Raw genomic sequence first — 144,179 nt, forward strand, 5'->3', positions numbered from 1 at the left:
GTAATCAGCTCCCTTAATGCAGGTGAAAAATTGTCTCGGTACTGACTTATGCCAACCACTTCATAAATAAACATAGGCCTTCACCTGATAGAAACAGTACGCGCAGCTTATATTTTCCCATGACATTTGATCCAGTATTTCACAATATTTGTTTTCTTTCAAATTCATTTGGAATAAAGAAACAAGCCAGCTGCGAGATGGTGATAATTATTTGATAACCCGTTTATCTGTTTCTGAATCTTCTCAGCATCATCAAGGGAGATAACATGGAGGAATCTGGGTGTGTTCTCGCACCATCTCTTCAAGCAGTATTGGAGGTATCTTTATCATTTATCAAGATGAGGCCAACGCCATATGTCAACATTTTTTCAAAAGGACCAAAGTTTGAGATAAATGAAATTGGTGCTTAACATTTATCCATGGAATTTTCAGACATGTTTTTTTAATTTATCTCACTGGACTGCCAGTATGACTGATCTCCTTTAAACACTCTCAGGAACACGGACAATTACCAAATCATATTATCTCTTGTCCAGAGTCAAAAATTTTATTCACTTGGAAGCACAAACTAAACAAAGAGCAATATTTGCTTCCATCTCTCAATCCATGCACTAGTTCATGTTATGTTGATAGTCAAATCATCTACAGTAACCAAAATGCATGATGAAGCAGAACTGGGTAGCTTTGAATTACTATATTATTTGGTTCCAATATTACTTGGTAATTAGGGATTTGTGTGTTTTCTTTTCTTGTCCTTTTAAAACCTGTCATTTAAAGCCATTACAAATAAAAACATTTTTCTTAAAAAACAAGACTACATGCAATTTAAGCTACAAAGAACTTCATTTTTTATGTTGAATATTACCATTTTAAGGGATCTGTCAAATAGTTTAATTTGTCTTAAAATCTACTTTTATTCTATACTTACATCAGTGGTAATAGCTTAAGTCAAACCAGTGATGGATATTACGATGGTAAAGCAAATCATCTAATCTTCTTCACTGGAATGTTCCCCACTATTTTACATAACCAAAACACTTACAAATTTCAACTCTTAAAAACACTTTTTTTAAACTTAATCAAAATTAATACATAAAAGACCGAAAAACCCATACATGTATCTTTACCAATACGTCACAGGCATTGTTTAAAATGTATCTCATGTAGTTAGTACCATTAATGACAATGCTTCCCTAAATGGTTACAAGAAAATTCAGAAACAAAATTCCACGAAACAAGGGACTTTGGCAAAATGGTTGATCTCGACACCCTTAGCTTGTATTTAGCACCAATGCAAGAGCCAACTGGAAGAAAAACTAATTGGAAATAATAGAGCATGTCAAAGCACATGCTGCAAGTATTACAGACGATTATGCGAAAGTTAATATAAAGCATGCAATGGGAAGTGAAGGGTCGAGATGAAAAACAACAACCAAGGACGTTAAGACTACATGTATGTTGGAATGAATACTCACACTGTACAAGCAGTTGATACGTATCACAAGATCAATCCCTGTCATAGATATCACCACCACGGTAACACAACTTGACGTAAATCCTTTAATTGTTCATGTTATCCATTTCGCACCTAGCCTCATAGTTGACTCTGATATACGGATACTCTATATCGTCATAATTTATTTTTACATATATACAAATTTTACAAATTTACAATGTTAACTCTACAATAACATATTTGATGGAATTTCTTACAACAATACTTCCTCCTTGAAAAGAACATCCCAAAACACATTTCTGTTTATATTAGATTGCACGTTATTTCTAAATTTAAAGACAATATAAAACTCATAAGAAAATATTGATAACGGCATACATTGTCATATTCTTCGTGATTTAAATTTGGAGTGCAGTACAAAAGTAAAATATCAAAGTTTGAAATCATACACATGAGCACTATCAACACATGTCCATAGACATTTATATACAAGTACGACTCTCACAGTCCATTCATGGTGCAAGGAAAATAGTTTTGTATAAAAAGTGTCTTCATCAGGGCATTTGGTATCAAGATTATTCAAGTATGGAGAATGCGCTGGTCCTACGCCGGACCTGCTGGTCAGCTGTGGGGCTGAGTTAGGTACGGGACACTGCACAAGATGGCCGCTATAGACAGCAGAATGGTGGACATGGACGCTGTTGTGCTTGACATGCAACCACACTTCGATGCATCCTCCTGAAATTAAGTAAATGTTATGTCATTGGAAATTTTGATAGTTTAAATATAGGGTGAAATTGTATAACGCAGTATTAGTACAACCGCTGTATTTTGCCTTCGGTTCGGTATACTATTATGCAATCCAAAAGTTACGTATTTTCAGTTTTCATTTTCAGCAATACGTACCGCCGTGGTAAGAGTGTACCATTTCACCCCTATTAAAATACAAACAATAAACTTCTTTCTATAATCAAGAAATCTCTGCTCAAAGAAGTGTGGATTTATGATTCAGACCACAGTGTGAGCATGTGTTTATGAAAAGGAATTTCTCATACTTGAGCTCTGCATCTGTGGGATGTTTTTCAATGAAGACGGTAATCGCTGGTTATAGCTTACAATACGCAGATTGATAATCAACTCAGTAATCAATCAATAATCAACTGTACTTGTAAACCCCACCACAAAATGTTGGCAATAACAGACACAATCATAACAAACTAAACAAACACCACAATCAAGACGATTAAGAACACTTCCTGTTGAGACACGCATACGAGGATGTTGTTTGTAAACATTGCAATTGTACAAGCCAGGAAAGTGCATCAGTTATTTATGCCTTGATTTAACAAACATACCAATGTGAAACATACTTTGTAAAGTTTTAAATTGATGTTTCTTTTTTTACGAATATCATTTAGTCTCCCAAAGTCATCAATAATTGCTGTCGCAACCAAGATCGATTGATTGACCGCTTATTTGGTAAATCGCTCCATCACGAGTACTCACGAGTAATCAGTATATCAATGCATTGATAATATTCTCAGATGATATGGTACATGAAACATAGCTACCTGTATCAATCATACTTAAATTTTGTATCAATTCTTATTTTAATCACATATCCTATCCTATATCTAAAACATTAATGAAATGTTCTGTTTGATGGCATTATAGAAGTTGATGAATAATAAGATGACATCAGTATAAGAATCTATACCGAAACGTCACATCATAATACAACAAAGAAGTTGTTATAAAAAAATATCATAACTTTTCTTATCAATGGAATGTCTTTGTTTGCAATATGTATCTTACAAACATTTAAGCTGACTTACCCTTCATGTATGCAATGCACAGTATGTCTGAAAGCGTTAAATCTCCAAATCATCATAATCATCATCATCATCATCATCATCATCATCATCATGACTTACCCTTGGGTCCTTGCTATAGCATCCCTGTACAGGCTTCCTGTAGCGTGGAGTTCTGGCCATGTCACAGATTACTTCCTTCTCCTCTGCAAGAAAGACATGTTATATTTGTATCATTTTGTTTGCTTTCTTGCTAGTTTGTTTGTTTGTTTGTTGTTGTTAAATGCCACACTCAGCAATATTCCAGCTATATGGGTCCGGTCTGTAAATAATTGAGTCTGGACCAGACAATCCAGGGATCAACAGTATGAGCATCGATCTATGCAATTGGGATATGATGACATGTCAACTATGTCAGTGAGCCTGACCACCCGAGGGGCGGTGGGGTAGTCTAGTGGTTAAAGCGTTCGCTCGTCACGCCGAAGACCCGGGTTCGATTCCCCACATGGGTACAATGTGTGAAGCCCATTTCTGGTGTCCCCCGCCGTGATATTGCCGGAATATTGCTAAACGCGGCGTAAAACCATACTGACTCACTGACCACCCGATCCGGTCAGATCTTCACTGGTCTTGTATCAAGAGTATTAAGCGACATCATCAAGCTGTCAAAATCACAGATAATGAGAAAGGCATATGGTGTAAAAGTGCAAAAAAACATTGCTTTACCGTCTTCATTGACTTTGACAGGTGCCTGAGGCATTTCATTGAAGAAAGTGTCGCACTCCGAGCAGATTGGGTCGGCCACTACCAGCAGCAGATTTGTGTGTACATCCATCCGGACAGCTTGGATTGTCCTGGAGATAAAAAGCATCAGTACAGACACCTTGTATAGTAATTTGATTATCCTATGGATCAATATCAGCATCAGTACCAATATCAGAGATGCTAAGAGCCTCTTGATCATCCAGATTGTCATTAGAGGTATCATAGTCTGTCTCAGTCCCTGAACTTCACAATTTTCCCTACTGCCTACCAGTTCCTAAAGCCCTAAATGAAGCAAGTCCAGATTTTCTCAGATTCAGAATCTCCAAGCTCACTGGGGCTCCTTTTCAATTTAAACGTGATTATTCAGAGACTAAGCTTTAGTCTATAGGTATCACAATACGTAAGCACAGTTTTAACATGAGTACATACAGACACATGACCTCAATACTGTCCTGGTAAAGTTGTCATGTTCAGAACTCTCACCAATTGTCATGTCAGTTGACATGAAATGACCAACACTCACCTGGTACAGTTGTCACACTCTGCAGTGTCCGTCATTGTCTTGTTGGCGCCATAGTAGTACTGATACATAACCTCAACACAAGTCTCAGCACTTCCTGTCCAACTCTCGTCATTTGCTGCAAGAAAAAGTCACATTCAGAAGTGAAGCTAGTGAGCTACTGTCTTGGAAATTCTACATTAGCCATACAGGAAGTCACCAATTATTTATTAACTAAATCTTAACATAAAAATTATAGTTTAAAGTATGGAAGAATTCATTTTTATGACAAAAATATCTTAAAATATTTCCTATCGTTATATCTATATTGTGACAAATGTAAAGCATCTCATTTTGGCATCAATGGCATCATGACCAGAACTCACCATATGTCTCTTGAGGCGAGAACCATGAGCTAAACACAAAGAAGATATATTCAATATTAATACATTAATACAAAACCAAATAGGCAGCATTAATAACTATTACACAAGGAACTATCAGCCAAGCATATTTACAGGACAGCCTTTTTTTTTGTTGTTTGTTTAATGTCGCACTCAGCAATATTCCAGGTGTATGACAGCGGTCTGTCAATAATCGAGTCTGGACCAGCCAATTGAGTGATCAACACTAAGATGACCATGTGTCAACCAAGTCAGCGAGCCTGGGCCCCGTTTCACAAAACTCTCGCAAGCCTAAGATCTCGTAACTTTTCTCGTAGCATTCTTACTCCCTATGTTACAGTATAGGAGGTACGAATGCTACGAGAAAGGTTACGAGATCTTAGGCCTATGAGAGCTTTGTGAAACAAGGCCCTGACCACCCGATCCCGTTAGTAGCCTCATACAACAAGCATGGGTTGCTGAAGAGTGAGTGAGTGAGTTTAGTTTTATGTCACACTCAGCAATATTCATGCTACACGGCGGCAGTCTGTAAATAATTGAGTCTGGACAAGACAATCCAGTGATCAACAGCATGAGCTTCGATCCTTACGCAATCATGATATGATGACATGTGTCAACCGAATCTTCACAGGTCTATATAGGACAGAACGTAAAGACACTGTTCTGAAGGTAATCTCATACAGGAACTTCCAGTCAACTTCAGGTTTACATTTCAAACTTGTTTGTGCAGCTTTTAGTTGAATAAATACAGGAAAGTCAAATGCATTATTAAAAGAATACTTACTTCCAGAAGTTGAAATTCAAATATGCCCTGGAAGAAGAACAAATACGGATGAGATTCTGACACACATATTTGTCAAGATAACAATGGAAGTATCTTGTCGGATTAAGACAATGTAACTAAAAACCGTTAAATCAAATCAAATCAAATTAGACATTTGTATAGCACTACAGGGCTCCAGATAATTTTTGAACACAAGGAGTACGTACTCCTTATTTGTTCAATATAGGAGTACTGGAAAACCTTAAGAATACATTTAGAGTACTGAATGGAATTTAATGGAGTACCAGTAATCTTGTGTTTCATTTCATATATGCGCCACAACCTTGCTACTCTTGTGTGAACAGGTAAAAAACCCAATAAAACAATACTTTTTTCATATAAATACGTCTGTAAATGATTCTAAGACCGTGACACCTGCAGTGGTGCGTATCTGCTACGTTTTCTAAATTATTTCCTACCGTATTGTGCATATGTGTTAGCCGTACATACGCCGATACGGCCCTTATCTGGAGTCCTGCTCATGTGCGCTTAGTCGAATGCTCATTTGAAGAGGATGGTTATGACAGACTTTTTTGAGATTGATTTCTTTGCACTCAACAATATTCCAACTGCATGTTGGCAGTGTTTAAATAATTGAACTGGGCCAGAAAATCCAGTGCCTGACATAATGCACTCTTCATGAGAATCACATCCAACAGTCATTTCTAAGAAATGCCTTTATCACAATTTAAAAAAAAAGTTTACAAAATACATGTCGCCACCCACACAAACTACAAGGTGGTTGGAAATCAAATACAGTAAATCGTTAACAGGCGTGTACATACATTCCTCAAAGGACAGTCTCTTCTCTACTTACCAGAAAAATTTACTTGTCCACCAGTTCAATGTGAGAGCATCGTACAACAGGTTGATGGATGGCTGAAATGAAATGTCAAGAAAGAGATAAATGAGTGAGAGAGTGAGTTTAGTTTTACGCCACCCTCAGCAACATTCCAGCTATATGGTAGCGGTCTGTAAATAATTGAGTCTGGACCAGACAATCCAGTGATCAACATCATGAGCATCAATCTACGCAATTGGGATACAATGCCATGTGTCAACCAAGTCAGTGAGCCTGACCACCTGATCCAATTTGTCGTCTCTTGAAGATCAATTCTACCCCGGAAATTCGTGGGTCAGTACAGATTAGAATAGGGACAAGTCATGACAACACAATGTACTCACAATTCTAAACGAAGAGAAACCAGCGCGCTTGTCTCTTTCTCATCCGATGAGCAGTCATGCGTAACTTGGTAGTCATAGTGCTTAATCCTGGAAAAATAGATTATCCTGCTGCTATCAGTTATATTTTTATTTTTGGAAGCCATCCATAGACTTTCCTAATAGATTGTACAATTATGACTATATCATGAGCAGATATTGGTTTCAGCAGTATTACAGCTGTATGATGTTATATGCTAACAAATTGAGTCTGGACCAGACAACGTAGTGAAATAATGGAACAGACTCTCTCCTACTGGCAAACAAGGATAAGTTGGACCGTTGCAGACAACGCATTTACGAGAAGTACGCGGTGCACTGCAGTGAGCAAACCCATTTGTTTTGTGAAAGGTAGAGCAGATGTAGGCTAGTGCACATGCAGTGCATGACGATGAAATTGATTCCGCACCTTGCTCATAAGACCCTCATGTGGTCGGTGTAGCCCCTTCCCCCTGGGGCCCCCTTGCTCACAATGGCAAGTGCCAGTGGGTGGCACTCACACATGCTAACACGGGTCATTTGTCAGGTCGGTGCTCAACTTATCCTTGATTGCCAGTAACAACAACTGTGTCAATTTGACTATGAATAATGTCTTATATCATATTACATGTACCACATTTATCCACGTACTAACTTCTACTCAAATAAGGACTATTTCTTCCCCAACCAGTTATCATTCTCAACTCCCTGAGAATCATGCAGTCCAAGGTGACCAGAGGTGATTTAAATGTGAATAATTAATGAACTATAATCTTAACAAGTTTGTTGTCCTTACCGTTCATAAACTGAGGCATTAAAAAGCTTGGTCATCACAGGAGGATCCACTTTACCCAGAAACTGTCCAATCTGGAGAAAAAAATGAACGCATCAATGGCAAGAAAATATTCCCCGCCCCAGTGTTTTGTTCCTATATGGTTCCTGTTTTTAACTCCACCACGACATTCATGTCCTGAAATCACATACCAAATTTGGTTTCCCTATCTATAACGGTTACTGATTAGTGATACCAAACACTAAGTCAAGAAACGCATGACAAGGGCCAAAACTCTACAACAAATTGTAACACCGTTTCCGTTTTCAAACTCCCTCAAGGCATCCATGTCCTCAAAACACATACCAAATTTGGTTTCCCTATCTATAACGGTTTCTGAGAAAATCTGTTCCCATCATCTCGTATTGACGGAAGGATGGACAGGGGTCAAACCTATATCCCCCTCCCACTTTGTGGCGGGGAAAAAATAATCTCAATGAAATTTAACAAAGGATTTCAGATACAAATAGAGGATCATAACTCTATACATTACATGTGAAGATAACATCAGTATGTGGCAAAAAGGTGTAACTGATCTGGTACCTCCAAGATTAGTCATCAACTCTAACACCATTCATTCAACAAATGACATAAAGCTCATCAATTATCTTATTCCTGAAATATTTATACATTAAGACAACCATATGTTAATATATCCTTAACATTTATAGAGAAAAAAGTAAGAAACCTCTTTCCATCTTGTTAACAAAGGTTGCTGGGTCCACATGCAGGCATCGACAAAATATGAGTGAGTGAGTTTAGTTTTACACTGTTTTTAGCAATATTCCAGCCAAATTACGGCTGGAGACACCAGAAATGGGCTTCACATATTGTGCCCATGTGGGGAACGAACCCGGGTCTTCAGCGTGATGAGCAAATGCTTTAACCACAAGGCTACCTACCCCACAGCACCTCAACACAATATGGACACCCAGTGATATGTGATTTCATGAGTTGGGCTTTATGCCACTTTTAGCAATATTCCAGCAATATCACAGAAGCGGACACCAGAAATGGGCTTTGTGACGTTACATTGTGATGAGTGGACACTTTAACCACAGCGCTCCCTATCGCACCTAGTGATTAGATCATGCTCCTTTCCGTTGAGCTGCTGTCGCACATCTTTCAACTTTCAATACCATGAAATTTTAAATGTAAATCTGTAAATACCAGATTTCCATAAAGCTGTACCAAAAAGCAGTAAAGTTAGTGAAAGTGAGGTTTCACACTGCTTTTATCAATATTCCAGCAATATCACGGCAGTGGACACCAGAAATAGGCTTCACACGTTGTACCCATGTGGGGAATCGAGCCCAGGACTTCAGCGTGACGAGCTGATGCTTTAAACATTAGGCTACCCCAATGCCCCAACTCTAGTCACATATCTGGTCACATGATATACAAATAAGCTTGTGGCCGCAGAACGCTATGTAATAGTAATAGTCCGCTTATATGGCGCTCATATCCAGGCACATTGCCTGCTCAAGGTGCTATGTACATTTACTATCCCTGGTCATAGGACACAATCATACTTTCCGATACTTTTTCAACACCCTGGGGATCATACAGCCATGGTGCCTGTTAGGCGCAATGAACTCAGCACTCACATTGCCAGCACATCCTCACGGGTACCCATTTTACAGCTGGGTGAACAGTGACAATGTGGATTTAAGTATCTTGTCCAAGGATACTACGCAAATGTGCCCACCTCGGGACCCGAACTGAAATGCCTCCACCGGGATCGAACCCGGACCTTCAGCGTGATAGGCGGACGCCTTACAACTGCACTATTGCGCTCCACGTCATGGGAGATGTCCTACCTGCATGTTGTGATCCTCTTGATTGGAAGCAATGAGAAATCCCCCCTCATCCACCAGGTAACAGTTTAAGAAGTCTACATCAGCGCAGTCATAATAGATGTCCTCGGCTGTCTTTTCATGGAGACTGGAAATCACCCGGCTGTACATGAACTGTGCTCCCATCACTGAAACAAACAACACACAACACTGAACATGTGAAACATGAGTTTCCATGACAGCGTCAACATATGTCCTCTGTGGTGGTGGAATTGGGTTTAACGTCGTGCTTGAGAATATTTCGCTCATATGACGACGTGCATGCGTGTGTATGTGTATGTGCGGCTGCTTGTACTAGCCCAGACTGAAGCTGGTTTGATAGTGCTAGCTCACTGAGATACCATGCCGCAGTGAAGCATGAATACCCCACTCAGACACATTATACTGACTCCAAGCCGACCAGTCCTTGTTGTACCCATTAATGCCGAGCGCCAGGCAGGGACCAACAAGTACCATATTTAAACGTCTTTTGGTATGATGCGGTCGGGGATCGAACCCGCGACCTTCCGCACTATGTCCTCTGTGAACGTCATCTTAGGCTTAACGGTGAGTAGGGTAGGGTTGTTTGTTGTTTAGTGTTGCAGTCAGCAATATTACAGCCATATGGCGGTGGACTGTAAATAATCGAGTCTGCACAGACGATCCAGTGATCAACAGCATAAGCATCGATCAACTGGGATATGATGACATGTGTCAACCAAGTCAGCATGCCTGACCACCCGATCTCATTTGTCGCCTCTTAATAAGTCTTATGACAAGCATGGTTGCAAAAGACCAATTCTAACCCGGATCTTCACGGGTAACTTATAAGTGAAGCTTCCAGAAAATTTTCACATTGATAACCAAACTGATCCCAGCATAAAACCTTAGTTTCACAATGCAGGGTCAAGACTTACTTCCTGGCTTGTAAGCTGTCTGTCCATTTACGTTATTTTTGATAGTAAAAGCTTTTCCAATCGTCACATCAGGGGGAATGGTGTCATTGCCATCCTGAACCGCTGTACAAGGAAAAACAGAGTAAAAACATCAGCATGAACCAGATATTAACATCATAAGGGCACAATGTCACACATTTTCCACAATATTTTGGCATATATCATATGTATTGGGACATATGCACTCACTTCCTATTGATGCAATAAAAGACTTATTATCGACTTACAACTTGCCTGAAATCGATGAACAGCTTCCAGACAGGGAACACTTGCCATATATGGAATGTAAACATTTGCTCTGTACATTGGAAACTGTTGCACACGGTGTTTGCCGAACTAGTTTCACTCACAAGTTTTGTATATGATATTCGTAAAGAGCGCTCCAAAGGACATAACTCTATGGGGTTCGCATAAAATAATGTTCGTCCAGGAGAGAGCGCAAGAGTCCATTTAATGCAACAGTGTATTAATTCATTCAAATTAAATATTGCAATCTAAAAACGTAATTCTTACAAATATAAGATCATAAGGTAGCTTCCCTGAGGGCTGATAGTTGGTATCATTGCGAGAAATGCATTATTTATTTTTAGAGAAGTGTGGTATGATATAGTGACTTTAAACAATGTTAAATATGAATGCAATAAATGAAGGAAGTTTGTATTCCTACCAGTGTTCAATTTTACAAAACTATGAACTCGGAAAAACTCTGACAATCATTACTGGATGCTTTTAAACAAGGATGCTGATAATATTACAATTTATAAATAAGATGCATATCTTTCAATGGAAAATAAAAATAAAGGCAATTTGTTTGCAACACTTGATGAAATTAGTATGTCACATAATGAGTGAGTGAGTTTAGTTTTACTCTGCTTTTAGCAATATTCCAGCAATATCACAGAGGGGAACACCAGAAATGGGCTTCACACATTGTACCTATGTGGGGAATCGAACCCAGGTCTTCGGCGTGACGAGCGAAAGCTTTAACCATTCTTAGGCTACCCTACTGCCCCTTATGTCACATAAACAAATGGAGTAGGAAGATGGCATCTTTTATATTACAAGTGGGTTTGTAAACTTTTCAATGATTAAAATCTTGACAGGACCAAATTTTAACTGATTGTCTCTTGCCATTATTCTATATAGAGTAAGAATTGTTGGTTGAGGATTGGAAACCAAATTAAAATAATAAAAAAATTTGGGACTAGGTCAAATTTCAGTGACCAACATCTAATTTCATCCTGTGTGGGGCAAGTAAGAATGACCTTTTGTATACTTTGCCCAATCAGTGACTTGACTAACAGGAGTGAGTGAGTGAGTGAGTGAGTGTAGTTTAACGCCACACTCAGCAATATTCCAGCTATATGGCAGTGGTCTGTAAATAATCAAGTCTTGACCAGACAATCCAGTGATCAACAGCATGATCGAGCATCGATCTGCGCAAGTGGGAACCGATGACATTGTGTCAACCAAGTCAGAGAGCCTGACCACCCGATCCTGTTAGCTGACTCTTACGACAAGCATGGGTTACTGAAGATCAATATTCTAACCCGGACCTTCACAGGTCTGACTAACAGCAAGTAAACAGTAGCCAATCAAACAGAAATTGTCTTGACCTCACGGCACAATTTTCAAAATGGCAACTACCAATACAGACGATCTTTCAAAACGACAACTTTTGACAAAATGCTAGAATCAAAAAATTTAAAATAAACAAAATATAATTCTGGAATGTCTAGACAGCCAAGAGGAGGGCTCAATAGACATATAAATCTTTTAAGGAACTTACGTCTTGAGAATGGTTCAATGAAGAAGACATTTTTATCTGATGACAGAACTCGTTTGTAGAAGTGTGATGTCTTTGGGTTCGTATTGTTCATGAAGGAAGAACTTGCGCTGGGAAGAAAAGGAAGATTTATGATACACATGGTAATGGAAGCTGATATGTTTCTTTGTTGCCTCAGCAATTTTCCAGCCCGGACCAGAAACAATCTGGACCAGACAATCCAGTGATTGACATCATAAGCATCAATCGATCTGCTGATACAATGACATGTGTCAACCAAGTCAACCAGTCAGACCACCCGATCCCGTTAGTCATCTCTCACGACAAGCATTGGTTGCGGAGGACCAATTCTAACCCGGATCTTCATGCCTGGAAAGCTAATATAATGCAATCGAGTGAACAAAAGACTAACAGATAACATGTCATAATTAAACACAAGGTTTATTTACAAACAGAAAAAAGTATGTACTGTTATTACACATACACAATTTTCTAATCAGGTTAATCCACCCGTTTTCTAAATCATGTTAATCCACCCGTTAAGTAGTTACAAAGTTGACAACACCTTCTGAACAGTATTTCAGTTCTGTGTCAAACAAAGGTCAGAGAAACACCAGAGACAGGAACTTATGTGCACTGGAATGACCTAAAAAGACTGAGAAAAGAAACTCTTAACTGGGGAATTCTAGGAACTGAACATATGTTCAGTGGATCCAGGAACAGCTAACACCAGCAGCTCTCTCACTGAAGTGCCCTGCCCCAGATCATTCGTCCAACTGTGCCCGTTAAACTGAATCATACACAACCAGGCTGAAAAAGAGTCCTTTCAAGGAATATGTATTAAGCCTGGCAACCTGTTGATTGGCTGGTCAGATACACGGGCAACCTGTGGATTGGATGGTCAGACACGTTCTCTGCGCCGGTCCAACTTATCCTTGTTTGCCAGTAACAGTAGATGTTACTCATGATTTCAATCACCCTTTTGTCCGGTTGAAATATTCACAGGTAGCATTCATATAGCTGGAACACTGCTGTATGACAGAAAGTTATCAAGCCACTTACTTCTTCGGGAAGACTCTTGTTAATCCTCCATTTGTACTCATGAAAGTGAAGATATGGCCCTTGGTGTCACTGCAAAAGATGCCTGTAGTTACAATCTGCTATAGTTAGTGATATCAAGCTGTAGGTACTGCAGCTCACCTCGCTTCAAAGACTAATTTGATTATTCTTAGATGACCTCCAAAATATGCTGAATTGAAACTGAATGTTTATGAATATGGTGAACTGGAACTTACTGAATGCAGATTCTAAAATGTTAGAATGAAAAATAAAGTTAAACAAAACATTAAACAGATGATTTTCAGAAATTCAGAAATGATAGAAAACAGTCATGATAATTATCATAAATCATAACGATATATTCGCCCATTACGAGATAAAACAAAGTCGATATTGTCACATCTGAAACCAAAGCAGTTGTGGAATTTCAGCTTCTGTGACAGACAAAAAACAGTTTGTCTGAAAACAGGATACTTTTTCTGGCTTTGCATTGACCTATGTTCACAGAGTATCTTGAAACCACCTTTAAGAATATTCAATATGATATTTTTTCAATATGCCAATGGATTTATTTCATGTATGATTGATTCTAACAGGTTTTCTAAATGTTAGAAAGTCATGTTTCAAAAAAACATTCCAACATCAATATGCTACAATGCCTGCAGAAATATCACAACTGGCCTCTAAAAATATATACTTGAGGAAAACGTTTTCCTGTGCATCACTGACTATCATGGTAAATGTTAAACACAAACATAGAACAGATTTGTAAAAGAAGAAATGTATAAATGTATGTCTATATGAAACATGAATTTGTCATGATAGTGTCAACATATGTCCTCTGCGAAAGTCATCTCAGGCTGAAAGATGAGAAGGGTTGGTTGGTTGGTTGGTTGGTTTGTTGGTTTGTTGTTTATGCCGCATACATCAATATTACAGCCATATGGCGGTGGTCTGTAAATAACTGTTTCTGGACCAGACAATCCAGTGATCAACAGCATGAGTATCGATCTACGCAATTGGGATGACATGTGTCAACCAAGTCAGCGAGACTGACCACCTAATCCTGTTAGTCGCCTCTTACAACAAGCATGGGTTACTGAAGATCAATTCTAACCCTGATCTTCATGGGTCGCATGAGTTCGTCATGACAGTGTCAACATATGTCCTCTGTGGATGTCATCGCCTGGCTGAAAGGTGAGTAGGGTCAATGGTCAGTACCCATGTCAGTATATCAGGTATGATGGCCAGTGTCACAAGCTTGACCATGGCATATCACCGATGACACAATATGGTTGAGGAAGACTTGCTGCTGCTGCACCAACAATGCCAGGCCTGCATATGGACATGGCCAGATGCTATGCTGTCATCATGAATTCCCCATAGTTCTTGCCCTCAAGAGAACAGGGATTGGGCTTTCAAAACAAGCTGTTGCATCGGATAAAGGGGATTACCTTGTTACTGTACCCGGCGTGACATCCTTACCTTGTCAACTCTTTGGTCAAGGCATGTGGACAAGGCATCCGACTTCAGATCTGAAGAGCGGTGGAGTAGCCTAATGGTTAAAGCTTTCACTCGTCAATTCCCCACAAGGGTACAATGTGTGAAGCCCATTTCCGGTATCTCCTGCCATGATATTGCTGGAATATTGCTAAAACTGGCGTAAATTTCACTCACTCAGATCAGAAGGTCCATGGTTCGAATTCCAGCACAGTACTCGGTATTTTAATGGCCTCTGCACTAACATGACGGTACAGAATGTGGTTCGTCCTTGATGTTAACTGTCTGTTATAACAGTTCCTGTATGGTTTCATGATGAACACCAAAACAACAACTCACAATTATATTCCGCAATTCCAGTTTCAAGCATTCCAACTGCACACACTCATTTTTAGAGTTGTGGACAGTGTTGCAAGATATGATTAGGATGCGTGTCGAATGTCAAGATCATCACTGGTAATGACTAAGTGTTTGTTTGCATGATTATCATACAGGTTTTTTACAAATCTATGCAAATTTTTAATGTGATAATGATTCTCTTATGATGCACAAGAGTTGTTTTCCACTAGTACACATCCTCAGTCGAAACAGTAACAGACCATAATTAGTTTTCAGGGAAACATGAGGGAAATCAACACCATACAACTCGGCCATTCTCTTGACAAAACCCAATTAAAAAACCAACATCTAATATGACAAAGGTCAAGAGACAGTTTAGCCAGGTCAGAGGTTAGAGGGTCAAGGCCAGACAAGTGAAAGGAGAATACAGAGGTCATCCAAAGCATGAGTTATGAAGCCAATGCCAAGGTCAAGCCAAGGTCAAGCCAATACCACTCAATACCCCAAATACATTTCTGTACACACAAACATAACCTAGTGAGGCAATATGCATGGCAATGGTTACATATTTTCTAAGACTTCTCTCTTTTAAACTATCATCCCTTGCAAGAAAAATTCAGAACATTATTCTCATATCTGATCATTGATTTGATACAAAGAACATAATTTATAGGTACTATCAAAAATGAATCTTCAGTGAATTTTGAAGATACAAATGAACCAGTTTGGTCATTTATCCTGAATAACATTGTTGATATCGCCACACTAGGGTACCTGTAAATTTCCATGCTCTGACGTTGGTTAGGGTAAATTTGTGTAAACAGAAAGGTAAATGGGGTCTACTTGTGCATTCATTAAGGTACCTGGTCCTCGTTTCACAAAACAATCTTAGCGCTAAGTTGATAGCAACTTCCATACTTTAACATAGGTGTACTACACTCAAAGCTCTGAGATCACCTTGTGGAACGAGTTCAAAGGTACATTTGTGTATACGGACGGTACGTGGGGCACGTTTCTGTAGTTTCTGTGCCAACAATGACCCCACCAATGGATGCTGATGTAATCGTGTCAATCTCTTAAAGGAAGAGTTAGTCATACTCCAACTGTGTTAGATTGAAGAGGTAAACAAGACAAGATGCTGTTGATCACATAACCATCACCACCATCACCACCACTCAAGCCAGCAGCAACCAGATGCAAGAAGAAAACATGTCAGTAATATACACCTGATCGTCCATCTGTTGTGTTACTGAAAACATCATAACAACACAGCACTGTCAACTATCCTTGAATGTCAAGCAATTAAACATACCATAATCATAAAAGCCTACTCAAATCCAGTTGTACTGCAGGGTTGGTTACCCAACCCTTTATTACCCAACCCTTCCAGGTACCCGCTGAAGATGTCAAGCTGGGTAAGGGTGGTGGCGTAGCCTAGTGGCTAAAGCGTTTGCTCGTCACGCCAAAGACCCTGGTTCTATTCCCCACATGGGCATATTGTGTGTGTGAAGGCCATTTCTGGTGTCCCCTGCTGTGATATTGCTGGAATGTTGCAAGAAACGGCGTAATACTCACTCACTCAATCGAGCTGGGTACAAAATGTCCCACTGGGAATTGTTTTACTGCATCATTGTCAAAAAGCATTGAGGTACATGTGTAAAACAATCTGGTCATGTACACATGAAAGAGGACTGAGCTGTATCAATATTCATACTTACAAAAGTAGGAAGCAATGAAAGCATGGTCAGATAGATATGAGAGACTTGTACTTTCACCATGAAGTTTTATTTTTCCTGCCTTTAAACAATATATCAAGTGACCAATTGGGTCGGGGGTGTTGTGTGGGTCCTATCCAGAACTCTCTGACCCTATCCCAGCCTAAATAGCTACAAAAATCTCTACTCATCAAGGGGGATAACTCCTATGGAACCTGCAAGCATTATCTCCCCTATCACTGCTTCACAGAAACATGTAAGTTTCACATTGGACAAGCAGTTTCAACGTTTCGAAAACATTCAGCATGTTCTGACAATGACATTCATGGTCATGCAATCTTCCCCAAACAGGAGAAATTGAGGAGAGTCCGGAACAGGAATAATATGGATTATACTCATAAGACAGATTCAGCACCATTATGCATCATGTTTGCAACAAATATGGAATAAGTTTCAAGAACAGTTTCAAGAAAACAGACGATAACATTTTTCATAGTTTTCCTGAGCAGACGGGCAGGTGGGCAATGTCTATTCCTGAATCTCTTCATACTGGACAGAGTTCCACACACGAAGTAACATCTTATAAAACTTACCAAAGAACAGTGAGGAACGAAATGTTTGAATTGATCTGACCAGCCAGATGTCCAGTTTTTAGATTTCTGGACAGCTATGCCCTAGCTCACCATGCACTATCATGACTTATCTAAACATTACATAGCTCCTTACTGTTGTTGTCAATTCACCTATACTTTCACATAGGCTTATTTACACTTATCTACACAGGATATAGATCATTACTATTGTCAATTCAGCAATACTTACACAATGGCTTCTTTCACAATGATGAAGAATTCTTCCACAGTTTTAGCCATAACTGCATCCCAGTACAAGTGATTCAAGAGTTCCTCATCCCCTGTGGAAAGTGAATTAGAAGTCAGCGTTTTGTTTGTTTGTTTGTTTGTTGTTTAACGCCAGACTCAGCAGTGTTCCAGCTACATGACAGAGGTCTGTAAATTATTTTTGACCCATACGACCAGTGTTTTGTAAACCGATTTATTCGAACACTTAAAAAGCATGAAGATTACATAAAAGATTGCATTTGTTTTGTTTCGTTTGTTAAAACTTTGTTGTTTAACGCCACTCTCCGAAATATTCCAGCTATATGGCGGCGGTCTGTAAATAATCGAGTCTGGGCCAGACAATCCAGTGATCAACAGCATGAGCATCAATCTACACAATTTGGATATGATGACATCTGTTAACCAACTCAGCGAGCCTGACCACCCGATCCCATTAGTCGACTCTTGCAATCAGCATGATTGTTTTCCAATGAACAACTCAATGTTACATCAAACTCATTCACTTAATACACAGCTCTATATCACATCAAACTGATTTACCCAATAAATGACTCCACTCCATCTTACATACAACTCATTCTACAACTCAATATCACATCTAAGTGATTTACAGACCGCCTCGTGGTGTAGTGGTTAGAGCGTCCGCCCGGAGAGCGGAAGGTCGTGGGTTCGATCCCAGACCGCGTCATACCAAAAGACGTTAAAATATGGTACTTGTTGGTCCCTGCCTGGCGTTTGGTATCAATGGGTACAACAAGGGCTGGTCGGCTCGGAGTCAGTATAATGTGTCTGAGTGGGGTATTCATGCTTCACTGCGGCGTGGTATCTCAGTGGGCTAGCACTATAAAACCAGCTTAAGTCTGGGCTAGTACAAGCAACCGCACATACACATACACACGCATGCACGTCGTCATATGAGCGAGATATTCTCAAGCACGACGTTAAACCCAATTTCACCTCACCTCAAACTGATTTACCCAATAAACAGTTCTATGGTACGTACAACAAATTCACTCTCTTTACATAGATCTCTATTGCAAACAATGGATTCACTCATAATACAGCTCTCTATCACATATAACTGACAACTGTAGCACTATCTCATCTAAAGCTGACACACTCATTCTATAGGTCTGTGTTATATGCTCCACTTCCACTCCTAAGTACAACCGCCTCTGTGGTGTAGTGGTTAGAGCGTCCGCCTGGAGAGCGGAAGGTCGCAGGTTCGATCCCCGACCACGTCATACCAAAAGACGTTTAAATATGGTACTTGTTGGTCCCTGCCTGACGCTCGGCATTAATGGGTACAACAAGGACTGGTCGGCTCGGAGTCAGTATAATGTGTCTGAGTGGGGTATTCATGCTTCACTGCGGCATAGGTATCTCAGTGGGCTAGCACTATAAAACCAGCTTAAGTCTGGGCTAGTACAAGCAGCCGCACATACACATACACACGCATGCACGTCATCATATGAGCGAAATATTCTCAAGTACGACGTAAAACCCAATTTCACCTCACCTCACCTCCTAAGTACAAATTACTCAGATACCACACAGCTCTGACTAACCTTAATTCAACAATATTACTCACACTTTACGCCAGTATTTTTCAGCATATCAATGATGTCTTCAGTCGTCCCTGAACGATTGCTTTTGCTCATAGCATCATAGTAGTCCCTGAATAAGAAATACCAGTTGGAAACAAAACTCACAGACCGTTCCTGAAAATGGATTCTACTTTTGTTATTTCTTTGAAGAGAAAATTTTATGTTTAATCTACTTATAACAATATATTCATGGTACGTAATTTCTTGGATACCAAAATGTTTGCTTGTTGTTTTGTCACTCGCCAAACATTTTTCAAAGTGCTGTGATTTAGCTGAGTATGTCATGGTAACACTGTTGTATGAAGTATGGCTCATACTTTCTCTCAATGTCTGCCATGTCTAGACAAGGCTCCATGACTTCTACAAGATTTGTTAGTTTATTGTTTAAGGACGCTCTCAGCGCTATATAGCAGCAATCTGTAAATAATCGAGTCTGGACCAGACAATCCAGTGATCAACAGCATGAACATTGATCTGCGCAATTGGGATACGATAACATGTGTCTAACAAGTCAGCGAGCCAACCACCCGATTCAGTTAGTCTCCTCTTACTTCATCCATGGGTTACTGAAGACCAATTCTAACCTGCATCTTCACAGGTTGCTTCCACAAAGAGCTTAAGTGACTTATTTTCTTACCATGGTGCTATAAGCATAGCCCAATTTTCAGACTGCAACATGGATTTATCTGAAATGATGAAATGAAATATTGAATGTGATTAAAATTATTAACAAGTAGGGAAAAGGAAAATACAATGGAGAAACAAATTAAGTGTAGTAGAACACAGCTCACATAGCCCTGCTTCCCACTGTGGGACATGGAAATGACTGATATTGATATATATAATGTGACAAGGATCAGCAGCTCACAAGACTTTCTCTTTGACTCTACTAAACTTTATATACATGTTAGACAATAGTTTTATCATTTACTGATTACCTAAATAATTTATGGAAATAATCACAAGGCACATCTATGGGTCATAATTAACTTGTGTGTTAAGTTTGGTGACCCTAGTATCAGTTTCAGTGCTATGCTCTGGACAAGATAACCATCAAACACATTTTGCACCAAGTTGTTTCTATGGAAACAGCAAACAATAAAACACTGACAAACTTCAAAATAGGAAAAGGCACATCTATGGGTAATGATTAACATGTGTGTAAAGTTTGGTGAACCTAGCATGTCAACTTTAAGAGATATGCTCCGGACAAAGTTTTGAGATGGAAGGATGGAAGGACTGAATGATCGCGATATACACCCATTACTTTGTAAGCGGGGGTATATATAAAGAGGATAAAAACAATTACACATATATGAACATTACAAAGCCACAAAGTTCATGTCAGTAGGTACATCCATTGTGCCACAATTTACACACACACTCAAATGAATACTTTTTAAAAACATGTTTTATCTATAGTTATTGGACAATACTTATCCTTGTTTTTATTCTAAAAATACTCCCACTAAAATTAAAAATTCAGATTTTCAACAGAAGTCCTTTTCCCTGTCATCTTTATATGATTAGTTTTACTTGCAATGGTACCCTCAGACTAGACCTAATTCTATCAATGGCACATATTTTGTCATCCCGTCAATTAACAAGACTGTGTATCCACCACAGACATGAGTGAGTGAGTGAGTTTCAGTCTTATGTCGCTTTTAGCAACAACCAGCAATACCACGGCAGGGAACATCAGAAATAGACTTCACCCATTGTACCCAAGTGGGGAATAATAGAACCCCGGGACTTTGGCGTGACGAGCAAACATTTTAACCACTAGGCTACACCACCACCCATTTTCAAGTAAGAAAAACGTTGTTGTCCACTCACCAAATTGTCCGATGTTTGCATTGAATTCTGGGTAATACGTTTGGTAAGATGGCAAACTCACACCAAGACTGAAACAGATCATGTTTAGTAAGAAATATACAAAATCATATGGCTTCATTCTTTTTAGACAGTTAATTCAAATGTCTTTATTAGACATAATCTGGACAGACCAATCTGATTTTGCATTCTGAGATTTTCTTTTCCATATTCTTTGTATTCACGATTTTCATAAAAATTAGCAAATAAAAATATAATACCCATTTAAAATATACTAAGCAGCAAAAGAAATGTCAGTTTTTAATTTTCCTTCGCAGAAACGGATAACTGTAAACTCATTTAATGTTTCGATTGTATATTTTGGACAACATATCCAACTTTACCTGAGCAAGGACATTACTTCCCAAACTCAGAATGGAACCCAGGAAATGTTCTCAAAAACGCAACCTGATCTCGGAGATGGTACGGTGTTCTCCATGTTTTTCATGCAACTCATGCTGCACGTGCTGTTCACAAGGACCAGCCCTATAAAATGCACCCCCAAACCTTGTTGAAACATTCACATTGCAACGTCAGCAGGATGCCGCGACTCACGACAGCACCGAGGAACCAGCTGCTAGGAAGACTTGAAGCTGGCCACACTGTACAAGCCATTGCCAATCACTTCCAGGGCAACGTTCGGACCATCTACCGGCTGCAGCAACGTTTCTGAGCCACTATGCTGGAAGTACACCACAAATGATCGCCCCCGTACTGGCAGACCAAGGCTGACCACAAGATGACAAGACCGCAATGTTGTGCGACAGCATGTACAGAATCCCTTCAGGCAGGCATCCGAAACAGCACGCCAGACAGTGGGAACACACGGAAGACCAATCAGTACTGATACAGTATGCCGACGTCTTAACAGCAGGAACCTCCATTGCCGTAGACCTTACCATGGACCTATCCTCACCCAGTGATAGAAATTAACGCTCGCCCCAAGGCCCGAGGCGAGTAGAAGTTTGTGTGGGCAGATTAAATCCATGCCACTGGTCGCCCGGTGGGTGACAAGGGTATGTGTCATGACTCATTATAAAGATGGAAAGACTTCCGTCCGTATCCCCCTTCTAGTCAAATCATATTACCTGAATAATCTAAAGTAATTTAAGTATAATCTTTGTCCTGATCGTATGTCAGTAAAATTGACACGTTTCTCTTTTAATATGGCCTGCTACACATGCCCTCGTTACCGACTTGCGTTTCGTTTGTAAACACAGTTATCCGGAAGTTCATACTTTAGGAAGTAAGCGACTGCACATGACTTGTAATGCCAGTAGTATGTGGCGATTTATTGACAACGTTCAGCCACCTGTCAAAAAGTTGAAATCATTAGAGGATCATTTTGGAAAATGTATTGCTCTACATGCTGCAAATATGATCCGGAAGGAAAGGGGACACTCATAACTGGCTGTTCGACATTCAAAGTAGAATCGCTGAAATTACACGAGAAGTCAATGGGCCACAAAATCAACAATGAAAAATTACAAGCAGCGAAAGCCAAGCCCGGCACTTCTCAAGCAGAGAAGACACTGCAGGTTCTTTCAAATGCTCTAAGATGCCTCATGGTGTATTGTACAATAAACTAAAGGTGATCATCCATAAAGATTTGTAGTTTCTATTACCTACAACTGATAAAAAACCTCACCATAGTCATTTAAATGTTTTGCCTTACTACAGTTGGTTAATATAAAAGGAGTTTTTTCTTCATCAGGGTTTGTTTTTACTGGGCCAGTAGAAAACAGCTTGGGCCAGTAAGTTTTTATGTCTACTGGCCCGAAGGGCAAGTCTGAATATTAGGTTAATTTCTGTCACTGCTCACCCCGTGAACAGCTACAGTTTGCCCTACAACACCAAAACTGGCGATACAGACAATGGAGAACTGTTCTGTTCACAGATGAGTGTCAGTACTGCGCATCAACTGCAGATGGCAGAACAAGAATATGGCGACGATGTGGCCAGCGTTACTCAGACCAATTTGTTATGGAAAGAGACTCATGGGGAGGTGCAAGCATCATGGTATGGGGTGGAATAGGCCCGAACCTTGGTCTAGGGAGAGGAGGCAGCATCACAGCGGTGCGCTACATCGACCAAGCTCTCAGACCCCACATCATACCACATTTCGCACGTCACCGGAACAACATTTTCCAGCATGATAACGCCCGGGCCCATACTGCCAGAGCTACACGGGACTTCCTACAGCAGAACAGTGTCAACGTTATGCAGTGGCCAGCCCTTAGTCCTGATTTAAACCCAGTTAAACATCTTTCGGATGAAATTCAGAGGTGACTGAATCATGTCATACCAAGGCCGAACACAGCCGATTTACTGTGCCAGGCCTTTCTCAGAGTGTGGTTCCACGTGCCAATGGCCTTCATCAATCGATTGGTGCACTCCATGCATAGACGCTGTGCTGCAGTTATTGCCGCTCGTGGTGGTAACACTAGATACTGAATTCAAGAGTCTGAATGGACTGCAAACGTTCACATAATGTCTTGAAAACTTTTATTCATTGATGTGTCAAGATATTGTACACAAAAAATGTTTTTGATCTGCTTATTATGTCCACTTCTGTAATGATTTGATTACAGTGCCTATCTAATTTTGAATTCGTACTGACGTTTTTTTTGCTGCTGAGTAGAGTTTCTGTGAAAATATTATAAACAAATTTGTTTCACGTCAGTAAAATACAATCTATAGCCATTCTGGCACAGGTGTTAAATTTTTAGGGAAAAAAGATTGTTACTTCAAGATGTCTTGCCTACATACCTGAAAGAGGTGCCCTCAATTGGTGTGTAAGAATACCTCACTTTATCCAAATGTACATATTTCTGAAAAAAATATATCACAGTATGATAACATGCATTTAAATAAGATGCCAAACTGCTAGTTTGTGGGATAATAATGAAGTTGGCTGGTTTGTTGTATAATGCCGCACAATATTCCATCTATATCATGGTGGTCTGTAATAACTGAGTCTGGACCAGACAATCCAGTGATCAACATCATGAGCATCAATTTACACAACTGTGATACAATGATATGTGTCAACCAAGTGAGCGAGTCTGACTATCTGATTCCATTAGTTGTCTCTTACGACAAGCAACTCGTCTTACGACAAGCAAACCGTGAAGGTCCGGGTTAAGAATGAGCCTTCAGTAACCCATGCTTGTCGTAAGAGGCGACTAATGAGATCGGGTGGTCAGGCTCGCTGACTTGGTTGACACATGTCATCAGTTCCCAATTGCGCAGATCGATGCTCATGCTGTTGATCACTGGATTTTCTGGTCCAGACTCGATTATTTACAAGACCGCCATCATATAGCTGGAATATTGCTGAGTGCGGCGTAAAAATTAACTCACTCACTCTTACGACAAGCATGGGTTGCTGAACAACAATTCTAACCCGAATCTTCACGGGTTGGTATCCTGGTAAAACACTGAGATCATACTAACCATATCGGATGACAACACAAATGTTTCAATCTCCATGCTTCCATTCTGTGCTTTAATCATATTGGTCCGAAGCTGTAACAGAAATCACATAAAATATAATATGTAACTGCCACAATAACAATATACAGTCATTGTGTAATATTTGTTTCAGAAACTGAAAATATTTCCGATTCAGTATGTTATATTTGTCTCCAGACTCGATATCTCAAACAGATAATATATTCCATTTGTCGTCTGCAAGCTTATTCAGAAAGTATACTTTTAATACAGAACATGATAATAATTTACCTCATTTTTCTTCTCATTTTCTATTTCTATCTCTAAAAGATCAACATTTGGTGGGTCCCGCATGTATTTCTGCAAATAAAATAAAAATATCATGTCAATAGGTAGATTTAATAAAAATTCAACGCTGAAAGATATATTTCTTTGGATATCTCACGGGTATATCTAAGTCTCTGACGAGGAAATAAGGCTACAAAGATCCCACACTATCCCACAACTGACTTATCCAGATTTCCTGACCTTCATTATATGTAACTATTTACTGTTAAGCACTTGGAATATTGTCTCTGTGGGATATGTAGAAATGTGTTTACTTTCTGATAAATCCCATCCCACAAGCCACTCTGTTGTAGTTTCCAGGCCTGGACTATAATAATCTACAATCATTTGTTTTTTGTAGACATATTAGAATCCATATCATTTTTGCATGACTAATCAGAACCTAACATCATTTCCACTTGCCCATCAAAATCTAAAATCATTTCCACTTGCCCCTTAGATTCTAAAATCATTTCCACTTGCCCATCAGAATGTAAAATCATTTCCACTTGCCCATCAAAATCTAAAATCATTTCCACTTGCCTATCAGAATCTAAAATCATTTCCACTTGTCCATCAAAATCTAAAAATCCACTTGCCCATCAGAATCTAAAATCATTTCCACTTGCCCATCAAAATCTAAAATCATTTCCACTTGCCCATCAGAATCTAAAATCATTTCCACTTGCCTATCAAAATCTAAAATCATTTCCACTTGTCCATCAGAATCTAAAATCATTTCCTTGCCTTGAATCCCATCAGAATCTAAAATCATTCAAAATCTAAAATCATTTCCACTTGCCCATCAGAATCTAAAATCATTTCCCCTTGCCTATCAGAATCTAAAATCATTTCCACTTGCCCATCAAAATCTAAAATCATTTCCACTTGCCCATCAGAATCTAAAATCATTTCCACTTGCCCATCAGAATCTAAAATCATTTCCACTTGCCCATCAGAATCTAAAATCATTTCCACTTGCCCATCAGAATCTAAAATCATTTCCACTTGCCCATCAGAATCTAAAATCATTTCCACTTGCCCATCAGAATCTAAAATCATTTCCACTTGCCCATCAAAATCTAAAATCATTTCCACTTGCCTATCAGAATCTAAAATCATTTCCACTTGCCCATCAGAATCTAAAATCATTTCCACTTGCCCATCAGAATCTAAAATCATTTCCACTTGCCCATCAGAATCTAAAATCATTTCCACTTGCCCATCAGAATCTAAAATCATTTCCACTTGCCCATCAGAATCTAAAATCATTTCCACTTGCCCATCAGAATCTAAAATCTTAAAATCATTTCCACTTGCCCATCAGAATCTAAAATCATTTCCACTTGCCTATCAGAATCTAAAATCATTTCCACTTGCCCATCAGAATCTAAAATCATTTCCACTTGCCCATCAGAATCTAAAATCATTTCCACTTGCCCATCAGAATCTAAAATCATTTCCACTTGCCCATCAGAATCTAAAAAATGCCCATCAAAATCTAAAATCATTTCCACTTGCCTATCAGAATCTAAAATCATGTCCACTTGCCCATCAGAATCTAAAATCATGTCCACTTGCCCATCAGAATCTATAATCAATTCCACTTGCCCATCAGAATCTAAAATCATTGGTAGCCGCCTCGCCCTGCATTAATGGGTACAACAAGGACTGAATTAATCAGGCTCGGAGTCAGTATACTGTGTCTGAGTAGGGTATTAATGCTTCACTGCGGCATGGTATCTCAGTGGGCTAGCACTATAAAACTAGCTTCAGTCTGGGCTAGTACAAGCAGCCGCACATACACATACACACGCATGCATGTCGTCATATGAGCGAAATATTTTCAAGCACGACGTTAAACCCAATTTCACCTCACCTAACCTAAAATCATTTTTTCCGACATATCAGAATCCATATAATTTTTGCATGACTGAGCAGATTCTAAATCATTTCCATTGACCCATCAGAATCTAAAATCATTTCCACTTGCCCATGAGAATCTGAAATCATTTTTACTTGACATATGTAAGCAGAATCTTTAGACGTGTAAGAACTATCTATCAACAGTCTATTTTGTTCACTTAATAAAGAGTACCTAAAAGAATCATAAATACCGAATCAATACAGATGATCAGCAAGAACTCTACTTATCAAAGACACTTACTGTTGGTTTCAGAAGGGGGTGAAAGATGATATAACCATTTGGGTTGATTGCAAAAGAGTAGCCGGTATGTCCGAGCTGAAATATGAAGGTACAGAACAATTCAAAAGGTTGTATCATATGCAGATTTGGATAAATAATATAAACAAATTAATTTGTAGTTTGACATTTCTATGAAGTTCAGTGATATACTGACATGACTTGTTCATATTCCTACCTTTTCTGTGGGACTTTTCTTCACCATATCAGCCGTGGTAACGTCAATACCCATCACTCCAAGGATTGTCTGGTTCGACTGAAACAATCAATGATCAGACTTTATAGCTAAAATACATTGAATTATCATGAAACGGCCCTCCCATTATCAGAAATTTGCGGGCCGCTGCAAATGATATTGGACCGCTCAACCTTAACCACGGGCCACTATCACTTCTGTTGTCAAGTGACGTCATAGTGGGTGCGTGGGCTTACGGTTCATTCGACATTAATTGACTTTCGACTGGCAGATATTCTGGGTCAAACAAGTCAAAGCAACCCGAATTCCCGCTTTAAATAGCGGTAATATTGGCTTTCTTGTCGGTGCTAACCTTAACAAATGCACTATTAAGGCTGTTGATGGACCAAAACGGGAACACAGACATAGTTTCACATGTTGCAGGCTATGGTCTTGTCAAAGGCCAAGGTCGAATATCGTCACTTTCTGTTGTGACGTCACTTGAATTGTTCGATGACGTTATTGCATTCGGGCAGTCACCCCGTCAGAAGTTGATTTGGGTAAACTTACAGTCAAATTCCTTCATTGTTTCCTTTTTCTTTTCAACACAAATTCCATGTATTTTAGCAACAATAACGGTAATGCTAATTTTGAGGGCATTATCATACGCAGAAGCCCTCTGTCTTTTTCAACTGCCCTCCCTCGTCGAGCAGTTAATGGAAGACCCCAGGCTTCTGCAAATGATAATGCCCTCAAAAATAGCATTACCCTTATAGCAGCACAATGTAACCATTCAAACTCATACAGCTAAGGATGCTATTTGTCAAACCTACACCCTCTTACCCATGTAATCACTTTCCAGTCAGGGCATACATATTTTGCTGCCATAAAATGCCTGAATATATTGCCAGAAGCATTTGTTTTACTTTTGTACAAATTTACAGTTTATTCTGTTTCAGTTTTTGGATCACGTCCAATATCAAACACTCCCATTTCAACCCAAGATTCCCCAATCAGTCTGAAGGCTGAAGGATGATGTGAAAACTGCTATACAGTAACCTTTTAATCCTATATCACATAACAATCCACTTGTAAAGTGCAATATATGCTCACCATGTTCAGAAGAAACTGTCATAGTGAGAGAGTAAGTACGGTTTTACACAGGTTTTAGCTATATTCTAGCAATATCACGGCGAAGGACACCAGAAATGGGCTTCACGCATTGTATCCATGTGAGGATTCGAACCCTGGACTTCAGCGTGACGAGCGGACGCTTTTACCATTAGGCTACCCCACTGTCCCAGAAACCTTGCTGAGCATTTGACTCACAAAGAGATGTAACTCTTATTTCTTAGAGAAAAATAAATAATAGTTCCTTTGTAAATAATAAAAGTACCAAAATCAATACTGCACTATTAAACTAACGAGGAATAATAATGGGAAAATTCTATCTTTTAAATTTCTGGTGTAATCTTTGTTGAGTGAGGACCAAAAATTGTAAAACTTAAGTTTTAGCTTTAGACCTTTTAGAACTGCTAGATATGATTATTTCCCATTCAGTAACTGCTTGTGCTATTTAATTGGCTAAAGAGAGACAGGCATAGACAGGTGATTAAATTGGTCTTTTACAATGTGACCAGCACCACTCACAGATCCAGCTGTTCTGTTGTACACCGGCAGAGTAACTGTTGTCATCATTCCAAGACCCTGAAATCATCATCATCATCATCATCATCATCATCATCATCATCATCATCATCATCATCACCCACATACTTCATATTTACTATTACAATATTGTACAGAAAATTAGACTTCAAATGGCATTACAGTATTGGACAGAAAAATACACTTCAAATGGTATTACATTGTTGAAATATGCAACTGCTGGCTTCACAGTGGAACTCTCTCCCATTTAACCTCAAGAGTGCACCTATGCTATCTGTGTTTAAATCTAAAAACCTACCTCTTCTGATGCTACCACTAATTCTCTTTACTGTTGTCTGTCTTCTGAATATATGCTACGATGTGCTTTGAGCATGTCCCTCAGTGATGCGGAACTAGTGCTACATAATTATCTTCATGATTATCATTAAATATGCTTCCATTTAGAATTAGCATTAACTGGCTTTCATTAAACAGGTCTGTAAAAAAGTCATTTCAATATGTGCACAATTTCATGCATAACGAAAAATGACAGAGAACATGCACAGATGATCTTGAGATGTTAAATGCAGATCATGCAAAACGTAAGAAGCAGCAATTAATCATAGAGCAAAACCTTCACCATTGAGTTAAATATTAATGAACTGTCTTTATGAATTAACATACAAATATTTTTATGCTGCCAATGCAGTATGTATTAGGCTGAGGACACTCAAGACTTGTTGTTAGGGATTATTTGAAAATATTCATCACACGCTCTATACACCAGTACTCAAAATTAATACGATTTTTCTAAACATATACAGACGTTCCAATGTTCAGAATTGTCATTTCCCTATGACTTTAAATGCCTCAGGTAAATCTGAAATTATTCATATATCCCGGTATGTGGTATCAAATTTTAGACCAAACAATTTGTGACAAACAGGTGAGCCATAGCGATTTCACATTCTATGTCACCAGTCTTGTGATAACTGTCTCATGATCAAATTATACCACATCCAATACTTCTAATAATGAACTGGTGCTGATCATATCAACTTCCTTTATCTAATATTTCAAGCATCTTTAATATTTGTCTAGTCATCATGGCTGAGCAATAGCAATACTAAAAGGCTCCTATTCCATCTAGCTACATGTTCATCTGGCTACTTCTATATCTGATAGATCTTCACACATCATTTGCTAAGCCAAACCTTGAGCCAATTATTCGATACACTTTCTTTCATGTAAATATTGAGCAAACACTTTTGATAAAATACCTATTCAAGCATACGATATTGACAAGATGTATGCCTTTGTCATGCGAACATATTTGCCCTGAATCACATCTAAATTGTGACAAGAGGCCCGATCTCAAGATCACAACTCAAACCCTTGTTGATTATTACAAAATGACATTGTATTTCGGAATGCTTCAAGAACATGATATGCACTTAGTAAACATACAAGCATCTATGTATGAAAAAAGCACTGTAAAACAGTATCTGAAGCTTATTGATTGTTCTTCCTGAAAAAATACACATGAAAAATGAAACTTTCAACATCTGAAACCGCAAATAACAAACTTAGTTCCATGTGTATATTTTCAGAAGGAACATACAAGGATAACAGCATTAAACACGTACTATAGGAACAACTATACAGGTTTAACTCATCTACATTAAACAAGGATGAGAATTGGTTCTTAAACACACACTCAGATTTCCATTAATGATAAAAAATCTAATTTAATTTCATTTAATTCAATTTAATTTAAATTAAATACAACCAGGAAAACAAGATATATCTATTCTATTTCTGAATTTTGTGTCTGAGAACCAATATTGATGCTTCTTAGGGATGTTCCTGGAAGCAGTTCTACAGATACACAATGACACCCTCATTCATTTCAGATCATTTCCTCTGATGTGGTGCCTCTCTGAGAGAGAACTCACAACCCATCCATAGACTGCACCTGATGAAGTTTCTATTCAGCCAATCACCATCAAGACTTCTAAATTTTTAGTCTAATTGAGCAAAATATTCACAGTGGCACATCTGTATGTTTAAAATGAGGTTAAACAACCAGTTCCAAATGTAAATAATGAAAGAGAGGCCAATATATTGTAGATATTTTATCCACCATTTTCAGGCTTCTTTTGGTATCTTAAGCAAAAGGTGAATACTTTCAAAGAATGTTTGTCTTTTGCAGTGGTTTTCTTTCATAATCATAATTGTTGGTGTTTTTAGATTTGAATTTTACATTTTTTATTGATTTTCTGTTGGCTCGAGAACCAACAAATAACTCTTATATTCTGGACAGTCAAAGTCTGCAAGGAGTTCCCCAGACATTACTTTGAACGGAAGTCTTTTTTGAGTGGCATTTTAGAAGCTGGGAAGTACAATATAGACAAACTGTATCGATAACAACTACTCTATTTCATGAGTGAGATTCTTGCACCTTTGCTTGACGTTTCGATACAGATTATTGTCCCGTTGCTTGACAAAGGAAGTTGTTATCCATACAGTTTGTCTATATTGAATGGAAGCGTTGTTCGATCTTCAAGCAGGGAGGTATTTCATCACAGCAAAAGATGAGATTCCAATGAGAATTTACGCAGTAACAGGAGCAGGTTGCAGTTCCACAAAGACACATCAGACTAGATGAAGACAATCACTTGGTACCATATCGAGTGTAGAAGTTTCTTGCTGAACACAATTTAAATTTAATATGATTACATTCAAAACGCATTTTTGAAAAAAACATTTGTCATTTTTATATTCATGACACAAATCCATTTGAGAATAATTGAATATTCTTTTATCAAATTGCTGTCTGTTTCAGGAGCTGAATGTGGAGAGATCGGAACATACAGGTGATATAGTGTTCAACAATACATCTACATATCTATATTCACATACATATCGACAATACAAGTGTACATGAAGCATCTACTATAACAATCTACACATACAGTTAGTAATCTATTCAGACTTCACAAATGCAGGGTTATTATTAATATTTTAGCCACACTTTTTACCCCTCTTGCTTTATAGAACTACTAACTGCAAATTTTGTTGAAATAGTGAAACAAAAATAATCTGAGTTTACTCCATATTTACTGCTGATTTTCTGCAACAAACAAACCAAACCTCCAAAAGATTGACTGACTGACTGAGCTTGGTTTTTACGCAGCTTTTAGCAATATTCTAGCAACATCACAGCAGGGGGCTTCACACATTGTGCCCATGTGGGGATTCGAACCCGGGTCATCGGCGTGACGAGCCAACGCTTTAACCATTAGGCTTCCCCACCGCCCCGCCTCCAAAAGAAGTACCCTCTATCAACAAACATGCATAAATGTTTAAAGAAGAAACAAACGTAAAGAAGCTCTGTCTTTGTGAGGATTTTTCAACTAGCAATCCTATATAAACATCACTGAGAGTCTCCACTATGGCAGAAACTTCTCAGATGATAAACTATTGCATACATTATTCAATGACAGAAGGGAGGTTACTCTAATTCCCTTTTCCCATCTACATGTTTTTCAACTTGAAAACCAGATATTTCAAAGAAAAATATTTTGCAAACAAGAAGTTCATCTTTGATTGTTTTTCACCAACGGACAGATAGTTTCCGTAAAGCAAATAATAAAAAGTGTGACCCATATAATGAAAACAAAACAACTTGTGGAGCCTTTCCTGACATGTTTTTCGGACTATTATCACCGTTGAACATGTTCCAAGAATACCACACTAAATCTTTATATCTGGATCTGAGCAATACATGTATGAGAAACATTCCATTTGATCTCACTGCAGGTATGTCCGAATACATGGCAGCAAATATTGTGTAGATCAAATACATTATGCTTGAATCAATCAACAGAGTGAGAAAATGGAGGATCCTTTTCAAGCATCTCCAGTAACTGAACAACGGGACTTTGTTCCGCTAAAAACAGCTCACGCTATGACACTTTTTAAAATATGTCTGAATTCTTCGTGAACTACAAAACTTATCAATCTGAAGATTACATTCAGACATAATATATCCATCAGTCACAGAAGCAAAGGTGTTAGTGTGTTTCTAACATTCTACAACTAGGATATTCCATGACAAGTTAACTACAGCCTACAAACTGACAATGACTTCTACACTTACATCACACCATAGCCTTGTTTGTAACAGTAAACTCTTCAGATAAACATTTAAATTAAATTTACAATTAAAATTTTTGATTTTGATCTTAAAACTACTGCTTACAAAAATCAATTTTGGGTATTGAAAGCACTTTTTATCTTTGTTACAGAGACAATGAATGACAGCTGTTTACTGTTGCACTGATGTTCGCATGGCTGTGGTGTGTCACACATAAAGACTAAACAACACTGATGATTAGAGGCAATAATGGTCAGTACCAGATAATCGTAGTAAATGCTACCCCACACAAAGCGTTTGACGTTCTGCAGCACCTGTGGTCGACTCAGAACGGGTATGTATTCCTTCAAGGAAGCAAATGCACCAATCAGCATCAAGCAGAGAAACCAGGCACACACATGAAACACTATGCAATACTTGTGCAATCTGCGATTTTAACAACTGATCCGAAATGTGAGTCATGTAAAATGTCTTCTTGTTAAGCTGTATCAACTTCTGAGGGACTTTATATTGAGGCTAAAATCAACTGAAATTGTGCCAAAATAACAGTTCAGGTTAGAGTGAGCGAGTACGGTTTTACGCTGCTTTTGGCAATATTCCAGCAACATCACAGCAGGGAACAGCAGAAATGGGCTCCTCACATTGTACCCATGTGGGAAACGAAACCAGGTTTTCCGAGTTTGGGTCAGAAGACTTTAAAGTATTTGGTACAAACTGTATTGTGATCACATTCAGCATCTGGAAGTCATAGATTCCTTTTCATAGTTCTAATGTTACATGCTAAAGATTTCAGAGGTCCCAAGATTCAAATACCATGGCAACGAACCAAGATTTTTAAATTGTTAATGTATTGCACTACGTTTCACCCATCACCGTCTAATCTAGTCAAACAAACATGTAATATTCATTATAATCAAAGACCATTAACAAGAAAAATATGGTTTATATTCAAACAGAATCAATCAGAGTGCTTCTGTAATGATGCTTATTACCTGATCAGCTTAAAACAAATTTTATAAATTCCTGGAATTAAGAATCATCCATAATTACGTCATCCAATGTTTTTCGCCAATGAAGACATTTTACAAATCATTTGATGATTCAGAACAGGAAAAGTAAAAATAAATACCCACTTTGATTTAAAAATTTAAAATTTAAACTAATCAGAATTTTCAAATCTTTACAGATTATTCTCTCTTCCAGCTCATCAGATGAAGTAATGTTATATTACAGAAGCATCTTGATTCAGTTCGACATGATGTTATGTCAATCACACGGAGTAAACATGGTAGAGTCAGTCTCATCAGATTACATTTATGTCATACACAGAAAACATCTTCCTCAGTCTCATGCCAAATATCAGCAAAGAAACTTTCAAATCGCAAATGAATTTTTAATGCTGATTAAGATTTTAAATTCTCTGACATTTAAGAACTTGACATTGTTACCAATCTGAACATTTACTTTCAATGCTTTTAACATGATTTGAACACACAAGCTGAGGACATTCTTCTGAATCCAAGAATACCAGGACCCAAATTCAGCTCACTTCTTGGTCTTGTCAACAATAATTGGAAGCCATGGAACTATTTCATTTTAATTCTTATCAGATTAGAAGCCAAAAATCGTATGTCTGTGAAGGAAAGAATTTTTAACTAAATTTAATTTAGTAAATTTTATTTGTCATTAGAATTTTTATCAAATTGGTTTCTATATCTTTTATGCCCTGAAGTCTCCCAACACAATGCACATGTTCATATAAGGATATTTTCAACACCAATTCTCTCAGCATGGTCAAAATGCCATTCCAAGGTTGAAAATAAGACAAGGAATAAAAATGCATTCTTTCCAAATGTTCTGATTATTTTCACACTGTGGTTGTCAAACACCTCAAAAAATGCATCTGAAAAGTGTAATGGTTAGAAATTAGAGGGTTAGGGTTTCAATCATGTTACCATAGTAACCAACAATTCCATGCTATGCTGGAGACACCAACAAACCATGACAAGAGTGGAATCACACATACTTCACCCAAACAGTACGAAATTTTAGAAACATCTGCCACAGGTGTGAAAAGGGCAACATTTCACAAAACATATCTTACCACTAAGCCTAACATAAGCCTGAGTTAATGTACAAAAATTCTGACTATCATGGTTAAACGATCACATTTGGAATAAGCTTCATACTCACTGCTGAGGAAAATAAAGCCACAAATCTGAGCCACAATTCCCCAAAATTACAAAAATTCACAATTTCATGTTCACAATTTTTCACCCCAAATCTTTTTTTCCTAAAAATATATTTTTCAACTTTGTAAAACCGAAACTCAAAATCCACCGATGTTAAATCTGAAGTTTATAATCTACATAACCGAGGTGAGTTATTTTCGGGGTGAAAGTGCTCTTCCATCCTTGTCAATGTACAGGCATCGTCCGTGTTACCCATACATGAGGGTCCTGGGTGACCTCCCAGCTGAAGTTCTGACTGCGAACATACTCCTTGGGTCCTACTAAGGCTCTAGTGTAGTTCTGAAGGAGACCACATAGCTACATCACTGGAGGGCTAAGGGCAGGTGATTCGGGAGTGTTGGGATGGCGGGGTGGGACAGTGTCTTCTTGTGAATGCCTGTAGGATCTATGGGTTCACTGTTCTGGGGTCCATTTCACAAAGCGATCATAGCGCTACGACTGTCGTATGTCTATGTTAAAATATGGGAGTTACGATCACCTTAGTGCTACGACTGTCGTATGTCTATGTTAAAGTATGGGAGTTAGGATCACCTCAGCGCTACGACTGTCGTATGTCTATGTTAAAGTATGGGAGTTAACGATCACCTTAGCGCTACGACTGTCGTATGTCTATGTTAAAGTATGGGAGTTACGATCACCTTAGCCACGACCGATGTCTATGTTAAAGCATGGGAGTTTACGATCACCTTAGCCACGAATGTCGTATGTCTATGTTAAAGTATGGGAGTTACGATCACCTTGATAACAGTGATGTGAGAAGACTTAAAGAGATTGCTTTCTCAAAATGGGTGTTGATAACAGTGATGTGGGATTGGAAGACTTAAATAGTTTTCGTGTTGGGGATATGGTGAGGTATATGGAAGGGTTGAGTGGAAATGTGTGAGATGGATATGGCTGGGATTGAGAGAGGATGGGGGTAATATATGGGATTGAATTTGTGTGGGATATGGAGCCAAGGTATATAGGAAGGGGTTTAGACAGGGTTGTGAGATGTCGAGAGCATGTTTATGTAGGTGGGGAGGACAGGTGTGAGTGAGATATTGGTTTGATGGGCAGGAGAATACATGACATGATAGGGTGGGGAGATTGGGCAGGAGGTTGGTAAGGCTTGTTTGGATAGGGTTGGAAGATTTTGGGTTGGTTTGGGTAGGGTGGGGAGATTATGTGCTGGTTTGGGTAGGTTGGTTCGATTTCGGGGTGGTTTGGGCAAGATGGTTCGATTTAGTGCTTGTTTGGGTAGGGTGGGGAGATTTTGGGCTGGTTTGGGTAGGGTGGGTAGATTTTGGGCTGGTTTGGGTAAGATGGTTTGATTTAGTGCTTGTTTGGTATGGTGGGCAGATTTTGGGCTGGTTTAGGTCAGGTGGGGACATTTAGTGCTTGTTGGATAGGCATGGGAGATTTAGGGCTGGTTTTGGGGGTAGGGAGATTAAAAGATGTTTCGGTCTGGTGAGAAGTTTTAGGGATGTTTTGAAAGGGAAGGACATTTTAGGGCTTGTTTTTGTGTGTTGTCAGACATATGGTGCTGATTTTAATGAAGATGGGAGTGTTTTTAGGGCAGATATAGTAGGGTTGGGGAGATATAAAGGGCAGATGTGGGTGGGGAGAAAGCAGGCTCCAGTGTGGAGTGGAGATATAGGTCTGGCTTAGTTGGGATGTATGATACACAAGTTTAGAAAAAAACAGGGCAGTTTTCAAATCTCACCATCCAATTCCACTACTACAGTACAACGAACCGGTTTAATCATGATGAATCTGTCCTGGTTTCAAACAGGACCATGTTGACCAAGGCTGGTAAGAAAACACTTCAAATCTGATGATTTTTATACTTTATAGTAACAAAAATAAAAGGAACTTCAATACAACATAACTTATTGAGTAGACACCATGGAGAGTATGTGTGGGCTGATCACTCATGCGCAAACACTGTGTTGAAAACAAAGTCATTGTAAACTGAAAACCTAAATATACATGAAATGCTGAAATGCTGAAATAAATATCTTTGGACAATTATAAAAAGTTCAGATAAAATTAGACAATAAATAAACCATATATACTGATATGTTGTAAGATGGAGCCAATAGTATTTGATGCGATTTGAACACATTAGGCCATAACAAATTGACTATTACATTTTCAGCCACAGGTCACCACATTTCACATTATCTTGTCCCCAAGTAGCTCCATGATAAAATATTCCATACTCACAGTCACATCAAACATTGATGCTTCCTGTGAGTGAGATTGGTTTTATACTGATTTAGCAATATTCCAAACATATTGTGGCAGGCCACCATGAAATCAGTCATCACACTTTGTAGTGAGTGAGTGAGTGAATTTAGTTTTACACCGCTTTTAGCAATATTCCAGCTATATCAAGGCGGGGGACACCAGAAAGGGGCCTCACACATCGTACCCATGTGGGGAATCGAACCCGGGTTTTCAGCATGATTAGCGAACGCTTTAACCACTAGGCTACCCCAGTGCCCCTTCGGCCGATAGAGGGCACAAGAGTCAATTTAATGCTACGTTGCATTAATTTATTCAAACTTTCTAATTTGATATTGTAATGTAAATATGTAATTTTTGGGGGGAATAAATTATATGGTAGCTTTCCTGTGGGCTGATAGTTATTATACTTGCAAGAAATGCATTATCTATTTTTCAGAAAATTCTGGTGTGATATAGTGCCTTTAAAGTCAATTTCGAGAAAACAACAGATATACAAAAACGATATGAGGATACAAATACCATTGGCTCTTATGCAGTTTTCGACTTTATTTCAAAGATGACATTCCACAACCATGAATAAACCCCAAAAGACCAACAAAGGAATTGGAATCGCTCTCAACCGAAGCCCTGTACCAGAAGCAGTATTGAAGCAGTGCAGATGGGTGATTGTATACACTACCGCATTGCTGGCGTTGAAGAATGGGTTTGTGTGGGTGCTACTCCACTGGGTGTGTTCGACATATTTGAGAGCAAGAGGCCGAGCCAGAACTTCCACATAATCCTGAAATAATGTCTCAGCTGGTTACATACATGCCTAGATTGTCTTGAGAAGCATGGTTTGAAATGTGCGTTTCTACTCCTTAAATAATCCAGGCCAAATAAACATGACACTCAAAAGTATGAACTGGGAAGCCAAAGTCAAAACATTTCTTATAGACAGTGTTTCCGCTGGCAATTTTTACGGCTGGCTAGCATTTTTGTGACCGGCTAGCATTTCAAATACCAGTCATTTGTAAAGATTACAGGTCAAGTGATCACGCTTTTCATTGTGCATGAGACCTTGCACCCTAACAACCTATCAGAAATGTAGAGGGTATCGCAATGTGTCAATGCTGCTATTTTTAGCCTGGGTTTTTCCAAAACTGCTATTGTTTATTTGACAACACCTCACTGTCATTGTGAAAACGTAATCTTTTTTTAGGAGAAATAAAATCGACAGAGGTAATTAGAAAGTTGATTCTAAAATTTGTTGGACACGATGACCGACAGCCTTTGAAATTACCTTTGTACAGGTTCAAAGTCTGGTATATACCGGAAAACGGATACACTGATAGACAGCAAGTTGAATTTAATGCTGCTTTGAGCTGTATTTCAATGAGTGGGTGAGTATGATTTTACCCCGCTTTTAGCAATATTCCAGCAATATCACAGCGGGGGACACCAGAAATAGGCTTCACACATTGTACCCGTGTGGGGAATCGAACCTTGGTCTTGAGCATGATGAGTGGATGCTAGTATTTCAGTTATTTCAGGGCATGTCAGCTAAATGTAGCAGGAGAACCAGATGTGGTTCAGATCTCAGATATTTACCATTCTTAAAACTTATGAGCATGGTTGCGGTGCAGACAAACCTAGACACATCTGCACAAACTTGGATTTGAACCCATGATGTGTCTCCTTTATTCTTAAATAACATATCAAAATCAAGTATATAAAAAAATACAGTTACTGATAGCACCATTAAATTCTGAAACAGATTCACTTAAAACGTGACAATCCTATATCAGAATGGTTTTAACCAAGAAAAACAGATCAGCATCTCAGTTCCTGAAAGTCAAATTGTTTGTTAATTGTCAGAAATATTTCAGGATATTGATTAACTAATGATGTTCATGATCCCCATACTTTGCAAGGAAACATTTCAATGTTATCACACTAGTAATGTAGACTGACGTACCTGCACTCTGGTTCTAATGGCGTCCATGGCAGGAATCTGGGAGAAGTAGCCTGAAACAGATAACATGTGTCTCAGACAAATAATTCTATGCATGACACATGTAATTAAAACTCTGTCCTGTCAACTCTCACATTTTTGCCATGAGTCTTACGTTCTATTAATGAAAATCATGTTCTCATGGCTAGAAAACTAAATCTCACATTATTTCGTAAAAGTGCTTTCTAAATATTGCTATATGATGTGTTCACCTCGAATAATGACCAAAATATAAAAAAAATAGATATCATTTAGTAATATACTATTCACACTTTGCTAAGGATCAAATCATTGATTCAACAGAAAACTATGATGTGGGGTCAAGTTTGGTTTAAATGTCTAAGCATATTGTAAGCATGGATCCAAGTTTTCAGTATGTCATTGCATCTTGTGGATCCCATACCTGCTGTTGACAGGTGTTGTGTACTTGTCAATGACCCGTACCATGATTTGCAAAATGGTTGATTGGTGCCATGAAAACGATTTTTATGGTTACTCCTGTATCAAGTGTGTACGGTTAGCTTAAAGTGGCTGTTTTCCTCAAGATGTGTTACCATATCATTATTTATCCAGTTATAAATGGATACAATTTCAAGTTATAAATCTACGTTTAAGTAAAATTGTGAATTTTTGTGATGTGATCCTTAGCAAAGTGTGAGTAGTATAGATATTGATCATCATTATCAAACCAAATCATTTTCCTCACCTCTGTTAGCACATGCCATCCATCTTATGGCATTGGTTGGGTTGGCTGTGGGACCCACAGCATACGTGAAGACTCTCACCTGCAAACCAACAGCAACATATTTAGTCTGTGGAACATTTCTGCAGGGAGATAACTCTCTTAGGAAATGGTTTATATAACTTGCAATGGAACATTCATCAGGGGGAAAAAAAGACAGCATGACAGTGCCTGGGGATTATTTTTGGAGGAGATAACTCTTATTAAATATGATTGACATGACACTATAGCTAGGAAACATATTTTTAAGGGAGACAACTCTTATTTAAATTGGTCGCCATGACACTTTACCCCACCTTTAGCAAATCTTCTTACTGGTGTCAGAACTAATATTGAAAACTTTTCTGAACATATACTGAGAACAAAGCACCAACACAAAATTCTATAGATTTCAATGAAAAAAGATTCTAAACATGGCTTCCTGTGGTATGATGTAGCCAGAGAATTGAACCACAATTCCATGCTCAGGGAGGACGTACTTTTAACATCACCACAAATATGCCCTAAAATATACGGGCTGACAAGTAGGTATGAGTATGAGTGACAAAGCCAAACAGCATATTGATTATACTCCAAATAACATACAAACTATACGACAGTAACCACTGATATTAAAAATGGTGGTACTCACAGTTTTATTCGGCCAGTTGTATTCCTTGAAGACCTCCTCTGCGTTGTCTGTTCCTCCGTCCGTCAACAACATGATCACTTTGTTACAGGAAGCTCCATTTTGCTGATCAGGGTCCATGCTCGTCTCATTTCCTCAAACTGTCACAAACATATTCACAGCTACAGATTATAAACATTCATGACACCTTGCTAGTTATTGTGGGAAAAATGGATGACAGTTATACCAGTCAGTGAGTGAGTCTAGTTTTACGTCACTTTTAGCAATATTCCAGCATTATCAGGTGGGGGACACCAGAAATTGGCTTCACACATTGTAACCATGTGGGGAATCGAACCCTGGACTTCCGTGTAACGAGCGGACGCTTTAATTACTGGGCTACCCTCCCTGTCTAAATATTAGGACAGTAAATACAATTGATGACCACCAGGGAGATGGTTTCATGACTTACACTCTCAAACTGTTCAAAAGCAAACTTTAGTCCCACTTCGAAGTTAGCCATTCCATTTGCCAACAGGTTATTGACATCATTTGACAATTTCTGAAACAAAGAAAGGGATTTAATATCTTAACATCAAATACTGCGGCTGGAAGAGTTTACATTACCAAACAATATGATTCTATGATGCTGTTTTTGTGCCTCACAGAAATATGTACGGAGCTAACCCTTGAAAATCTGTAAATAATGTAATTTTTATGATAAAATTAATATTTTATACTTATCCTGACTCATGATTATTTACTTTCTCATCCTCTCTTCTGAACGGTCAAGTGGAAACTTGAATTCTTTCAATTCCCTTGAAGCAAACGTACAATCACTCACCCTTTATTACCTCCCCTGGTTTCCCGCCAAAACCTGGCACGTGACCTCCCATGCCTTGGTCCTCACTCTCTCCGAAATATGCACCACTCAGGTCTACAGGGAAACCCGTGTGATGAGAGGGGACGGTTGGGAGGGTTTCATCTCATGAGTCAGGATAAGTATAAAATATTTATTTTATCATAAAAATTACATACTTTTCCTTATCCTGACTCATGATTATTTGCTTTCTAAATCCGACGGAGAGGTGGTGGGTCAGCCACCTACGGGATTCCCTGCACGATTGTATTCACGTCAGCGTTCACTCGATTTACCCCCTGGGAATTTTCTTCATCTGCGGCTAACTTCAATATTATCTTGATGTTAATTGGGGGACCACCTTCTTATACATTCGTATTTGTTTTGTGGATTTAGTATACTAGACGTTGTGTTGTCTAGATATTCTGCAACGATCCAATATGTTTACGGTAAGAACATTACCGAAACTGGTATTGCAACCCATCTGTTAAGGCAAGAACATTACCATAACTGAGTCTATGTATCACTCATGCGCTGTTTTATCTTGTAAAACAGGGGAACATGGACTCTTAGCCGATTGCAATGGAACAGTTGCCTGGCGTCAACGAGTCTGCGTGACAAGGGTGAGATTCTTCATCGTCTGGCCGGCATAGTGAGTTGCTGCGCTACGACTAGAGGGCCGAATTGATGTACAGTGAAGCCTCGTTAATCCGGACGGTTGCGTTTCTCAGTAAATTCGTCCGGATTGTGAATAGTCCGGACTACTGACATCAAGACCCAAGTTGCTTCCCTAAGAATTACAAAAACGACACGAATCTGGATAAAACAAATAAGCATTTAATGTCAAGCTTAATTCATCACACCAATAATTTTACCGAGTGACATCCGCATGTTGATCCGATCGCGACGTGTCTGATCACGTCCTCCCTCAGCACAGGTGAGGTAATGTCTAACAAGCGATCCATTGTAGTATGCCTTGAATGACCGAATTATTCCTGCATCCATCGGTTGAATATGAGACGTGGTATTTGGTCACATTTCGCAAAGTTAGGGAAGCACACTTGTGACTTGCAGCATTGTCGTAAAGCAAAATCACTTTTAGTCCACGTGACCGGATCTGTCTGTCAAAGTACATTAACCAATCACAAAACAGCTCACTTGTCGTCCACGCCTTTGTATTGTGGTGTCAATCAAAGTGTAAATGTACAGTATCTTCAGTCGGGAGCTTTTAATGGCTAATTAAAAACAACAACCCAGTTGGCCAGTTAATTAAGTAAACATCGCCGGGAGGTGTTGTTACGGTTCGTGAACACGACTTACAGCGTCTGGACTGTGAAGCAATTTACTGTTTATTTTACTGATTGGTGACAGCTACTTACCGTCCGGTTCCGGAAACCGAATTTCCGGATTATCGAGGCAAATTATATAGGCATAGATTGGTAACAAGCTGAAATCGCCCGGGAGGCGAGACATCCGGATTATCGGAGTCCGGACTAACGGGGCTTCACTGTATACCAGATACATCTTCCGTGGCGATGTCTCTCAGGTAGTGGTTAGCGAAGACAGTGTCTGACTTCCAAAAGTTGTAATCTTCCTCTACGGGTGAGAGCCTGTGCCGACGTTAATAGACCCAAGATTCGCTGCCACGTTCTCAAGTCTAGTGGATTGTTGAGAGCGTCTGGTATGCACGACTGGATGCTCTGCCATGGGTCGTCTGGCACCAGAATGCGATTTTCTGACGTCAGGAATCTGATGCCTAAGAATTGTAGATCTTGGGTCGGCTCCAACTCACCAGCCAGCCAAACTGTGTCAATAGGTTGATCATAAACTGCAGTTGTAGTTTGAGTTGATCTGCATCTTGATGTGCCTGGATGCCGTCTTCTAGGTAGAAGGCACTTCGTACGCCCCTCTGATGGAGATAAACGAGAATCGGTTTGGTTATTCGCATAAATAACCACAGGGCCGACGAAATTCCAAACGGCAGTAACTTCCATTGGTAATGATGACCATTGAACAGGAATCTCAGGTATTTCCATGATTCTGGATGTATTGGTATATGCAGATAGGCATCTTGCAGATCTATGCTGGCCATGAGTCGTTGGGTCGGATAAGATGTCTCAGCTGAGGCAGATGTAACATCTTGAACTTCTCTGGTTTCAACAGGTAATGCTTGTTGAAGCTCTTCATATTGAAGATTAGACGGAACCTCTCTTGTGAGTTCTTCTTTGGTACCAGGAAAATTGGAGAATAATACCCGGGCGTCAGTCCGCGTTGATCGACTACCTCTACTGCATCTTTTACCACCAACATCTCGATAGCTTCGGTGAGCTTGTCTCGCTGTAGTTGCAGGTACTTGAAGACCCACGGTTGATCTGTCAAAGGTGGTGTCGACTGCAACTGGATGCTGTAGCCCTCTCGTAAGACATCTGTGATGTAATCGTCCTGTAGTATTTTCCAATTTTCCCAGTATAGTCCCAGACGTCCACCCACGGATGACGGTTGTACCAGAACGGCTGCGGGTGGAAGCGACCAGTCGCTCCGAACCTTCTCTTCAGTAACGGGATCCTCTGCCACTGCTGGAGATCCTGCCTCGGCCTGAGTAACTTCTGACGTTACTGGGACGACGAAAAGATCCCATGTTGCCGCCACGTGAAGTCGCAAACTTCTTCTCTTTGGCTCTCTGAATACCAGAGAAACGGGATCTTAGTTGACTACGCTGAGTTGATTGACGCACCTTGGTGTTCATCGTCTGTACGGACTTGATCAACATCAAGTCTTTGGAGTCTTGAGATACTTCACGTGACAACTGCCGGATGCCGCCGTCAAACAGGGTAGGCACTGCCCAAGGCTTCCTTAGTAAAGGCTTGGTGTAGACATCTGGCCACGTACTGGAACTCAGCAGCCCTTGTCGACGTAAAAGGGTGATGCCCACCGATGTAGAAGCCAAGTGATCGGAGATAAATTCCTGGTCTTTGCGCTGGACCACTAAGGTAGACTTGATCATCTTTTCTTCTTCCGTCTTAGGATTCTTGAAGGCGTACATCAATGCTTCGTTGATGGCTCTAGATCTTGCTAACCCGTAGAAGGCTCTACGGGTTGTCGTATCAAGTTGCGCCATTCTCTTATCTTCCACCTTGTAACTGCGAGACTTCGAGTCAGTGACCAGATATAAATCTTCGTCAACTTCTGGCGCCTTGTCGAACTGACTCATGTTGTGATGTCGGAATCGTTTAGGGTTAAACTGCGGAGTATGTTGCCCGTTTCTTCGAGGCCTTCTCGAAGGCTGCTTTCAGGTTGTCTGAACCCTGCGCAATGGGCTTCATTGGCGGGATAGTAATTGATTCGTAGTCATCATCTTTCATACAGTACGTCTCCGCCGGATTAGCGTCTCTAGCCGGGGACGATAACGGAAGACCATCCGTCACCCACGCCAGTACCTCAGCTTCAGTGAAGATGGCATCATCTTCTTCAGTATGCTGTACTACATCTGCCAGGCCGCGATGTGAGATGTCTACGTTGACTGCTGACGACGTAGTAAATGACCTGTCTGCCATCATCTCGCCTACTGCAACGCTGCTCTCAAGAAGAGCCTGTTCTGCTTCTTCTCCGGGTCTAGCCTCATCTCCATCGCCTGCATCACTCTACGGGTGATTGTATCAGCACAGTCTTCAGCGTTGACCACCGGATGCTGCTGCGGGATTACTGCAACTGTCTCGCCTGTCGGCCTCGTAGACGGGTTAGCGTTCGTAAACGCTAACGGTTCCCTCCTGACTTTTGCTGTCTCTGGTTCTGCAACGGCTTCATTAGACTGCTTGCGTGAAAGTGAGTAACTTTCGATAGTCTATCTGCATCACTGCTCTCGGTAGACTGCAACGATGACATCGGCGATGTCATGCTTCTAATCTGCGCTGACAGTATCTCAGGACTGGAAGATCTCTGCGACGCAGAAAGGAAAATCTCTGGCAGCAACACTGGAGGACTGCCGAAGCTGGAACCATCTGCTTCAGCGCCAGGCACATCAATATCTGTTGATAGACGCTGCATAGACGTATGTACCGCCAATCTCGTCGATTTACCAGATTGGGACGATCTAGATGAGCGCCTGGATGATGATGACTGCTTCCCTGAAGCAGTCGTCTTGCTCTTCTTATGTTGTGATGCCTTCTCTGCCGGAGGGGACTTCCTTTTACTTTCAGTGTGTGGAGATACTTTCTCCCGTACGGGTGACGTCGCAGACTTAGGCTGGGATGACATCATATATCAGCACAGCTCAAGCCGTAGTCACAGCAACTCACAATTCTCACGACTGTATCACCTTCTCACGCAGTCTGGTTAACTGTACCAACAGGTTGTGAAATATTAGAAAATCTCTTGCTCAAAATCAAATTCACAATCACATGTGAAAAAATTTACAAGTAAATTTTCACAATTCAATTAATATATAAGGTCATAAATTCAATATATACACATATGATTATACAGAATAATCAACATCAAGACATATTCAACTCATAAACCAGACAAGAAGAACACCAGAGTGTAATTCAAGCGTAGAGACGTGCTGAATCACTGTTTACACTTGCAAAATGTAAGCAAACAGTCGCCTGAAAACGGAGTAAAACGTGAATTAATTTGACATGAAATGTACAAATTTTGTTAATAATATGATGAATAATATATTAATAAACACATTCACGGCAGAATTTGTGTTATAATTCCAAAACATTTTAAGTTATACGCCGCGAAAGGACCCTGAAGTGACCGCCCAACCGTCCGCTAGGGCGATAGAGGAGAGAGTGAGGACCAAGGCATGGGAGGTCACGTGCCAGGTTTTGGCGGGAAACCAGGGAAGGTAATAAAGGGTGAGTGATTGTACGTTCGCTTCAAGGGAATTGAAAGGATTCAAGTTTCCACTTGACCGTTCGGAAGAGAGGATGAGAAAGTAAATAATCATGAGTCAAGATAAGGAAAAATAAGAAAGTTTTTAGTTGATTTTAACTTATTTCAACAAAGCTGCTCATATATTTTTTATAATGAGCACACTAACCAGTGATCAAGAGTGTGAGCATCAATATCTGTTACCAAGCAACAGTCACACTCTGGCAAAGCAAAGACTTCACAATTCATAAGTTTGTCTATGTGTTTGTCTCTGTGTTTGTGTGTTTGTGTGTTTGTCTATGTGTTTGTCTCTGTGTTTGTGTGTTTGTGTGTTTGTCTATGTGTTTGTCTGTGTGTTTGTTTGTGCGTTTGTCTGTGTGTTTGTCTATGTGTTTGTCTGTGTGTTTGTCTGTGTGTTTGTCTGTGTGTTTGTTTGTGCGTTTGTCTGTGTGTTTGTCTGTGTGTTTGTCTGTGCGTTTGTTTGTGCGTTTGTCTGTGTGTTTGTCTGTGTGTTTGTGTGTTTGTGTGTTTGTCTGTGTGTTTGTCTGTGTGTTTGTCTGTGTGTTTGTCTGTGTGTTTGTCTGTGCGTTTGTTTGTGCGTTTGTCTGTGTGTTTGTCTCTGTGTTTGTGTGTTTGTGTGTTTGTCTATGTGTTTGTCTGTGTGTTTGTCTGTGTGTTTGTCTGTGTGTTTGTCTGTGCGTTTGTTTGTGCGTTTGTCTGTGTGTTTGTCTGTGTGTTTGTCTGTGCGTTTGTTTGTGCGTTTGTCTGTGTGTTTGTCTGTGTGTTTGTGTGTTTGTGTGTTTGTCTATGTGTTTTTGTCTATGTGTTTGTTTGTGCGCGTTTGTCTGTAGCGCTTTGTCTGTGTGTTTGTCTCTATGCGTTTGTTTGTGCGTTTGTCTGTGTGTTTGTCTGTGTGTTTGTTTGTGCGTTTGTCTGTGTGTTTGTCTGTGTGTTTGTCTGTGCGTTTGTTTGTGCGTTTGTCTGTGTGTTTGTCTGTGTGTTTGTGTGTTTGTGTGTTTGTCTATGTGTTTGTCTATGTGTTTGTTTGTGCGTTTGTCTGTGTGTTTGTCTGTGTGTTTGTCTGTGCGTTTGTTTGTGCGTTTGTCTGTGTGTTTGTCTGTGTGTTTGTTTGTGCGTTTGTCTGTGTGTTTGTCTGTGTGTTTGTCTGTGCGTTTGTCTGTGTGTTTGTGTGTTTGTTTGTGTGTTTGTGGGTTTGTCTGTGTGTTTTTGTGTTTGTCTGTGCATTTGTCTGTGCGTTTGTCTGTGTGTTTGTGCGTTTGTCTGTGTTTGTTTGTGTTTGTGGGTTTGTCTGTGCGTTTGTGGGTTTGTCTGTGGGGTTGTTTTTGTGTTTGTCTGTGTGTTTGTCTGTGCATTTGTCTGTGCGTTTGTGTGATTTGTGTGTTTGTCTGTGCATTTGTCTGTGCGTTTGTCTGTGTGTTTGTCTGCTTGCAGCAATATTCTAGAAATGTGACTGAAAAAGAATGGTGATGAGCGAATTTAGTTTTACGCCGCTTTTAGCAATATTTCAGCAATATCATGGCAGGAACACCAGAAATGGGCTTCACACATTGTACCCACGTGGGGAATCGAACCCAGGTCTTCGGCGTGACAAGTGAACACTTTCACTGCTAGGCTACCCACCACCCTTAACCAAGCAAAGGCAACCCAACATAGAATATCAATCTTCTGTAATACCCAGGGAACACCTGCAGGTAACATTGGCCTACCTGTTTATTGCGGTAAGTGGCTTGTACAAATGGCGTATGGTTGAAGCATCGGCTGACAAACTGTGCGTCTGAGGAGAACTGCAGGGGAAAAAATACTGATTACTGATATAATACCACATCAATTATTTACACAGCACATCTATCATCTCCAAAGGGCACATTCTTTCCTCTACATACATCTATAAAACAGTGAAATAAGCACTCAACATAAATCAATAGAACCGTCTAGCATAATATTTCATCCCTCTAACAGTAAGTGATATGCATGCTTATATCAGTATTACATCAACGTGATTTCCCTGTGTAGTTCTCTCAATGATCCAAATAACCTGATCAACACAGTTCCAATGTAAATAAATTTGTGTGTGTGAGATAAAAGTGAGTGAGTGAGTGAGTATGGTTTTACGCCGTTTTTAGCAATATTCCAGCAATATCGCGGCGGGGGACACCAGAAATGGGCTTCACACATTGTACCCATGTGGGGAATCGAACCCGGGTCTTCGGCACGACGGTGTGAGATAAAAGAAAAACTGTACTTTTTCTTGTCATGTACAATCAGTCAACTGTGGTTCCAGTCAACATGATCAACACATACACTCCTGGATTCTGAACAGGTGAGTAAACTGAAGCCTATGTAAGTGACCATGGTATAAATGATTATCAATGTAAGTGACCATGGTATGAATAAATATCATTGTAAGAGACCATGGTATAAATGATTATCAATGTAAGTGACCATGGTATAAATAATTATCCATGTAAGTTACCATGGCATAAATGATTATCAATGTAAGTGACCATGGTATGAAGAAATATCAATGTAAGTGACCATGGTATAAATGATTATCAATGTAAGTGACCATGGTATGAATAAATATCAATGTAAGAGACCATGGTATCAATGTAAAGTGAAATGATTATCATCTATAAAGAGACCGGTATATCTAAATGTAAGTGACCATGACCATGGTATGAATAATATCAATGTAAGAGACCATGGTATAAATAATTATCTATGTAAGTGACCATGGTATGAATAAATGTATCTATGTAAGAGACCATGGTATGAATAATCTATGTAAGTGATCATATGTAAGTATCTCCTTGCCTCGCAGGCAAGTGACCATGGTATGAATAATTATCTATGTAAGAGACCATGGTAATAGATATCTATGTAAGTGACCATGGTAGGAATCAAAATTATCTATTTCAAGTGACATGGTATGAACTAATTATCTATGTAAGTGACCATGGTAGGAATTATATGGCAGTATGTAAGTGACCATGGTAGGAATAATTATCTATGTAAGTGACCATGGTAGGAATAATTATCTATGTAAGAGACCATGGTATTAATAATTATCTATGTAGAGACCATGGCATGAATAATTATCTATGTAAGAGACCATAGCATGAATAATTATCTATGTAAGTGACCATGGCATAAATAATTATCTATTTAAGTGACCATGGTAATTATGTATGTAAGTGACCATGGTAGGAATAATTATTTATGTAAGTGAAAATGGTATGAATAATTATCTATGTAAGTGACCATGGAATAATTATCTATGTAAGGAAAATAAATAATCTATGTAAGAGACCATGGTATGAATAAATATAGGAATAATTATCTATGTGACCATGGTAGGAATAATTATCTATGTAAGAGTATGGTGAATAATTATCTGGTATGACCAATAGGAATAATTATCTATGAGACCATGGTAGGAATAAATATCTATGTAAGTGACCATGGTAGGAATAATTATCTATGTAAGTGACCATGGTATGAATAAATATCTATGTAAGAGACCATGGTAGGAATAAATATCTATGTAAGAGACCATGGTAGGAATAATTATCTATGTAAGAGACCATGGTATGAATAAATATCTATCAAAGAGATCATGGCATGAATAATTATCTATTAAGAGATCATGGTATGAAGGAAAACGAATGCAAATGGTCATAGCACAAAGATGTATCTCTCTACAGGATCATGATATGAACCTAAGAAAAACTCACTGCAGCAATGTTGACGAAGTCATTTTCTCCCAGCGTGTCGAGGATGGACTTGACAGCCACCTTCATCAGCTGTAATGCCTGGCCATGAGTACTCCCACTCCTGAAAGAACACAAGGTTCCTCTCAACAGCAAGTCAGTATCTAAAGTTCCACTACCTGCCATTCCAAACAAAATCTGGACATTGTTTCAGTGAACTGATCTGGCCTGATCTGTTTGTTGGGGATGGATCTGGTGGCTTCTCATAAGAGGCGACTAACAGGATCGGGTGGTCAGGCTCGCTGACGTGGTGGACACATGTCATCGTATCCCAATTGCGCAGATCGATGCTCATGCTGTTGATCCCTGGATTGTCTGGTCCAGACTGGATTATGTACAGACCTGCCGCTATATAGCTGGAATATTGCTGAGTGCGGCGTAAAACTAAACTCACTCACTCATTAATTAACATATCAAGAATGAATGAATGAATGAATGAATGAATGAATGAATGAATGAATGAATGAATGAATGAATGAATGTTGCTTTACGCCACATAAATATTCTTAACCTATCAAGACCTCTATGGCATCAAGTTGAATTTTTTCCAGTTATGTCATGATGTATTAGACTTAGGGGAAAAGAATTAAGTAAGGTCTTGGATGTTTACTATTTTGGTGCAGACCCCCGTAATCTTGGTGATCTATGAGAAAGTGTACACCAAAAGTGATCATGACTCCACACTCACGTATCAATGAGGATCATCATGTCCTTGGGTGAACTGGATCCTTGCGTGTACCTGCAAACCAAGGGAAATGCCCAGCTCATTAAGGAAGAAAATAATTACTGGCAAACAAGGGTAAGTTGGACCTGTGCAGAGAAACGCGTTTACGAGAAGTAGGTGGTGCACGGCAATCAGCAAACCCATTTGGTTTGTGAAAGGTAGAGCAGATGTAGGCCAGTGCACGTGCATTGCATGACGATGAAATTGATTCCGCACGTTTAGCTGCACACGCCTTGCTCATAAGACTCTCACGTGGTCAGTGTAGCAAGTTGGTAATATTCGGATATATAGATATATATACATCTCATATTAAAAGCAGATTCTGTGAAGGTATCAAACATAGTAACTTATGAGCCAACCATGAATGGTCATGAGAGACTATAAATTCCCATTAATTTCTTAACGCAAAATGCAAACACATGCACCTGCCACTGTTGAACTCGGGTGTTTGCTAAGACAGGCCACATGCTTCACCCATCTCACTACACTTGATCACGGACAACCTGGGGCCCCTTCGCTAACAATGGCAAGCACCAGTGGGTGGCACTCATACATGCTAAAACAGGTCAATTGTCAGGTCAGTGCTCAACTTACCCTTGTTTGCCAGTCGTTCTCCTTGCTTTACCACAATCATAATAACTTCTTTGAGTGGTATTTTAGAAGTTGGGAAGTACAATATTGAACAAATTTTATGGATAACAACTTCTTTATTTCGTGAGTGCTTGACAACGGTACAAGAATCTGAATCGAAACTTCGCACTCACGAAATAAAAGTAGTTGTTGTCCATAAATTTGTTTAACATCATAATAGTTCTCATCCTCTTCTCCTCAATTGGACAGTTTTTCTGTTAGGATGTATTTATGATCCTAAATAACTATGTTGCCAAGCTTGAAGTTTTTGTAAGGTTCATATTTTTTTTAAATATGATGAGTTCTCACATTTCATTTAATGCAATGTCAAAACCCCAAGTCATTTATTTCATGTGATTTCAAACAATTGTTATTTATTGTTTTTATATATTCCTTTTCTATTGCAATCCAGAACATATATGTAAGCTCCTTACCATGACTGTCTTCTGACATCATAGAGGTCAACCTGTCCTCGCTCCTTCCATGCACTCCCTGGAAAATATTCAATTTATGGTTAACTTCAACTTATAAAAATGCCAATCAGCATTGTGTAAACTAGTTGAGTTTAAACTCAAACTCATTGAGTGAACATCAAGCTACTGGTTGTCATAGCAACAGGTTTGTCACACAACTAACAAGACTGTGACTACTCACTGGTCGTGCTGTTCAGTGTTCAATACACTGTTTGAAGTGCTGCATGTTCATTTTTTGAATGAAAACATCTTTCTTTCTTGATCTGAATCAAAGTCAAGTTTCTACAAACTGTGTAATGTCAGTCTTAAATTCCATGTGATAAATGATCATGATGACACACCTATTTGATCAGAGGAAGCATTTGAGATTTTTTTTCAGCATTGCGGATTTGAAATTTGTTTAAAACTTGTGTAGATCGATACCCATGATGTCGATGACTGGATTGTCTGGTCCAGACTCGATAATTTACAGACTTCCTTCATACAGTGAGTTAGTGAGTATGGTTTTACGCTGCTTTTAGCAATATTCCAGCAATATCACGGCGGGGGACACCAGAAATTGGCGTCACACATTGTACCCATGTGGGGAATCGAACCCGGGTCTTCGACGTGACGAGCGAACGCTTTAACCACTAGGCAACCCCACCGCCCCGCCTTCATACAGCTGTAGTGAGTGAGTGAATATGGATTTATGCCACTATTAGGAATATTCCAGCAATATCAGGACGAGGGACAGAGAAATGGGCTTCATGCATTGTAACCTGTGGGAAACGAACCCAAGTCTTCAGCATGACGAGTGGACACTTTAACCATTACCTACCCCATCGCCCCTATACAACTGTAATATTGCTGAGTATGGTGTTAAACAAACACACAAGTATCCTACCTGGCAGTGAGCAACATAGCACTAAATGGACCATTTCAGAAAGTCATCGGAGCTACGACGGTCTCAACTCCCAACCTCATCACTGATTTACGACAGCCACACAATTATGATCCCTTTGTGAGGCTGAGATTGAATACTGTGTAACCCCTAGACAGTAGGGCTGGATATTGCCCTGATCCTCATATTGGGATATATTGCAATAATGTAAGAGATATCGCAATACATATTGTGATATATTGACTGGAAGATTTCTGAACAAATGTGCGTACATAATAAATTGATAATAGCTCTCTGTGTGGGATATCTTTTTCTTAGTTGCTGTTACACCATACTTTCAGGCTCCCCGTCCCCATTGTGTATGGCTGTATGCCAATGGTTTAAAGATAAATAACATGATATATAGCCTTAATGTGGAATGTATAATTGATGTTTTGCGAACATAATGATAAAGGTAGTAGTATAACATGATTTTCATGGTCAGTGTTGTTTGCTTCAACAGAATGCACTTCAATGCAGTATGTTATTATTGTTACTGTATGTCAGTGATTCATTCAAATTCAACTCCAATATAAGCATGTGTTAATATGAACTATTGCAAAATGAAACAAAATTATGATTTAGGTGAACTACTTGAGCTTAAAGTCTCATGTGATCACCAATGACTAAGATCCTTGACTAGATTGTCATAGTACAGTCCTACAAAATTCATAAGACTTAGGCCTTTATGATGAATTGATAACACATGTCCCATTATGAAATAAACAAAAATAACAAAATGGTGACATAATGCCCTGCCGCAAATGATCAAATCTGACACTGACCTTGACATGAATGTCACAGTGTATGAAATATGCAAAACTAGTACTAAAGAAATTGGTTTTTGAAAAACATTCAAGGGAAGTCTTGAAAGTCTTTGAAGAAAATCCAGTGAATTCAGGTTAACATGCTGAAATCTTCAAAGTGTCGCAGTGACCTTGAAAATTACGTGAATGTCACCACAATTGACTTGGTCCTGCCCTTAGATCAAGCTTGGTGTCAAATACAGTCAAATCCCGATGAGTCAAATCGCTGGGGACCAAGTAATACATTCGACTTATCGATGTATTCGAGACATAGGTATGTCTATGAGGGTAGAAAAAAACATGATGCAGTCCTAATTCCTCCACCTAAGCATTTGTTTACCTAATGATTTCCCTATCACTAATAGGGGCACCTTATCAGTTCCAGTCTGATTAGCACAGACAGTGATTTCCGTAAAATCACTAATCTGCCTTTGAATCACCACAAAAAGGTGGTGGAAAGGTGTGAGCCGCTGGTTTGTTAATTGACATTGGGTACAACAGTCAACTTCTCATTGATGACTTTGGCTTATGTAACAAGAGTGCTGTTGTTTGAATCTCATGGACCAAATTCCTTCTGAAAATAAGGTCAAGAGTCACCCGTAACCGGTATTCAAATGGTGACAACTATAATAGGAATCCGGACCGAAGGTACTTCGAAGCTGTGCATAATATTTGACACCCGCATTGGCCACGGGATTTGACTGTATAGAAAATCCAGTGAATGTTTTTGAGATATCTTGCTGACTATCTCAACATGCTTTTAACATGCTGAAATCTTCAAAGTGTCTTTGTGATCATGAAAATTAATGTAGAAGGTCACCAAAATGGTTCTTGGAAGTATCAGTGACAAGCATAACATGCAGGTTAACATGCTGTTTTCAAAGTGTCACCATGACCATGAAAATAAGGTGAAGGTCACCCAAATCGACTGGTGATTGCATAATCCCCAATGTAAACTGTGTCAAATATAAAGACATTGGATGGAACAGTTCTTGAGGTGTCTCGCTGACAAGCATAACAAGAGGTTAACATGCTGAAGTGGTCAACATGTCGTATGACCTTGAAAATTAAGTGAAGGTCAAACTTGACTGTGCACCCAAGATAAAGCTTGGTGTTGCATATGACGGATCCCTAATGTAGGCTATCACCAAATTTGAAGACATTGGGTAATAAAAACAGTTCATTTGAGGCCTCTATATATCAAAATGTCACATATGTAACCATTCAAACCTACAAAACTTAAAGCATTGGGTAGAATGTTTGGCACTTTTGGAACCACTTATAAAGATACTTCCACTTGTAAAATGTCACATGAAATCTACAGAAATAATAACATATTTGGCACATGTTGTTGCTACAGAAATCAAGGGCAGATAATTGAAAGGGAGCGAACTCTGAATGACCCAATATATTGCAAAATCTGAACCATATCGTGAGATACTGTACCGGTATATACCGGTTTACCGATAATATTGCACAGCCCTAATAGATAGATTCCATGAAGGCTGCATTCAAGCAACTGGACAGGGTCAAGTTCGTAAGTATCCATCCTTAGCTACATCAGCAGTGTCTGCACATGGACGTACAACTCAGGGTCAGACACACATTAGCAGACAGCAGGTGCTGCAAGATTACTGGTCTAAAATGCTTGCAAGTAAATGGACATTCATCAGGTTAAAATTAACAAGCTGGCCACTAGAGACACCTATAGCTTGGAGCAAAGTCAGTGATGCCCATATCTAATCACATTGCACTTAGAGATTGCGAAAGATGCAAAATTACAATCTTAAAAAAAAATAGAATTAAAGATCTAAGAGTAATCTCTAAAATTATTACATGTCTCAAGCTCTCATCTTATTCAGTAAGTGTAGGATGTAGACTTAAACTTAGTCTCTGAATATATATAATTTTGACAGAAACAAATAATTCCATTTATATTGAGAAGGAGTCAACCTGTGGAAATCTAGACTTGCTTCATTTAGGGATTTAGCATCACAGAAAGGGCTGGACGAAAGGGAAAATAATGCGGTTCACGGACTGTGAGACAGACTAGGGCCAGATGCTCCTTATATACATGTAGATTACTGCTGGACGCTATTCAAATAATCCACAAAGCAGAATGATAAGATCCAGTCCTGGTGTACCTTACGCCGCTATTACTCATATGTTGCATGAAATATAAGACAGGCATTGGGAAATATGCATGAAAGCAATCCTGAATGTGATGCACACTGACGGCACTTCTGTGGCAATACTTCTGCATTTTGGTGGTTTACAGATCTACAGATACAGCAATGAAAACTGCAGGAAAAACTTACAATAACATTTTTAAGTATTCTTCAATAATGCAAAGTTTGATAATTACCATGCTTATGAACAAATAATATCACACATAACAGTACATGGTTCTAACTAACTGACGGAAAAATGAACTATTACTCTGATCACAGACGTTTTATTAATACTGTCAAATGCCTATAACTAACTACAGTTATAACGAACTAAAATGAGTGGGTTTAGTTTGTTATAGCTGTAGTTAACTGTATTTGCTTGTCTCACAGACAAGAAGCACAATCACCAGTAACTGGTTGCTACAGACACTGTTAGGTGAGGTGAAATTGGGTTTAACGTCGTGCTTGAGAATATTTCGCTCATATGACGACGTGCATGCGTGTGTATGTGTATGTGCGGCTGCTTGTACTAAGCCCAGACTTAAGCTGGGTTTATAGTGCTAGCTCACTGAGATACCATGCCGCAGTGAAGCATGAATACCCCACTCAGACACATTATACTGACTCCGAGCCGACCAGTCCTTGTTGTACCCATTAATGCCGAGCGCCAGGCAGGGACCAACAAGTACCATATTTTAACGTCTTTTGGTATGACGCGGTCTGGGATAGAACCTGCGACCTTCCGCTCTCCGGGCGGATGCTCTAACCACTACACCACGGAGGCGGTCCCAGACACTGTGCCTTTGTTCCAGTATAAAGCCACACAGGTGTTATCATTACAGGGCTGGTACAGAACCTATGGTTTATCATGTGATATATGCTTAATGACAAAAATTCAATAGAACACGGTTGACATGCCTAGATACCAACTCAATGGTTAAGGATCACGACACAAGGGAAATTTCTGTATGACTCATATATACTGGCATATTTACTTTTTCTCAGAGTAGGTGTTGACAGGCAACATATACTCTAAAGTTGATTTTATAGGATGTCATATGGGCATGTCTTCAGAAGGAGAAATAATATAACTGTGCACCAAAAACTCAGGTGGTCACGTTTAGAAAGCTAAGTGCCAACATACATCAGGTAACAGTTCTTTGTAAAAAGAAAAACTTGCCAAGATCCGGGTTAGAATTGCTCTTCAGTAACCCTTGCTTGTCATAAGAGGCCACTAACGGGGTCGGGTGGTCAGGCTCGCTGACTTGGTTGACACATGTCATCATATCCCAATTGCATAGAACGATGCTCATGATGTTGATCACTGGATTGTCTGGTCCAGATTTGCTTATTTAGAGACCGCCATCAAATAGCTTGGATATTGCTGAGTGAGGTGTTAAACACCAAACAAACCAGCCAACATAACATGACAGTAATGTTTATGTAATGTTTTAATGTCTGAATACAGAAAAAACTTCAGTCAACTTCTCTCTATGCATGGCCAGACTGTTTATACATGTATCAAAATCCTTTTTGCCAGAGCACCAGTGTTCCCAATCCAACATTCTGTACCCAGCTCAGGAGACCTCCAGAAGGCTTGTGATTTTATTTGTTGTTAATATTCTAGATATATAGCTGGCCCAGACAATCCAGTATCAACAAAATGAGCATCGACCTACACAACTGGGAAATGATGACAAGTGTCAACAAGCCTGATCACCCGATCCTCTTACAACCTCTTACGACAAGCATTGGTTGCTAAAGACCAATTTTAACCCCAATCTTCACGGGGCCCTACAGCAGCTACGTGGATAGGGTCAGGTAAGGTACCAGGGCAGTCAGTTTGGAGTCATCCCCACCGATAACATTCTTGTCGAACATTAAAAAAGTAAAAACCCAAATAGTGTATGGAGAACAATATTTTAGTGTCTCGTCATACCATACATATAAACTTTTTAATTTGACAAAATCAAAAAATAATTGATGTGTTCTTATTTACATTTCAAACTAATGTTTTGGGGAGAGATAAGACCTCGTAAGGATGGGAAAGTCACATAAACTTGTTGCGCCTTGTGGCTGCATGAGTTGTATACTCCCCAGGGACTTGAGATTGATAACACGATGTGCTGTTGAGATTGACATCCAATGATCGAGGAAAAAACCAGAGCCTTGAGCATGTACTAGTTGCGTGGATAAGTGCGTGGATATGTGCGCTGTATAAACATCCTATAATACATTTTTTTTTTAAAAACATAAACAAATCCTTATCCTCACCTGGATATGTTCTCATGAAGCCTGCCTGACTGCCAAAATACTGCCACAAGATTTCAGGGTCCATCCTGTAGTTCTCCTCAAACACCTTGTCCAGCTGGGCTGTCCAGTTGAGTCCATTGAGAATCTCCAGATCTGGAATACACCAACACACATCATCAGCCCATGGGCCCAACTCCAAATATACTGAGAGAAACAAATAAAGGAACACAGGAAAATTCAACTGTTCCTTTAATATTTTCCAGTTTTCACCACCAGCTTTGAATAGCGCTGTGGGAGGAAATCTGAGAATAAATAAAGGAACACTGCCATGAAGTGGTGTTCCCTTATTTGTTTCCCTCAGTATATGTTTCAGCAATAATTCATGTTGCCATGTTGTCATTGTTTAAATTTTCATGTATATATTTTTCATATTTCTGTCAGATCAATCTTGTCACATTGTCTACATGAAGCTGGATTAATATTGCATTAATTTTTAATTTTGTTTTTCGTATTCACATTTTACTCATGCTTTGTGTGTTCTTACATTTTTTTAACAGTTTTAATAAACCGGACAATATGTTTTCTTTCTTTTTTTCATCATCATGTTCCACCAAATCTGTCATGTTGTAAAATCAAGAAAACAAAATTGATCTGTCTTCAGATACATCAAACACATCCTCATTTACAAAACAGTATTGATTATTACAGACAAAATAATGAATATCACTGTCATGCAAAGCAAGATACACCAAACAATCGTAATTCTCGAAACCAATCCTAAACATATCGCTTTTTAAAGTAACTCTATTGAATGATAGATCAATATTGACAAATTGACAAAGTGATGGATTTATGTGTGATCAAACGTGAAGAATACACAAAAAACATTATTTTATTTTCGATTTAGGATCCCATTTTTGGAGATAATTTTATCACACAGATTTCATGTTCCGTGATGCAGCTCTTTAAATTCGTCATTTACGTCATTTCACTCAAAAACGACTCCATTTCATTTCATCAGTTCTTTTTGAAATCAACATCACTCAATTTCATGACATAACCTTCAGTAACACAGATCATGCCTTCAACATGAAATCAGCTCTGTCAAAAACGGCAAAGAATGGGAAAGACAAGCCCCATAATGATGCATCGCACCTTGCAGACATCATGTTTTATTCATGACCAGCATTACAAACAACCCAATCAAGTCCTTATCATGTCAATTTCAACTTCGTTGAAAAGCAGCAAACTGCTCGTCAATTTCACATTTTCAGAAACGTGTATGTATCACCAGCTGATCTCTGCTGAACGCAGCCAAGCAGATCAGGCATGATCTATCATTGATGAGCTTGGATAGAACATGACTAAGAAATCAATATCGCTTGTATATATTATCATGAACACTTGAAATCATGCTATTGCAGTTTGATATGTGAGACTAACTATGAACTGTCTATGCTAATCATGCTAGGCTCAAACAGGACTAATACTAAGAGGTGGGAATTGAAATGGTGTTGACACACAACAGGAAATTCAGCTTGTAACCTTTGAAATGCCTTAAGGCCAGGAGGATGTAATTCAGTAGCTGCAGAAATCGATATAGTTGACTTGAATCATTTTTAGGTAATGAGAGGGGGTTGGGCAGAAGAAAGTTGTAATGCATGTTTTTTTATTCACATATTTTGTTGTTGTTCTCTAAAAAGTTTGAAAGAGTTGAAGTCATCTTGCTACTTTCACATTCATTACATGTCTGATTCTGTGCTGGCTCTTCGGCATTAACAACCTGCATGAACAAATAGATGGAGCTGCTACCACAGGCTTGTAGCTCACCTTGCGTAGTGAAATATTTCCAAGATAACAGACCACCTAGTTGTATACAGACCAACTGGTACACTGTTCAAACATGTGGAGGAGAGGTAAAAGAACAAGTCGATAGGTAGAGAGAGAGGCACAGAGTGAGTGAGTGAGTTTAGTTTTATGCCGCACACTCAGCAATATTCCAGCTTTATGGCAGTGGTCTGTATATAATTGAGTCTGGACCAGACAATCCAGTGATCCAGAGCTTGAATATTGATCTACGCCATAAGGATACGATGGCATGTGTCAACCAGGTCAGCAAGTCTGACCACCCGATCCCATTATTTGCCTCTTACGACAAGCATGGGATCAATTCTAACCCGGATCTTCACAGGTGGAGAGGCACCAAAGAAGAGAACAGGAGGACAGGAGAGAGAGGTTGAGAGAGGTTGAGAGAGAGAGAGAGAGAGAGGAGTGAGAGAGAGAGAGAGAGAGAGAGGTTGAGAGAGAAAGAGGTTGAGAGAGGTTGAGAGAGAGAGAGAGAGAGAGAGAGAGAGAGAGAGAGAGAGAGAGAGAGAGAGAGATGGGATGCTGAAGACCAGTTCAAACCCGGCTCTGCATGGGTCTGTTGTCATATGACTCAAGAGAAGGATCAACATTCACAATTAAATCCATCCCACAGATAACTCAATCTGACCTTCAGATTACCTCAGGGATGTGCCAGTATCAATCAATGTTAGATTCCACAGGAACCTCAGCTATACACTAAAAGGCAATGATCTCTCAAACACATCATGGAATGAGTGAGTTGGGCTTTACACCATCTTTAGCAATATTCCAGCAATATCATGGCTGGGGATACCAGAAATGTGCTTCACACATTGTACCCATGTGGGGAATCAAATCCAGGTTTTCCCAATTAATCACCAGGCTGCCCATCTAAAGCACATTGTCTCGGTATGCTTCAGCTGACTTCCAGTTATCATACAGATGTTACCCTCTCTCATTTTGTATGTTTGTATGCTAAGGGTGGAATATTTTACATTCATGAACATGATCAAAACCATCTTTAACACAACCTAATTCCGGGTGACCAGTGTGTGATGGACCAGTGATGGTGCACTACCCTGGGAACTATGACTCTTGTCAGCATACAAATGCTTCCCACCTAAATTTTTACTGATCTTGAAATCAACTTTTACTGACACTAAGTTTTACACATCAGTGTATATCTTCCAGACCGACTGATCAATAAGTATTTATTAATCCCCAACCCCCATCCCCAACTCCTCTAAATTTTTACTGATAAAGAACTCAATTTCTAGTGACATAAAGTTCGACATATCAGTGTATAGCTTCCTGATTGATTAGTCAATAGGTATTTAATAATCCCCTTCCCTCGCTCCCTAAATTATTACTGATAAAGAACTCAATTTTTAGTGAAATAAATTTCGACATATCAGTGTATAGCTTCCAGATTGATTGATCAATAGGTATTTAATAATCCCCTTCCCTCGCTCCCTAAATTAGTACTGATAAAGAACTCAATTTTTAGTGACATACATACATTTTTGAGATATCAGTGTATAGCTTCCCGACCAATTGATCAATGAGCATTATATAATTTCCCCCTCTAAATATTTACTGATAAAGAACTCAAATTTTACGGACATAAATTTTGACACAATATACATGTATGACTCATATCAGTGTACACCTTCCAGACTGACTGATTAATGATTGCCAAACAATTCCTACCCAAATTTTTACTAATCCTAAACTCAACTTTAACTGACATCAATTTCAACACAATATGTATGACTCATCTATACAGCTTCCGGACCCACAGATCAACAATTCTCAAATAATCGCAACCTAAACTTTTACTGACCCCGAATTCAATCTTTCCAGACATAACTTGCGACACAACACGTTTCATCGATACATGGCAAATTTGTCATGCTGCTTCTACAGCCAGGTGAGTCCTTTCAGTCATGACAATGACATGACCTACTTGTGTATTGAGTGTGTGTCCCACCCACTGTGTGTGCTGTGTCATTGTCACAGATGCTGGCACAATAAACGGGGAATGACGTCAGTGACATGATGGTAGCACTATCAATACTAGTCTCAACCACATCATAGCTACATTGGAAATATATTTATGCGATGTGTCGAATGAAAATATTTTATTGTTTAGGTTACTATGAAGTGAGGTGAAAGGGCTTTAATGTCACCTCCAAGATGTTGTGTCAGTGTGTCTGTCTGTCTGTCTGTCTGTCTATCTGTCAGTTTATCTTTATCTGTCTGTTTGTTGTTTAACGCAGCACTCAGCAATATTCTAGCTATACTGCAGTGGTCTGTAAATAATCGAGTCTGGACCAGATAATACAGTTGTCAACATCACTAACATCGATCTACGCAATTGGGTTGGTTTGTAAATTTGTTGTTTAATGCTGTATTCAGCGATATTTCAGCTATATGGCGGCGTTTTGTAAATATTTGAGTCTGGACCAGACAATCCAGTGATCAACAGCATGAGCATCGATCCACACAATTGGGATATGATGACATGTGTCAACCAAGTCAGCGAGCCTGACCACCCGATCCCGTTAGTCCCCTCTTGCGACAAGCGTGGGCTGCTGAAGACCAATTCTAACCCGGATCTTCACAGGTCATCGCTATCTGTGTGTGCCTATGTCTCTGTCAGTCTGTCTACCTGTGGCTGCTGGTAATATTCCAGAAAACTGTCAATCCTAACACTACCTCACTAAGATACCATGCTGCAGTTTAACATGGATACCCCATTCACACGTGATATGCCAAGTCTAAGCTGACCGGTGCTTGTATCATCCCCTTAAAGCCAAGCACCAGGCAGAGTAACAACAAGTACAGACTTTTGACATCTTTCAGAATGATGGGTGAGTATGGTTTTACGCCGCTTACAGCAATATTCTAGCAATATCATGGCAGGGGGACACCAGAAATGTGCTTAAGACATTGTACCCATGTGGGGTATTGGGTGACGAAAGCACACACTCGAACCACTAGGCTACTTCGCCACCTTCAGTATGACTGACTGACTGACTGAGTTTAGTTTTACACACTTAGCAATATTCCAGCAATATCACGGTGGGGACACAAGAAAGGCTACTCCATGTGGGGTATTGAACCCAGGTCTTCGGCCACACACTTTAACCAGTCCAATCCCCTCTTCAGTATGAAAAACTGGAGATAAAGCATATGACCTTCACACTTTGGTTAGACACCATGTCCACTAGACCAAGAAGATGGTCAGTTTAGATTGTGATATGCTATCTAGTCTCATGATCATGAGTAAATATGCATAATACAAAATAATGTTATTTAACAATATAATTCTTTTTTCTAATTTTACCAAAGGACTTATTTCGGAATCAAGATAAATCCCTGTTTTATTATTTTTCATTATTCATGTGCAATGTGTGAGACAAGGTGACATTCTAGTGCTGGTAATTGATGAGGCTACAGTTTACTGTTATTTACTTCTTGTCTAATAGAACCATGAGAAATGCCCACTGTATCACACTAACCTGCTTTCACATCACATATGATTGCACACCGTTTTGGGTATAACACAAATAATTCACTAATCTAAATATTAATTATGTATGTCAAAAACAAATTATTTAAAAAAATAAGCTTCTTGGCAAATAGGCTTCATTTTTAGTCATTTCAGTTTGTAAAACTCAACAAGCATATGATTGCACACTGTTTTTGTAGAAAATAAATACCTCACTAATCCAAATATTGATAATGTAGGTGAAAAACAAATTATTAAACAATAATCCTCTTGACGAATAGGCTTCATTTTCAGTCATTTCAGTTTGTAACCCTCAACAAGCAGCATTGCATCATGGTTGCTAGGATACCACACATGATTTTTACAAACCTTAGATCTAAACAAGAGTATCATTTGGATTTTTGGAAAAAACAACAACCATTTTTATGAAATACTAAAAGCACTATCCAGTTCACGATTGTTGTCTGGATTCAATAAAATGTCAGGCAGAGTCAAGGTCACTTTCTGCAGGGCCACAGATCTAAATATGAAAACAAGAACAAGTTTTCTTTTGATAACCTACAATCAATAAATATTAAGAGACTCGAGATCAGGTGGTATGAAAAGATTTGACCATCTGTGGGTTAGTCTTCTGCTGCGACAACATCTTGTAAAATCAAAGGTCATCCATCACATGAAGGTTAAACACCTTGACCACTGACCCAGCCTATATTTGCTATGATTTTGCAGCCAGTTGACCATTTCTTGGTCCAAGAAGACCTAAGATGTTCATGGACATTCACTTAATAACCATTTCACCACCAGTAGAATAAACAGCAAAGAGATTCTCAATGAGCTCTATCTCTCAGTGAACTATATCACAAGACGGTCAAAGACAAGAGGTCAGTTTCATTTGAGGCAGGGTTTGCAAGGCAGGAAGGAACAGATGCATGCAACTTGTATCAGAAATATGATAGAGATGATATAAGAGGACAGCAGCTTCAACAGCAGCATCAACAGCAGCATCATCAGCTTGTTACACATCTATCACCACTCATCCACGGCACCCCTACACACGCTGTACACTAAGTACAGTCAGGAAACACGAGTTATCACCAGCTTACACACATCCACGGCTTCCATGTTATTTGAGTGCAGGAAAACCATTTTGTGACTATATATTAACATGTTATTAAGTTTTTCGACTTAAGTGAGTAAGTTTGGTTTAACGCTGCTTTTTGGAATATTCCATCAATATTTCAGTGGGAAACACCAGAAATGGGGTTCACACATTGTACCCATGTGGGGAATCGAACCTGGTCTTCGGCATGACGAGCAAACGCTTTAACCATCAGGCTACCCCACCGCCCCTATTCAATATTGGAATGAGACAATTGGGTCCTAGCATCACTGTTAATAGTATTACAGTTATACTTGGTGTCGGGTCACATTGGGATGAAGGAAGGCAATGAGACCGATGGTTTTAAGATCATTGTGATAATCCTTCTAAATTTACATGTTTACACCCAAATCAGCAGATCCTGCACAGCTATGGGATGCAAACATGACCAGTTTGGGATTAATATTCATTCATGCTGGTTTATCCGTAAAATGACTATTTCAAAAACACACAATTTACAAATGACAAATTGAGTCTATGTTTAACTGGTAATGGTATTTCATCTTTATCACAGATAAAAAGCCATAAAGTATAACGTTTTATCGCTAAAGTTTGAGCACAGGTATAGTGATGAGAAAGCTGAAATCATAATCAATGAAAATCTCTGATTTGGACCATGATCATCTGTTTCAGTCACACCTAAGGGAGGTAGCTCTGCACATCGACTCAGGCATCTTTAACCAACAGAGCCACCATCACATTTAATCTGAGTACCCAGCTACATAAACTGCCCAAAGATGCTGCTCTTTCCAATTAATCTACAATCATTAATATTGTCACACACCTTAAAATTCCCACTAACACTAATTCCTATGAAACTTTGTACACACATACAACTATAATCAAAACGAGTTTTGCTGCACTTGCATAACATAAACAATGAAACGTGCCAGGTGATGGACAGGTCCCTGACTGTACATTCACTGGCAAATCAACACAGACATTTTGAAAATACATGTAGCACTCACAAATCTGCAAGAATGTAACAGTAAAGCATCAAGTTACCATGGCACCACGAAGACACCATGTCTGTTATGCATGAAACCCAACCATGCACAATGGAAATATTGAAATGAAACCCGGTAGCCATATCAATTTGAGTGTACTGCAGTGTCGCTGATATCATGCTTGTCAGTCAAAAACAATGCCGATGCTTTACTGTACTTGGTACAACAACGAACTAAACATAAAGTGACAGTGTTCGAAATACAACTCTTATATGATGTGCTGGTTTTCTAATTCTAAGTGCCTGTTATAGGGGACAATATGAGCACATAACACCATCTCATGAAATAACATGAATATTCATATCTACACTTATTCTGATGATTATAATTATTTTGATTACAAATAATTCAAAATGACTTTCATTCCAAATTCAGAATATTTTTACAATCCAAATTTTACAATAACCACTGAAATATGATTACCAGTAACAATTCCTCTTTTTACATCTTTCCATGCAGAATGTTTCCAAATCTATGCTTATGTTGTGTAATTATCACGAGTACTTCTAGTATGTTTAGTAGATTTACTTTGAGCACACAAAAGTTAACACTAAACATCATAAAATTATTATCATTATTATAGGAATATGACGGCCCATATTTTATGAGAATATAAACAAGGGAATATACACTTTTCGAACACTGCTTTTGTCTACCATACAGAAGCGAAATGTCAAGTACCTCTTGCAGTTTTGTGAATCAACATCGTGCAACAAACGACTGCAAAATAGGAATAAAAGTATCATTGAAAACCCTGTCAAAACTTGGATTATTGACATCCACACAAAAAGGCACAACACACAGAATCAGCCTCTATTGGCTTGAAATAAGTCATTAAACAGTAAAGGGAATTTAGACAATAACTCAAATAAAAGAACAGGGTAAAGAAAGATTCTGAATGACACATTGCTTCCCCTTCATAATTCGATTATGATGAAGAAACAAACTACTAAACTATAACATTTGCATCTCTGATGCATCAAAGGACTCTCTAAAACATGAATATTACAACATGTCATTTTGTTTTGTCTGAATGTTTGTTGTTTTACATTGGTTTAGCTAAATGGTGACAATCTGTAAATAATCAAGTCTGAACCAGACAATCCAATGACTGACATAATGAACATCGATCCATGCAATTTGGATGCATGGCCCAAGTCAGCAGGTCTGACCACCCGATCCCGTCAGTCGTCTCTTACGACAAGCATGGGTTGCTGAAGATCAATTCTAACCCGGATCTTCATGGATTGGAATTATGCCTAGAAGTGAAGCATTGGTCCATTTCAGGTACAACACTTCTTGCAACAGTCTGGGCATCGAAAGACATATTCACATTTTCTTCTAGAGAAATGTACGTGATATGAAAGGTAGAATGTCATTGGTCAATTAGGACAAGGAAGGGACATAATCCATAGTAACCAATGGTGGGTCTACGGTCAGTTGACACAATTTAAGCCAAATCCTCCATGGAAGGAAACTGGACTTTTTTTGTCAGTTAACTCCCTTCTGTCAAGAGACTTATATTTCCTTGTTTCCCAGACGTGGCATTTGGGGCAAGCCTACATTATCTGGTTCACTTATTCGTTGATGTAACATGTGTGACATGGCTCACATTTAAACAAGATTATTAATCTGTAACAATCCCTCTCTGCTTGAAGATCTGAAGCACCCTTAACAGACGTGAATTGCCCACTTTCAATAAAGGATGTTGTGTTCTACTAGCTTCTAGGGGTGAAACGGTATACCATGGTATTGGTAGGACCACAGTATTTTGCCTTCAGTTTTGTATACCATAATGCAATTCCAAAGTTTGGTATTTTCGGTTTTCATACCGTCATTTCTATCTTTGTTCATTCAAAATTATGGTTATTTGTCTTCCATGTTATTAAACAATATAAGGTTTGGCTCTTGTCAATTTTCTGCATTATGATCATATTTTGAAAAAGCAATTTAGCTTAAGTTTGGTACTATTTTGACTTGAAAAATATTCAATTAAAAAAAACCCAAACCTCCACACAAAAATTATTCTCAAGGAGATGTCATACTGCTTGGGGTGAGTGAGTCAGTATGATTTTACGCCGCTTTTAGCAATATTCCAGGAATATCAAGGCAGGGATACAAGAAATGGGCTTCACACATTGTACCCATGTGGGGAATCAAAACCAGGTCTTCGGCGTGATGAGCGAACGCTTTAACCACTAGGCTACTCCACCGCCTGCCTGATCAGAGGGTTCACCCAACACAACCTGCTACAGAGGGTTTTTAGAGCTTCATGCAGAGAGGTAGCTTATCACAGTACAATTGGTCAGATATCACACGAAGACCAGACCAGTCATTTTCATCTATTTTCTTGCCAAGAAAAAAATGAGCAAAATGGATCAGCTGAGACCGTTCCAATTACAAATCAACAATTAAATTACGACAAGAAAAAGTTTGAAAGAATACATATAAAATCTCTGGTTAATATGTCAGCCAAAATTATTCCTGTGTTTTTACAGGATGTCAATTCCTCTCATGCTTTCAAACAAAATTAGATTCAGACAAAATATTATAAAACTGGTCTGTCCTCAGTATGATTTGATCACTTTTGTTTCACTTCAGAACTAAAGGTTTCAAAGTTTAATCACATTTACACATTCAACACACAAACTATATGTACAAAAACATTATAACCAAAATGAAATACAAAATTTCCTACAACTGCTTTCAAACAAACCCCTACTAACATTTAAACAATAACTTGAACACTAATCACATTGATTTTGAACCAATAATCATGATATTCAAGTCAATTTTTGAACCAATAATCATGATAATCAAGTCGATTTTTGAACTAATAATGACATATGTTTTATACTAATAATCACAATAATCAATTATATTTCAAATAATTAAGCAATGTTGAATAAACCACAGATGATATAAATAAAACATAACTGATTAGTTTTACAACAATATAAAGAGAGAACATGCTATATTTGGGATTACACTTTCTTATAATAGTACAGATTCTAGTACTTTTGTTCAGTTTTTGTACTTTTGTTCAGGTGAGTCCCATCCGGCATTCCAACCCACACCCTCAGTCAGGCACCTAATTGCCAGCACACAAAGTCTTCTGCCTAACCCGCTCGGCCACCTCATCTGACTTTGTGTGCTGGTGATTCAGTGCCTGGCTCTGAGGATGAGGGTTCGAATCCCGGACTGGACTCACCTGAACAAAAGTACAAAAATCTGTATTTTACAAAGAAAGTGTAATCCCAAACATAACATATGTAACATTTGACCACTTTCTAAATGGCATTGTCTATTCATAAAGAGAGAAGGTTGAAGAGAGTCTACAAAGGTATGACTACAGAACATCGAAGTACCTACCTCCATCGAATATTTCCACAGGAATGTGCACGCTTGAAAAAGAGAAATTGACCTTCTGTTCGAACCTCTCAGTGTATGCTAAAGGCTCGTTCATCATATCCTTTGCATTTTTATATTTGACCTCCTCTTTCTGAAACATAAAAACATGAGTTAATTACCACAAATCGTCTCAAGGTTATCATGGAAGAAGCTTTAACTACTAGACAACCCACCAACCCCAGTCGGTTACCAGTGTTACCAGTAGGGATACATCGATACTGTATCTAAGATGATACAATTATCGATACATTCAAAACTGTATCGATATTTTGTTTTGAAAGTATTGGTTTAAATATTGTTTACATTTCGCAATTGTATCATGTTTTTTTATGTTATGAGAGTTATAAATGATTATTTTTCATGCACAAAGATGGAAAATTAGAACTTTTTAATCTCTGAGAATAAAAATGATGTTTTCATGCACAATTATATAATATGAAATATTAATTTTCAAAATGTAACTAAATTTACGCAATAATGCCGCGGAAATAGGTATCGTGATACATATCGAATCGTGACATGGGCATCGCGATACGAATCGATTCATGAAACTTATGTATTGTGACATCCCTAGTTACCAGTAATACACTCCTAAAAAGTAAATAAACCTGGATAGGAAGTATAAGCGTTTATAAACTTTTCAAAGACAGATATCTTAGGAACGCATCACCTCGTTATCACCACCCCCAAACACAAAACATGGGATGCACATGCACAACACAGTAGCTCCATACACGTGTTTGGGGTGTCATTCTTGATTTGGACATTTCGAAGAAGGTCGATGAATCACTGTAGACCATTAATTTTGACCATCATCTTGCATCACACAGTTGTTAGTGTTTGATTCTACCCGTTTTTTGTTTGAAAATGAAAATCGTACACATGCAAATTTCACGGCATACACAGTCATCTTTCAAGAGCGATTGTACAAACAACTATGGTCATAAGGAAGTGCAAGTGGTGATGCACTCTCCAAACATTCATTATTATCATATCAACTTTGATTGACTCCGATATGTCTCCCAATGTTTTCAATTAAAAATGAAGTTCCCCTACTTTTTTTAAGAGTATAGTAAAAATACAGTGAAAGGAATGTTTCTTCATTTAACATCAAAACAAGACTTGTCCCACACTTTGGAGCATTATCAAGACTTACATACAACACAGAGGTAAATTACCACAAATATTTAAACAATAGAGCTTGTAGACTTGTAGAAGTCTCTAAGGCAAGAATTATCAGTGTAAAATATTTCTAGATTAAGAAAATATTTGTTTGTTTGTTGTTTAATGCTGCCCTCAGTAATATTCCAGGTACATAGAGGGGGTCTGTAAATAATCAAGACCAGACAAACCAGTGATCAAAAGCATGAGCTTTGATCTACACAATTGGGATACAATGACATGTGTCAACCAAATAAAAAGAACAACTGGCATCTTTATACTGTCCACTAGCCAGACTCGCATGTTATAAAGATGGAACAGTGAGTGAGTGAGTTGGGTTTTATGGTGCTTTTAGCAATATTCTAGCAATATCACGCCGGGGGACACCAGAAATGGACTTCACACATTGTACCCATGTGGGGTATTGAACCCGGGTCTTCGGCGTGATGAGCACACACTTTAACCACTAGGCTACTCCACCACCCCCTTTCAGTATGAAAAAACTGGGGATAAAGCATATGACCTTCCACACTGTGGTTAGACACCATGTCCACTAGACCAAGAAGATGGTCAGTTTAGATTGTGTAATACTATCTAGTATCATGACTATGAGTAAATATGCGTAATACCAAATAATGTTATTTTAGAATATAATTCTTTTTCTAATTTTGCCAAAGGCGTTTATTTCGGAATCAAGATAAATCCCTGTTTTATTATTTTTCATGTGCAATGTGTGGGGAATTGAACCCTTGCCTTCGGAATGATGAGCGAAAACTTCACCACTAGGCTACCCCACCACCCCAGAAGAAGGATTAACTACACATCCACAGATTTATCACTGAGCACAGACTAGAAGCAAGGTGAGGTTGGTTGGTTGGTTGTTTAACGCAACACTCAGCAATATTCCAGCTATATGGTCTGTAAATAACTGAGTCTGGACCAGACTATCCGGTGATCAACAGTATGAGCATTGATCTACGCAACAGGGATACGACGATATGTGTCAACCAAGTCAGTGAGTCTGACCACCCGATCCTGTTAGTTGCCTCTTACGACAAGCATGGATTACTGACGACAAATTCTAACCTGGATCTTCATGAGCTAGCGAGGCAAGGGCGAGTTATGTACGTCTTGTACTTTGAGCACACCTGTTTGGATACTTACATTAAGTGTGCCGTCCCAGATATGGCTGGCTGCTGCCTCTTCGGCCTTCTCCACAGAGTTCTGTAACAAATAAACACAGGTAATCAGAAAACGTCTTGTTGTTATTAGTGTCCAGATTTGATGGACTGGTGTCAAAAGTCACATTTCAAGAAAACTTTATATTTAATTACCCAGCATCGTCATACTGCAACAATATTCAGAACTCTCAGTCGATATTGCCAGTGATGGTTTAATTACATTATGTAGTCACATGATGCAAATTATAGTTGAACGCAAGTCTAAACAGTCAAGAACACAGTCCATAATCAGCGAGTTGATATAAGGCCAGACCAATTTTATTTATTGTTTTACGGATCTGCCTGTCGTATATTTTCAAGAATAAGATTTTTAAAAATTATTTTCCCTGCTCAAAAAATACAATCCTAATGTTTTTATTGGTCAAATATGTAAACTTACAAGAAAACATTTTTTAGATTTTTTTTTGCCCCATATACACTTCATAAATTGCCAAAAGTAAGATAGTTTGAGTATTTAGAAGGAATATTACTTTGGTGATTGTTTTATTTTTTTTCTCCTGCCTTTAGGTTTTCTGAGGACAAAAATCTGTAAAACAAGAAATAAAATTGATCTGGCATAATAAGAATAATAAAAGCGACAAGACCCTTTCCAAATTCCAGATCTGTAAGAAAATTCTGCTAAACGAATGGTCAATTATTGTAAAATTCCAATTACCTCATGATTGTTTAAGTGTTTGTTTGTTTGATTATTTGATTGTTTAACACCACAATCAGCAATATAAACATCTGTATGATGCTGATCTGTAAACAATCGAGTTTGGACCAGACAATCCTGTGATTGGCATCATGAGATATAGTGTCAGAGCACGTGTTTATGAATCGCTATTAAATAATGACGATACCAGGAGTTTGCAGAAAACCACATAACCATTTCCTACTGGGTACCCATTCACAGATTGATGAAGACAGGTATCTTCCTGTGACATGTGCTTTGATGTGGGGCAGGACTCCATTCAACAAAGCGACCACAGTACTACTATGTTAAATTATAATGACATTAGTACTAGGATCACTTTGGGGAACGATCCCCAGCAGCGAACCCCTCACAACTCTCAGAGGTCAAGCTGTCAAACACAGTCACCTGTGCAGCTACCCTCAGGAACCAACACTGCTTAACTTTGCCTGACATGTGATAAGTAGAGGATGTAACGCGAACACATACAGACTCTCGTCACACTTAAAAGTGACTACTGAGAGTCCCTCATAAGAGTGGCTGCCTGTCCATGGACAAAAGAATTTGGCATGTAAACAAAAACATGTCTAAAAGTGTTACCTATGATTTTGTTTGTTTACTGTTTAATGTCACACTCAAACAGCTGTATAACAGCAGTCTATACAATCAAGTCTGGACCAGACAATCCAGTGATCAACAGCATGAGCATTATCTACGCATTTGAGACATGATGACGCCGATGTAGTCAGCGAGCCTGACCATCCGATCCCATTAGTCACCTCTTACGACAAGCATGGGTTGCTGAAGACCTATTCTCAGTCTAAGTAAACTTATGCTCAGTATTATTTGTTACACTGCTATACTGAGTCTAACAAACCCTGGTACAAGTTTGCATCTATTCTAATCCAGATCTTCACGGGTGTGTTATCAATGAAAACAATGGAACTGGTGATCAGTGCGTCGATATTTAAGTACAAATAATTTCATGACAAACCTGCAGTGCGGCCATCTTCTTGTCCAACATGACTTTCAGTTTCAGGGACATGTCCCTGACCAGTGCTGCTGGATCTATCTTCACAAAACTTGCTTGAATATCAACCATGTTTCCTGTTGTTCGAGGGAATTCAAACTTCTGTGAATGAAAAAAATTGATTCAGAAGGATGGCATCAATCGACTGATAGTGATGATATCAACACTGAGGTACAGATGATACTTGAATCGTCGGTCCATGAGATCATGATACAATATTAACAGAACAGATACTGCCAAAATTACCTCCTGAAATTGCAGAAGCAAAATAGCACCACTTGATTGTTATTGTTTGTTGTTTAACACCCCTTAGCAATATTCCAGCTATATGGCAGCGGTCCGTAAATAATAGTGTCTGGACCAGACAATCCAGTGATCAACAGTATGAGCATTGATTCACGCAATTGAGATACGATGACATGTGTCAACCAAGTCAGCGAGCCTGACCACCCAATCCCGTTAGTCGCCTCTTACAACAAGCATGGGTTGCTGAAGATCAATTCTAACCTGGATCATCACGGTTCATCACCACTTGTAGGCAAGGTGAAACAAAAAGATTTGGATGATGAAATGCGCACTTACTATCAGATTCAATGATCAAACACTTTTATTCTTGTTTGCATTCATTCTATTTTTATATCAAACATTTTGCTGCCAAACAAATTCAGTAGGACAGGGGTTCAATTTTTTTTAAAAGCCACTTGCCACAGGGCAAGTGACTTTAAGAAAGTAACTTGTCCTGACTAATTTTCCACTTGCCCTGATTTTATGACATAATTATGATGATGTAATTATGAAAGAAGAAATCAACATGGTATTTGATGTTAATGTTTACTGGACTATTTATTGAAAAGTGATAAATAGCAAAGAAAGATAACTCTACTTTATTATCATTGCGAAATTTAATAGCTACATTTTGAGCAGATATGAAATTAAATCAAAGTTTTTTTGCAGTTTGAAACCATAAGTGGAAATTATCTAGTAGCCCACGGACAAATAAGATACCATTATTGGATTGCCCAAAATGAAAACTGACTTGTCCCGGGTGTCGGGCGATGGGATTTTTGAACCCCTGTAGGACCACTTATTTTGGTTTATTATAACTGTTTTAACACATTTTGACTAAAATATATGGCTAGTGGAATGGACAAATAAATCACAATGCCATTTCTATCAGTTCATTGTAAGTATCTGTTATAAACAAACTTTATTCCACTATATACACAGGAACAAAAGTATGAAGTTATTTTAGAGTTATATTTCAATGATTTCAACATTCTTGCTACTTGTGATGTATCGTGATACCTGTGGTATCATCATATCATGACATATATCATATTGCAAGGTATGGCAGTACTCAGTTCCAATACAATAAGTGAAGTTCTAACAGAGCACAACGCTTCTTTGGTGAACTTATAGAAGTGAGTGAGTGAATGTAGTTTTACGCTGCTTTTAGCAATATTCCAACAATATCATGGTGGGGGAGGGGGGACACCAGAAACAGACTTGACACATTGTACCCATGTCTTCAGCGTGACAAGCGAACACTGTAACACTAGGCTAACCCACCACCCCTGAACTTATACAAAACCTTTAAAGGAACCCAGCATGTTACAAAGGTCATTATAATGCCAGACCAATTTTATTTCTTGCCCATCAAATTTTTTTCAAGGATAAGAAAAAATTTTTTTTAAATTTCCCTGCTCAAAAATATAATCCTAATGTTTTTACTGGCCAAAAATGTAAACTTACAAAAAAGGATTTTTAGACTGTTTTTGCCCCATATACACTTCATACTTTTAGAATTTACATTATATATTAAAAGGAATATAGCTTTGACTGGTGATATTTTTATATATTTTTCCTCCTGCCTTTAGGTTTTCTGACGACAACATCCATAAAACAGGAAATAAATTGGTCTGGCCTAATGGAACAATTTTCTTCACTGTACAGATTTTTGTGGAAAACAATAGGGGTTTATCTAGGATTCTAAACTAAGGCAAATAGGAAAACAAAAATTATTTTGTTCAAACCCAGGATTGAAAAGAAGTTTTCACTTTCCTAAATTCAGAGGTATTTTCACTCTGTAATATAATATAAAACTAATCACTGAATAGTCTGCCTCTTCACCTTTATCAGTTATACACAATTTAACTCCAGAAAACTAGCAGATTGGTCATGATTGGTCATGACCATACCAACATAACCTTGGAATGTATTCCACACATTTTCGGCAATCTTGAAATCAGTTACCCAATTAACTGTAAGTTGCTTGCGTACAAATATGCAAAATCCCAGAATAACAACACTCTGCCTAGGTGCCCAATTTGTATTTTCTTTCTGCATGCCTATACATTTTTCAGGTCTTTATTTGCCAATCAAATACAGCATTACATCTACATAAATTTTGTTGGACTGAATAATGCAGAAACTGTCGCCTAAAACTTTAAAACATTGGTTAGTTTTGGCTAATAAATACTATACTGACATGACTTAAGGGAGTAAAAAGTATCGTAAGTCCCAAACAAAAAAATAAACACCCATGTAAATCAAACTATGAGCAAATATGCAGTGGCTCAGAAAATTGATCTGGAAGTCTAGAATACATGTTTACTTTTTTGTCTCAACATATTTTATTCCGATTGAAATGGATTGGGACAAGTAATCCAACATGATGATATCGGCATCCTGTGTACACAGTAATGGCAACCAGTTCAATGTACTGCATGAGTGAGTATGCTTTAATGCCAATTTTAGCAGTATTCCAGCAATACACAGGCAAGGGCACCAGAAACTGGCTTCACACATTGTATCCATGTTGGGAACTGATCCCTTGTTGGTGGCGTGGCAAAGCTAATGCTTTAACTACTGGGCTACATCAGAGCTGTTCCAATGTACTGCAATCTCCATGTCGGGAACTGATCCCTTGTTGGTGGCGTGGCAAAGCAAATGCTTAAACTACTGGGCTACATCAGAGCTGTTCCAATGTACTGCAATCTCCATGTTGGGAACTGATCCCTTGTTGGTGGCGTGGCAAAGCTAATGCTTTAACTACTGGGCTACATCAGAGCTGTTCCAATGTACTGCAATCTCCATGGTGGGAACTGAACCCTTGTTTGTGGTGTGGCAAAGCAAATGCTTAAACCACTTGGATACATCAGAGCTGTTCCAATGTACTGCAATCTCCATAATGGGAACTGAACCCCTGTTTGTGGTGTGGCAAAGCAAATGCTTAAACCACTGGGCTACATCAGAGCTGTTCCAATGTACTGCAATCTCCATGTTGGGAACTGATCCCTTGTTTGTGGTGTGGCAAAGCAAATGCTTTAACTACTGGGCTACATCAGAGCTGTTCCAATGTACTGCAATATCCATGTTGGGAACTGAACCCTTGTTTGTGGTGTGGCAAAGCAAATGCTTTAACTACTGGGCTATATCAGAGCTGTTCCAATGTACTGCAATCTCCATGGTGGGAACTGAACCCTTGTTTGTGGTGTGGCAAAGCAAATGCTTTAACTACTGGGATACCAGAGCTGTTCCAATGTACTGCAATCTCCATGGTGGGAACTGAACCCCTGTTTGTGGTGTGGCAAAGCAAATGCTTTAACTACTGGGCTACATCAGAGCTGTTCCAATGTACTGCAATCTCCATGTTGGGAACTGAACCCTTGTTTGTGGTGTGGCAAAACTAATGCTTAAACCACTGGGCTACATCAGAGTCTTTCCAATATACTGCAATCTCCATGTTGGGAACTGAACCCCTGTTTGTGATGTGACAAAGCAAATTATGCTTATCATCTCACACCCTTCTTCCAATTATTGCAGGTTTTACCAGAAGAAAACAGTTTCAGATGTGAAACTACTATCTATAACTCCATTTTCTGAATGCATGTTCCAGTGTCTGTTAGCCATTACTGTGATTTATCTACACCTCTTAAGAAGCTAACATTCTGCACCAAGCCTGCATTAAAAACCAGAAACAGTTCCCAAATGAATGAAGTAAACTTTTCCCATTCTCTCAACAGGAAACAAATCAAATTTGTAATAATGCCACGCTTTTTACCAGACATGCCTGCCAAAGCAACCTGGCTCAGAATCCTAGATATATTCTTGCACTTCAATATTAAACTCATTAAACTAAAGAAATAGTTAAATATTTTATTGCATTAACATGATCTATTATAGTTTTTCAAAGGTTTCATTATCCTCACAAATGGTTTAGAAATGTATAATGAATTATATTTTCATTAATATTATAGGATATTTATATAGCACACATATCCACGCAACCAGCACATGCTCAAGGCGCTGGTATGACGGCACATCGTATTATCAATCTCAACTCCCTAGGGAGTATACAACTCTTGCAGCCACTAGGCGCACAGAGTTATTGTGGCTTTCTCATCCTAACAAGGTACCCATTGACAGCTGGGTGGACTGGGACACATAGTCACAGTACTTTGTCCACGTTCACTGCACATTGCTGTACCCACAACTAGGTGATTGCACGTATTCATGTGGCCACCATCTGGTGATATACCAATGGATTCGTGGGTTGTTTTAAGTGCAAAGGGTTGTGTACTGTACACTAGGGGTTGTGACAACACTGAAAGAGTCTGCACACAAAGTTGACTCCAAGGTTTTTACACCCAGTCACAGGTGGGCTCGATCCAGACACCTCAACCTCGCTGGATACTAGCCTGGTGCCTTAGCCAGCTCGCCCACCACGCGGTGTCAGGGTAACCAACTACTGTATTTCAATTACCATGGTTACAAGATTACTTGTTGCACCAATTTGTTATTCCAATTTGCTGGTTTATTGGTTTTTGATTTTTCAAGAACAGGCGGTCTTCAATGAAAAAACATAAAATTCAAATGCTCTGTTCTCTTTTGGGCATTAGAATGTTTTAACAAAGCCACACACTGCTAGGGGAAACAGGTTTTAGGTATGAATGGTGGTTGAGCAAACAATTTACAATCATTCCCTAATTTGTGTCTGTCTGCGAGGAATTGTCTGTGAAGACAATGTACTGTTTTAACAAGATTTCCCAATTTCGCTATTTCAAACAATAAAGCCCCTTTTATCATGCTATATAATAAATGTAGAAATTTCATCCATTAAATCACTTTATTCAATAAATCATTGTCCAAGATATTTTAGATAAAAAAGAAGTTTAATCCATAAAAATATCTTATTTATTTAAATAAAAAAAGAAGTTTAATCAATAAAAATATCTTACGTACATCTAAATACAACTTCTAAATGCCAATAAAAGACATCAATAAATCACTGGTTCTAAACTAATGGTGATAATCCAGAATTGGTGGTAAAACTCTCAAGTATCAATCTTAACAATTTAAAAGGCAAGTTACAGTAAATAACCAGTTTGCGTTATGTTTTGTGTTGAACCACTTTCCTTACCTTTATCAAACACATTTCACTTAAAATGACAGGGGGGCGGTGGTGTAGCCTAATGGTTAAAGCATGCCCGTCACGCTGAAAACCTGGGTTCGATTCCCCACGTGGGTACAATGTGTGAAGCCCATTTCTGTTGTCCCCCCTGCTGAAATATTGCTAAGAGCACCGCAAAACCAAACTCACTCACTCGCAGTATTCCTTATCAACCAATTAGTATCCAAGCTTCAATAAAACAAATGTCAATATGTGTTAGTGACACATTTAAACATGTTCAACCAGCGTATCTAATTTCTGTATCACCAGATCAAACTTCAACTATTGGTTTGATACCCAAATACTAAAAACTACACCGTAACAATTTTGTCATGTCTGAGTTCCATGGTATCCAAAACAGAAGGCGATGTAAAGCAAAAATCTAGCATCAAGGGTTTAGTCTCTATTCGCCTACATCTAAACTTCCTTAACACTAAGCTGTGTAAGCATATGTGATATGTTTTATGATGTAAATATCATTGTGATCGGAAAATGGCTAAATAACAGATTAAATAAATAACAGACAAATAACAGAAATAAATTCTTTAAAAAATGTCTTTTTGTCCTTCAACTACTTCAACTAGAAGAGTCCACTTTTAGATCATAGGGGTGCCACTAGTTTACCATTGCGTAATCAACAGTCAACAGACCCTGAAATGTTGTTTTACGACTGTAGGCGAATTGGGATGTAGGTGAAATGAGAACATGCCGCATCAAGGTAAACACAATTGCTGCCATCCTTTTTCAAGGTGCAAAGACCCTGGCGGTGACAATATTTCCCTTGATACCATTTTTGTAATTACAAGCCCCTGCGTCTACAAACAAATGGGTACCAACAAAGGAATATTTGTTTTCTGTGTATTTTTCTGCTGTAAACAAAAGTTTCCAAACTGAAAGCTTGCATTAGTCTGTCATACAGACCCTGAAACAAATATATCCAAGAAGACCCATGCAAGTCTAGAATATGTCGCAAATCCAGATTTCTGAAAATGAAAAAATGTCTCAGGACTCCTTTTCATTATATTTTATGATTATTTTTATGAACAGTTTCTTTCCATAAAATATGTTCAGTACAGAGACGAGATGTTAGTCTAAGCTTGCATCTGATTGGCTCAAGAATCCACAGATCCTTCATTTTGATTGGGTGGTCGAAGTTCAGTCAGTGTTCATGACATAACCAATAACCTTCAATGACCTTCATGCTCCAAGGTAATGTAGTCAGAAGTGATATGATTTTCATATTGCTGTTTGTAATGCTTCAATATTTATCTGACATTTGCGACTTACCCGTTCAACTGTATCTATTCCGGTGAGTGTAGAAACATGGGTATTCCAAAATTCACTGAGGTTTTCCGACCACCTTCTCACCCTGAAAATTAAACCGATTCCTTCATAAACATGATGAGAGACACAAATTATGAAAATAACAAAGATACAAGGCCAGGGGCCGTGACTGTAGGCAGGACCCGTGAAGATCCGGGTTAGAATGAACCTTCAGTAACCCATGCTTGTCGTAAGAGGTGAATAACAGGACGGGGTGGTCAGACTCGCTGACTTGGTTGACACATGTCATCATATCCCATTTGAGTCTAATGATACTCATGCTGTTGATCACTGGATTGTCTGGTCCAGATCTAGCGTGCCAAGAGGATTAATTAGTGTATTGGATATGGGTCCTTGTTTGGACCACTCATACCCATGCCGGTTTAGACAGTGTTAATGACAGTCAAAATTGCTTGTTGGGACCGGAAAGTCGTGCCGGAATACGGAATAGACAGGTGCCGGATTAGACAATGTTTTAATGATCATAATATCGTTGTAAAATGGCGGGACCAAACTTATATGCCAGTTTTGACAGTGTGCCAGATTAGACAGGTGCCGGTGTTGGCAGGTTTCACTGTAGTGTGAATGGCAGGCGCTATAAGGGTGGGCTTACCCTTTCTGTGAACACCTGGTGTCATCACTGATATGCAGTGATCCATTTATATAATTTTCACGTCTATTTCCCTCTTTATATCAAAGAGAATTTCTCTCTCAGGATAGTCAAGACTGGGTGTTCTTTCACACTGACGTTTTATATTGAGACAGCATGAATACATAATAGGAGTGTACATCAGACTATTCAAGAATTGCAATTGTTTGCCCTACAATATTAAATATTGATAGGAAATAGACAATGCCATCAGTATCACTGACAGTATGCAGAAAAATTGTTATTATCAGCAATTACAATATCTTAGCAATAATACGTAAACAGTTTTGAAACTTGCCTACTCGAGATACTTTCAGTGTTTTCAATAGTTACAGGTGGAAGAATGGCAACCTTTGACGTCGCCAGTAATATTTTGTTCATTTCTATTACACCAATTAATATAATCTTAAGCTTTAAAACTGGTTAACTACCATCACAATAGGTGCAATAGCTGGCAACTAGCTCTCTACATTTGCAATAGTATGCTGCTATGGTAATACGATCCCACTCATTCAAATATCCCTAAAGTCACCCTTAACACACATGGCATTGTGTTAAAACGTGTCAAAATATCTGATGGTAAAGGTTTTCAGAGGATATTTTGTTGAAAATTACTTTTCTGTTTAGTTCTTAAATAAATTTCTTTTGTTTTTTTTTCAGAGGGGGATGTTTGGGAGTGGGGGCAGGGTTAGTGCCAAATCAACAGGTGTTATCTTTGAACATATTCTCAAAATATATCAATTATTATCCATGTCTTAAAAATCTAAAAATCTCCTCAGTTTAAATTTCAGCTAATATTTGGACATAAATATAATCTTTCATCCAGTCCCAAAATTAAAAATATCCCCAAAACATCCTAGAAACCTACTTCAATATTTAGCCAAGTCTAGATTTCTTTACTTTTAGGCAGAAAAGTAAGAAATTCTGTGGGCTGCTTCATATCAAAAGACCATCTAACAAATAAATTCCCAAAAATATTTTCATTTCTGAGAATAAATGTTAGTCTAATCAATATCATATGAAAATATCGTTCATTACAAACAACATGAGACAGAGTAATGCTGTATTAATATCGCGTTTGCAGTATATAGGCCTACATACTTACATAACATATAACATTCGACCCTCTTGCCAGTGACAATATTTTCGCTGACAGGCACCTAATGGCAATTGTCTCAATACAAGGTAACAAATACACCGTCTCTAGACTATTATGGAATCTGCGAATTACTCAAGCTATAAATAGACCATTCCTTCTTCATATCGACCGACTGCGGTTGACACAACGTAACGGTACTGATTTACGCTAAATAGAGATGTAATTACATTGCAAAAACATCTCACACAAATATTTAATCAAAATTAACCAAATATGCCCGATTCACGTACATAAAACACAGAATAGGCGCAGAAGAAAGATTCTAGCGAAGTATACCTCGATGCCATATATACACTAGCCGATTCCTTATATTCAACAGTCGGAGAATGGAGTATTCGTCGACGATCGTTAAACTATGACTTAATTCCAACCCTTTTGACACATATAGAAATAAACGTCCATCACACTTAACCTACCTTTCTAATGGTGGCTTTTCCAGTGTAACGCATCGTATCAATCGGCTGGCAATTATTGAAAATAACACATAAACGAGAAGCCAGCCTCTCAGTGGTGTCGCCATTTTGGTTCTCTCTCTTCAGCCTCGCTCTGAGTCAGGCCCAGAATCTGTACCAAAAGAGAAATACGCCGTAATTGCTAGTAATGGCACCTGCAGAGAAAGCTTCTGTTGGATTACACACAGAACTGCGTGTACGTAACAAGCTATTTACATAGGCATGTCGCTCACAGCCCTGCTAGTGGTCCATTCAGTAAACCATCCAGTGACGAGGCTCTTAACGATTTTCCCAGCTTCACCGAACCATCACGCTGACTGAGTGCATTTCATCTGTCCATGGACCATTTATCGATCTCGCCCTCTATATTATAATCCCTACGTGTGATTCTGATAGGGCAGTCATTCTTTTCATTACATTTAAGGATGAAGATGACATATGGGACTTTCACTTTGCGGTGAATACATCCAAAGACATGCCAATGACATTGGGTGAAATTGATAGCGCTCGTGGCGCACGGGAATCATGCGTTTTGCGTGCACGGGTCAACATGTTGACGGTTTGCCCCACCTGTTTGATATGAACATCTGGCGCCACGTGCCACACATGCCCGGCAGTAAAACAGCGATGAAATCAGCTGGTAATAAACACATTACAACCAGCTAACATTAAATCAATTAGGTCAAACGCCATCTTTCATTCCGTTTTGATGTCCTATGCACACATTCATAAACCAAACGTTTAATCAGTTTATTAAGATCACGTCAAATTTTTCTCTCATGTTATGATCACCAAGCAATGTTGTAATTTAATTAATACAAACGTTCACAAACATCTGTGTATATTTGATCACGATATCGATATATTTTCCCCGTCTGGTTAAATTAATATCAATGACGCTGGTAGTTTTACAACAATCCCGAATAGACGTTAAACAGTCGCTTATACACTACCGAGCAAATGAAACATACACTTGGAAATTGGACAAAAGCATTACAAACGTTACTTGGCCGAAAACAGTCGTTGAAACACTACAAACGTAAGCTAAAATTCAAAATTATAATATCAGAGACCATATAATACTATATACAAACCGGCGAATGCCTCCATTTATGCGTTAACTGTACACTCGGCTAAGATAGCATGTTCTCCCCTTCCCCTCCTTGTCCAAACTGAGAATCTACCTCTACATAGACTACAACACGTATCAAATTACATATATTCGTTACTGGCAGTAGATAATATAGGTCCCATCTGTACGAACGGAGGAAATTGAGACACCTGTTTCATTTCCTAATTCATAGCAATTTCCCCAGTCTGTGATACAGACCCTGAAATAAATATACTCAACATAGACCATGCAAGTCTATAATGTGTCAAACTAGATTTTTTTGCAGTTTCAGTCTCAAAATTAGGAAAGTATCTGGAGCTTTATTATTTTTATCAATAATTTAATAACTTTTTTTTCTGTAAAATATTTTCGTTTCAGAGACTAAATGCTACTCCACGAATTTCTATGTATCCAATACATTATTCAATATCAAATAACCAATTTTTGGTTGTTTCATTTTCATCACCATTAGACATGGGTGTATGTTTGTTTTGGCAACTATATATTTTTATCACCAATTCCTCTAGGATGGGTGGGGTAGCCTAATGGTTAAAGCGTTGGCTCGTCACGCCGAAGACCCGGGCTCGAATCCCCACATGGGCACAATGTGTGAAGCCCATTTCTGGTGTCCCCCGCCGTGATGTTGCTGGAATATTGCTAAAAGCGGCGTAAAACCATACTCAGTCAGTCAGTCCTCTAGGATGGTATTTATTTGTCGTCGGTACATCCTCCAAGTGATTGCCTGGTACCTCGCGAGTCAATCCCAAGATGTATATTTGTATATTTTCAGCATTAGAGTGAGTTGGGTTTCACGCCGCTTTTAGCAATATTCCAGCAATATCACGACGGTGGAGACCAGAGGGCTTCACGCATTGTACCCATGTGGGGAATTGAACCCTGGACTTCGGCGTGACGAGCGAACGCTTTAACCACTAAGCTACCCGACCACCCCATCGGAATTAGAAACCCACCAACTACCAGCAGCACGACTTACAACATACAACATTCGATTTCTTAACAACAGGTAAGCCCACAACCTGGCTCGGTGTGTACCATGTGGTCGTGTTTCCAGCACTTTAAAATAGCTCTGGCACGAAGATGGCTTAGTGGACATGGATCCGTGTCCCGAAATAGTCAATAGTCTGAAAAAGTACCAAGTCAAAGATTAGCAGCGCAAGCAAATATTAAACAGATCTTGATTAAGCTTACCGATCCGGTGCGGGGCGAGGGCTGGTTGTAAATGAGCGTGCGAGACTACGGGCGATTATAGATTCTGCTCTGCGGGCGGCGATAGTACATATGGATTTATTTACAATGGTAGCGAATGACAGTTATATTTAGTACTGAAAGATGGCTACGTCGTGCCAAGGCAGACCCCCCTCCCCCTCTCTCTCCCCCATCATCTCATGTAATCATCATTGCATTTAATCGCTTTTTAATATGGAACACATGTTCCGCGTCTGTTTCCATTTGTTCAACCACTGTTTATCAGAAAACTCTAATTACAGCGGGTTATTTGTAAATTAAATGGCATTTACATCGTTCACAATAAACAATATTCCGTTAACGTGCATCGTTTTATGGGTTCAAAGCATTGTCTTGATATATGTCTGAATTTTCTTTTGCAAAAAGTACAATTATTTTGTTTTATCACATCAAAATATCAATCTGTAAAAAGTATCCAAATGATTTAATTAACATAACTATCGTAAAATGTTCGCAATGACACTAAGTACTTGTTTCAAATAACAAAATGTCGAAGTGCATACCTATAAAATATATGGATTTATGGAATTTATGTTACAAACATATTTTAAATATGTGTTTTCGACAAGGAGATGCGGAGGGATGGAAGAACGCCAATTCCACCCAAGAAGTATGTTTTTTGCAGCCTAAATGTGTGATTTTCATTAGAAACATGATTCAATAACACCACTGCTAATTTGTGGGATGTCCGTATGCAAGAAAACCTCCCATGGGAAACATGTCTTTCGACGTTCAAAACTTAAGAAAACCCACGGGAAAAGAGACGCGAAATCAAATGCATTGTAAGCATTGTTTTTTCCTAATATCTAATCACTGACGCAGATTGAATAAATCTCAAACGAATGGAAACAGCCGTAATCATATAACATGCTAACAAAAAGTGGCAGCAGTTCCCTACGAATCTAATTTGTGGAGAGAAATGAGATTGTGAAAGTCCCACCGGCCTACGTCACGTCCTGTGGAGGCAATCTTGTGCGTAGTTGAAAGGCAGAGCCACCAAAGAGAGAAAAGAGATTATACCATTCGATGAGAATACAATGGAAGAATTCTTATGATTTAAATCACATTTGGAGATGAGTTATGCATTGACCGGATCATCTGCGCTAAGCGTGGCATCATTCATGGCCATCCAATGAGGTTTTGCGTCACATAACCCAGAATTATATACGCAGCGGAACCTCTTTAATCCTAACTGTGATATTTTTCGAAAAAATCGTCCAGTTTGAGACATGTCCGGATTAAACAATTGTGGATACGTAGAAACGTACCTATAACATACGACCTCCCTGACATTTGTTTAGAGAGTGAGTGAGTTTAGTTTTACGCCGCTTTTAGCAATATTCCAGCAATATTACGGCAGTGATACAAGAATTGGGCTTCACACATTATACCCATGGGGGGAATCGAATCCGTGACTTAGGCGTGACGATCGAACGCTTTAACCACTGGACTACCCCCATCAGACCCCATTTGGGAGGGGTTAAATTTGCGGTTAAAGAGGTCCGGGTTCGATTTAAAATATGGATGCATATGAATCCCGCTACAGATACGATCCGGGTTATTGCTGGAATATTGCTTATCATATATACATGTATAACATATGTTACATTGCTTATGAGTGACACATTTTGTACTTTTGCAAAGTAATGAGACCTTCCATATTTCTAGCTGGTTTCCGAATTCGTCGACTATAGAAATATATATTGAAATTTATCGGGAAAATTATTGCACGATATTTTTCAATGCTACTACGATAGAACGGTTTAGATTTATATTAATAGTCTTTAAACATTAGGTATCGACTGAAATGAAACACTGTCTAAACTGCAGTGGGATATTGGAAAACAGAGGCAGTGAAGGATTTTGACAGTGTCTAATTCAATTGCAAGTTTCTATTTCAGGAACCAGTGAAGCCAGACGTTTTATATTTCTATCTCCCCCGAGAAGATGTGGGTTAGAATTGGTCTTCAGTAACCCATTCTTGAGGTGACTAATGTGTTCGTTTGTTCAAGCTCGCTGGCTTGGTTAATGCATGCCATCGCATCCCAATTGCGTAGATTGATGCTCATGCTGTTGATCACTGGATTGTCCAGATTCGATTATTTACAGACTGACGTCATATAGCTGGAATATTGCTGAATACGGTGTAAAACCTAACTCACTCACTCACCCAATTGCGTCCATATTGTCAATCAACAGATTGACAGGTCCACGCTTGATTATTTACAGACCGACGTCGTAAAATATTGAATATTACTGAGTGCGGCAGAAAACAACAAACAAAATCTTTCTTCCTACCTAGTCATACCCACTAAAGCCTCCTAAATTGTTACATTTTATATCTATTTCAATCAACCGACCTGACTTTTATCAATACAATCCGAAACCAATCCAAAACTCACTCGAATGTAGGTTGAATCTAACATTGTCGCACTATGGTTGTCAACGGACTTTGAAAAAAATCGATGTTTGCCACCACGCTGAAACATATAATGTACGACTAGAGTGAGTGAGTGAGTTTTGCGCCGCTTTTAGCAATATTCCAGCAATATCACGGCGGGGGAACTCCAGAAATGGGCTTCACACATAGTACCCATGTGGGAATCGAACTCGGGCCTTCAGCGTGACGAGCGAACGCTTTCACCACTAGGCTACGCCATCGCCCCCTTGTCGTAAGAGGCGACTAACGGGATCGGGTGGTCAGGCTCGCTGACTTGGTTGACACATGTCATCGTATCCCAATTGCGTAGATCGATGCTCATACTGTTGATCACTGGTTTGTCTGGTCCAGAATGGATCATGTAGAGACCGCCGCCATATAGCTGGGATATTGCTGAGTGAGGCATTAAACAAACAACCAGAACTCGGAAACCAACCCAAGTCAGCAATGGTCATACAGAATCCTATTCAACTTAACAAGCTTTAAAACAATAACGTCTTTAAGAACTGCATGTACAATGTTTACACACAGTAGCTTAGATAATTTGTGTTTTAGAGTAAACTTGCCACAGGTGATGTTTACAGTAGAGAAGTTGATCACACAAAGCGTGGCAGGTTTTCAATCGTCTCCACGTCCCTTAACCGGGAGTAGCTACATCGACGTCCGTCCTTCTCTTTTATTAAGATGCAAAGTGTAGGCAAATACCACACGCAGTTGAATCAAGTCGGACAGCTCTGTAATTACAACCCTGATGTATTGTAGGTCGAAGCCATGAATGCCGTGAGAACGAAAAAGGACGAGTCATTGAAAGCCCTAGTGATACGTCAATAAGATACGTCAATATGATACAACTCCGTTGAGCGGCGATACATATCACCAATAGCCAGAAGGACTCGTCTCCAAGATAGGCTTGCTTGCCAAGACTGCACTATACAGTTCTTCCGCGTTGAAAAGAGCTACAGGAATGTAACAACGTTATTGACCCAATGTCGTCTCATCGTGGTCGTACTGTGAGGCATACAAAACGAATCGATAACTTTGTGGACAAAATGAGAACGGTTTTCTTGAAGATTCCTCAAGAAGAAGGTCACGTGGAAGTCACGGTATTACCAGGGAAGGCGAATGACGCTGATGTTACATAAGTGGAATGATCCGAGTTTCAGTGATAGTTGGTGGCGGAAATTAACAAAAAATAATTCAAGATATGTTATATTGGTCGCTATTTCGTTAGGTACATACTCGTTAGCAATACTTGATCAGACTAACATGATCGGGTGATGAGGCCCGCTGATTTATCCCAATCGCGTAGATCGATGCTCATGATATCAGTAACTGGATTGTCTGGTCCAGTATCCCAATTGCGTAGATCGATGCTCATACTGTTGATCACTGGTTTGTCTGGTCCAGAATGGATCATGTAGAGACCGCCGCCATATAGCTGATATTGCTGAGTGAGGCATTAAACAAACAACCAGAACTCAGGAAACCAACCCAAGTCAGCAATGGTCATACAGAATCCTATTCAACTACAACAAGCTTTAAAACAACCACGTCTTTGAGAACTGCATGTACAATGTTTACACACAGTAGTTTCGATAATTTGTGTTTTAGAGTAAACTTGCCACAGGTGATGTTTACAGTAGAGAAGTTGATCACACAAAGCGTGGCAGGTTTTCAATCGTCTCCACGTCCCTTAACCCGGAGTAGCTACATCGACGTCCATCCTTCTCTTTTATTAAGATGCAAAGTGTAGGCAAATACCACACGCAGTTGAATCAAGTCGGACAGCTCTGTAATTACAACCCTGATGTATTGTAGGTCGAAGCCATGAATGCCGTGAGAACGAAAAGGACGAGTCATTGAAAGCTCTAGTGATACGTCAATAAGATACGTCAATATGATACAACTCCGTTGAGCGGCGATACATATCACCAATAGCCAGAAGGACTCGTCTCCAAGATAGGCTTTGTTTGCCAAGACTGCACTATACAGTTCTTCCGCGTTGAAAAGAGCTACAGGAATGTAACAACGTTATTGACCCAATGTCGTCTCATCGTGGTCGTACTGTGAGGCATACAAAACGAATCGATAACTTTGTGGACAAAATGAGAACGGTTTTCTTGAAGATTCCTCAAGAAGAAGGTCACGTGGAAGTCACGGTATTACCAGGGAAGGCGAATGACGCTGATGTTACATAAGTGGAATGATCCGAGTTTCAGTGATAGTTGGTGGCGGAAATTAACAAAAAATAATTCAAGATATGTTATATTGGTCGCTATTTCGTTAGGTACATACTCGTTAGCAATACTTGATCAGACTAACATGATCGGGTGATGAGGCCCGCTGATTTATCCCAATCGCGTAGATCGATGCTCATGATATCAGTAACTGGATTGTCTGGTCCACACTTGATTATTCACGGTCAACCGTCATATAGATGGGCAATTGCTGAGGGCGTCGTTAAACAACAATCAAATATTGAAAAAAATAGTTGATAATGTTTACTATTTGAAGAACATATGTTTTATGTAATAGATTTTCTATGTCGACGATGTTGCGTATGCAGCAACGAAGTTTTCGTAGCAGTTGCGGGAGTACTGGGACTTTTTTTATTTTAGCTCCCCACTTAGAATTATTTCTGCTATATGACGGTGACCTGTAAACAATCTAGGATCAGGACAATACGGTGATTAACATCATGAGCATCGATCTACGCAACTGGGATACGATGACATGTGTCAACCGAGTCAGCGAGCCTGACCACCCGAACCCGTTAAGTCGCCTCTTACGACAGGCATGGGTTACTGAAGACCAATTCTAACCCGGATCCCGTTAGTCGCCTGTTACGACAAGCATGGGTTGCTGAGTTCCACCCCAGATCTCCACTGAAATTGGACATTCAAGATGATATTCACCTGGCATCATCACTGTTTAACAACGATTCATAATTAATTGTCAGTGGTACAGTCTGAATTATACAACGGACAGACCTTTCGTAGAGATTTTAGGATTACGGAAAGGGTTTTGTCGCTGTTATGGTAACCGAATTTTGTGATTAGTACGCCCCTCCCACGGAATACATTCAGTAACATCTAAATGATGCACCACTCTCTCCCCCAAAAGACCTATAATGACTCTACCCGTGAAGATTCCGGGTTAGAATTGGTCTTCAGCAACCCACGCTTGTCGTAAGAGGCGACTAACGGGATCGGGTGGTCAGGCTCGCTGACTTGGTTGACACATGTCATCGTATCCCAATTGCGTAGATTTATGCTCATGCTGTTGATCACTGGACCAGACTCGATTATTTACAGACCGCCACCATATAGCTGGAATATTGCTGAGTGCGGCGTTGAACAACAAGCCAACCAACCTACCAAACCTCATTTAACACTATTCCTTTTGGTATTGTTGATCGGGTACACAGCTGTATGGACTGACTGACTGAGTTTAGTTTTACGCCGATTTTAGCAATATTCCAGTAATATCACGGCGGGGGACACCAGAAATGGGCTTCACACATTGTCCCCATGTGGGGAATCGAACCCGTGTCTTCGGCGTGACGAGCCAACGCTTTAACCACTAGGCTACCCCACCGCCCCAGCTGTATGGATAACGCGCTTGCTCTTTTTTGGCCCAAGTCCCGGGTTCGATTCCCATATGGATACAACATTGTATGTGTGATGCCCTTTGTTTTTGGCCCCTGGTGTGGTTGTGATACTGTTCAGAGCGCACAAAACCATACTCACACACTCATATTTTAGACAATACCACTTCTTCTCAATCAACATGTATATTTATACGTCAAATTGCAGCAAAACGTGTATTTTTGTTGCTTTCTTTGTCTCTTTGGGCTGATTATTTCAAAATAATTTATTTGAAAAAAAAAATAGTCAGCCCAAACAGACAGCTCGCACCAAATGAATAAGAACATTATTTTTTAAATAAACATCCCAAAGAGACAACTGAAAACAACCGATTTAGTCTCAAACAGTCCAAATACACCTTAATGCTGTAACAAATGGACAATCAGATTCTGTTTTAACACCTTCCTGACAGTCGATAACAGGCATCCAACTATCGAATTCTAATTTCACACCCACTAATTGCTGTGTTACGCTAACAAAGACGAATCAGCTACCGGTCTGTATGAAGAAGTGAGTATTTTACCAGCAAGGACAAGACCAACAATCAGGAACCAGATTACACGACAATGATACACTTAAGTCTGATGGATCTATTCAGCTACAGTGCATTCGTTAAGTAACCCTGATTCGCCATTAACACTGATTGTTGGGAATGATGTTAGACTGACCTACGTTCATTACTCTACAAAGCTAATCAGTTTGGTTTATACATTTGTTTGAGATGGGCGGTTGACGAACATTACTCAGAGGTTCATGACCAAGAACTGGGATGTAATACCCACAACGTTTACCTGGTGTGAGTGAGTGAGTTTAGTTTTACGCCGCACTCAGCAATATTCCAGCTATATGGCGGCGGTCTGTAAATAATCCGAGTCTGAACCAGACAATCCAGTAATCAACAGCATGCGCATCGATCTGCGCGATGGGGAACCGATGACAAGTGTCAACCAAGTCAGCAAGCCGTTAGTCGCCTCTTACGACAAGCATGGGTTACTGAAGATCAATATTCTAAGCCGGACCTTCAAGGGTACGTTTACCTGGATGCTGATGATGGTACTACATAATAATGATAATGATGATGATATTTGTTGCTGACACATATTAATAATGAAAATGATGACGATGGCGATAACTGTTGATGATACATAATAACGATGATGATGATGATTACTGTTGATACATAATAATGAAAATGATGATGATAACTGTTGATGATACATAATAACGATGATGATGATGATTACTGTTGATACATAATAATGAAAATGATGATGATGACTGTTGATACATAATAATGAAAATGATGATGATAACTGTTGATGATACATAATAGTGAAAATGATGACGATAACTGTTTATGATAGTAATAATGAACATGATGATAACTGTTGATGATACATAATAATGAAAGTGATGATGATAACTGTTGATGATAAACAATACTGAAAATGATGATGATGATAACTGTTGATACATAAGAATGAAAATGATGATAATGATGATGAAAACATTTGATGCATCAGGTTAAAAATGATGATGATGATGATAACTGTTGATGATACATAATACTGAAAATGATGATGATCGTGATGATAGCTGTTGGTGATACATAATAATGAAAATGATGACGATGATGATAACTGTTGATGCATGATAATGAAAGTGATAATGATAACTGTTGATGATAATAGTAATGGACATGATGATGATAACTGTTGATGATACATAATAATGAAAATGATGACGATAACTGTTTATGATGATAACTGAAAATTGATAATGATGACATAATACTGAAAATGATGATGATGATAACTGTTGATGATAAACAATACTGAAATGATGATGATGATAACTGTTGATACATAATAATGAAAATGATGATAATGATGATGATAACTTTGATGCATCAGGTTAAAAATGATGATGATGATGATAACTGTTGATGATACATAATACTGAAAATGATGATGATCGTGATGATAGCTGTTGGTGATACATAATAATGAAAATGATGACGATGATGATAACTGTTGATGCATGATAATGAAAGTGATAATGATAACTGTTGATGATAATAGTAATGGACATGATGATGATAACTGTTGATGATACATAATAATGAAAATGATTATATCTGTTTAAAATTGATGATACAGAATAATGAAAATGATGATAATGATGATAAATGTTGATGATACACAATAATGAAAGTGATGATAACTGTTGATGATAATAATAATGAAACTGATGATGATAGTAGATGATACATAACAATGAAAATAATGATGATGATAACTGTTTATGATGCATAATAATGAAAATGATGACGATGGTGATAACTGTTGATGATGCATAATAACGATGATGATGATGATAACTGTTGATACATAATAATGAAAATGATGATAATGATGATGATAACTGTTGATACATCAGGATAAAAATGATCACGATGATGATGACTGTTGATACATGATAATGAAAGTGATGATGATAACTGTTGATGATACATAATACTGAAAAATGATGATGATGATGATGATGATGATGATGATGATGATAACTGTTGATGATACATAATACTGAAAATGATGACAATGATGATAACTGTTGATGATACACAATAATGAAAGTGATTATAACTGTTAATACATAATAATATAAATGATGATGATAACTGTGTATGATGCATAATACTGAAAATGATGACGATGGAGATAACTGTTGATGATGCATAATAATGAAAATAATGATGATGAACTGTTTATCCCTGAAAATGATGATGATGATGATGACGATACCTGTTGTTGATACATAATAATGAAAGTGATGATGATAACTGTTGATGAAAATAGTAATGAACATGATAATGGTAACTGTTGATGATACATAATAACGAAAGTGATGATGATGATGATGATGATGATGATGATGATGATGATGATGATGATGATGATGATGATGATGATGATGATGATGACTGTTCATGACACATAATAAAGAAAAAATTATAATGCGCTAGATTCTTATGCATGCTCAACACGCTACACCATTATCATCCCAGTCAATCAGTGTGATGTCCAAAGTCTTTATCAACTCCCTTGGGAGCATACTAAGCAAGTTGCGATTAAGTCGCCGGAAGGTTAACGCCAACTGAATTAACGGTCAGCAGTTGGGACTGTAATTTAGGATGCAGGGCTCTTACGAGTGTTGCACAGTGTGAATTAAGAACATCAGGTAATGAGTTATTTAAGCTTTTTCTGTCTCCGTGCTAAGTGTGTTGAATCCCTTGCTTCACCTTAGGTACGGAATGACGTACGGGTCATCTGAAGTCTGGCAAACAGGCTACAATTTAACACGAGGGAAATAAGCCAAAGTGGAAACGAGAACATATCTCATACAACGAGGGGATGTCCAGAAACAATGGGCAGCCCATGACAATTACAATACTTCTTACTGGAGACAGAAAGAAATGAATTTAATCATGCACACGTACATAGTATCCTTAATTGCTGACCCCACTGAGACTGCGAGGTAGGATTATCCTAATTTTCCAAAAATATCGTTAGAGCTGCTGAATTGGCCATGAAAGTTGATTTGGTTTAGAGCATGGGAGGTGCTCAAAATATTAACCACTGGTTTGTCGGGTCCAGATGCGATTACTTGTAGGCCGCTGTGATATTGCTGGACGTTGCTTAATTGGTCACCTCACTCACGCTCAATATTTAAAAAGTCTTGGATGTAAAACAATGCCATTGATGCATCATACTAGTATCCATTACATCCTCTAGTGGGTTTCGAATGGATACCATTTTTGCTCTTTAATAACGCCGCAATCAGCATTGTTCCAGCTAAATGGCGGCGATCTGGAAATAATCGAGCTAGAGATTAGCTTCATGAACGTCGATCTACGCGATCCGGGATACGATGACATGTGTCAACCAAGTCAACGAGCCTGACCACCCGATCGCATGTGTCGCCTCTTACTACAAGCATGGGTTGCTGAAGATTAATTCTAACCCGGATCTTCACGGGTAGGCCTTTGCCGTCACGAATCTACATTTTTTAAAATAATGTTCCATTTTTCTGACAAAATAACTTGTCAATAATCGTATTTCAAGCTTAATATGTTCGTGAACACCTTTTAATCCAAACAGTGTTGCCTTACCGATATCACTTCAATCAAATGGATTTTGTCCCGGAATCTCTATGAGATTCTTCAACTGACACAGAATGTATTGTGGATATTCGTTCACATATAATGTACACCAGATGATTGTATTTCGTTTCGTTCTTCACATATGGTTGGATAGAGCGTGGACATTTTACCCAACATTTGCTCATGTTTTTCCGAAGTACTTGCACGGCTCAAAATAAACCTGGACATTCCAACAATGTTAACCTGATTTATGATAAAGCCTAGTCTAAACATAATTTGTTACCCTAAGTAGAAAGTCGAAGGCTCTCAATTTGGAAGATGGTATTAATGACAGTGTCTAGACATAGATTATAGGAACATTGTATTTCTGAGTAGCCAGTCAACATTCTGAGCAGAAACTTTGAGATTTTGTCTCCAAAGTTATAACTGCCGTCTCGAAAATCTAATACAATGCATTGGTTTCTTTTTTTTCTTTCTTTTTAAATGGGGTGAATGATTTCTTCCGTGCACCTGGATTCGTTAGTTCGAATGTCAGATTTTCAGTTGAATACTTTAACCACACCTCATGTCGTGCATGTCTTGGCAGATGTTGTCGACCTGCTTCATATCTGGCTTGGGGGCGGCGGGGTAGCCTAGTGGTTAAACCGTTCGCCAGTCACACCGAAGGCTTGGATTCGAGTTCCCACATGGGTACAATGTGTGAAGCCCATTTCTGGTGTCCCTCGCCGTGATATTGCTGGAACGTTGCAAAAAGCGGAGTAAAACCCAACTCACTCACTCACTCAAATCTGGCTTAGACCACATCTTCAGCTGACACCGAAACTCACATGAGGTTATAACCTCACTCACTCACTCACTACGACGTAGGACGTCGAGTATCACATTAGTATTGTAGTCAGCCCTCTTTTCGCAGTGGCTCTGATGTCAAATATTCGGGCCAGAATGAATGACATCGACAATAGGATGAACCAGAACATGAACACAAGAACCATAAAGTAAACCACAAAAAGAAACCAAACATGAATAGAGATGAATTCATTACTATTTCTAAGATGATCCACAAAATGGGCTGAAGGAAGGTAAGAAAACCCCCAAGATGAGACTAACCATGAGAAGAGTGAGTGAGTGAGTGAGTTTGGTTTTACGCCGCACTCAGCAATATTCCAGCTATATGGTGGCGGTCTGTAAATAATCGAGTCTGGACCAGACAATCCAGTGATCAACAGCATGAGCATCGATCTGCGCGATTGGGAACCGATGACATGTGTCAACCAAGTCAGCGAGCCTGACCACCCGATCCCGTTAGTCGCCTTTTACGACAAGCATAGTCACCATGAGAAGAACGCAAGATGAATGCAAAGTTAGATGCAAGGTCAAGCGGTGAGCCACAAGACGAAAAGCAGACTAAAAGACAAAATGGAGTGAATCAGCAAAGGGGAACAACACGATGAACTGCAAGATGAACTCAAGACGAAAGCAAAGTGAACGGAATGGTAAATGTAAGATGAATATTAAAAAGGACACCATGATGAACGACAATATCAAGTGAATTAGTGAGTGAGTGAGTGAGTGAGTTGGGTTTTAGCAATATTCCAGCAATATCACGGCGGGGGACACCAGAAATTGGCTTCACACATTGTACCCATGTTGGAAACGAACCCGGGTCTTCGGCGTGACGAGCGAACGCTTTAACCACTAGGCTATCCCACCCACCCCACAGTAACTATAGCTTACTGGTGAATGAAAGATACGGAAAATCAACAAGATGAACCAAGAGATGGACCCAAGAAGCCCCATAAGAACTCCAAAACAATCCTAGATAAACCCTGAGATGAACCCAAGAAGCCCAAACGGACCCAAGACGCACCAAAACACAAACAACCGATTATGATCTCAAGATGAATACAAGATGTACACAAACGGACCGCAAGATGAACCGCAACGTTTAGTCACCCTGTATTTGCACATATTTCACAATAAGACAGCATGATTTACATCAGAGGTTCCCATTGCATCAGCAAACACCGAAGCCTTAATTCTTAATTATTATGACTATTTTATTGGCAGTGGCTTCTTTCTCGGTATGCCTGTAAACAATCCTGCCATGATCATGTGGAGGTCTCTGAAGTTGATTAGTGCCTCAGATGCATAGTGACTGGACGTCTTTGATGTGTTCCCTTCAGTCGATTGATTTCTTGCTCTGACACCTTTTTCTGTTGTAGTGGTGTGTTCTGAATGATGTTCGAGTTGGCACGAGTTGCTATTTTGCTGGCGGAATATAAGTGTGGTTAAAGCGTATGGCTCTTTAATGTATATTTATACAGATCAAGCTGGCAGAGTTGGAGACGGATGCAGGTATTGTCGGGCTTCGAAACGATTCGTTCAGCTTCAGTGAAACAATTTCTGTGTTTATGGCTGTAAATTCTGTGTTTAGCTGTTACATTCAGTGGTGAATGTGTGAACGGTGAGATCATGGGAGAAGAGAGAGAGAGAGAGAGAGAGAGAGAGAGAGAGAGAGAGAGAGAGAGAGAGAGAGAGAGAGAGAGAGAGAGAGAGAGAGAGAGAGAGAGAGAGAGAGAGAGAGAGAGAGAGAGAGAGAGAGAGAGAGAGAGGGAGGGAAGTTGTTACATTCAGTGGTGAATGTGTGAACGGTGAGATCATGGGAGAAAAGAGAGAGAGAGAGAGAGAGAGAGAGAGAGAGAGGGGGAAGTTGTTACATTCTGTGGTGAATGTGTGAACGATGAGATCATGGGAGAAGAGAGAGGAGAGAGAGAAAGATTGACACACAGACACTAGTGTCAACCAAGTCAGTGAGTTTGACCACCCAATCCCAATCATCTCTTACAAGACCAGTTCTAATCCGAGAGAGAGAGAGAGAGAGAGAGAGAGAGAGAGAGAGAGAGAGAGAGAGAGAGAGAGAGAGAGAGAGAGAGAGAGGGAGAGAGAGAGAGAGGAGGAGAAGGAGAAGGAGAATAAGTTAAAGAAGAAGAAAGGGGGGGGGGGCAAGTATGTTCAACGGCGTTTCACACACACAAGCATTAAGTATTAGCCTGTGAAGTTTCATCATAATGCAGACTGATCATTATGCAGTAATTGATAGACAGGTGTGCCGGTGAATAAAATAAAAAGTGTAATGTTTACATTTGTCAAGACAATGACATTAAGCTTGTATGGTAATGCATCTTTGAAACCCGCATCGCAGACATCTGTACACATAAGTTGTGAACCTCACAAGTAACCTTACTTATTTACGAGAATAATGGTAAGAGTAACCAACGGGATGGAATAATTGATATCGAAAGTAGATGAAGGCGATTCTTTATTTGTATAAACTGATTAAATACAACATAGGTATGCCATAGTTGGTAGAATTAGCACCAATAAGCCATGCACTGGAATCGCTTTGTGGGGACTTCTCTTTGGCAAGTTAGCAATATTTGCTTGCTGTGTCTAGACACCTCAACATCATAGAACCGCCAAAAATAACGGTATATTTGATGTATTGTGGTCTTAATTTGTACTGTGGATGTATTTCATGGGGATCTAACTTGTTCAAAGACATCACCGTCTGAGACCAACCACGAGGAAATATAAACAGCAAATACTGTCGAAGGAACCTGTCCACGAAACGACAAAGTATATCACTACGGAACTACGGAGTTGTGTCAAGTAAGCTTACAAGGATCTCAGTCTTGTCCATATTAAGATCCGTGGTTTCAGCACCACAGTGATGGTTGCAGCAAAATGGGTTACATCTAAAACCTGCATCACTGCTAAATTATGATGAACTAGTTCCCACAAGGAAACAAAACCTATAAAAAGGTGAACATTTATAGATGGTCGACTTCTATATTATGAGGAACGCGAAGTTTCAGAGTATATTCTGACTCCTTCATCAGGTTAATGAAAGCAAACCCATAAAAATGCTGACCAACAATAAAAATTCACAAAATAATGACACGAGATGAAATTTCTCTAACAGGAAGATTCCTGAAGGCTGACACATATGTTTAAAAGGTTCCCTTAAATAGTAATAATAATATAATAGTGACTGTATTTGTATTGCCCTTTTTCTATACATGGATATTATGCTCAAAGCGCAGTGAGGAATGATCAGAAGAAAGCTTGGCGGAAAAGATTGGTTTTTATGGCTGTTTTGAAGGCAGAACAGGTTTGACATTGGCGGACATCAAGGGGAAGATTGTTCCAGGCAATGGCTGCAGCATATGCGAATGATTTTTTCCCGTAACTGGAGAGTTTCACTTTTGGCACAGTAAACATATGTTTGGATTCAGATCGAAGGGTTCTGCTGGGACGGTACAATGGAAATAAGTCGCAGCGGTACTGTGGGGCTGTTTGAGAGTAGCACTGGAATGCCAGAGATAGGAGCTTAAAATCGATCTGTTGTTTTACCGGAAGCCAGTGGAGTTCTTGGAGGATGGGTGTGATGTGGTTCGCCATTGGGGACAGAAAGACAAGGCGAGCAGCTATATTTTGAATCCTTTGGAGTCTGTTTAGGTTGATATTTGGAGAGTTGGCGAGAAGACTATTATATATACAATAGAAGACTATTAAATGTTGGGAATAAGATTCATGGATGTGCATGCTCTGATGCGGACCTGTGTTACTAGCACTCACGAAAAGAGTTGCGTTTCTACCGTGTGTCAGTATAGCCTGGACTCTATGTTAATGATATGAGTCTGAGGAGAATCAAATCCACATTATGTGTGGCAGCACAGCACAGTTCCTGGAATCATCTAAACCAAAACATCAAACACGTTAAATAGACTTCTTATATTGCCACATCTCCCATTTACAGTGTAACTAATGTGGTTCCACGTCGAACTGTGTCAAGGACCCACTTACATCAACTTTTACATGGGTTCATTGAAATGTAAAACTTCACTGAGAAAGACCCAAGTCGTAATAAAGTCGTTTCGCGTCATTTCTTCATTGAAACTCTGTCTGTGGTGATTGATGTCCCTAAGAATATTGGAAAGACGCGATATCGGGGCTCACACTAGCATGCCGTTATGTTGCTGACGAAACTACTTCTAAGGCCAATGTGTGTGTACGGAGTCCATAGTGTCCATAGAGCGAATTCAGATGTGAATTCAGAGAATTCAGTTTCTTTTACTTAACATGAGGATCCCGGGAACAGAAGGACTCGATAACTGGAATTTCGACAGTGGGGACATTATCTGAGAATGGTCATTGGATTGAATTTTACGTGCATAATATGGTTGTTGTAGGCGCTTTTATATAAAATACAATTTTATCATTTGGCAACTTAATGTGGAAATGGTCATTGGATTAAATTTGAGGTTCACCATATAGTTGTTTTCGGCGCATGTATTTACAGTACAGTTTCATTACGATGGTCTTTAAATAATTGAAACTGAGAGTTGCGGTAACCTTATCAAGCTCCTCTTCATAATAGTGTTCCATTGAGGTTCGTGAATCATGTTTGTTTTAGTTCGTCAAACTAATTTAAGACTTCGTGTTAATGTGTTCATCATAGATAGTAGACTGTAGTTGTGTTCCTCTTACTAATGTAAGACACCTGTTCACTATACAACTGATAGACTGTAGTTGTGTTCATCTTACTAATGTAAGACTTGTGTTCACCATACAACTGACAGACAGTAGTTGTGTTCATCTTACTAATGTAAGACTTGTGTTCACCATACAACTGATAGACTGTAGTTGTGTTCATCTTACTAATGTAAGACTTGTGTTCACCATACAACTGATAGACAGTAGTTGTGTTCATCTTACTAATGTAAGACTTGTATTCACCATACAACTGATAGACTGTAGTTGTGTTCATCTTACTAATGTAAGACTCGTGTTCACCATACAACTGATAGACAGTAGTTGTGTTCATCTTACTAATGTAAGACTTGTGTTCACCATACAACTGATAGACTGTAGTTGTGTTCATCTTAATAATGTAAGACTTGTATTCACCATACAACTGATAGACTGTAGTTGTGTTCATCGTACTAATGTAAGACACATGTTCACCATACAACTGATAGACTGTAGTTGTGTTCATCTTACTAATGTAAGACTTGTGTTCACCATACAACTGATAGACTGTAGTTGTGTTCATCTTACTAATGTAAGACTTGTGTTCACCATACAACTGATAGACTGTAGTTGTGTTCATCTTACTAATGTAAGACTTGTGTTCACCATACAACTGATAGACTGTAGTTGTGTTCATCTTACTAATGTAAGACTTGTGTTCACCATACAACTGATAGACTGTAGTTGTGTTCATCTTACTAATGTAAGACTTGTGTTCACCATACAACTGATAGACTGTAGTTGTGTTCATCTTACTAATGTGAGACTTGTGTTCACCATACAACTGATAGACTGTAGTTGTGTTCATCTTACTAATGTAAGACTTGTGTTCACCATACAACTGATAGACTGTAGTTGTGTTCATCTTACTAATGTAAGACTTGTGTTCACCATACAACTGATAGACTGTAGTTGTGTTCATCTTACTAATGTAAGACTTGTGTTGACCATACAACTGATAGACTGTAGTTGTGTTCATCTTACTAATGTGAGACTTGTGTTCACCATACAACTGATAGACTGTAGTTGTGTTCATCTTACTAGTGTAAGACTTGTGTTCACCATACAACTGATAGACTGTAGTTGTGTTCATCTTACTAATGTAAGACTTGTATTCACCATACAACTGATAGACTGTAGTTGTGTTCATCTTACTAATGTACTAGTTGTGTTCATCTTACTAATGTAAGACTTGTGTTCACCATACAACTGATAGACTGTAGTTGTGTTCATCTTACTAATGTAGTTGTGTTCACCATCTTACTAATAGACTGTAGTTGTGTTCATCTTACCAGACTTGTGTTCACCATACAACTGTAGTGTTCCATCTTACTAATGTAAGACTTGTGTTCATCTTACTAATGTAAGACTTGTGTTCACCATACAACTGATAGACTGTAGTTGTGTTCATCTTACTAATGTAAGACTTGTGTTCACCATACAACTGATAGACTGTAGTTGTGTTCATCTTACTAATGTAAGACTTGTGTTCACCATACAACTGATAGACTGTAGTTGTGTTCATCTTACTAATGTAAGACTTGTGTTCACCATACAACTGATAGACTGTAGTTGTGTTCATCTTACTAATGTAAGACTTGTGTTCACCATACAACTGATAGACAGTAGTTGTGTTCATCTTACTAATGTAAGACTTGTGTTCACCATACAACTGATAGACTGTGGTTGTGTTCATGTTACTAATGTAAGACTTGTGTTCACCATACAACTGATAGACTGTAGTTGTGTTCATCTTACTAATGTAAGACTTGTGTTGACCATACAACTGATAGACTGTAGTTGTGTTCATCTTACTAATGTAAGACTTGTATTCATCATATGCCTGACAGACTCTAGGTGTGTTCAACAGTCAGTCAGTCAGTCAGTCAGTCACTCAGTCACTCAGTCACTCACTCACTCACTCACTCACTCACTCATTCACTCACTCACTCATTCCAGTTACTGTTCCAAACAGTGAGCTCCATTTGAATGATGCAAACGGTCGACTCAATCCAAGTCTCCGAAGCCAAACGCTTGATTCGAGTTACATATCCAAACGCATGACCCAGGGATTGATCCGAAACAGTCCCCTCTTAAAAGACCCAAACGGTTATCACCAGTCATCTATCACACCACTTCAAGCAAACGTCGCGTACCGTGCAGTAATGTGATACATCAGGACATAGCATCACATCATGCATTTTTCAAACGACCTTGGCGTTATCTGATAATACCTACTCGATTAAAGTGCTTCATGAAATTGCATTAAGTTTCTCCGATGAAGACATGATAACTGAAAGGAATCGGTTCAGTAACATGGCTTCATTTATTCATGTAAGATCCAAGGATCTCAATCGTTGTAACGTTCCCAACTGTTGCGAGACTCCATTGGGAGACGGCTTGCCACATGCGACGTGAGATGCAGAACACATTTGGGTGCTCTAGACAATACATTACTTCTCATTAATGTTGGGAAGTCTGACAAAGCGCTGCAATTCGCTATGCAGGGTTGCGTCCCTTAGTCGTGCCAGAATCCAAAGTGAGATCGCCCTGATAAAGTTTTACATCCAGGTTCTGCATTACTTTGGTGTTCTTCAGACATATAAAACAGATCCTGATATATAGATTGGGTGTGTAAAAGCGGCCCCGCTCACTCACTCACACGAATTTACTAAATTCGATTCCCTTGTTTTCATTTTTTATCACTATTTGTTACATATTTTGTTCCGGTTTTGTGGTATCTCTTATCGAATCTTTTGCCAACCCAGATGAAGCTAAGAAATTGTGGTAGCATAATGCTTGTTACAGCATGATTGGTTTAACGAGTGGTTTGATGGGATTCCAAACCAGACCACTGTCAAGTGCTTACGAACACTCTCTTGGTTGTATTCATATTTATCTCGTTTTTCCTGGCAGCCCAGTGAACATGTCGTTTCCGTTATTATTATCTTCACTTATTTCCTTTATTTCAACTGTTATCGGGACTCACGGATTGCTCTGTCTTCTAAGACGCCGAAATTTTGTTATACAGAGTTGCGTCCCTTGGGCACGCCAGGAACCCGTGCTTCAGCACCATACTCATGCACGTGGGATTCATCAAAGTGGTAAACGTTTGAGACCTGCACGGGGGCCGGTGGGGTAGCCTGGTGGTTAAAGCGTCCGCTCGCCACGCCTAAGACCCTGGTTCGATTCCCCACATGGGTACAAAGTGTGAAGCCCATTTATGGTGTCCCCCGCCGTGATATTGCTGGACTATTGCTAAAAACGGCGACTCACTCACTCACTCATACCATTTTCCTGGCTCGTTTTTCTCTTAAGCACAGTGAAGCCTGTTTAAGCGGCGTAAAACCAAACTCACTCACTCACGATGCCTCTGAAAAATATTCCTGTTTATTGAGAATCAATTGTTGTTTACTTTATTAGCTGACAAATGACAATCGGATCATTTATCACTTACTATCACTAGTTCCTATCATGAATCAAGATCAAGATGTGACATAATTCTCTTGACCCAGCACGACATAGCTTGTTCCACATAAAGATTTACGCCATTTATGTAGTTCTATATTTTGATTAAGACATAAATACCAACAGACAATTATCAACTCAACGATCAAATTTAACATAGAATTCAAATAATAAAAAATTGCGTTGCATAGCAACATTTATTACAATCCTCGTTCCTTTCAAAAGTCCATGTTTTCTCTTTCTGAAACCTTGAATAATGTTTTATGGCTACCTCCAGCCAATACATTATACCGCGTACATGATCTTTAGATAAGATATGCGATGTCTGGAAAGGACTCACATATCAGCATAATTGGAAATTAATCGGCAAAACGGCCCAAGTCTGAAAGACCAGAATCGACCATTGCAGTTGCAGGAACACTGCTCAGAATATCTGAGACTTTTATCACCATGGTTTTCTCTCAATTCCTTATTTTAGTGGTATACGTGGTCATTCTGAAATGATCACTTTGTAAATCATATTCCTGCTAATCACATGATGGTAAGTTGAAGACCAACGCCATTGCTATATGAGATTTTGACCACTGGTTCAATACACACGTCGCCAAATGCGCCTATTTAAGGAAGCAATATGTTATTGATGAGGCCAGCACTAGGGGTGATGGAATCAATGGAATAGAAAAAGATGGAAGCTCCTGAGAGGGCTGAGGAATAAAACACTAATAAGTCACGTAAGTGGACCACCCGAATAATTTACCGTAAAACGTATAAAATGTAAGAAAGAAAGGGAGGCAACTGGTGTATGCTGCATTTAATTCAACCTGATCAAGTAATCATTACTCAAGCATACCAAAATGGCGAAGTTAAACACTTGTGTGATAATTCTTGGTCTGATGTAAAGCTAATATGTAACGATGGACGTATGCAAGGATGAAAAGCTAATTCTTATGTACATTTTAAGAAGTATATATATATTCACAAACTGGTCGCAATTTAAGAAATATGTTCTTTGTTTCAAGAACTTAACATCTTGTACATTGTCATAAACACGATGTTAGAAAAATCTTATGTGTGAATAGACTGTATTAAATATTTAAGGAATTCTTTAAAATGCCCAAGGCTCCTCTCACTGTCAGTAATACCATCGCTGTGAGAAGCTCAAGGACTCACTGATTCTGCATTAAATATCCCCATGTTTGTCGCGAAAGGCGAAGAACGGGATCAGATGGTCAGACTCGCTGACTTGGTGGATGCATGTCATCTTTTCCCAATTGTGTTGACTGACTGAGTTTGGTTTTACGCCGCTTTTAGCAATATTCCAGCAATATCACGGCGGGGGACACTAGAAATGGGCTTCACACATTGTACCCATGTGGGGATTCGAACCCGGGTCTTCGGCGTGACGAGCCAACGCTTTAACCATTAGGCTACCCCACCGCCCCTCCCAATTGTGTTGATAGATGCTCATGATGTTGATCACTGGATTGTCAGGACCAGACTGTATTATGTACAGACCACCGCTCTGTTGCTGGAATTGCTGAGTGTGGGCGTTATACAACAATCTAGACCAGACCAAGCTTACCTTTGAGGGATTTGCATCAGTTTGGTCGTCTACGAGATGTATTTCCACGTCTATTCATATATCTCAACACATGTATTCTGTAACATACAACAGTATTCAACACAATCGGCGCTCGGTAGTAAAGGGGCCGCGACATTATCGCGGGCATGGGGATTCTAGTGTGTACATATAAAAGGTCAATGCCAGAAAATAACCAGTCTCAAATATACCTCAAACAGGCGCCATTGAAACAAAAAGAGCCAGGAAAATGGTATGAGTGAGTGAGTAAGTGAGTTTAGTTTTCGCCGTTTTTAGCAATATACCAGCAATATTACGGCGGGGGACACCAGGAATGGGCTTCACACATTGTTCCCATGTGGGGAATCGAACCCGGGTCTTAGGCGTGACGAGCGAACGGTTTGACCACTATTCTACTCCACCCCGAAAATTATATGAATGGATAATGAAAATTAGTGATGACACCAGTTGTTCACCGAAAGAGTCTTGTCCCATCAGCATCCCCCCATTTCAGAATTACAGAATCCGAGATAAATAGTTTCGATTTCCGAATTAACCGCTGTTAATGCTCATCCCATTTCGTGTACAGAAGAGCTGGGGCGACTTGACATTGGTCTACATTACATTTATTCACAATCAAATATTTTTTATCATTCCTCGATGTCGATCCATAAACAGTTAAGCGCAACTACATATGTAAAACTATAATAAACGTTAGAGTTACGATATATAACATATTCTTTATTGGGATCTGACTTGATTAACATTTTGCACACATAATAAACATATTGATATGGCAAAATATTAATAGATATATATAATCTGACTGCATATATGAATACGACGGTGAATTGTTGGCGATCGATTTCAGCTTGCCGATGTAATATTCTTCCTACTTAAACGGCAAATGCCATTTCGCTCACTTTATTAATTATTTACCTTAGATTTTAATGTCATTTCCAGTGGTTCATATACATCAGATAAACCACCGGGCAGAAGATAGTATCGCCTCATGTTTCTCAAACACGGAATGATTATTCCATGGCGAGTTATTTGATACGGGTGTTATTGCTAGGTTTTGGAAATTAATTTTGCAGCGTTTATGCCACTGTTTTCAGCCTAAATGAGTTTTGAAAACGTTTGTAATCATTTAGTCGTATCCAATTTCCAAGTTTATACCTCCTTTTGCCGCAGTTTAAGGAACCACAGACATATAATTGAATTTATTCATCAAAAACTATGTGGGAGAGAAAAATATTTCACAAAGGTATAATTAATATAATTGATAAAACCAACGTGGAAAAACAATTCATGAAAAACGAATTAGTTGGTTAGTTTATAAGTTCGTGAAATTTCAAAGAACAAACAATTCGGATCGTACCAGACGATATGTATAGTTTCTCCGTTACTTGTGAAATCAAACGGTAATGCCTCCCGTTACGAGTGATGAAGATGAATTATTCCAGCATCATTCAGACAATTTCCTTCTCCTCTCTCCCAGACAGGAGCAACGCTTGTCGACAAACAACATCCAGTAACATATTGTAACGCTAGTCACTATGACCCTGGCCTTTTACCGCCTGTTTAATTCCAAGGAAATGTTCCGTCTTGATCTAATTCTCATGATCGTGCCGTCAGCTTCTGTGCATTAGGAACTCCGAGGCAAGAAGTAGAGATGCATCGTTTGAGATGCTGCAGCCTAAAATGGCCTGCGGAATTTTTCATCACTTCCAGCGTAGAGTACGACTTGTATTGGGCAGGTTAATCAGTCTACGCTGATGCCTATCACCTGCTGTAGATATATGGTGAGTGAGTGAGTGAGTTTGGTTTTACGCCTCTTTTAGCAATATTCCAGCAATATTACGGCGGGGACACTAGACATGGGCTTCACACATTATGCCCATGTGGGAATCGAGTCCTGGGTTTCGTCGTGACGAGCGATCGTCTTAACCACTAGGCTACCTACACCACCGCCTCAAACCGTCATTTCAAAGATGATGAATCGAAACCGAAATTTCTCGGTGAAAGCGGATCGCGTGGGCAGCAAGAATTCTTTTTGTTCGACCGAGGATGGTTCAAGTCATGTCTGGAAACAATGTGCATTTACAAATACACGTGTATATTTTAATCTGTTATATTGTAGAACCCAGAAATGCATTCCCGTATGTGTTTATGGAGCTGTTATCACGATGTATTTCACATTTTTAAACAAAGACTGAACACGCCCGGAAGGATTGAAGCGAGATTGTACCACAAGTGATCTTATAAATATTTAGAATGTAACCATAAGCTATCATGTTCTGTGCAAGTTTGATGAGCAGGGAGTTATGCCACATGGGGACGATCCTGTAATGCAGTGGATCATCTGAAACTGGCTTCATGATATAGTATACATGCGCATCTGTATCACGAGCTACATAAACAAAGGTAAACTGTCAAAGAAAAATAACACCCAGGTTTAAACAAACCTGATACAGACGAAATAATCGACAAACCCAGATTTAAATGAACAGGCAAAATAATGTTTGATTGCTTACGAACATGCAATGTAATAAAATATTAATGAACAGTTGTTTTTAAACATACCCTTATCCTGAATCCTACATATACACCCGGGCAAAAGAGACCCAGAAGATCCGGGTTAAAACTGATCTTCGGCAACCCATGCTTCTCGAAAGAGGCGACTAACGGAATCGGGTGGTCAGGCTGGCTGGCTTGGTTGACACATGTCACCGTACCCCAATTGCGTAGATCGATGTTCATGGTGTTGATCATTGGATTGCTTGGTCCACATTCGATTATTTACAAATCCGCCATATAGATGGAATTTTGCTGAGCGCGGCTTTAAGCAACAAACCAAACAAACGGGCAAAAGAAAGCTTATATGTAAAACTGAACCTGGTGAGGTGAGGTGAGGTGAGGTGAAATTGGGTTTAACGTCGTGCTTGAGAATATTTCGCTCATATGACAACGTGCATGCGTGTGTATGTGTATGTGCGGCTGCTTGTACTAGTCCAGATGAAGCTGGTTTTATAGTGCTAGCCCACTGAGATACCATTCCACAGTGAAGCATGAATACCCCACTCAGACACATTATACTGACTCCGAGCCGACCAGTCCTTGATGTACCCATTAATTCCGAGCGCCAGGCAGGGACCAACAAGTACCATATTTTAACGTCTTTTGGTATGACGCGGTCGGGGATCGAACCCGCGACCTTCCGCTCTCCGGGCGGACGCCCTAACCACTACACCACGGAGGCGGTCAACTGAACCTGGACAAATATGTTGTTGTAATGCTGAAAAGAGTGACAGAAACACTACAAAAATTACATCCAAAACAAAACTATGACACCCGTATCAAATGCATCAGCATCGAATTCAATGTCTCCATGTTCATTCCATAGCCCCGATTAAACATACATGCATTCTTTCTTTTAACGTTTTGCTAAAACGCAATTAATAATTTTGTGACAACCATCTGCGTCGAAAGTAAGCATGTTAAAGCGAATACATACAAAGTTGACATTCACATCCAAAATCGTGTGAAGCAGCAAACAAGATTTTTTAATTGTTTAAATAATTCTAAAACAAGAAACTCAGTATATGAGCGTACACGTGATTTCACATCGTCCATATTGAACCACTTAGACCCCATCTGTCAGTTTATAAGCAAGGACTACCTACACCCAAACACCGGGACCCAAGGGATAAGCTTGTGTGGAAGACCGATCGGGAACAGAAGGGAGAGGACGAGGAGGGAGAGGTGGAGGGGGGGGAACCACGGTAATCTCAAATTTCCGGAACTAATATCCAGTTCTAAAATACACGCGACAAATAATTTAATGCTTGGCTGCTTTAGCTTAGAGATATGATGTATACATATTTGAAGGAATGATGGAAGTCGACCTACATGTGAGTGATGCGGGCAAGGCGCTATCGATCTGGCCTAGGATGCAGATGGTTAATTGCCTCGATGGTTAATCTACAAGCTGGAAGCCCCTGGTTAGTTGAGAAGGTCTGATTAGTCTTTGTTAGGCCCAAATGGAGTAATCATGTGTGAGACGTCGGTGTGTGTTGTCCTTAGATAATACTGGCGATGTAAACTTACAGAGAAGCCAGACATTTAGTGATTAATGTCTTCTTCAACGTTATTCAGCATGTTCGTTGCGATGACAACCAGTGGTGATGTTTACATGTTGCACGATACTTGGACGATGCTATGGAGTTATTTCATTTATGTTGAATGAAGGAAAGATCTTTAAAAGATTCTGATATATTGTGTTGTGTTCCGTGATGCATTTGGAACCAACGATCTAGTTGTAAGGTATGGTGTCACCAAATCAGCCTGATGACCCAAACTGACCACCCGATCTATTAAGTTATAGGGCTGCTTAGTTTTGAAACAAAACCAGCAGTAGTTTTTCGGTGTGTTTTTTTAACACAGCACTCAGCAAAAACCCATGACCATCGATCTCCGCAATTGGGATACGATGACATAAGCCAACCAAGGAAGCTAGCCTGACCACTCGATCACCATCGTATCCAAAGTGCGTGGATGCTCATGATGTTGGTCACTTGGATGTCTGGTCCAGACTCGATTATCTACAGACAGCCACAATGCAGCTGGCATATTCCTGAATGGAGCGTTAAACAACAACAACAACAAAATCCAACCCAAACTCATCTTACAAAGCAGAAAATGTCCTAAATAATATACATGTACTTAAAAGACAACAATGTTACCATCTGAATGTATCGATACAATAGATGATTAAGGAGATGTTCAATATCAGATTGACGGACTGGTCATCTTTTACCTCTGTACACAACAAACGATGTAGCAGATTTAGACCAAATCTCATTTTAATGTGTATTTCATGTATTTGAAGACAAAACACCCTAAATTATCCTTTCCTTTAATACTGCGCACAATCCTAGCTTGTGGGGAGTTGACCCGTTAAGCTTATAACTTGTGTAAAGAAAGTGCAAAAATCAAGGATGAATTTGTAAAGCACAAAAATTAAAACAAATCTTTTGAAAGCCTACGGGGTCCATCCTCAGCCTAATTAACCACCAGTTCAGTTCTCGTCTTCAAAGAATGAGTTTTACGCAATGTGCTTCTGAAACATCATCATAAGATAAATAAGAACATGATCACAGTTAAGCCATTGTGTAGTTTTAATCAATAATGGCACCTTCCTTGTACGAAGGCACCGAGCTGGTGTACACTAACGGTTGTCTATAAACTTCAAAGAAAGAGGAAATTTTCCGATCAAACGAACGTTCCTTGACATTGAACACGAACTTGACATCACTGAAATGCATGGTCCACATCACGTCCAGTGAGATGACCCTAGTCCTCATCAACCCCATCCCAGCTAACATCTGAGGCTGTTACACTTTTGATATGACTGGATTATGTGCTTGTTCCTTTCATCCGATCCCCATCCGACTCTTAATGTCTCGGCAATTACAAGCTGAACAATGGATGTACCGTGCACCTCTTTCTGCGATTGATGTCCATCTGATGTTTGAGGTTATACGCGCGATAGTAGTCTTCTTTGAGCAGATGCATGAAAGACTAAGTGATGGTAAATGGGTTCTGTTATTAAAGACCCTGGTGCATTTTGGTACTTTTGTGGTTATATATGCAACATGTTTATCACAGGGCGTCTTGTTGGAGTATTTATCTTGGAGGAAATGACCAACATATCAGTTCGTTATCTGACAGCTTTATGCACGATAATAGACGAGTTCGTCCTATGTGTTCTTTGTCTGCTTTTCGATGGCAGTAATATACATATGTGGCTTTACATCGATTGAGTATCTGGGCAATATATGTTTGGTTATTCAATAGCTTCACTTGTGATTAAACACCTTTCATGGAAATGTTCATCTTTGTCAGAAAAGGGCATTTCAGTCGCTGTTTTGATGTCTCATGTTTGCGACCTTCGAATTCGTTCTTTAAGTACTACACATATGGGTATTGTGATTAGTACTATTGCCATGTATAATGTTAGCCAGCTTTAAAGCATGGATGTCTTTGTTACGTCTATCAAAGTTTTAGCGGATTTGTTTCTTACTTCTGTTCAAGGTTTTCATTAATATTTCAGTGAGTGACTGAGCGAGTATGGTTTTACGTCACTATTAGCACTATTATAGCAATATCGCAATGAGACAGGGAATCGAACCAGAGTCTTCGGCGTTACGAGCGTACGTTTTATCTATTGGGCTACACCACTCCCTTTGTGTTGTTTGAGAAACATCTTGATGAAGATGAATGGTCAATGTCACAGTCGCATGATAATTCATATTTAATAATAAATGAAACATTATTCCCTGTTAGTATATTGCATAGCATTTAAGTCTGGCCACAATGATAACAAACCACATTTAGACTTTGGTAATACCTCGTTTGCAATTTGTAGCCTGTGAACGTTGAGCAAAACACAGCATTCTTATTCGGCTCACCAAGTGTTTTCCACATAATAATAAACGGAAGGTCGAACCAAGGTCCTACCTCTCCCACCCAGACACTGCGGAGGTGCCGAATAAATGATTTCAATCTCCATTCTATGAGACTTTCTGCATTTGTGTAAATTCATATAAGCTAATTTGAAATCACCTCTTGTCGACATGTCAAGTAGTTGTTTTTACAAGTAAAGATGTTAAAATTATAGTTCGGTTTAGCTATAGACACATGTGACGATTGTTCAGGGGGCATTGATATTTCCATGCCAAACAATTTACTCAGCCTGCTTTTGTGAACACTCTTCATTTCGAGAGTGAGTCCGGAGTCTCACAACGATATAAGGCCTACATTTAGTTGAACTTTGCTAAGTGCATGTTACTCTCTGGGATGAGTGGGCTGGTCGTTTAGTGTGATAATAAGGAATTTGTAAGCGAGATGGATTTTCCCGCTCTCTACCTCAAAAGTCGATGACAGGAGGGTTTTTCACTAAAACACGAGATGAATTCAGAGTGCAAATTACACGAATGAATATCAATTAATTCTCAGAGGAACTCCTGTAGCAGTTCAACTGAAGTTCGTTTTATAGAACTGCATCAGCTATTGTCAGGATGCAAGAGATGCCATATTTCATCCTTCTTGGAAGAGAGAAGGAGTCCCCTTAGTGCAATGTGCTCCAACACCAGAAGGAGGAATTGACAGGTTCAATGTCTTCATGGCAGAGTTGGTACCTCGTTATCATATTCACAATGGACGTTTAATTCAATACAACTTTTGTGTTGTTTTACGGGATGTGGAAGCTCAGTGGTTAGTTGTTTTCTTGTTTCGAGTCAGAGTTTTCGTTGATGCCCTAATGAAAACTACAGTGTAAATATTAAGCTTACTTCTTGTGTTCCCCGCCCCGATGTTGCGTGAATATTGCAAAACTAGAATAAACTTTAATTGGCTTTATTTTCATTGCATATTTTCAAAGTAAACAGTATCAGAAAATGTCCATAACTGTTATAAATCTCTTCTAAAAATATCTTTCTGATTATTTCAAGACCACGTGTTTACGGATCACAATCAAATATATATGACACCAGGTGTTGCCTTTTTCTTGGACAATGTGGTCACCATGAGGTGATGTGTTTCCGTTAGATCGCAAGGTTTAGAGGACTGGTGTCTTGGTCAGATTGGATTCATTGTGTTAAATTCATGTTCTTGAACAAATCAGGTGTTTCCTGGATAGAGTGAGGTGCTCAGTAGTCGAAATACCAGGACCAACAAGCACAAAGCGATGTTAGCGCTACGGTGATGCCTACTCTAACACATGCTTTCAATAGTCGTTGCGCTATATATCTCAGTAAGTGGGCTCACAGAAGACTTCTTTGGTCTTTCCCGTGGCCGTTGAATCCATGCAATGAATTCTTGTGGGTAATGGTCGAACAAAGGTTACCGTATCAAATACACCATCATCAAATAAAACAATCTTACTTCCCTTTTAAGCCACCATCCACTATGGGTTTATATTTTCTATTAGCCGAGATTTTAGTTTACTAGCGATTAAGGCTTTGTGATTTTCGTTTAGACTTCTGAAACCACTTGAGTAGATTTAAGGTCACTTTGAATTGTAATTTCATTATATCTATGTATCAGCTTAATGTGGGAGGAACGGCCGAAGTAATGCAGGTCATGGGCGTGTATTGCGTCGATGAAAGGCGTAAAACTTCACTTCACTCACTCACTCAGTCGCTCACTTGCTTAACCACCCAGGCAGTCTGGAGATATACAAAGTCACAACAAGACTGACACTAACAAATCTTTCACTGACTGTACAAAAAAAAACAATTCAAAGAGGAGTGTGTGTTCTACCTACGTCCTTGACACCAATGGCATCATACAAGGTTGTAAATTTGTACCAGCCCAAAACCTTTCTTGTCCTTGTTTGTTTAAAACAGCAACATTGACGAGTACAAACTTATTTGTTGAAATCAACTTGATTTGAAAAGTGTTTGTGTTGACTTTCAAGATATTGGCCAAGGTCGTATTGGTTACCAGTAAGATCTCTTGGCTTTGTCAACTGTGTATCAAGACGGAAGACGGATTTGAATTCTGTTGTTATAATATTATTCTCATGAAACAAGCACCATCGCATAATTGACAGTTTGATATGCTTGTGTAATTTTAAAGCAGCCCCAAAACCTTGATGAAGTGAAAAATGGTTTAACGATGAATACAGTGAATGCTTTTCGTAGACGGAAATGGCCGATGTGTGCCAATTGCTCGCAGTATGCAAACGAAGTTTTCTGATTGCCTTGCAAGGGCTGCTTGAAGAGAATCAATACACTTCAGTATAAATACAAAATGAGGGAAAAAACGAAGACACGTAACTAAATTGTTTATGTGATTCATTAATTGCAACTTCCTGGCCTTTTAAATTATAGCTTATGGTGAACACTGCCATGGAGATTAATGATGAGAACGTGTCGGGTACAGAATATGCAATCATCATGAAAACTGTAAGTTTACTCTGTGAGACAAAAATACACGAAGAAGGTCGATGAACAGAATAAATATCACATTGAATCGCTGCCTTGAAATGGTATGTCCACTCGTTAGTGTTATATTTTATTGATGTTAGAAATTCCATTCAATGACAGTTTATGAATAGAATTGATGAAATAGTTCGATAATAGTCTTAATAATACTCAAGACACCGAGGTCACATCAGCACTAACATCAGCACCATAAGCAGGCTGGCATGCAGGATCCTACACCGGATACATTGGATCAAGTAGAAATGGAGGCAAGGACTTAGTACCGAAAGATGTTCCGTTAAGATAACAGGAAAACGTCCTGGCTATGTTTCTGATATGTTAACATTTAACATCAAATTGATTACTAGGTCAAATTAAGTGGCTTACATTGGCTTTGACAGTATAGTATTTCTGGAAAGGGATGTGAAAATTAGGAAATGAGTCCTTGACAATGAAATGCTTTACTTCAATGCTTTTGGACTCTGTCAAGCATATTTTCTGCGTGTGTCGAGACTTTAAGATATAGATATAGACATGCTTTTGGGATGTAGAACGTCAGACCTCAGAAAAGTTCAACCCTGCATTAAACATTAAACATCAAACGAGAGCTGGAGTTTGGGATCTGAGTAGGTGTATTCGAGGTCGTCTCGTGAGGTCATGAAGACAGAGCAGCAAACTGGTGTATGAGGTCGAGTCTTGAAAATGTTGAATCCATTTTCAGGAAATAAACAGCAGAAAGAAATTGCCTTCTATTGAATTATTTTTAAAGCTCATGTTCAAAATGTTATAATGAGTAAATTGTTTTACACTGCTTTATTCAATATCACGATTTAAGATGGGCCTTCGCACCCCTGTGAAGAATAATTGATGGGTATCCAAAACTCAGCTGTGTGGTCGCGTTACGCAAAATGAATCGTATCTTAAAAGATAATGGTACGGATACCCTATTCAGACAGTTTACAGACTTCCAAGCTCACTGTCTTTGTTTTATCCCCTGCATGTTGAGAGCTCTGCAAGTATAATATGTATAGTCTTTTGATGTATTGTGGTAGCACGTGGTTGGGGATCGAACACCAGCATTCCGTTATCCGGGCAAACACTGCCACTAGACCACGGTCAGTTCAGACAGACTACGGCTTATACATTTATAATTTCAATTCAAGATGTAAGCGTTTTCAGACATGCCAAGTGATGTCAATTGACAGCGTTATGCCATTTGGCAGTACTTCTGTAATAAAGAGAGACACCTGGAAATGGATTCATGATATTGTGAACATGTGTTTCTATATGACACGTTATATACACAAAGGTTAAAAGTTAAGAATAGAACACCAAAGGTTTCTGGTACAGACAAAATAATTGACAAACGCAGATTCAACTGAACAGGCAAAATAATGTTTGATTGTTGTACGGACTGGCATAGCAGTGATAGGCATTTGCTAAACATACTGTTTTCCTGAATCCTACATATAGACAGCATATACGTAAAACGGAACGGAAAGGAAAAAATATGTTGTTGTAAGGTTGAAAACAGTATCAGAAACACTACAAAATTATGACACCCGTATTGAATGCATCAACATCGAATACCAATTTCGTCTATGTTTAATTTATAGCCCCCATCAAAGATGCAGGCATTCTTTCTGTTAACATTTATGCCAAAGCAGAGTATTAATTTTGTGAGACCCATCTGATTTGAAAGTAAAAGATTCGAACATAAAAAGTTACCTTCCATTTTACCAGTCAGGTAAAGCAGCAAACAAACTGATATATTTTTTAAATTGTTTAAATGTTGTCGAAAAAAGACAATGAATATTATGTGATCAATATATCAAACCACTTGGATCCCAGGTGACAGTTTATAATCAAGTATGTTCTATAACAGGGACCCACGGAACAACCATATGTTTCATTATTATTGTCAGTGAACTTTGGATGTGCTCTCCCAAGGAAGCCATAAGACTCGCGGTGTCCACAAAATGTATGTGCCTACAGAGCATACAATGTCCTAAGCAATATACGTATACGACACAAATGAGTACATATGAATATATCAATGCTAAAATGTGATTTTAGTGATGTTTAATATTAGCCTAAACGATTGGTCATCTTTTACCTCTGTAGGCAACACACTATGTGACCGAAAACCTCTCTTTTTAATGTGTACATCATGTTTTTGAAGTTACACCATAAATATATAGTTCCTTTAAAAATGTTGAACTTATGAAGCATTTAGCTTGTGAAAAGAAAGTGCAAATATCAAGGATGAATTTGTAAAGTACAAAAATTAAAAGAAATCTTTTGAAAGATTGGGGTCCATCCTCAGCCTAATTAACCACCAGTTCAGTTCTCGTCTTCAAAGAATGAGTTTTACGTAATTTGCTTCTGAAACATCATCATAAGATAAATAAGAACATGATCACAGTTAAGCCATTGTGTAGTTTTAATCAATAATGGCACCTTCCTTGTACGAAGGCACCGAGCTGGTGTACACTAACGGTTGTCTATAAACTTCAAAGAAAGAGGAAATATCCCGATCAAACAAACGTTCCTTGACACTGAACACGAACTTGACATCACTGAAATGCATGGTCCACATCACGTCCAGTGAGATGACCCTCGTCCTCATCAACCCCATCCCAGCTAACATCTGAGGCTGTTACACTTTTGATATGTCTGGATTATGTGCTTGTTCCTTTCATCCGATCCCCATCCGACTCTTAATGTCTCGGCAATTACAAGCTGAACAATGGATGTACCGTGCACCTCTTTCTGCGATTGATGTCCATCTGATGTTTGAGGTTATACGCGCGATAGTAGTCTTCTTTGAGCAGATGCATGAAAGACTAAGTGATGGTAAATGGGTTCTGTTATTAAAGACCCTGGTGCATTTTGGTACTTTTGTGGTTAGATGTGTAGCAGGTTCACCACAGGGTGTCTTACGTAAAGTGGTGGAGTATTTATCTTGGAGGAAATGACCAACATATCAGTTCGTTATCTGACAGCTTTATGCACGATAATAGACCAGTTATTCTTATGTGTTCTTTGTCTGCTCTTCGATTGCAGTAATATACATATGTGGCTTTACATCGATTGAGTATCTGGGCAATATATGTTTGGTTATTCAATAGCTTCACTTGTGATTAAACACCTTTCATGGAAATGTTCACCTTTGTCAGAAAAGGGCATTTCAGTCGCTGTTTCGATGTCTCTTGTTTGCGACCTTCGAATTCGTTCTTTAAGTACTACACATATAGGTATTGTGATTAGTACTATTGCCATGTATAATGTTAATGAGCTTTAAAGCATGAATGTCTTTGTTACGTCTAGCAATTTTTTCATCTAATATATTTTTTATTTCTGTCTAAAAATTTCATTGATATTTCAGTGCATGTCTCAGTGAATATGTTTTACGTCACTATTAGCAATATTATAGCAATATGACACTGAGACACCAGAAAATGGCTTCGCATATTGCGGCCTTGTAGGGAAACGAACCAGGGTGTTCGGCGTTCCGAGCATACGTTTTACCCCACCGCCTTTGTGTTGTTTAACAAACCAATCTTGTGTGATAATTCATATTCGGTAATATATAAAACATTATTCCCTGTCAGTAAATTGCACAGCATTTAAGTCTGGCCACATGATTCCAAACCAAGTTTAGACTTTGGTAATACACCGTTGAAAACAGGGAGTCAGTGAACGTTGAGCGAAAAAACCAGCATTCTAATTGGGCTTACATTGTAACATACAGAACTAACCTAGGGCCTACCTCTCCCATCCAGATACTGTGGAGGTGCTGAATAAATGATTTCAGTCCCCATTGTATGATATTGTCTGCATTTGTGTAAATTCATATAAACTAATTACACATCACCTCTTGCCGACATGGCAAATATTTTTTTAAACGTAAAGATGTTCGGTTTAGCTATAGACACATGTGACGATCGTTCAACGGGCACTGATATTTCCATGCCAAACAATTTACTCAGCCTGCTTTTGTGAACACTCTTCATTTCGAGAGTGAGTCCGGAGTCTCACAACGATATAAGGCCTACGTTAAGTTGAACTTTGCTAAGTGCAAGTTACTCTCTGGGATGAGTGGGCCGGTCGTTTAGTGTGATAATAAGGAATTTGTAAGCGAGATGGATTTTCCCGCTCTCTACCTCAAAAGTCGATGACAGGAGGGTTTTTCACTAAAACACGAGATGAATTCAGAGAGCAAATTACACGAATGAATATCAATTAATTCTCAGAGGAACTCCTGTAGCAGTTCAACTGAAGTTCGTTTTATAGAACTGCATCAACTATTGTCAGGATGCAAGAGATGCCATATTTCATCCTTCTTGGAAGAGAGAAGGAGTCCCCTTAGTGCAATGTGCTCCAACACCAGAAGGAGGAATTGACAGGTTCAATGTCTTCATGGCAGAGTTGGTACTTCTTTATCATATTCACAATGGACACTTAATTCAATACAACTTTTTTCTTGTTTTTGGCGGTGTGGAAGCTCGTGGTTAGTTATTTTCTTGTTTCGAGTCAGAGTTTTCGTTGATGCCCTAATGAAAAATCTTGTAATCCCCGCCCCGATGTTGCGTGAATATTGCAAAACTGGAATAAACTTTAATCGGCTTTATTTTCATTGCATATTTTCAAAGTGAACCGTATTGGAAACTGTTATAAAACTCTTCTAATAAAATGTTATTCTGATTATTTCATGACCACGAGTTTACGGATCACAATCAAATATATATGACACCAGGTGTTGCCTTTTCTTGGACAATGTTTTGTGTGGGCAAGTAGAAGTGTAGTTACCAAGATTTGATGTGTTTCCGTTAGATCGCAAGGTTTAGAGGACTGGTGTCTTGGTCAGATTGGATTCATTGTGTTGAATTCATGTTCTTGAACACATCAGGTGTTTCCTGGATATACCTATAAGCACAAAGCGATGTTAGCTCTACGGCGAGGCCTACTCTAACACATGCTTTCAATAGCTGTTGCACTATCGATCTCAGCAAGTCGGCTTACAGAAGACTTCTTGGGTCTTTCCTGTTGAATCCATGCAATGAATTCTTGTTGGTTATGTTCGAACAAAGGTTACCGTATCAAATACATCATCATCGAATAAAGCAATCTTACTTCCCTTTTTCCCATCCACTATGGGTTTATATTGTTTTAGCCGAGATTTTAGTTTACTAGCGATTAAGGCTGTGTGATTTTCCTTTAGATTTCCGAAACCACGTGAGTAGATATAACGTCACTTTGAATTGTAATTTCATTATATCTATGTATCAGCTTAATGTGGGAGGAACGGCCGAATTATTGCAGGTCATGGGCGTATATCGGCTTCGGTGAAACCCTCGACAAGGTTATGGTACTGTCGTAAAACTTCACTCACTCACTCACTCAGCCACTCACTTGGTCAACCACCCAGGCGGTCTGGAGGTATACAATATCACAACAAGACTGACGCTAACAAATCTTTCACGAATAGGTCTAAAAGATCCAAGTCGAGCTACGTCCTCGACACCAATGGCATCAAGCATGGTTGTGAATGTGTACCAGCCCAAAACCTTTCTTGTCCTTGTTTGTTGAAAACAGCAACCGTGACGAGCACTAACTAATTTGTTGAAATCAATTTCATTTGAAAACTGTTTATGTTGACCTTGGCGATGTTGACCAAGGTCGTATTGGTTACTACCAAGTTCTTTTGGCTTTGTCAACTGTGTATCAAGACAGAAGATATATTTGAAACCTACGAAGAATATTATTGTTATCACATCAACACTATCCCGAAGATGGTAGTTAGATAAGCTTGTTAAAATTTCAAGCAGTCCAACAACCTTGGTGATTTCAAAGATGGCTTAACGATGACCTTGAGATATATGGGTCTTTTTACAACACGAAATGGCCGATGCGTTCCAATTGCTCGCAGTATGCAACCGAAGTTTTCTGATTGCCTTGGAAGGAAGACTTGAAGAGAATCAATACACTTCAGTATAAATACAAGATAAGGAAAAAACGAAGACACGTAACTAAATTGTTTATGTGATGTTTTAATTGCAACTTCCTGGCCTTTAAAACATAGCTTGGGATGAACACGGCCGTGATGATTAATGATGAGAACGTGTCGGGTGCAAAATATGCAATCATCATGAAAACTGTAAGTTTACTCTGTGAGACAAATATACACGAAGAAGGTCGATGAACAGAATAAATATCACTTTGAATCGCTGCCTTGAAATGTTATGTGAACTCGCTGGTATTTTATGTTATTGATGCTAGAAATTCCATTCAGTGGCAGTTTACGAATGGAATTGATCAAATGGTTCGATAATAGTCTTAATAATACTGAAGAGGTCACATCAGCACCGGCATCAGTAGCATCAGCAGGATGGGATACGGGGTCCAACACTGGATACATTGGATCAGATAGAAAATGGAGGCAGGCATCCATCAGGGAGAAGTTCCGCTAGAATATTCGTTACAGGGAAACGTCCGTACTGTGTTTCTGATATGTGTACATTCAACACCAAATCGATTACTAGGTCAATTTAAGTGGCGGACATTGGCTTTGACTGCATAGTATTGCTGAAATGGGATATGAAATTTATTGACAGGAAACGACGCGTTGACAGTGATAACATTAAACGTTTTACTTGGATGCTTTTTTGACTCAAGCATACTTTCAGCGTGTCATGACTTTACGATTTACATACAGACATGATTTGGGATGTAGAACATCAGGTCATAGCAAAGGTTTACACAACATTAAAAATTTAACACGAGCAGGAGTTCGGTTTTGTGTAGGTATCGATGGTAAACTGCGGTATTGTATCACAGTTGACTTGAGCTATACAACCAGCATTAATGCGGACAAGTACAACCAGTCACATACACATACGCACGCACGCACGCACACACGCACGCACCCGCTCGCGATATGAATGTGCAATTATTCTGAACACCACGTTAAGCCTTGTTTCTCTTCGCCTCACTTAATCACCAGTATGTGAGGTGTTGTTTAGGTCGTCTCGTGAGGTCATTAAGACAGAACTAGCGGCGGGCTCATGTATGAGGTCGAGTTGTGAAAATGTAGAATCCTTCTTCAGGAAATAATCATCAGAAGGAAATTGCCTTCTACTACATTACATGTTAAAGCTCGTGTTCAAAACGGAATTTCATAATGAGTAAATGAGTGTTGTTTTACACCGCTTTAATCGATCTCTGGGATCCAAGATTGGGCTACCCACCCCTTTGGAGACGCGATGTGTGAACGATGTAATCAATAAATGACGTAGCTCCGGATTTCAAAATCCACAGTAGATAGGTTTCCAGTTTACAGATTATCTGAATGATCTAGTTAAGAGCCTGTGTGAACAGTATTCCCGCCATATCACGTTATTGGGCTTTTTGGGGAGGAAATAAAAAATGATGCAATTTCCACACGCTTAACCCTCTGGGGAAACCAACGAGCAATGTTAGGGTATACAAACCAAATACATTATCAGTCGATTCTTTATAAATCACCTTCATATAGCTTGAATATTGCTGAGTGCAGCTATACACAACACACGAGTCTTGGGATTTGATAGCTTCATTAGGGAGCGTGTTATTTCCAATGGACGAAAACCAGGGCATCTGTGATTCGGTCAAGCAATGGTCTCTTCCACCGGATGCCTTCAACCGACAGTTTTCCAATTGCTAGTCGCGTCTGAACCTGTCAGAGTTTGACCATCTTCATGCGCAGCACGACGTCCGACTGACAGCAACAAGCCGCACCATGGCAGTCCCAGACTGACCGTGGTCGTCCGCGAACATCCATCACTGACCCTGGAGCGTCAATATCTCTGCACTGATTTACTAAACTCAAGCTCGGTAATCAGACGAGTGGCTAACCTCCAATAATTACAAGTCTGCTCAAATTGTTTTCGTATCCGTTCATTACAGACTCCGAGTCGCTCCACATTGCGGTCTGGCAGTGCAAGTCATCTCCCAATACGGCTCGAACTCAGCCGCCATATTTCTTTTCCATCAAGCACGCGATCGGTGTTGGGCAGACGATATCCGGTATCTGTCGGAATGGTGTCGATTGGCTATTGTGCAAAACATCGATTTAACCGCCTGAATGATAGAATATTTGTTAGTCATAAAATGGATAGTTTTCTGTAACCATTCAAGCCAACTCTAATCTTCCTTGATCAATAAACTTTAATGAAATGAGTGTACATGTCATAGGGTTCCCTATTCTGAATCAGTACTTGGATCATAAGGCCAACGCCATCACTCATTGGTGGTGGTGAGTGAGTAAGTGAGTTCACTTTTATACCGCTTTTAGCAATATTCCAGCAATATCACGGCGAGGGGACACCAGATATGGGCTTAACACATTGCACCCATGTGGGGAATGGAACCCGGGTCTTCGGCGAGATGAGCGAACGCTTTAACCATTAGGCCACCCCATTCCATACCCAGACTACCGAATTCGAGGAATAAACTAAGCATAACCCACATTATCACAACATCACCGCAACATAATGTGTAAATATTAGACGGAGTGACTACACACCATTGAATCATCAGTATATTGACCTAGGACTTATAACGGACTACAGACAGTATTAAGTAGACTCGCGTTGAGGGTAATTAAGCAGTGAAGTAGCTGTCACGAGTTCCATGTCATGCCACGATTGTATTGAACAGACTCCAGCGGGACACGGGTCGGCATGTATATATCTAAAGCCCAGCTAAAGTTAGGATACCAAAACAGAATTGATCTTCAGCAACCCATACTTGTCGTAAAAAGGCGACTAACGGGATCGGGTGGTCAGGCTTGCTGACTTGGTTGACACATGTCATCGTATCCCAATTGCGTAGATTGATGCTCATGCTGTTGATCACTAGATTGTCTGGTCCAGACCGGCGCCATATATCTGGAATATTGCTGAGTACGGCGTTAAACACCAAACCAACCAACCATAATCATCTGATCAATGTCACTGATGTTGAGTCGGTGCAGATAATAATGTATTTCTTTTCCTGAAAACATTTTATGTATCATTTATGCCAGATAACGCAGCACCAGTGTCGTAACCAGTTATCTCGTATGTCCTTTTCTTATCATTCTAAGTAACTTTAGCGGAAAAAAGTGGATTTCCAGGATGGGCCGGTGTTGTGGGTTGTGGTTGGTTTGTGTGAGTGAGTGAGTGAGTTTAGTTTTACGACGCCTTTAGCAATATTCCAGCAATATCACGGCGGGGGGACACCAGAAACGAGCTTCACACATTGTACCCATGTGAGGAATCGAACCCGGGTCATCGGCGTGACGAGCGAACGCTTTAACCACCCCACCGCCCCTGGATGGTTTGAAAAGAGCATTATTCTTAAATGTTTAGTAGCTCAAATATGTTTTCAGTGTCAGAAGCACGCGCTTAATTTCTTTTCAAACAGAGAAGCCAATTCTATTCTATGTATACTTTTCTATGGACACATTATTTTTTCTTGATAGTGCATAAATTATTTCGTCTGTATAACAGGGAGCGGGTGGAGGGAGGGGGTTAAGAAAAATATTTCTTACTCAATATATTGCCTTCTTAGCAGCAATACCATCAGTGGTAATTATCACAATCAATCTGATATCAAGACAGAAATTTCGCTAAAGACCAGCCCCCAGTGTCACATACAATGTAGGCCATCGCCGAAATTGCTGAGAATGTGGTAAATCAATAAACAAATGGCGCGCGTCTTATGCTGACTGAAATGAGTTTTAGAATTGTTTATATTTTACCACGCTCAGTGCAATTACCATGTGTTTATTATGCACATAACTCCTTGTCTCTTAGAGATGCTGTCTGTTTCTTAAGGATTTGTTTTATGAAGACACGGCACACATTCCACCTGTACACTTAGCGGCAAGTTACGCAGTCAACGCTGACTTTACAAAAAACTTAATAAATAAAGTTGTAATTTACACCCTCGGAATCGTCCTTCGGTAATCAACTTCCATCAATACAACGACAAACATTTGGGCTGAAGTCTGTTACATCAATCTTAAAGGCACAATGTCACTCATTTTCGACAATATTTTGGCCTATATTTAATATTTTGGGGGCAAATGCACTCACTTTAGCTTCCTATTGAGGCACTAAAAGACTTATTATCCCTTACCACTTGCCTGAAATCGATAATTGAAACTTCGAGGCAAACAGCTTCCAAACAGAGAACACTTGCCATATATGGAATGTAAACAATTTCTCCGCACATCGAAAACTGTCGCACGCGGTGTTGTCAGTGTTTGCAGAACTGGTTTCAATCACAAGTTGCGTTATACTCGTAGAGAGCGCTCCAAGGAACATAACTCTATGGGATTCGCTTGAAATAATGTTCGGCCGGTAGATGACGCGAGAGTCGATTTAATGCAACGTTGCATTAATTCATTCGAACATTTTAATTTAATATTGTCATCTAAACGAGTAATTCTGTTTGAAATAAATTATATGGTAGCCTTTCTGAGGGCTGATAGTAAGTATTACTGAGAGAAATGCATTATGTATTTTTAGGGAAATGTGGGGTGACATTGTACCTTTAACCACGCCACGTCGACCCTAAGTCGGAGTGACAGTAGCGCACGTGCTGCACGAAATTCACGAGGTTGGAACGTGACATGACACGCTGGGAGACGAAGGACAACGGAAGATCTGCAGTTGACATGCTTAAGGGTCCTTCACACTTATTTCGAATTGACAGGAATCAAAGAGAATCAACCAGAATTATTTTTTTTCCAAAATTCGAACAGCATTCGGGAGAGAATGTCTAAAAAACCCCATTTTTTTTCAAGCTTTGTAAGAATGCTGTTGGAATACTTAAAACGCACTTCGAACCCGCCTCGAATTATTCTTACTGTACGAATGCAGTTCGAATGAATCGGAATACAGTACGAATAACTAGAACGCCGTTAGAATACACTAAGAATACTTCAAATGAATTTCGACTGCAGTACGAGTCCGGTTCGATTGCTGCGTGAATAGCACTCGAATTTCAGTTGGAACTACCTCGAATGCTGTTCGAATTTCCAGGAATCTCCAGGAATTTTCATTCCGACGGCATTCCGGCTCATTCCGCCGCAAGTGTGAAGGGGGGTATTAGAAAACAACCTATCGGAGACACGGTGCAAAATACTCTTGGTTGCCCCTGGACCGCCTACTACAAACTATCACGCTCTGTTCTGCATATGAAAACTTAGACTCAACATATATCCCCGCTCATGCGCATGCAGACTGAATTCTGACGCAAAACATATGATTGCAATGAACATAAATGCTTTTTCTCGCGGGGCACGCGCGCTTCCGTCGTCTAAGACGCCGATATTCACTGTAGAGAGTTGCGGCCCTTGGAAATGCTGGGATTTTGTGATTCTGCGTTCGAATCAAGGCTCAATCTTCAGTGTGACGAGCGAACGCTTTAACCACTAGGCTACCCCGCCCCTCGATCCAATTACATTTCGAGGTTTGGCAGAGCAATACCACGCACGTAGTTACACCAAAGCAATACCTATCTCATCCTCGATAATCTCGGCAATGTGGAGCCAGCAAAAGGAGGTAATAAAATCATCGGCTCGAGCCGTAGATGCATCCAGGGTATAGTGGAGATTTATCGGAACGTATACCCCAGAGATTATCGAGGATGTACCTATCTGAGACACGCAACACTGTCTGGCATCGTTCCCATTAAGCTGAAACGCCGTCAGTGGCTTCGAATATTGTTAAAATCGCCTCACTCACGTTGTCTCTCACTCAGTGGTTATCTTAGTCGGCTCAGAACTGCAGTTAATGCAAAACCAACTCGCATAAAAGTAGTCAGCATGTGAGTGAGTGAGTTAGAATTTAGTCACATCGGCAATATTTCAGCCACATCGTGACTTTTTAAAAGTTATATATACATAACATACTCTATTAAATTATATAAACTATACATCATAAAATTACTAGATTATCACAGATAAGAAATTTAAACTAGCATGTAAATTTAAAATTACACAATATAAAAACGTGCTGAGGATCACCAGCAACTGAAGGTACTTTTCTTTTGTAGATCAGCATACTGGGACCATGGGGACTGACAGTACTTTTGCTACCGGCATGCACCCAAGCTGGATTTACATCATTCCTTCAGGCGTTGGTGAGTTTTTCAAAGATTGGCCCCAAAATTATAAGAACATATATACTACGATTCAAAAGACGGGCAATCATAAATACTTTCAATGGAATGGGACTTACATAACCAGTATATGCTCATGATGGAAAAACAGCGTATAAAACATTGATATACATTCCACCCCAACCGACCCCCTAAAACTGTTTCTCCACTCAGATGCACCTCAAGTGACACTTCATCAGTAAGATCTGGATTGACGGCCGTCAGTGTGTTCTTGACTTGACGTTAGTTATTTAAAGGTCTGCTGTTTTTGAAAACAAGCTGATGCTTAAATTTTTGGGTGATTATGCTTATTGTAAACTTACATGGACATTATTCCTATATTAGTACAAAATGTAGAGAATAATAATAAAGGTGTATAAACTGCTCTTGGCATTGATCATACGGTGAGGTGAGGTGAAATTGGGTTTAACGTCGTACTTGAGAATATTTCGCTCTTATGACGACGTGCATGCGTGTGTATGTGTATGTGTATGTGCGGCTGCTTGTACTAGCCCAGACTGAAGCTGGTTTTATAGTGCTAGCCCACTGAGATACCACGCCGCAGTTAAGCATGAATACCCCACTCAGACACACTATACTGACTCCGAGCCGACCAGTCCTTGTTGTACCCATTAATGCCGAGTGCCAGGCAGGGACCAACAAGTACCATATTTTAACGTCTTTTGGAATGACTCGGTCGGGGATCGAACCCGCGACCTTCCGCTCTCCGGGCGGACGCTCTAACCACTACACCACGGAGGCGGTCTCTGATCATACGGGCGTGGTGTTTGTTGTTTAACGCCGCACCCAGCTATAGTTCAGCTATTTGAGGACAGTCTGCAAATAATCGAGTCTGGACCAGAAAATCCACTGATTGGCATCACAAGCGTCGATTTACCGACATTTGCATCAGCCAAGTCAGCGAGCCTGAGCACCCGATCCCGTTAGTCGTTTCTTTCGACAAGCATGGGCTGGTAATGACATTTCTATCCCGGTTCTTCTCGGGTCTCAGGTGTCATGAAATGAAATGGGGCTCACATTCATGTTCAAGACCTCTGCGACCCGGGAATATCCGGGTTAGAATTAATCTTCAGTAACCCATGCCTATCCTAAGAGGCGACTAACGGGATCGGGTGGTCAGGCTGGCTGACTTGGTTGACACATGTCATCGTATCCCAGTTGCGTAGATCGATGCTGATGCTGTTGATCACTGGATTGTTCGGTCCAAACTCGATTATTCACAGACCGTCGCCATATAGCTGGAATATTGTTGAGTGCAGCGTTAAACTTAAGTCACTCACTCACTCATAAAGGGCTATGTATGTACAGTTATCTGACAGCCGTACCCACCAGTCAAGTCTACAGTCGGTCCAAGTTCTATAATCTGGCTGAGGCCACTTCACCATTGTCTGTCTTCCATGAGTCGGCGTGACTGAATGGCACACGCTGCACGAAATTCACGAGGTTGAAGCATTATGGCACCCCGAAAAACGCGGTAGGAAAGCAATTGACACTGTTTTTGTTAATAAAACAAGTGACAAGATAAATGGAAAACATAAATTTCACGAAAGCCCCGTGCCTTATCGTCAGCGGGCGTTTTGCATTCTGCAACAAACAAATTTGTGATTAAAAGTGGAATTTACATCGGAACTAACAATGAGTGAGTTTTAGTATTAAGCCGTTTTTACTAATATTCGAGCAATATTCCACGGCGGGGGACACCAGAAATGGGCTTCGCATATGTGAGGAATCGAACACGTGTCTTCGGCGTGACGAGCGGACACTTCAATCTCTGCGCTACCGCACTCCCACCCCCAGGACTAACATGTAAGACGATAACACGCCTGCTTTCAAGTAACCATCTCATATGTGCAGTAGCCCTGAATGATGAATGATTTTAGGAGCCGGGATCGAAGGAACTCGTGATCACCAATCAAGCTACTCTCCACTGTCTGTTTATACCCGTGAGGATCCGGGTTAGAACTGGTCTTCAGCAACCCATGCTTGTCGTAAGAGGCGACTAACGGGACCGGGTGGTCTGGCTTGCTCACTTGGCTCACACACGTCATTGTATCCGAATTGCTTAGATCGATGCTCATGCTGTTGATCACTGGTTTGTCTGGTCCAGATGCGATCATTTACAGACCGCCGCCATATAGCTGGAATATTGCTGGTGCGGTGTTAAAGAACCAACCAACCAACAAACAAACCACCGTCTGTTTTGCCAAAGGTCTATTGGCCGAGAACAGGATTGAGTGAGTGAGTTATGAGCATTCTAGAAGTTTGTGAGTCAATAATGAAGCATACGACATTATGGACAACAGCTTCATGTTGTTTGCGATAAACAGGAAGTTGTTATCCGACAAGTCCTTTGCTTCATTATTGAGTTAAGAGTTTAGTCACATCAGCAGTATTTAGCCATATCTTGACTAAAACAAGTTATACATTTTCATAATACATAAAGATATAAAACCTGGCGACAATAAAAGCAAAACAGTTAGAATATCACAGATTTAGATTTAATACCACCACGTCGCCCTATTATTATTTCACTATTCATGACAGTACAATATAAAAATGGGCTAACGATCGTCAGCAAATGAAGAGAGATCACTATACTAGGGACCATGAGACGTACAGTACCTGTAGTACCTGCATGGTCAGCGAGAACAGGAACGAAGGCCATTTAGGAGATAAACCTACTGTGTTGGAAAATCAGAGGTATATAACGAAATTATAATAGCTCTAAATTGTTCATTTAGAACCTCACGCTACGCGTTCGGTTTTAAATGAAATTTAGAGCTTTTATAATTTCGTTATATACCTCTGATTTTCCAACACAGTAGGTTTATCTCCATTCTACCATGACAATTTTATGAACAATTTCAGGTGGAGCTCTTTGTTTGGTTACGAGTCAATACGTGAAGCGGCCTCGCATTCCAATCTCAAGTGGTATCGCCCGAAACGGGGTGATTGGTGGCAAACCGTCAATGACTAACAAACTCCAGATTCAGTAATAACAAATCCCGTTTTGTTTTTTCAATGCATCAATCACCAATCACCAATCATTAACTGATAAGTTGGAAAACATATATCAAATAAGTTTAAAAAGCTTGGTTCACATTTGAAAATTCCACCGTAGACCCTTACCCCACCAGAAAAATGGCAGCAACCTCATGGCCTTGACCTTTTCTCGGAAGTCATTGTTTACATTTACGTGCAAATTTGGAAAGATGCGACAGGAGAGCCTCTGACAGTTTGCGCAAGGTTAACATGATTGTATGACTGAGATAGTCTTTGATATCTAATTACTGGTAAAAAATTTAAGAGTAGAGGCGCTTTTGCTGTAACGAGAAGTCCGTGTTGTACCGAATTTAGATACTGTTGAATTTTGCGCCCTGTCAACTTGACGATTTCACGCACCGCTACGTCTGCGTGCGACAGCTGTGGTGACTCTTACACACTCATGTGTATACTTTGTGCTCTAATTCGATTCTACGGATATTATTTTCTACATTTTGGAAAGTGTTTTGTGACCTAGTGGCTTCAAAGTGTAGTGAATTCAAATTGAATTGGATTCGCTGGCATGTTCGCGAGTCTGTTGACAAAGAGCCAGATTTGTGGTGATATTTCCGAAAGGATGGATCAGGACATGAGGGTGTACCTCTGGCATAAACACGGTAAGGTAATTAATTATACTTTAATAGATTGCTTTAGATCAAGCGGTGTAATGGATAAGAGGGATCATGACTAAGCTAAATAACTTTTTCAACGATATTATACTTTTAGAAAAAAAATATGTTGGGCTAAACAGAACGGTTTGCAGATTCTGTAATTGTGTTTTACTACCGCTAAATTTGAAACAGTACAAATTTCAAAATATCATTTTGTTTGAATTGATAACCCAACTGTTTATTTATGTGGACGCCCAGATAGAATTCGGACGTTGGCCCAACTTTGGCAATGTTGGCAAAACCATTGCCAACGTTGGGCAAACGTCTGAATCTGGGCAGAAGACATTACAATTTCTTCGGCGTTCGATGTTAATGCATCCTCCGTTACCGGATCAAGATCAGTGGCGACATCGTTGACGAAAGATGATAATAAATTTAACACGGAAATTATGTAGCAGTCTATTGCTGGATCTATTCTGACATAACATACAATCAACGTAAACATATTTGTTTTTGCTGAATTTTTATTCGGAAAGCAGACGATGTTTTGATCTTGTTCGACTGAATATTTGTTTCCATGCTTTCGAAGTACTTTTGTATGTATAAACACCTATTGCTGTCATTTACGCAAGTAGTGAGTCGAGCCCGTCATCGCTAAATCCATCTTTAAAGACATGTGTAATTTCCGACAGTAAAATCGCCGTAATTTATCGATGCATCGGTAGGTTGTTTGGTGTCCGCCATGTTGGTGGGCAGACAAAAATAGTGCATTACCGTAAACCATGTATGATTGCGCACGGAAAACAGAGACCTGTATAACGTGATTATATACCTCTGAATGACTTTAATTAACCAATCACAATCCAGTGTTTACTGAAGTCATGGTAGAATGCTGGAATATTGCTAAAAGCGGCGTAAAACCAAAACTCACTCACTCACTCACATTGATACTATGTAGTGGAAAGAAAATGTTTCTGAAACTCTAAAACTCCCAATTCAATTACTGCTGCCGAAACCGTATCTCAGAAGGCACCCACATCTGATGACGGTTCTCCTAATGGCATGCTGTATTTCATGCAATCAATATCATCTAAAACACTTTGATAGAAATGTACATGTCAGCAAATGTCTTAATGCCACTCTCCTTCAGAGAAGCTACTAACACCCTATTTGTAAACGCCATCAAAATTTCATTTGAAACAGCTAACGTAATTTGAGCCGACAGTGCGTAAAACCGATCCATTGATCACTCTCTTGTGCTCTGTCAAAACTGATATGCTTTGTTCCTATGTGTGAAAAAGCGACGTCTTTAATGTGACCAATGTCGTCATTATCAATGCGATCAAACAAAACAGACAATTGACAACCATGATACTCGTTCTGGACAAGTTCTTCCACACAATACCAACGACACCCTCCCAAGTGGCAATCCACGATAGAGACAAAGACGGCTCCAGGAAAACCTTCCTTGACACAAAGGTGTTGTGATATTTCCTTCCAGACACAATAACAATAGGAGGTCTGTTGGTGGACGCACACGTCTTAGGAACTCAACCATTGATCTTCTTGGCACTTATCGGGTTAACCTTACAGACCTGATGAATCCACTCCAACGCTGCTGGAATCAGATTTTCTTGCAGGAAATCACCTGTTTGTATACTTTGCGATTCTTTTACACACCAGACATAAATCAGCGTTGTGTTAAGTAATTTTATAGACGAAACATTGACACAAGGGGGCAGAAATCAATAGGATCTGAAGGAACTTCAGTGGGTCTGAGAGAGAGTGTCCTTGATGCTCGAGCCGTGGTGTCTGTAGGCGGATGCTACGTGAGGTGTTATTCTCGTTTCCTATTCAGTAAAGGTGATTCGAGAGAGGGAACATGTATAATTTACGCAGCCCGCTTCCTGGGGTAACATGTTGAAGGTCAGGGGGGGGTCGATTTATTTTAAGTTCTTGGCAATAAACCCGAAACATCAATTGTGATTGTCAGGGTTAACTCAATGATATTCGGAATATTTCCTGCTACAGAAATATTACGATCTTTGAGAACTAGAGGGTGAGCCGAAAGTATGACACCAAGCAGTTTTAATTTCAATGATGGAATGAGTGAGTGAGGTAGTTTAGTTTTACGCAAGTATTACTCATCAATATTCAAGCTATATGACCATCCAGTGATCAACAACATGAGCATCGATCTACACAAATGGCATACGATGACACGTGTCAACCATATCAGCGAGTCTGACCTCCCCATCCCGTTGGTCGCTTGTTACGACAGGCATGGGTTACTGAAGATCAATTCTAACCCTGATCTTCACGGGTCTTCAATGGCGGAAAAGGACGGACGTCATTTAGTACGGATTGTCTCGTAGATTAGCACTGTGGTGTTTTTGGGTCAATAATGCCATCCTTGTAAGTTTTAGTCAGAGTCATTGCAGCGAACGTATGGCCACTGTACAACAACGGGTCGTCGCTGTATTGTAAAATGACCTTGAAACAAAGATGGAGTATCTTTTTAATTTAGCCCCCAAAACACGACACACTGTACACAACGAACCCTTGTAACCAAATCCATGCTGCTAACTGGCATCCATTTTTCTTACGCACACGTGAGTGAGAGAGCCATGGAAAGTAATTGGTTTCCAACGTATGTGTGACATACCATTCCTGGTCCATGATTGGTTACTCCATGGTGATGGCCTGAGGTGAGATCGTTATGGACTACCTTCTTGACTGTACTTTAGAACTTAGTCATACTTCTGTCGGACTCTTTTAGGCTGTGTCGACACTTGATGGTGTTAATAAATGTTGTCAGGTCTTAACTAGTTTTCGTTATCATCTTATCTAAAATATATATCGAGTCTGCACTAAAACAGTGTGATTTTAGGTTGGGAAAGAAACAGATAACTGCACAATGCTCGTCAAATACCATTTATCTTAAAACCCGTTGTGAGATAATTGGAATGTGATAGACGTTCGTATAGCAATCTCCATTCATCGCACGGGTTTAATCATTACCAATCGACATGTATGTCCACCCTTCCATACCGTTTTCCATTTCCTCACCTCCAAAAAACATTTGAATATATATTGTTGAGATTTGTCTCACAGATAAGGCTAGTGGTGAGGCTGTGCCGTTTGATAATTTGGGATCTGTGTTTCTAAATTTAAATTTAACTTGACAAGAATAGAACATCACAATGTCAACAGTAGACTGCACTGTGACGATGCTCTGTCTTAGAGCATACTCGTAATATAACCATTATCTTGCAGAATGAGCACTTTCTAAGGATACTGAAATCAGGCAGACAATTTTATTTGCAGATGATCAATCATGAATGGCACGTTTCTATGTTGAGATTATCTTTTGGTTTTGGCATTTAAAAACAAGGAATGACAAGATAAAGAATTAATGTGCCAGCCGTTGACTGAAATGCCAACGCACATGTACATCTCTCAGTTTCATATGGGTCAATAACATGCGGTTGAGCGTCAGGATGAAGATCGTACAAACAGCTAACTCTCATTCAAGACTTTCATAAAAGTCCAGTTTGTAAATGACATGAATACATATCACCTACAGTGTTAATGTATGATCTATGTTACTTTATAAATAATCTTCACCCAAAATGATCTCGATTAGAGGAGCGTGCCTACCACCTCGAACGAGACTCATTTTCTGTATTTATAGTAGGATGTCTGAAAGTATATTTCCATACATACAATCTCAGCATCACTGATTATCATGTATTGGATACAGAAATAAACTCATGCAGGCGTGATTGATGGTGCTTGTAATCCAGATATCACCGAGCGCCTTCTTGAGGTAACACAGTCATTTCAGCTGCTTCACAATTACCATGGTATTGCAAAACACAACACCTAATTAGACCTTTATATATACGACCAAGGTCATGCTACTTATGACCTTCTACCATGCTCCCTAAAGGCATGTTTTCCCAAGAGGAGGCGACTGATTACTGTAATTTCACCTTGGGCAAGTTCCAATTACTTGTGACAAAATTGTTGTGTCGCCACCAACGACAATTCAGGTTCTCGTTGTTTATGCCTTGGTTTGTCTCGAAAGGGTGGGTTTGGTAATATTGCCGGAAGGCCAATGTTTCTGTGCATATAAAACTTGTCGTCTCTTCAATAAAAAGTTAATGCTAGAATTAGTCATTGACAGAGATATAAAGGTATAGACATATATTTATAGGGATATGTTGTTTCACAAACATTACAATTGATTTGCTGTCTTTCAATTAAAATGGTTTCTTCCACAAGTTACACTGTGGTTGCTACTTACTTGTCATAATTTGATTCGAAGGATGTATAAACCTGCTTATGAAAACTATTGTAAACTTCCGATCACAGAAGGTTCGAATCCCTGTTTGGATAATAATCATAAAATAAAATTTTTAACTTTTGCAATCATATATTGCTTTCATGTCATGATTAACATGTATTTCAAACTTGAACGAAATCGGTGGAGAAATAAAGATGTTAGAAAAGTCTACCGCTACATCATTACATAAACTACACAAACAGTGACGCTTCCGATGCTAAAAACCTGATCGAAAACCGGGATGGATTGTAGTCCAACAATGACCAGTGTGTATTTTCATTCAGAAAAGATGTTCTGTACTTAGTCAATTATTAACATGGTGAGTAACTCTGCTAATTGTAAAGTGATTTACACCTCGTAAAAGTTCATGCTGTATGGAATGACACAGATGTATGTACCAACTGTACATAACATTGATCTTACTGGTGTGATGAGGTGGATTGAGGTTTAACTCATACAACAAAACATCGCAATTGGACGTGTGTGAAAATGTACCATTCAGTCCTAATCAAAAGTAAAAAATACAGTCGGTCCAAGTTTTGTATCCAGGCTAATGGCGTTTCACCATTGGCTGTCCCGTCTAAGGTAAGTCTGACACAGGACTCACTGGTAGTGTTGGTATGAGTCAGCAAAAGAAGTAACTAAAACATGGACAGGACAAATATACGCTTGCAAAGCATTTTGTGCATCGTGATGTTAAAAACATTTTATTGTGGGCTTTCACACGACTAACGGCTTTTTCATTGGGCGAAGAGAGTTGTCACATGACCGTAAAACTGACGTTCATGAGCGTATGGACGACACATATTGACGCTCTTACGTCTTTCATGTGAATGCTTCCACTTTTCCAGGGAAATAAAGAAGTGCTCTTCCTGACCATTAATCATGAGCTCAGCGTTTTAGTATTCATCGGGCAACAGCCAGGCCCCGATTTCCTGAAATAAACTTAAGTTTTTACTCAAATTTCAAACTGAGTTTGACAATTTGAAACAGCTGAATTTTTAACTCAGCTGCATTTTTAAAATAAAAAAGTCCACACAACTTAATTATTCTATTCACCAAATTCAAATTGTTTACTATGTTTGAGTTTAATATCGATTTTATTTCATCCTTGGAAATGCGTTTTCTCAAATTTGAGTAAAAATTCTAACTTATGTCAAAACTCAGAATTAAGTTATTCCGAGAAATCGGGGCCAGATCGTTTGACTGTATGCCAATTGACCAATGTCCGCCATACGGTCCATCCTAGTGAAAGAAACTAAATGTAGGATGTACACCCAAACTACCGACTAATTCCGTGTATAGACCCAGAGTTACAATGATCAATGAATTTATCTCAGTATGTATTTGGTACAGCTTTGTAATAATAACCAACATCAGAATAGCTGTAATGTCCACACAGCTTAGACTGAACTCTATAATGGTTCATACCCCGATGAATGGCAATGCACGCATTACTGAATACCCAAAGAAATTAATTAAAAAAGAACTTAATTTTGCAATGATAGGTTTTGAACACGTACATAAAACTTCTCGTGGTGACCACGATGGAAAAACATGAGCTTTTCTGACCCGTATGATCCTTTGATCACGACGTACCAATCATGTCCCAGATCTGCCCCAAAGGTTATGATTGGGGCTCATTCAATCGTGAGATATGTCAGGGGGTGCTTAACTAAGTCCTGTGTGTACATATATGCTACCTACATAGAGCCTGACCCCAGACTGATAACGTATCCCCAAGGTGTATGACAGTATTTCGTTGAAGGCAAAGGCTCACTGTCAAGTTACATTCTCAGCACTCTAAAGATTACACCACCAAAGTTTCCAAACCATAGCGGCTGGATGAACAGTGGATACATCCAACAAACTCATGTGTTTGATTACGGAGACAAAGATAAACCATTTAAAGTCACCATTTTCAACTATTAAAACAAGAAACAACTGTTGTAGATATGATATTGTGAAAAAGGGTTTAGGAACATCTAGAATTATCTTTGGTAACATTTTTGCTTGCAAAGTAACATTTTTCCACTTTCTATTTACATACACCAATATCCATCGCCAAAACGTAGCCATATTCAAGCAGTATTTGCATCCATTTCACGTGTTGAATGATTCTAAAGGGTATATAGAGAGACTAGAATGCATGATATGATACACAAGTACGAGAAATATGCCACGATTAACAGCTGAAAAGAGAGAAAGAGCCATTGGGATAGTGCAGATGGGGTCGACATACAATGCTGTTGCGAACGCCCTCGGATCACGTCACCGTAGACACACCAAAAAGTGGACGTCCATGCATCATAACGCCAGCTGAAGAGAGGTACCTCCGTTATTTAGGAAGGAGGGTAACGTTTCCCTTTGGCGTTTAGTGTACATGGTCACCAACCCTGGGTCAGTTTCACGAAACATTTCTGGATTGAGCACAAAACCAAATGTTATTAGTAAAACGTAGTATAACTTGTTGTTAATGCTATGAACTTATCATTTATCATATCTTTAAACTAGATAAATCTTTTTAGTTTCTAAATATCACAAACAGTAGTTCACAACAGACAGACACACGTGATTGTTTCTTGAACATTTCAACTAATTCTGCCAAAAATGTAGTGTAGGAGTTGTCCGTATTTCATAACATTGTTCCTACTGACGTATCGTATTTCATGTCATCAAGCCATTCACACCCTATTTGTAAACGCCATAAAAAAAATTCATTAAAACCAGCTAACATAATTTGCGCTGAGAGTGCATGCATAAAAAAGACCCATTTGTTAATCTGGTACTCTCTCACATCCGACTTTGGAATTAGCGTGCTGTCTTTAATGCGGCTATTGTAATCACCAACAATGTGATCACACTATACTCTTAAAGGAACATATAACTCACAAACATGATCCTGAAATCGTTTTGGTTGTCTTATTCTCAGCAGTACAAACAGTCCTTTCCCAAGTGTCAAGCCACACCAGCCTTCAGGAAAACCTTCAAAGGTGTTTGGATATTTCTTTCCAGACCAAATAACAACCGGAGGTCTGTTGTTGGAGACAAGCGTCTTAAGAACCCAACATTGATCTTCCATGTACAGATCAGGTTAACCTCAGAGAGCTGAAGAATCCACTCCAAAGCTGGAATTTATTATTCTGGCAAGAAATAAATTGTTTGCATACTTTGCGACTCTTTCGTCATCACAGACATACATACACATGCTGTTAAGTAATTTCATAGACAGAACATTGCCACAAGTGGAGAGAAATCAATAGGATTTCAACGAACTTCAGTAAGCCGTTGAGAGAGGGTTTGTGAAGCTTGAGATTTGGTTGGTTGGTTGGTTTGTTGTCAAACGCCGCACTCGGCTATATTAATCTTCAGTAACCCATACTTGTCGTTAGAGGCGACTAACAGGACGGGGGAGGTCAGGTTCGCTGACTTGGTTGACATATGTCATCGTATCCCAGTCGAGTAGGCTGATGCTCATGTTGTTGATCACTTGATTGTCTGGTCCAGACTCAATTATTTACAGAGCAGCCGCCATATTGCTGGAATATTGCTGAATGCGGCGTTAACCAACAAACAAACCAAATCAAATCAAAACGAGGTGTTGCCTCGTTGTCATTCATTCTGAGTCTCGTGATTTCCGCAATGTATTGATTACATGAATATTGATCCAGTTCCGGTTACTGCAACTTCGTACACTTTCAAACTCCGAAGTCTATTTTTCAGTTAATTTGTTTGACAGCCCAGGTATATCAGTCGCGACTTGCAGACTGCTGCAAGTACCGGATTCTACAGCCACGACAGCGAGGTATCCAGTACAGATGACAGCCGGTATCATGTCGAGACCTTGTGTTTTCAGTTCGAAGTTTAATTGTTAACTCATTATTGGACTTTATCTACTTGTTGTGTGACCTTTCTGCATTTCACTAGTTTTGAACATTGACATTTTGTTAGGTCCTTTGTGATATGACCGCCTCCGTGTCGTAGTGGTTAGAGCGTCCGCCCGGAGAGCGGAAGGTCGCGGGTTCGATCCCCGACTGCGTCATACCAAAAGACGTTAAAATATGGTACTTGTTGGTCCCTGCCTGGCGCTCGGTATTAATGGGTACATCAAGGACTGTCGGCTCGGAATCAGTATAACGTGTCTGAGTGGGGTATTCATGCTTCACTGCGGCACGGTATCCCAGTGGGCTAGCACTATAAAACCAGCTTAAGTCTGGGCTAGTAAAAGCAGCTGCACATACACATACACACGCATGCACGTCGTCATATGAGCGAACTATTTTCAAGCACGACGTTAAACCCAATTTCAATTTCAGCTCAGCTCAGCTCAGCTCAGCTCAGCTCACCTCACCTCACCTCACCTCACCTCACCTCACCTCAATTCACCTCACCTCACCTCACCTCACCTCACCTCAAAAGCAGTAAACACGAAGCATCTGTTCTGATTGTGGAAGTAAATTCAGTGATAATCGGAATCTTTCTTTCTTTGGTGTGATTAAAAGATTGTCGGGTTGATTGGCAGTGTTGTGTTCTAGGGTCAATAATGTGCGATAGCTTTGTAATTACAAGTTGTGGTCCAGTGTAGTTAACTCACAGCGGCCATACCACTACGAGTCAATACTGTGTTGAAGAAAGACCTTTAGACAAAAGAATGGGTTACGTTTCTAACCAAACAGCAATAAAATAAAAAATTATGAATCATTTTGCATAATGAATCAAAGTAACTAAATCGATCCTTCTGTCTCGCTACCTTTAGTTTTGCCCAGGGTGCCGTTGTACAAAACATTGTTAGCGATAAGGTGACCCTAACTCCCATACCTTAACATAGACTTAAGATAGTCTTAGCGCAAAGGTTGTTTAGTACAAAGGCACCCAGGCATTTAGCGATCGACGTGTCCGCCTGTCTGTATCTGTAAATAAAACGTTTACGAAACTACACTACATGTTGCTCTAATCGTAATCATGCTTAAAATATATTCCATTGTCAAGCGCAAAACCTGCAGAGTCAGCACTTTCTTTATTAGACAGATTTGTTTGTCGATGATCAAGCATAGCTGGCACTAATCTAATGTCATGGTGTTTCTTTAATATTTAAAAATCATGTCATGGTGAAATGAAGAACTAAAGCTGTAGCCGCTGCCTGAAGCAGGTAAGGTCTGATGCACATATCTGGGTGTCTTGTTAACACGTCACCATAAAAAATGGAGAAGACAAAAAGACTTTGTGTCCTACAACCCTTCAGATATCACGTCCTTCTCAGGTTGCCTCCTCTTACAGCCGAAGTTTTTAATAACTTCCAAATATTGTTTGGAATACATACGCGGTCGCCATGCCAAACAACACTTGTGGACGTAATCCGAACAACTGTGGCTTTCAAACGATTGCAAGGTATTTTGCAAATAATGATACTTATATAGTTTAAAATGAAAACAAATATTTTTACAGTGACTTTCACACATTTAACTCGTGTTAACCATTTCATAATCCATATCCTTCAAACAATATTATCCAAACAAGCTTCATTTTAAGTTGAACATTATCGAAAAGGAAACAGAATTTTTTAAATCATCAAACTACACTCTGATGTTGTTCCAGCTAAAGGCATACTTGAAATATAATCAATAGTAATTTTGTAAAACTTGCCGAGTCAGCACATTTTATTTGCACGATGACATCATAATATCAGATGGATGATCAATCATGAATAGCACTAGCCTACTGTCATGATGATAAGTTGCTTACCATCGTCCCATCAAGTAATATCAATTTCAGATTTTTAACATGAAAATATATATTTGTAGTGCTTATATATGACCTATTTTGAGTCATTAATGATCTTTACATGACGGGGCGCTGGGGTAACCTAGTGGTTGAAGCGTTCGCTCGTCACACCGAAGACCCGGGCTCGATTCCCCACATGGGTACAATGTGTGAAGCCCATTTCTAGTGTCCCCTGCCGTGATATTGTCGGAATATTGCTAAACTTTCACTCACTTTACCTGACAGATAATGTGTATCAGGTGATTCAAGTTTGAATGAAGCTCATTTTCTGCATCTATTCTTGGGTGACATCTGCTCATACACCTTCATCATAAGCTGATCATCGTATTTAATGTATTACTTGTACAGTGATACATAGACGTGACGGTAGTTGATGGTATTTGAAGTACCCAGATTACAAAAGAGCCTTCTTGAGCACCTCAGCTGCTTAACGATTACCACGGCATTAGGAACGACAAAACTTAATTAGACCTTTATATATACGAGCAAGGGTCATACTACTTATGACCTTCTACCACGTTTCCTTAAGAGAGGTTTTCCCATAAGGAAGCGACTGGTTACTGTAATTTGACCTTGGGCAAGTCCCAATTACTTGCGACAAAAATGTTGTCTGTTTACCAAATACTATTGAGGTTATGACTTGGATTGGGTCGTAAGTATTGGTTAGGCGAGACTGCTTGAAAGTGAGTGCAATTGTGCATAATCACCTCCAATTTTCTCGACAAAGGCACAATGCCAGAATTAGCTGTCACATGGCGTTTCATTTCACCACAATTGATTTCAAGCGAAATGGTTCGTTCCTGACAAGTTACATTCTGTGTTTCTGTGTACAAAAAACCTGTTTAGAGTTGCTGTCTTACTCCTTATTACAGTTGTTGCAAATTTGTAATCTTCAAATACTGACTGACTGACTGAGTTTGGTTTTACGCCGCTTTTAGCAATATTCCAGCAACATTACGGTGGGGGACACCAGAAATGGGCTTCACACCTTGTACCTATGTGGGGATTCGAACACGGGTCTTCGGCATGACGAGCCAACGCTTTAACCACTAGGCTACCCCACCGCCCTAATCTTCAAATAAGCTCTGCAAAATAAAGCTGGTGTAATTTTGTTGTCACGTAACACTAGTCATTTTCGTAATACTAGTCATTTTCACGTATAACTGAATTTAGTAAACCCACTGTGACATCAACGTTCCTGTGGAAATCCCTGGAAAGCTGCCTGCAAACATTGTTTCTGACCATTTGGAGCCATTTATCATGAACCCAGCGTTTTAGCATTTACATGGAAAAGTCATAGCCTATTGTCTAAACTCGTCACTAGCACCTACCCCAGTGAAGAACATGTGTTCATACCATATACTTAACTTTTAAGTCTCAGTATACTTTGAACTAGATAATTCAACTGATTTTCTAAATCTGACGCACAACAGTACAGAGTTCAAGAAGGCAGATACATGAGACTATCTCATTCGCATATTGATGCTGTGAAGATTAAAGAAAATGTTTCTGAGACTCTTGAACTATTCAACTACTTCAGGGAAACGTATTGTTCAGTTAGCCATATTTCATAACAGTGTTCCTTCTACCAAAGGGGTGGGGCACCCTAGTGGTTAAAGCGTTCGCTCGTCGCGCAGACCCGGGTTCGATTCCCCCAATGGGTACAATGTGTGAAGCCCATTTCTGGTGTCCCCCAGTGATGTTACTGGAATATTGCTAAAACCAGCGTGAAACTGAACTCCCTCACTCCTACTAACATGTATTTCATCCGTAAATATAACATGGCCATAGATCTTTACATTTCAGCAACATTCTTAATGCCACCTCCGTCAGAGGATCAACGAACACTCTCTTTAGAAACACTATCACACTTTCATTAGAAATTGCTAACGACATTTGAGGTGAAAGTGCATAAAACCGATAAATTGATCACTTCCTCGTGCTGTCAAATCCTGTCTGTTTTTTTTGTCCATGCGTGTGTAAAAGTATCAGGAAATTAGCACGCTGTCTATAATGCTATGAACATCTCCATGCACTATATTCTTAGTATATAATTAACAAACATGATCCTAACACTGTTTAGACGATGTATTCCCAGCAAAACCAACGACCCCCTGCCAAGTGTCATTTTAGAGACAAATACAGCTTCAGGAAAACCTCCCTTGACACAAAGATATTTCCATCCAGACACAATAACAATAGGAAGTCTGTCGTTGGACGCACACGTCTTAGGAACTCAACCATTGATCTTCGTGGCACTTATCGGGTTAACCTTACAGACCTGATGAATCCACTCCCGCACTGCTGGAATCACATTTTCTTGCTGGAAATCACCTGTTTGTATACGATGCGGTTCTTTTACACACCAGACATAAATCAACGTTGTGTTAAGTAATTTTATAGACGAAACATTGACACAAGGGGGCAGAAATCAATAGGATCGGAAGGAACTTCAGTAGGCTTGTCCTTGATGCTCGAGCCGTAGTGTCTGAAGGCGAATGCTTCGTGTGGTGTTCTGCACGTTTCCTATTTAGTAAAGGTGACTCGAGAGAGGGAACATGTCTAATTTAGGTACTCCTCTGCAAGGAGTAGCATGTTGAAGGTCAGAGGGATCGATTTAGTTTTATTTCTTGGGTGTAAAGTCCATTTTTATTGCCACTAGCAATAAACACTGAACTTCTATTCTGACTGTGACGGTTAGCTCAATGATACTTGAAATCATTTCAGCTGGAGAAATATTACGATCTTTGAGAACTAATGGTTAAGTGATAGTATCGCGCCTATACTTTTAGTTTCAGTGATGGAAGGTATTGCTGTTGATGTGCCACGTGAATTAGCAACGAGCTGTTCTGGGTTCAGCAATGCTATATTTGTAATTATTAGTCATGGTCAATGTCACGAACGTAAGATCATCGTACAATAACAGGTCGTCACTGAATTGTAAAATGATATACACAAAATGAAGTATGTATTTGATCTTGCTAACCGGCACTGATTTCGAAAACATTTGTGAGATTTAATTCTAGGTCCGTGATTGGTTATTCCATAGTGAAGACCTAAGGATAGATGATTGCAGACTGCATTCTTGACTGTATTCTTTTGATAACTTTGTCATACTTAAGTCGACACCTGATGTAGTTAAATAAAACTTATCTTGTTTTCGTTTTCATCTTCGGAACATTTGTGTTGAGGGTCACATTAGGCATGAACAGTAAATTGTAGGCCGGATTTGTTTTGTGT

The 144,179-nt window shown here is 39.3% G+C and overlaps 1 protein-coding gene across 1 annotated transcript; it reads right to left on the reverse strand.

Annotated features, from left to right (window-relative positions):
- Window positions 1–1,584: 1,584 nt before the first annotated feature.
- LOC124290447 (voltage-dependent calcium channel subunit alpha-2/delta-2-like) lies at window positions 1,585–83,187 on the reverse strand. Its single transcript, XM_046727152.1, is given in 39 exon segments — window positions 1,585–2,194; window positions 3,391–3,473; window positions 3,994–4,121; window positions 4,556–4,670; window positions 4,918–4,946; window positions 5,720–5,746; window positions 6,576–6,616; window positions 6,619–6,637; window positions 6,944–7,030; window positions 7,755–7,825; window positions 9,611–9,774; window positions 10,543–10,644; window positions 12,371–12,477; window positions 13,430–13,498; window positions 17,803–17,893; window positions 19,432–19,517; window positions 20,085–20,133; window positions 21,284–21,351; window positions 24,089–24,150; window positions 24,776–24,847; window positions 25,064–25,132; window positions 27,267–27,341; window positions 27,481–27,558; window positions 29,128–29,184; window positions 33,544–33,627; window positions 39,722–39,771; window positions 40,464–40,542; window positions 41,131–41,261; window positions 41,575–41,668; window positions 48,571–48,648; window positions 50,599–50,698; window positions 51,323–51,373; window positions 52,423–52,480; window positions 58,635–58,766; window positions 69,511–69,640; window positions 71,875–71,934; window positions 73,619–73,756; window positions 80,394–80,475; window positions 82,654–83,187. Coding segments are annotated over 39 exon segments (3,237 nt in total). The 5' UTR covers window positions 82,758–83,187; the 3' UTR covers window positions 1,585–2,077.
- Window positions 83,188–144,179: the final 60,992 nt, after the last annotated feature.

This window comes from Haliotis rubra, unplaced genomic scaffold (assembly GCF_003918875.1).
Source record: "Haliotis rubra isolate DU_JTF1 unplaced genomic scaffold, ASM391887v1 Scf466, whole genome shotgun sequence".
NCBI lineage: Eukaryota > Metazoa > Mollusca > Gastropoda > Lepetellida > Haliotidae > Haliotis > Haliotis rubra.